The sequence below is a fragment of the Rhineura floridana genome, chromosome 5, assembly GCF_030035675.1.
Source record: "Rhineura floridana isolate rRhiFlo1 chromosome 5, rRhiFlo1.hap2, whole genome shotgun sequence".
Lineage (NCBI taxonomy): Eukaryota > Metazoa > Chordata > Lepidosauria > Squamata > Rhineuridae > Rhineura > Rhineura floridana.
Genome location: NC_084484.1, coordinates 65208403 through 65352581, shown reverse-complemented (window position 1 = coordinate 65352581; position 144179 = coordinate 65208403). Strand labels below are relative to the sequence as shown.

Sequence of the window (144179 nt, the reverse complement as noted above, 5' to 3'; positions counted from 1 at the left end):
GATTGTATTTGGATTATATTTAGGCAATATATATATGCCCAGAAACATAAAGAGTTACACTATATGAAACCATACATTTGTTAAACATACCTTACATAATATTGTTATTTCCTGGTGTTTATAAATAAATATTCTATTGGTTTACAAAAAGCCTGATCCTTGGCTGGGGCTTTCACAGACCAGAAGGGTGGGCAGGGTATTTACCAAGGCGGAGAAACAGTATCAAATGGTGGCAGCGGTGAAGAGATAGTGTATCATCAAGTATCCAGGGCAACCCAGGGCTGTATGCTTTATTGGCACAAAGATACAGGGAAGTTGTGGCCTGCAAGTGCACCCAGACACAAAGTAACAATAAGCCAGAAGAGAGACTAAGGCGAAGTCTCTAGCAGTATTGTTTACAGGGAGTGGCTGGTGGTGCTGCCTAGCAGTGGGATCTTGTGAGATCTGTGCTAGGGTGAGCTAAAGAAAAATAAAAACTACGTTTCTCCCTAGTGGGACCCACGGGTGGGAGCCTGACAGGTGGTGCCAGGGGTGGAACATTACAAAGGGCCTTCTGGTTTCATCCTTTCCAGCATACTTAACCTTCTGGTGGAGCAGGAGGTTTTGTAGGCATTCAATTGCTTTCCTTGCCTGTTACTTGTCTCTTCATTTTGGTTCATGATGCACATGCTGTATTCATAGAATCATAGAATTGGAAAGGGCCTATAAGGCCATCAACTCCAACCCCTTACTCAATGCAGGAATATAAATTAAAGCATACCCAACAAGTGGCTGTCCAGCTGCCTCTTGAATGACTTCAGTGTTGGGGAGCCCATCTCCCCCCTAGGTAATTGGTTCCATTGTCATACCACTCTAACTGTTAGGGAATTGTTCCTGATGTTCAGTTGAAATCTGGTTTCCTGTAACTTGACCCATTATTTCGTGTCCTTACTCTGGGACAATCGAGAAGAGATCCCGGCCCTCCGCTGTGTGGCAACCTTTCAAGTACTTGTAGAGTGCTATCACATGTCCCCATAGTCTTCTCAAGGCTAAACATGCCCAGTTCTTTCAGTCTCTCCTCATAGGGCTTTGTTTCCAGTCCCCTGATCATTCGGCCAGGTGATGACCCAAGGCTGGGAATTCACCAGATTTCTAGTGGGAAAGAAAACAAGATGGAGCTCTACCCATATTCCACTCTCAGCTCCCCCCTTTGCTTCAAGTGATCTGTATCCAGGAAGGGCTCACTGGAGCAGGGAGAAGGGCCATTTTTTGTTATGGATCTCTCATCCCTGTTCTCTTGCACCCCTAATAGAGGGGTGCAATGCAATGCCAGCATGTGGAGGTATTCACATCAACGTCTGGGAGCTTCATTGCATAACAAAGAAGAGAGGCAATGAAGCACATGACTCTTTCCTACTGGTCAACACTGTGCAACCAGAAACTGATGTGCTGTGGAAGGAAACAATAACAGAATTCTTGCATCATCTGAGGTTGTTGTTCACAGCAAACCACACCCAAGCCATGCTGTTGAGGACTGTGTTCACACAAATTGTATGCTGCACAGATAAACTGTGGATCTAGATCCTTTAAAAAAAATCTAAATGAGCTCTGCTTCTTTTGGGTTGCTGGTGTACAGCAGGCCATATATTGCTGCATAAGGGAGTGACTCTGCTGATCAAAAGTGTGTCTAAGTTGTGGCGACAACTAAAATAGATTCTCTCTGACTAATTCTGCCTTGTATTCTCAACTGAGGGATAAATTCCTACCTTCTCTTTAACCCACTCACCTTTAATAAAAAGAGGAGGTGGCTCAAAGTTGGCTTTGCTACTAGAAGAGCCTTAAGCAGGTGGTCCAGGGTCTTGGCCGATGCTTGATCAAAAGGAAGAAGGCTGTAGGTCAGTCTTTGGAGGCTGAAATAATTAACCTGAGGAATTACAGTAGGCTACGAAGAGCCACGTAGCTCAGTCGATCCAAATGAGACCTGCCTGCTGGACACTGTGCCATGGATGTGGGACAAGAAAGAAATGTGTGCTGTAGCTAATAACCACTCACCACGTCCTGTCATTTCTGGGGCAAATGCATCTGCCCACTGCAGGCCAGAGGATGCAACATGTCTCTGCAATTTAGGAAAAAGATCAGACACCACAGAGCAGTGCATTTCTCCAGCACTGATGATGCTGATCAAAACATACCTGACTGAGGGGATCTTCCATGTCTGAGATAAAATTAGACTGGCAGGATTTGTTCTTGATAAATCCATGTTGGCTTCTGGTAATGACTGCATTGTTTTCAAACTGCTTACAGACTGCCTGCTTTATAATCTGCTCCAGAATTTTCCCAGGGATTGCTGTCAGGCTGACTGGTCTGAGGTTCCCAGGTTCCTCCTTTTTGCCTTTTTTGAAGATAGAATAATATTAGCCCTCTTCCAGTGTGGTGTAGTGGTTAAGGTGTTGGACTACAACCTGGGAGACTAGGATTTGAATCCCGACACAGCCATGAAAGCTCACTGGGTGACCTTGGGCCAGTCACTGCCTCTCTGCCTCAGAGGAAGGCAATGGTAAACCACCTCTGAATACCGCTTACCATGAAAACCCTAGTCATAGGTCGCCCATAAGTCATAATCGACTTGAAGGCAGTCCATTTCCATTTTTTCCAGTCATCTGGCACTTCACCCATTCTCCACAATTTTGCAAAGATGATGACAGTGGTTCCGAGAGTTCTTCAGCCAGTTCCTTCAATACTCAAGGATGCAGTTTGTCGGGCCCTGCAGATTTGAACTCATTTAAAATGATTAGGTATTCCTGACTATTTGTCTATCAATTTCAAGCTGCAATCCTGCCCCTTCAATTTCATGTTTCCTAGGAGGGTCATAGACCCTCATTTGGGAGAAGACTAAGCCAAAGTAGGAATTCAGCCCTTCTGCTTTTTCTTTGTCATCTGTTATCTTTTTACCATCCTCATTTAGTATATGTACCACTGTTTCTTTTCTCTGTCTTTTATTGTAGATGTACCTGAAGAAAGCTTTTTCGTTGCTTTTGGCATCTCTTGCTAACCTCAGTTAATTCTCAGCTTTAGCCTTCCTGACACCATCCCTGCAATTCCATGATACCTGTCTGTACTCTTCCTTTGTGGCCTGGCCTGCCTTCCACTTCCTGTATGCATTCTTTTTTGTTTTCAGGTCATCTCTAAGCTTTTTGTGAAGCCACACTGGCTTCTTCTGTGCTGTTTTCCCCCTTTTTTCTTTGATGGAATTGTTTTTAGAATTTCCTTTTTCAGAAGCTCCCACCCATCTTTGACTCCTTTTCTCATTAGGGTTGCTTGCCACAGAACCTTATTTACCAATTCTGAGTTTATTAAAATCAGCTTTCCTAAAGTCCAGGGTGCGCATATGGCTACTCTCAGCTTTTGTTTCCTTTAAAATCAAGAAATCAAGTATAGCTTGGTCACTTTCCCCCAGAATTCCTATAACTGCCACTTCACCAAGTCATCTTGGTTGGTTAGAATCAAGTCAAGTATAGCTGATCCTCTAGTTGCTTCCTCCACTTTCTGTAGGAGAAAGCTATCTCCAACACAAGTTAGAAATTTCTTGGAGGGGCTGTGTTTGGCAGAATTTGTCTCCCAACAAATATTGGGGTAATTGAAGTCCCCCATTACTTCTACATCATACCTCCTCAAAACATTGGCAATTTGCTTTTCGAAAAGTTTCATCCTTGTCTTCTTGATTGGGTGGTTGGTAGTAGACTCCAACCACCACGTCTCTTTTATTCCTTGCCCTATTTATTTTAATCCAGATACTCTTGGTGGAGCTACCAAGCTCCTCATCCTGTATTTCTGTGCAGGGATATATATTTTTAACATATAGCACAACTCCACATCCCTTTCAATTCCCTCTGTTCTTTTTGAACAAGTTAGTTATTCTTCAGTTTATGTATTCCAGTCATGGGAGTCATCCCACCAACAAGTTTCAGTTATACGTATCAAGTTGTATTTACTTTCCTGCATTAAGTGTTCAGGTTCATCCTGTTTGTTTCCCATACTCTGGGCGTTAGTATACAGATGTCAAAGACCGTGTGATTTACAGCTTGGCTTCCTTCCTACATTTTTATGAAGACTGTTACTGGGCCCTATTACAGCCGTTCCCTCAGTTCCTCTTACTGTGCATAAGCCTTTGTTAGCCACTACCACCAAGTTTACATCTCCCTCCACCTTAGGATTCAGTTTAAACCTCTCCTGACAAAGTTCTCCATGCTGTGGCCAAACACATTCTTCCCAGCACTCCATCTTCCAGAAAGCATAGCCCGTGATCCCAGAATCCAAACCTCTCACGTTGGCACCACTTTCGTAGCCAGTCATTCACCTGAAGTATCTTTCTTTCCCTTTCTACTCTTCTAAGTACCAGAAGGATGGATGAGAAAACTATCTGGGCCCCAAAGTCCTTGAGTTTCCTTCCCAGAGCTTCAAAGTCTGATGTGATTTCTTTGTAGCTCCGCGTGGCAGTATTATTAGTTCCCACATGGATGAGAAGAAAGTGATACCTGTCAGTGGGCTTTATGAGTGATGGAAACCCTTCCATCACATCTCTAATCTGTCTTCCAGGGAGATAGCATACCTGGCGAGTCCATGGATCTTCTTGGCATACTTGGGTTTCAGTCCCACACTGTAGGGAGTCTCCCACTACTACTGCTCTTCTCTTCTTCTTGTCGTGGGGCATGGTTTCATTGACTCTGCTTGACTAAGCCTCAGCCTCTCACTGTCGTGTGAGGCCTTCATGAATTCTTCCCCTGCAGGCTGTCCTCTGGCCTCATCCTCGAGTGCTTGGAAGTATTTCTGTAGTTCCACCAGTGAAGGGGGTCTTCCAGCTCTTCTACTCCTAACTTTCAACCTTTTCCATGGAGTTTCCTCCACAACAGTCCCCTCTTCTGCTTCAACATGCTGCTGTTCTTCCACCTCCTGTACTCTTTGCTGCTGTTGTCCCAATGTTCTATCTAAGAACTCTTTGTCTTCTCTTATACTCTTCAATGTGGCCACTCGCTATTCCAGGCCCCTCACTTTTTCTTCCAAAAACACCACCAGCTTGCACTTTTTGCATGTGTATGCCAGGTTATTCTCAGACAAGAAAACAAACATTGCACACACCTTGCAGGTCACCACTACTGGAGTGTCCTTCCCATCCATAGTCTCCATGGCTTTTTGTTTCTTTCTTTCTACTTGTAGTGGAATGACCTGTGCTTTGTCCTTTTCTCCTTCAGGGTAAATAGAGAAAAAATAGGGACCTCCCCACCAAACTCCTCAGCCAAACTCCTGTTAGCCTTCCCTGTTTGCTCTCTCTCTGAGAGCTGGCTTACTTGCATCTCCTCTGGACCAGCTGGCACAGCTCCCTCTGCTCTGCTCAATTAGGAGTCAGGAAACAGAAATACTATGGAAGATCAATGTAGATGCTCTGTTGATACCTGAGGTAGTAAAGGGCAATCATTGCCCATGAGAGAACCGACGATGGGATGGAATCCACTGGCAGCATCTCCATCACCATCTAGGAAAGATCAATAGGCAAAATGCAAATGATGAGGATCAATACCACATCAGCTCACAGTGTGTTCCAAGAGGTAGTTGCAAACAAGATGAATAAACCTTTCTAGGCTCTCTTCCTAGACCCACCACTTGGTTGAATTTCTGTGACTTCTTTCCCATCCATCCACCTTCTCAAGCATTTCTTCTCCCTGCACCCCCACAAAACCTCCATTCCTGGGTTCCTTGTTTGCTCATCAGTGTTCAAATCCAGCTTTACTCACCCATACTTTATCTCCTGCTTTCATCCTGCATCTCACTCACCATTACTGCCTTTGCCAATGCCTTTTTGGAACAAGGGACCTCCATTGCGCTTCAGCCAGCCATGTGTAGCTTGCAGTGATGGCATGTAAAAATTGTATCTGCTTTTTTGGATTAAGCAAGAAGCTGGAAGATGCAAGAATCAGGCTGTTAGGTAGGGAAGGACATTTCTGTGCCACATCTGAAATGCTCCAAGTGGCCAAGTCATAACCTAATCTCATCTTATTAATGTATTATTAATAATAAAATATATTGATCACAAGTTCTAATCCTGGCTCTCTCAGACAGTCAAGTCCATTGCCCCCAGTTATGCATCTGTCACTCTGACAGCCACAATGAACTGCTTAATCTCAGCATACCCATGATGTGTCCGATGTTTGTTTAATCATGTGACACAAATGCACCCACAGTTCTTGCAAGCCATGTGGTGCCTCGGAGCTACCAGGCACTGCACCTGCATAGACACAAAATCTTGCTTGGGGATGAGGAGAATCTGAGAATGCAGGCAGGAAAGCCAGTGGGGCACAAAGCAGAGTAAGAAGCCTCCCTCCCCAAGCATCAGTGTGCACGTTGGGCAAGTGACTATGGAGAATCCAGATCATGAACTGTATTGAAGAGATGAGAAATTAGTTTAAAGTAGTAGACTGCAGGAGGCAACTGGGATGGTCAAAGAAAGTTTGGCAAAAGTAAAGTATGAGATTGATTTAATGTTGATTACATGATACAATAGTTGCTACCCCTCTGGTATGAGTATTCTTTCCTAACTTAATCCTTGGCCTCATTTGCTCTTCTTCGATTGATGGCTAAATTGGAAAATTAAGCACCCAACACAGAATGTACCTGCCTGTAATTTGACAAGCTGGGGGGGGGGCTTATCTAACTGCAAATTTCATCCAGTTTTGTCAGGTTTGTTTTCATCTTTAGCTTCATTATTTAGCAGATCTGATTCAGATCCAAAACACGAATATAATAGGACAGATCACAGATAGAATCGGAACAGATCAGGCTGCTTCCCAAAGTTACAGATCCACACTGAATATTGCAGTCACAGGAAACCCTTAAAATATGTACCTTTTCCCCTTTAGATTCTTCATGAAGCCTAGGATGGTTTTTTCATCCATTGCGATATGTTTTGCTGTTTGGAGTGTTGACAGGTTTTGACTTTGCATGTTGATGAAACAGTGAGAAAGGCATGACTGAAGATGGAAAGCAAAATTAGTATCTATCTTCTCCCTTCTCAGAAAGGGATGTCACTGCTTTCCCTTGAAGCCTTGGTAGATCCAGGAGCTGGAACTCCACACGTGCATTTTTCCTTTCCAATCTGCAAGATTTTTTTTTCTGCCCTCCCAACAATTGCCGACCTGGGCTCCTACTGGGAGGAAGGGGAGGATATAAATCAAATAATAAATAAATAAAATAAATAAACAATTCCCTTGAGCCTGTTCCTTGGCATCTCCTCCTCACCTGAAGCTTGGCTCTGCTCCTCTGCTGCCTCACAGTGTTGACTTTGAGGTACAGGAGGCACATGCCTGGGAGCTGAGGAACTTCCTCCTCCACTGGACAGTTTCTGCACTTCCGGCACAAGCCCCGGTCCTGGTAGGCTAGCCTCCAGAACCTCTTTAGCCTAGAAGAGAGTGGGAAGAGGATAAGAAATTGCGTTTGCAGCATCTTTCTGCTCTGTGTGCCTGCACTGACTTGGGTTACCTCAAACCTCCAGGACTGGCATGAATTTGCTGCCAGGCGCATCTTGTGGGGACTAATTCAACACCTCAGTTGACCATTATTTTCCACTGATGTGCTGTCTGTCCAGGAAAAGGGTCCCCTCACACATACGTTTCATTAGCAGAAATAGCAAGGCCACTTTCTAGTCCCATAGCCAAACGTTTATGACTGTTATTACCCAGCCTTGTTATTACCCAGTCTGCCACAGACTGGGCACTTCACTGTTGTGTTCCCCTTGTGTTTTGTTTGATATTTTGGAATATTTCTGCTTTTCAATTTCTTATTGCCTTCTCTATTTTTTTTCTTATTAAAGACAGTGCAAAATGATTACATATGTAGAACTGCCAAGAGTCGAATTAGAAGTATCCCCAAATCCACCCCATTTGGATTTGGGAGGGGGGGTAAGGAAGACACATTTTGAAAAATAGGAGAAGTCCACAAACAGGGAGATGTATCAGGTCAGGCCACCAGTGGCAGGGATTGTGGCAGCATCCTGTTCTTATAGTGGCCAGTCAGATGCCTTTGGGAACCCCGCAAGCAGGACCTAAACACAAGGGTACTCTTCTGCGGTTTGCAGCAACTGGTATTCAAACCTATGCAGCCTCTGACCATGGGGGAACCCACCAGTGGATATTTTGAGTAGAAACACACTCACTGTTCTGCTGGTTCCACCTCTCTCTTCTGAAAATGGGGGAACACAACACTAGTGAAACCCAGCCCCCTTTTTACTGTAAAACCTGGTAGGATCAGCTTGAGTGCATTTTTTAAAATTCAGCTTCAAAGAGAGTTCACAACTGATTAGCAAATCAACTCATTCCCCTTCAGGTGTGGCTAATGGAAATAGTTTAGGGTACAGGACTAGTGTGTTCATAGCCTTAATTCATTCTGCCCTAGCTCAGCTTTATTGAAGTTGAGTTTCAGAATAAAGATCATGGGATCAAAAGGTTTAAATTATCCTGAGAGCAACCCTTTTTCAGAACAAATGGGAGTAGCAATCAATTTTATGGTCCTAAAAGCAGTTCCTATTTCTTAGGCATGCCATTTTCTGCTACCTTTTCCATTCCTCTCTTTGCAAAGAGGAGAGGCAGTTTCTCAACAAGGTTGTTTCTTTGATGCAAGGCAGATTCAGAGATGCATATTTTTGTATTTCTTAAAACATTATAACTATATTGCAAGAAATTTGTTTTCTTAAAGAGACTATGACCCTCCCAGAATATGGTGTAGGATAATCTAACAAGTTAACCTTTCCAACAGAAGAGGGGGGTATAAGGTTTGGGAATTTTATCAGCTGCTAATCAAAGACTGAATCAAAGGTTGGCATTACAGGAGGGAAGAGAAGGAAGAGTTGCCACTGCCCACTCCCACTCTGGCTCATTGGGCCAAGAGGGAGAGAGAAAGGGGGCTTATCCACATGAGAGCATTGCTTATTTTATTTTTTATTTATTTAATTAAGCTTATATACCGCCCGACTAGCAACAGCTCTCTGGGCGGTGAACATTATAATAATAAAGACGCTATTTACACCTCTGTTTTCTGTTTGCACCGTCCACAGTAAGAGCTCAGTGTCAGCTGCAAACACTGTGTTTTTTAGGCACACTTGAGGGGAAGCATAAATCATGGAATTTCCTAAAGACCATGCCCTCTAATTTAACGTCTCCACTCCCTCTGGTTACTTGGCAATCGAGCATGCTCAGTTTGTTCTACCAGTAAGCTTCATTTAAAAAAACACACACCTGGAAGTGCGATTATTTGTATTTTCACTGGTACAATACAGCTATAATACAAATCTTTGTCTGAGCAGTGTTATGCTTTCGTGCACAAGTTAGGGGGAAAAGAAAAATAAAGCACCAATTGCAGCAATTTAAAAAAGGCTTGCAAAACAGGAGAGCTGCGGAAGTTTCTCTTCATCCTACAGGAAATGAAATGAAAGAAGGGAGGAGGGAGTGGGTTTGGAGAGGGGAACGATTGACACACTCACCTAAAAGCATCGGAGCACAGCGTCTGCAAGCCCTAGAGATACGGAGTAAAGACGTTTTCTCCTTCCTTTTTCATATTATCAGAGGACTGAGTTCGTACGGATTTACATGGGGAAAACTGTGTGATAGCTTCTGCTTGCCAGTAATGTCTTATGAACCACGAGAGTTAAAAGAGGCTGTGGGTAGCACCAGACACACACTAAACCACTGTGTAGATGGGCCCAGGGAATGAGGCAATGGCCAAAGCAGGAAGGAACTGGATCCACTAAGGACATCTTGTCCAGAGACTCTCCAAAACTGGGAGCTGGTCTGGTTCTGAAGACTCCCTTAAAGGAAAAGGCAAACGCATTTAAATTGGTCTTAAGAATAATCTTTTGGGGGTGGTGGTAAGGGGAAATGACCATGGCTGAGGATGGAAACCCCCCCCCCATTCTAAACTCTCATGGATAGTGAGAGAAGAATCCAGAAACCATGAAAAATGCTACTTGCATCTTTAAAGATAAGATGCTTGTCTCTCACTTTCCCCCTCCCTAATCTTAACACTTATCCTAATGCCAATCCCAGCTCTAACCCCAACCTCCTGTCTAACTCCCTGATGCCCTAACTTTCTAACTTGCTAATCCTCTCACACACACTCACTCATACTCTCACACACTGTCACTCAGTCATGCTTACTGAAACACACTTGCTCTGACACAGTTGTTCATTCACTCCTACTCACACTGGGTCACTTGTTCACTTCCCCCCTGTCTCTTTTCCTCTCTGAATCTCCTGCTGTCTCTCACTCCCTCTCTCTCTTTCTCCTGACTCCCCACAAAGAGCCATTCTCACCAAAAGCCTCTGGAGGGCCAGCCAGCAGGGAACGTGTCACATGTCTCCATTATTTAAGCAACGTTGCTCAACAAAAGGCATTTTTTCTATAAATATCAGCCTAGCTTTGAAATGAGCTTTAGTCCATGAAGGCTGTTATGTGTTACATATGTGTTTTAATGGGATCTACAATATTTGGCAGGGCCTTGATAGCTAAACCCAAATTTGTGGCAGTCACCCAAGTTTTCTCCCTTCCCCCCAATGAAGCCCTTCCACGCCATCTTGTGGGAAAGGCAGATGTGTTGCCTTGGGCTGTTTGGCTATTCACAAAGGAGCCATGCTAAGCACCCCGTGGGTGCCTTCCTTGCAGGGCAGGTGGCTGGGAAGGTTTGGGACTTTGGTCACTCATAATGGAGGCATACTCAGCTCCTCCCCTCCAAGTGAACGCAGAAGCACAATAGACAATTTTCATGCAAAGCTGGTGGATGTGGATCTTGGCCCCTTGAACATGCCGGGTTCCCTTGTCTAGAAGGAAAGGGAATCTAATGTCTGCCCCTTCCTTTCTCAATGTAATAAGGGCCTGCTGGATCAGTCTAGTCATCCATCTAGCTCAACACTATGTTCTTACAGTCACCAACCAGATGTTAGTGTGAAGTATGCAAGCAAGACCTGAGCACAACAGCACTGTCTCCTGCAGTGTCCAGCAACAGGTATTCAGAAGTATCTTGCCTCTGACAGTGGAGACAGAACATAGCCATAAGGCTTAGTAGCCACTGATAGCACTATCCTGCATAAATTTGTCTAGTCCTCTTGGAGAACTATCCATGTTGATAGACATCACCACCTCTTGTAGGAATGAATTCCATAGTTTAACTGTGTGCTATAATAAGAGCCCCCCTCCAGTCCCAGGGTATGTCCTGAAGGCACATGAGGCCACCACCTTACTGAAGCTAAGCAGGTCTGGGTCTGGTCATTGCCTGGATGGGAGACTACTTGAGAACCACATGTATGCTGCCTTGAGTTTCTTGATAAAAAAAAAGGTGGGATACAAATGTAAATAAATAAATAAATAAATAAATAACCCTTTGCTCCCTTCTGCGCCTGCCAATCTGGGTAGGCCGGTCGTTCCTGAAGCTATCAGGTAGGCTGCCTTCACACTCCTCTTATGCTTCTTCTAACCCCGGATGAGAGTGCTTTTTGGGGATTCAAGACGAATTCTTAAAGGGATTTTCACAGCTCCTGCATGGTCACCTGTACCTCCCTGGAGACCATATTAGCTTGCCCTCTCTCTCGCTCGCTCGCTCGCTCGCGCGCGCGCATAAGGAGTTGAAATATCCCTGAGAGTTTGGGCACAAATGCATCCAAGACCCCAACAGCCAAAGTTTATTAAGAATAAAAAAGGAAGGAAGAGGAGAAATGGAAAAGGCAGAATGTGGCTTCATGAAAACAACAAAAAGGAAAGCTTTTAATTCAATTCTATCTATCCTGTTATAGGTACTTACAAACAGACTTCTGGTCTCCTCACATGTAAAATAGAAGTGTTGATGATCAGATGAGATGAGTGACTGTGAGGTACAAATGACTGTATGGTATTAGTAATCTTTTAGAGACTTTCTGGCCCAGATGGGTCTGACTCTTGTTTGACAGATGGCCGTGTCCATGCAATCACAAGTCAGTCGTGTGTATCAGAGAAATGATTTGACACCTTTTGGAAGTTGGGTGATGACTATTGCAGTGTTAATTACCACCATATGCTTCCATCTCCCTTCCAGACAGAACCTATCCTGACCTTTGTATTTTCAAGGGCAGATGGGGACTTTCTGCCAAAGCAAAGTGAAGTACAAGAGATTCTAGGTCTTCGCTACAGGTGCCACAATCCTGCTTTCTCCCCAGTGTTAACTGATGCTCCATCAGTCACAATGGACAAAGCATTTTTGAAAATGTGCCGGGTGGCAATGTCTCAAATCACAGCCTTGCAGCCCACTTCAGTTGTAGACATGAGGCCCTGTGTCCTGCGGATTGTAAGCTCTCACACTCCCCAAAAGTACTGCTGTTCTTCTCCAGATTTAGAAACCATTTTGGCCAATGTATAATTTTTATTGATGTGTGTCCTGTCTACTGATCCATCACAGTGCAGTGCCAGAGCTAGTGTGTCCTTAAACAACTTAGAAATGCTCCTGGTCACTCTCTATGATCACTGGAGGAAATCATGGTCACCATTTGAACTTAGATATTGAAGATCAATCAACAGGAACATTATTCAGAGGGTTTGATGAGTTGAAAGAGAAGGCCTGGGTAAACTGGATCACAATATGTGCAGGAAAGTGTCCATTCAAGGTAAGCATTTTGGCATCTCCATATACATGAAGCATTAGACCTCCATTCTTGTCAGCCATTTTTTCTGATGCTTTACTGATAGCTTTGCCCATGTTATTGGCCTGAAGAGCTTCCACTACAGGGTAAAAAGAGATATGATGGGTCTTTACAGCTTTGGCATGGTATTCAGCTGCCAAATGATCATCTATGGTTTCTTTCTGATAAATTGTCCCTTTTTCCGTAGCTATGGTAGGCATTTGTAAAGTATTCAGGAAGATCTTTACTGTGTTCTGGTTGCTGTAGCATGAGATGCATCATGAAGTGATGTCCTTTTTAAGTGCATATCATAAAAACATGTGTTCTGCCTCTTTTTTCTTCCATCTTTCTGTGTTCGGTCCAAGACATCACCACTATTGTGAACCTCTACATTGTCCAAGTTGTCATGATGTCTCCAACTACCAGACTGACTGGAAATGGCACTGTTCTGGAACTTATTGTGTTACAGAACCACGCACCTGACTTTGACTTCACAATCAGCCATCCCTTGAAGCATTGCTGCCCATTCTTCCCCACTATTACTGAATGTGAATGTATCTATTGTGACATAAAACATATTGTAAAATATATTTAAGATCCTGTTTATATGTAATAGTATACAAGGGGTTAATGGAAGCTGGGTTCTTCATCAAATGGCTGTTCAAAAACTCCCTAGCTGTTGCATGCAATAAAAAAGTTGTGTGTTGCCTACAAGACTGTCTGGAATAAGGCCAGGTCACAAGGCTCAAATTTCAGTAGAACTATAAGAAATTTGCTGAAAGATTTACAAAAATGTTTAATATATCAACTAATTTTTTTTATTGAATTCAATCTTTTGAAATGGGAGTGTGCATTAAATCGGGGGCTGCATTATATTTGGTAAAATACAGTAATTATTGTACTAACTGGATTCTGTGTTGTTGTGTTGTATTGCTATTTTAATTTGTAAGTTGGTCAGGAACTAGTATTGTAGCAATACAGAAATTGTATAAACAAACAAGCAAGGCCTCAACAAGTTGTTCATCAGTGAAAACTGGGGTTTTCTCTTTTCATTTCTTGGAGTGCTACACTCACCATTTTTCTTCCCCTCCCCAAGAGACACAGAGAGAACTTCCACTGGGTTGGAGGCACAGAGGAGATCCCACAGAGGAGAGCTAGTCCAGAGAACTCCTACTAATTTTTAATCCCCTTTTGACTTTGCTTACAAAGCTCCTCTGTCTCCTATTCAGGCCTTTCAGATCGACAAAACCAATCACAGGCTTGGGCTGAGTGCAAGCTAGACCATCTAGAAACCCTCTGAAAAACCCTCATTGGTTGGCAACAACTTGATTTTGCATACAATACAAACTGATCTGGCAGAGTAAACTGTGGAGACCATCCTGCCAGTTGCAGAGTGCACACTGAACACAACTGCCAACCTGGTTCTGGTTCTGATTGTTTCCATCCACTGACTCACCTTGCACATCAGATTAGCATATAGTTCAGTAGATCTATTGAGATTTTAATAGACCTGGCAATATTGGAATAGGTTCAGGGCACAAAGATATCTCACACTGTCCTTCAGTTTGTCTGGGAGCCTTGTGTGCTGCTGTGACCTACCTAGTTCAGCCTGTTGGGCCTAGTAGCTGTCGGAGAGTCTCTCTGAGCTTGTGCTGCTGCTATAAACTGAGAGAAGAAGGATTTGAGAAGGAAAGATGAGAAGCCTGCAGGCCTTGAAGAAACAGTTAGGGCCTGTCCTCAGTTTTCTAAACTGAAAGAACTAAGTGAATCATCACTGCAAGAACTTACAGGAGAACTGGAACTACATGCTGGAGACAGTTGTGGGAATTCTTTGCTGGTTAGGACCAGCTTGAGCCAAGGTGTGTGCAGGGATGTTTTAGACAAGAACGGGGTGGTAGTGATTATCCTGCCTTCTTACTTTTTTTTTATCGTATGTATGTCCCTCACCCCTGAACCCTCAAGTGCCCAAACAATAATACCTTATGGTGTTAACAGTCAGTACTGAAAGTCTGTGCTGTAGGTCCTATTGACTTCAGCGTAAATGGACCAGTTTTAAGCCACCAGCTTAGTTGTGTTTGTCAGGCAATCTTGGTGAAAACAGGAGAAGTGCAGTATTTGAGAGGTACCAGTTTTGGCAGCACAAGTTTGATGAGGCAACAGGAATAGATAGATAATTTTCAGGATGGTCCAGTGGCTCTTGTACTGGTGTGTGACTGAGTAGGGATTTGTATTGGTGCAACAGACACTGGATTGTCCTGTTAGTTAGCAAACTAAGGCAGATTCATAATTGAATTGTTGTTATATTATACAGTAGATAAAAACAAATGACTCCTATGGAGAAACTACCACTGATACAAGATATAAGCAAGGAGCAAGCCATGCTTTTTTTTTTGTGCGGGTGTGGGTGTCCAGTGGGCAATTTGTGCAGTTGGAAAAACCTGCTTAAAAACCCCCTGCTTTGCCCAGGCCATTCCCCTGCCGACCCCACCCCACCCCATTTTTCTGGGAGAAGCTGGGAGTGGAAGGGAAGGCCCAGAGATCAAGCAAACAATGAATCCAACCATCCGGGGAGTGGCATGTGCTCTTCATTTTGGAGCCCAACCTTGACCTCTTAACATCTTCTGGAACAATTGGATGGTTGCTGCCTATGCAGTAGGGTAGAGTATAAGAAAACCAGCAAACTGTGCAACAGCTGTTGGAACTTCTATTGCAGGACCCACAGCATGGTGAAAATTAGGTGTGGAGGCTTTCAGTAGGTTGGCATGAACCATATAATGCTGTTTGGGGGCATTTCCCTAACCAAGAGCTGTTTTCTTGCAGTTTTCTTAATGGGTTAATGTTAGTTACAAAACCCACAAAGCTGTTAATATTAGTTCTCAGTTGTAATAAAGTTTTTTGTAGACAGTTTGCAATATTTTCATAACATTTTCACAACATTTTAACTTTAAAAGATAGTTTTTGTTGTTTGTAATTGAAAAAATCATAAGTTATTAAAGGAATATGCAAGGGAAGGTGCAAACGTTTACTGCACAGAAAATTTCTATCTCTGAATAAGTGCTTTCTGGCTCTGAGTGTTTGGGTATTGTCAAGCACACTTCATCTGATATCACAGACACAAATTTTATCTGGGGTCAAGTTATCACCCCACTATACATTAGAAATTGCAGCTGGCACATTTGTGTCTACATTTTTTCCAGTTATGGATATTCATTACTATATAGCTATTTGCATTCCATACCAGTGGGCAGAGCTGGATAAAACATAACCAGAAGGGCACAAGAGCAAATGTTACCAGCCCTTAATTATCATGCAACAGGGGAAACGGTGGCTTGTGCTTTGCTTAGTGTGTGTGTGGAGGGGTATAAATTTCAATTTTTTTAAAAAAAGTACAGTAATGCAGTGCTGAACATTTCTCCTGCATGTTTTGCAACCATTCTCTATCAACTTATGAGGAAGGAAACTGCATTCATAAAATTATGAAAGGGGAGAGAAAATGTTGGTGAAATTCTCATGGTTAGGATGCTGGGCGTTTGTTGTGCTTTCAAGGTAAGGCTTAAACAAAATAAGTGACTGCACCAACTCAGACATTCAGCCTCCTTGGCTTCCCATGGTTCAGTTAAAGATTAGGGAAATATGTCATGTCCTCCCTTGAGTCTTTTTTACATCAGAAAGTGAAGGCAGCTGGGGAGACTGCAGATAACTGGATAAATATTTAATGGAAAGAAAAATACACATACCACTCACAGGTATCAACCTCACAACCACTGAAAATCTAAAATGCCCTGAAAAAGAGACAGAAAAATTGAAGCTTTTTTTGCAGCAGAAGAAAACTTTTGAGAAATCAGAAGACAGGTTTTGGCTCAGCACTACTTTTTAATACTGAAGTCATGCACAAGAGTGATATTTAGTTCATTGATCTGTGATTTGATTTTGTGAGTGTGGATGGCAATATAAAAAAAATTAAGAATAGCTCATAGGCCCACGTAACGTTTAACAGAAACACCATATATCCCCCCCCAAAACCCTCACACCATAAAAGCAATGAAATTCTGATAAAAAGGTCCTGTGCCATTCCTCAGTATTAATTTTTAAAGCCTATTTGTACATACTGTGAATGTGAGTACAGTTTCTGAGGTAATCCCAGAGCTTGGAAAAGTTACTTTTTTTGAACTACAACTCCCATCAGCCCAATCCAATGGTCATGCTGGCTGGGGCTGATGGGAGTTATAGTTCAAAAAAGTAACTTTTCCAAGCTCTGCCCTGCATGTACTGTGTTAAGATCTGGGTTGCTGAAATTTGGTTGTGCCTTCAGCATGTGGCAATCAGTAGAAATATGCACACATATCATTTGGGCCACTGGAAACAAAATAGCTAGATTGTGCTCAGGTGACGAGCAAGCAGAAGGCAGAATGTGGTAATAGAAGCTCCCGACCAAAATGTGACATATCGACATGTCAGGCGTGCAGCAAGTGGGCGTGCCTTGACCAACAAAACCAAAACTGGAAATCTTTTGACATTTCATGTTGTTTGTTGTTATATGCCTTCAAGTCGATTACGACTTATAGTGACCCGATGAATCAGCGACTTCCAGTAGCATCTGTTATAAACCACCCTGTTCAGATCTTGTAAGTCTGTGGCTTCCTTTATGGAATCAATCCATCTCTTGTTTTGCCTTCCTCTTTTTCTACTCCTGTTTTTCCCAGCATTATTGTTTTTTCTAGTGAATCATGTTTTCTCATTATGTGTTCAAAGTATGTTATCCTCAGTTTCATCATTTAGCTTCTAGTGATAGTTCTGGTAAGTACTTCAGTATATATTCAGCATTCGTTTGAAATCATTACCAGTTTCTGTTAGTAGTATGGTATCGTCTGTAGTTGGACTAGAACTGGAGTTCAAATCCCTACTCAGCTGTGAAGCTCACACTGCGTGACTGCACCAGTCACTACTTTTTATCTTAACCTAGGGCTTATCCAAATGGAGCAGGATAATCCACGGTTTCCATATTCGGTTTGTCATCTGATAGTCCTCACTTTGCCTTTTAGTTCGCTCTTTCCCAATTAAAAAAAATGCTTTTTTGCACCCGCACCCGCAGCGGTAAGACCCCTACATTCTTTTCACTTTTTCCAAGCTCCGCCTCTAAAACTTCCCCCTATTAACCAATTGGTCAGCAAAAAAATTACGTATGCTCCTCTCCCCCTTTGCAACGAAGCACAATATGGCTGTAAGGGAGTTCTCGCCTGGGAAGGAAAGGCTGCTGGTCGGTTTCATGCCTGCCTTCCCACCAGAATGAAATTGACAAAGCTTTCTGGAGCAGGCTTGAAACCAAACAGAAGCACTTTTCTTGTTTGCATTTGCTATACTACACTTAAACGAATGTATGCTTTTCTGCCTTTATTGATATTTAAGGAGATATACACGCTGGCAATGCACTTATTTCTCCAAAAAAGCAAGAAATGTGTCACCCCTTCTCCCTTTCCTTCCCAGGAGAATGAAATTGACAAAGCTTTCTGGAGCAGGCTTGAAACCGACCAGAAGCCTTTTTCTTGTTTGCATTTGCCATATTACACTTAAAGGAATGTATGCTTTTCTGATTTGAAGCAAAACCCCCAGCAAGTAGATGAAATTGACAAGGCTTTCGGAGGCAGGCTGAAACTGACCATCCCCCCCCTTTCTTGCTTGCTGTGCATTGCAGATCTCACCCAGAGCGGCTGCCCAGTTTGCAGGCTGGCAAAAAATAAAATGCATCTACGCAGTAGTTGCAGACCCCCCCCCCAACACCCCACCATTGCGATGATTGGTTCAATTTTCCCGGGCTTATTCTCGCACATGCGCAAAAGTGCAGATACGTGATTGGCTGGAATGAGGAGAAGGGGCAAGGGGAAACGCCCAAGAACTGCCCATCAGCTGTAAAGTCCGCGGTATTGCGTCCTAACTCCTGAAGGCACAGTGGATGATTCCCGATTTTTAACCGCAAATCGCATTTTTGCCGGTATTGCAAGGAGCGGATTTAACCCGCAAAAATGCATAACAGCGCGAGACGTCATTTGGATGACCGAAAAATAATGAACACACATAGCGGGCGTGTCACACATTTTGCAGTCGTCACAGAGTTGTTATGAGGATAAAATGGAGGGGGAGAATCATGTATATGAGCTCTTTGGATCTTGGCAGGATATCCATGAACAGTGGTGGCTGGTTCCCCTCTAAAACTGGTGGGGATGCCATGAGGTCAAAGGGGCATGGCCAACAAGGTCATAGGGGTGTGGCCAAGGTCTGATTTTCTTCCCATCCTCCTGCATTGAAAGATTCTGTGGATGCTTAAACATTGCAGCTTTACAAACAGAACCTAAAGAAACTTAAAAGTGCCTTACTTTGGTTTATAAGGGGTCCACAAAATACAATAGAACTATTGATAAAATGAGCATTTATATATGTATTAACGCAATGGTTAGAGCATTGGACTAGGATCAGGAAGATCCTCGCTCAGCCATGAACACTAGAAACTTTTCAACAACTCTCATTCTGCCTGCACACACACACACATATACACAGACAACATAATGGCCACTCTTTCAAGCTACATATGGTTAGATTAGGGTTGCCAAGCTCAGGGCCTGAGAATGATTCTGTATCTTTAAAAGAAGAGAAAATTCAGCCAAGTGCAGGTTTTCTTGCAACACTATAATGGGAAAAACCACAAGGTGAAATTCTCCCTTCCCCCTGAACAATTTTTAAGGATACAGAAGACCTCTTGGTTGCCAAGAATTTTCTCTTCTCTTAAAGATACTTAAAGAGCCAGTGTGGTATAGTGGTTAAGGTGCTGGACTACAACCTGGGAGACCAGTGTTTGAATCCCCACACAGCCATGAAGCTCTCTGGGTGACCTTGGGCCAGTCACTGCCTCTCAGCCTCAGAGGAAGGCAATGGTAAACCCCCTCTGAATACCACTTACCATGAAAACCCTATTCACAGGGTCAACCATAAGTCGGAATCGACTTGAAGGCAGTCCCCAATACAATACCATAAAGATACAGAATCATTCTCAGGCCCTGAACCTGGCAACCCTAGGTTAGATGCAAAACGTCACACACGCACACATACACACACAACAGTGATCCATTTGGGTCCTGCTTTTCTCTTCTCCTCTCCCTCCCCCTTCAACTGTCAGCAAAAGGCCCATTGTTCCCCATGCAGCAACATATACCCACCCATCTACTCTGCACAATCATTGATTGGTTAGAGCTTACTCTATGGGAAATTAAATCAAAATGGAGATCCTGAAAGTGCTGAGGGAACCCATGCCCTCCCTAAGCCACTCCTGCTAGAATTGTAACCCTGGAGACAGGGGTGGGACCATAGCAGTGATTGTGATTGGCTGTGCTATCCAGAAATGATTGGCCAGAAAAGAAGAGATACAGAAACAAGTCCAGAAGGTCTTTAAATGTGAGGTACTGTGTTGAATATGAATGTAAGGAACAGAGGAAGGGCACTTGGCTATAGGTGTGGAGGTTTAGGGTGGTTAGGGTGGGCAGGGCCTCGCCTGCCTAAATGAGGGGCCTCCACTGTCAACGAAATAGAGACTGTAAGCCTGAAGGAACAAACTGACATTTGTAAGCTGCTTTGGAAGTCTTTTTTGGTCTGAAGAATGGGATAAAATGCTTTAAAATAAGTAATATAATTGCATGCTTTTCTAGTTATATTGTTGGTATAATACTCTAGTAAAGCAAAAAAGGAGTCCCAAATATGCTTGTAATAAATTTCAAATACCTGTATTGAATAGGCTAAACAATGGCTAAGAGCACAATCCAACTTGTATTCATGCGGGACTGAGGGGAGTTAGGTGTGGCGGGCCCTCGGCTGAGCCAGTAGGATCCCACTTCCATCAGGCTCTGCTGGCAGAAGCCCTTCACCTTGGCTCAGCCGTGGTGGAGCCAGGACCCTGCCGACTCAGCTGGCAGTCTGCCGGAAAAGCCCAGCCCAGTAGAAGAGGTGCCAGCGGAAGCCAGCATATGGCCCAAAAAAGAGGCATTATGATGGCGTGTTAGAGGAGGGGCCGAGGGAGGGGGGCTTATACAACATGCAGCTCCCATTTGGAGTGCTCTTGCAGGTCTCGATCCAGGCCAAAGTTACACCAAAAAAAAGGTCGGTCTAAATAAATAATTATAATGCAAGTCAATGGGGAGCACTTACTTGCCAGCAGGGGTGTTTGTGAGAGCCATCTTTTTATTTTTCATTCATGCATGCAGCTCCCAGCTGAGCCAATGTTCCACTGGCCCAGCAGCTCCCGAACAGCAAATGGATGCCGCTGACTCCTCCTCCGCTATCACCCCTTCTGCCGTCTTCCCCTGAATTGGATTGCTTTGTAATAAGCTAACACAGGATTATGACAGATAATCAGTATAAGTTAGTTGACTGAGATGGGGAACAGTGACACCAGGAGTTATCAGGAAAGTAGCAGCCTAGGCTGGATAGGCAGGTCAAAGATTACTATGTCCAAGGTTTAGTTATGAAACTGTTGACTTTTACAAATGTGTAATGTATGGATTAGAGACACAAACAGCATGGTCTATATAGATAACAATTTTACTGTATTGTAGAAGGAATTTTGTTTCTAAAAATCTGTGCTCTTCTGTGAAAGCCATTCCTAACAAAAGTTGTAAATCACTGTTGGAAAGCTGTAAGGGACAAAACTGTATTTTATGCAGCAATAAAATAAAATAAGTTCTAGTACAATATGACAGCAAATGCAGCCCAACCTACTGTAAGTATAAAAAAAGGAAAGTTCACAGGACTCTAAGAAAATCCTGGATCAGTTCAAAATTATAGTTTGGATCTTAAGGCCCACTCCATTGCTCAATAGATGAGTTCTTCTGATAATCCTGTGAGCAGGGCCAATGGGGGAGGGGACAAGAGGGCCATTTGGCCTGAGCCTCAAGCTCTCAGATTTAGACACTTGTTAATTTTTTGGCATTTTATTTTCTCTAATTGTTTTAATGCACATCGAACTAAGAAGTGGCACGCTCTTCAGTTTAAAGCTGCAAATTTAAACAAATAAGAGATGTGATTTGGTAAAAGACTTTTTTTGTTAACTGATATAGATTTTTGTCATGTTAAATTATGTCTCACTCTTTTTTTGTGTGCCTTATTTTGTTTTCATGTGTCATTTAAAAAAATGTTATTGTGGCTAGGGGCCTCAAAAACTAGAAGTGGCCCAGGCCACTATGAATCTCTGAGAGGGCCTGTCCCTGATCATTGGCCATGATGACTAGTGCTGATGGGAGCTGGAGTCCAACAACATCTGGAGGACACTGTGTTGGCTACCTTGCTCTATGACATATTTTCATTGCCCAAAGGCAGTGAGTAGGTTTCTCACAATTTCAACACCACAGGCTCAATAACCCTACCAATGTGCCCAGGAAGGGAGAGCAAATAAAGAAACAGTTGCTGCCTTCTCTTGCTCAGAGTCTAATTTTTGGATGACTAAAGGCAAAAATGAAAATATTGTCACAGTCCTAGTTCAGTGCTTTAGAGAAATTGTGGTAATTAAAGCTTTAGAACATCCCTGTAGATCCCTTTATCTTATTTATTTATTGCTACATTTAGATACCACATTACATATCCCAATAAAAATGGAGACATTGTGTCAGGGCTATGGAGTCGGGAGCAATTTTGGGTGGAGTCGGAGTTGGTAGAAATATACCGACTCCAATTCCGACTCCTTCATAAATGGCAAATGTATATTAACTAGTAATAACAAATTTACTGTAGTAAAATGGTAGCACAAGGCATTTCATCACCACCACGTGAATCCAGAGCTTGGAAAAGTTACTTTTTTGAATTACAATTCCCACAAGCCCAATCCCTGGGGCTGATGGGAGTTGTAGTTCAAAAAAGTAACTTTTCCAAGCTCTGGATTCACGTGGTGGTGATGAAATGCCTTGTGCTACCATTTCACTACAGTAAATTTGTTATTACTAGTTAATATACATTTGCCATTTATGAAGGAGTCAGAGTCGGACAGTAGAAAAATAGAGTCGGAGTCGAAGGTCTGGTGTACTGACTCCACAGCCCTGGGTTGTGTAGTAGAAGAACTGCACTTTCCTAGGTAAAAATAGAGCACAGCCATGGCTACACAGAATAGTACATCCCAGCCCAATTTGAAATAATTGTTTGGACTGAAAGCAGCAAATAGTTGACTGCATATACTGCACTAAATCGATCATCTGAAAAGGTCCTGGGAGAAAAAAAGAGTTGATTTGCCTGGCTTATTTTTCTGTGGTATAAGCAGAATCATTGCAGAATATATTTTCATATAATGCAAAGCGGATATAAAAATGACATTTCAAAGATTACAGAATTTCTGCAAGGAGTAACTATATCACACTGTTGCAGCAAAAACAACAGATCTGTTACAGACTAACAGATTTATACACTGGAAAAAAGATAACAGAACTATAAAGATCATAGATAACTGATCTCATGTATTTTGCTAGATAAAATCGGAGAACTTTTGTTTAGGCGGGTGATAAACAGGAAGAAAAGATATATGACATACATTTAAATTGTATCTTCTGTTCAACTTGTTAAAAGGCTAATGGAAGGAAGCACATATGCATATATTAATACAGAAGTTGAAGAGTTGTTGAAGCTTATAATTTTGTAACAAAAATCTTGCTTAATAACCCTCTAAATTCATGGCGATACACAAAACAGTCAGAGAGAATCGAGAGTTCAAAGTGTAAAAAGAAGGAAAAAAACCAGACCCCTTTTGGACTTTTTTCTCTCAGAGTTCTCATAATCTGTTTAAATTCATTAAAAATCAGCCATGTTCACACAGTACCTGTAATCCTAATACTGACCTTGCCCCATACTCTGACCTTCATCTTCTGCAGTTGAAAAGTTAAAAAAAATGCCTGGATGATTTTTAATTAAGAAATTTAGCATTGAACTCAATGATATGATCAGTAAGAACCAACTGTCAGTGTTCTAAAAGCCAGACTCCCAGCTGCTGGGCTTGCCTAATCGGGGCCACACCCACACCAGACTTTGAATTCATGTGAGACAGTCATGGCTTCCTCCAGAGAATCCTGGGAAGTGTAGTTTGTGAAGGGTGCTGAGAGGAGACTCCTATTCCCCTGACAGAGCTCCAGTGGCCAGAGTGGTTTAACAGTCAGCCATTCTGATTGAAGGTCTGTGAGAGGAAACAGGACATCTCCTAGCAATTCTCAGCACCCTTCAATAACTACACTTCCCAGGATTCTTTGGGAGAAGCCATGACTGCCTAAAGTGAAATAAAGGTCTGGTGTGGATGTGGCCAGTGACAGCTTTGGTTTAAATTTGGGTGCCTGCTGTAGAATAAAAAAGTGGGGGGAAACCCTGAAAAAGAATGATACTGTTCACAATGTTTTCCTTTTGGAAAGGAAAGGGGCTTCACCTCTGTCCAGTACCCACCCACCCAATTTCCTCTCCCTCACCCCCTTCCTGCCACTCTCCCCCCTCCCTCCCCCAGGTCAGTTTCACCTATCCTAAGCATGATTGCACAGGAGTAAATTCCACTGAACTCAGAAAGCATGCAAATGATCAAACTTGCCCTCCCTCTTGCCCCTTCCCTCTTCCTCCCTTCCCCCTCCCCTTCCAATCCCCTCCTTTCTTCCCTCCTCCTTCTTTTCCTCCCCCATAGTAAGTTTTACCTATCCTAGGACTACAACCTGGGAGACCAGGGTTCAAATCCCCACACAGCCATGAAGCTTACTGGGTGACCTTGGGCCAGTCACTGCCTCTCAGCCTCAGAAGAAGGCAATGGAAAACCACCTCTGAATACCGCTTACCATGAAAACCCTATTCATAGGGTCGCCATAAGTCGGGATCGACTTGAAGGCAGTCCATTTCATTTTCAAGCATGATTGCACAGGAGTAAATCCCATTGAACTCAATAAGCATGCAAATGATCAAACCTGCCCTCCCCTCCTTCTTCCTCCCATCACCTCCCTTTTGCCCCTTCCCTCCCTCTTCTAATCTCCCAACTCCCTTCCAATCTCCTCTCCCCCTTTCCAATCCCCTCCTTCCCCCTCCCACTCCTTCTGTTCCCCTCTTCCCTTCTTCCTTCCCTCTCTTCTCTCCTGGTCAGTTTTACCTATCCCAGCCATGATTACACAGGAGTAAATCTCGTTGAACTCCATAAGCATGCAAATGATCAGACCTGCCTTTCCCCTCCTTCCCTCTCCTTCTCTTCCTCCCCTCCCCTCTTCCTTCTTCCTCCTCCCCTGCCCACTCTAGGCTTCCCTCCCCATGGTCAGTTTTACCTATGCTAAGCATGATTGCATGGAAGTAAATCCCACTGAACTCAATAAACATGCAAATGATCAAACCTACCCCCCTCCCCCCCTCCTGCCTGCTCCCCTCCCCATCCCCTGTGGTCAGTTTCACCTATCCTAAGCATGATTGCAGGGGAGTAAATCCCACTGAACTTAATCAGCATGCAATGATCAATCCATTCTCAGTAAACTTGCACAGGATCCCATTTCTTACCTCCCAGACTAAAAAGCAGGGAAATTCACTAAAAGGCAAAATAACCAATAGATATTTCTGTCAAACTTTAAAAAGCAGGGAAATTGGGCAGCTATAGTGAATGCACCAGGAGAGCAGGGGACCTGACCTCCTCTCTGAGATATCCCCCATGCTGTTTAACATGTATATGAAGCCCTTGGAAGCAGTCATTAGGAGATTTGGGGCGAGGTGTTAGCAGTATGCTGATGATACCCAACTCTATTTCTCCATAACATCGAATCGGGAGAGGCCGTGCAAGCCCTGGACTGCTGCCTGGACTCGGTGGTGGGCTAGATGAGGGCCAATCAACTGAGACTGAACCCTAGCAAGATGGAGGCACTGTGGGTTGGTGGTTCCCAAGTTCAGATAACTGGTCAGTTGCCTGCTTTGGATGGGGTCATACTCCCTCTGAGAGAGCAGGTCCATAGTCTGGGGGTGCTCCTGGATCCATCTTTGTCGCTAGAGGCCCAGGTGACCTCCGTGGCTAGGAGTACCTTTTACCAGCTTTGGCTGATAAGACAACCGTGGCCACTTCTGGACCGGGATAGCCTGACTATTGTTGTCCACGCACTGGTAACCTCTAGGCTGGATTACTGTAATGCACTCTATGTGGGGCTGCCCTTGAGGTTGGTCCGGAAGCTGCAGCGGGTGCAAAATGCAGCGGCGAGACTGCTCACTGGGGCAGGATATCGCCAACATGTCACCCTGCTGCTAAAAGAATTGCACTGGCTTCCCATTTGCTACTGGGCCAAGGTCAAGGTTCTAGTTTTGGTGTACAAAGCCCTATACAGCTCGGGACCAGGATACCTGAAAGACTGTCTTACCCCTTATATACCCAGTCAATCACTGCACTCTGCAGGTGACAGCCTCCTGCAGATACCATCTTATCAGGAGGTTTGTTCTGCACAATATAGGAAATGGACCTTTAGTGTGGCGGCACCTACCCTGTGGAATTCCCTCCCCTTAAATATTAGGCAGGCACCATCTTTGCTATCTTTTTGACGCCTTTTGAAGACTCCTCTTTCAACAAGCCTTTTAAGTTGAGACCTATCCCAGTCTGCGTCTGTGTTAGAATTGCTTTTAATATGTTTTCTTTAATAATATTTTTAACTCTTTTTTTGTTTTTACAGATGTTTTTAAAGCTTTTAAAAATGTTTTTAACATTGTTTTGTTTTAATGTATTTTAAGGTCTTTTATGACGTTTTAAAGTATTTTTAGCATTTCTGTTTGCCGCCCTGGGCTCCTGCTTGGAGGAAGGGCAGGATATAAATCAAATAATAAATAAATAAATAAAATATTGTACTGCCCTACAAATTTGTCAAAATGAAAACACAATTTGGGTTGGTCTTTCACAGTCCAATCCACTTCCTGTGTGGCTTGGAAGAATTTGGTAACAGGTGCCTCTGAGCATATGGGGAGTGGTGGCAACACCTGCAGCCATCCCAAATAAGAGAAACAAGACATGCTATGCTGTTCATGTTTCAGCAGGGAGGAAGCAACTATATTAAAACAGTTGATATTGTTCAGGTAGTCACTTTAAACATGTTTGATTCACTTCGTAATTTTAGTGAAGTTTCCTATAGTAAATCATTTTCTTTTGCTTCTGTTTCTGTGAATATGTGAACTACAGCAACACTTTGCAACACTAAAAACAAGCTCCAAAAACAATTGTGGAATAATGGCACTGACTGTTCTGCAGAATAGTCTCCAATGGACATGAGGAGTGTCTCAGTTTGCACAAGATAAAACAGTGGGAGGTGAAATATATTCTAGCAAAATTCTAGGTGTGCTCTGTGTTTTTAATTGACCATGCCCACCTTTCCTTAAGTGAAACAGTTTAAGCATAGCAGGCTGAAAACATGCATCTTAGCCAGACCAAGTTTGTTTTTCCAACAGCTGGAGTCATTGCTTAAGGAGCAACATATTGTAATCCGTCTGATTTTACATCAAACTGCAGTTTCAGATCCAACTATTAATGTGCCCAAAATAGAAATAGAGCATAACCTCCACTTTGAAACAAAAAGGCTATCTTCACCATCATATGACATCAACCAATAAAGAGGCTTTGAAATTAATAAAAATAAATTTGACACTGATTTCTACCATGAGAGAAATATAATTTTCTGGGTTAGATTCCCTGTAGAAACAGAAGTAAAGAAGAGCACCAACAAACATAAAAATGTAATCCTCCATCTTTGGAGATGGCAGGTGTTACCACCGCTTCCCGTATGCTCAGAGGCACATGTTACCAGTTACCAATTTTTTCCAAGCTACACAGGAAGTGGATTGGACAGCGAAAAACCCATCCAAATTGTGTTTGCATTTTTACAAATGTGTAGGGCAGTACAATATGTCAGAGAGGAGGTCTGGTCTCCTGCTCCCCTGGTGCATTCACTAGAGCTGCCCAATTTCCCTGCTTTTTAAAGTTTGATAGAAATATCTGTTAACTATAGGTACATTCTTAAACCACAAGGCTTTTTGCCTATTAGTGAATATCTTTTCAGAAAGGAATTGCATGAATATCACATATTATGTTGGAAATGGTTCTGACTTCTGAGTCCAGGCATTTCTCGGGGATCATGTTTATCAATTGGTATGTGGGCATGCACACGAGAATGTAAGAAAATAAGAAGAGCCCTGCTGGATGAGAGCAAGGATCCATCTAGTCCCGCATCCCATTTCTAATAGTGGCCAGCCAAAGCTTTTGGGGACATGCTCAAGCAGAGTATGAAATCAACACGTCTATCCTGTTGTTTGGCCTTCAGCAATTAGTATTCATACTCTGGGTACCAGTACATGTGATTTTTAAAATCACCACGTGTAGACTGTTTTGCAAGAGCAGCTGAACCCAGGTACAGGGGTCTTCTACCTGGGTGCAGAGTAAAGTGTGAATACCCCACTGTATTTAAATGTGGAGGTTTTTTATTAGTTATGGCAAACAGTCATTGACAGATGTATCATAGTCTTTTAAAAATCCATCTAGGCTAGCGGCCATCATAATGATATGTTGTGTAAAAAAATATTGTGGATCAGGTGTCCCCCCCCCATTTTTATTTTGTTTAGGTGATCTTTGTGTCAGGGTTTTTGTTCTCTTACCACTATACTGTACTGCAATAAAATAAGTAAAAGTTATTTCCAATATGGGTCATGTGTGCTTTGATTTGGATGCCATAGAATGAAGGCGTAGAAAACACATCCCACACAAGACAAAAACTCCCTCTCCAACAACAGAATATGGAATACTCCTACTCCACTCAGATAAAACTAAGCTCATTGCCACCTAGTGCAGAGGTTCCCAAACTATGGTCCATTCAGGTGGTCTGTGGTGCATCTATATATTTGTGGTTGAACATGGGAGATCACACAAATATCACATTAAATATTTATATTGATTTTAATTGTATTTTTATTTCTCATGTTATTGTACTAGTTTGAATTTCACAGAATTCCGTGGAATTAAATTGTAATACAATAAAATATAAGTAATAAAGCAATAAAAACACATTCAAACATCATACAGCGCATTACAGCCCGAAAAAACAGTGGTCCGCCAAGACTCAGCAGTTTCCAACTGGTCTGTGGCCTCTGTGTGAGCGAACTGTATAATTGCATTATATACTGTACTATCCTCGTTGGGTTTTTGCTTCTTTTTTTTAAGTACTTTTTCTCTTTGGGATACTCTTGGCGGGAAGTCTTTGTGTCTGCGTGTGTACGTTTTTTTTAAAGAGACCTTGCTCGTTTTCAGGGCAGTTTCCCCAGCATGCAATTCAGAAACACTCCGTCTTCCAACCCCCGTAATAATAGGAGCAGCAGCTGCGCGAGAGAACGGAGGGAGAGAGCGCTTCCGTCCCCCGCGGTTCTCTTCCTTTCCCACCCAACTACGGAAGCGGACCTGAGCTGCGATGATGAACAAGATGAGGAGGAGGAACTAAGGCTGTTAGACTCCGCCTCTCGCTGCAATAAATTCACCTTCTGACTCACGCTTCGCTTATTCCTCAGAGCCTCTTCTCCACTGCAGCTGCTACTAGTACCGCAGCCATGGTGCTAAATCCTGTCATCAAGAAGCTGATCAACGAGAGAGTGGTGCTAGCCAGCGCTTCTCCGCGCCGGCAGGAGATTCTAACCAACGTGGTGAGTGTGCAGCAGTTCAGCCGAAAGGGCCGGATCATGATCTGGGGGAGTCTTTAGCGCTCTCCCGGCTACTGCGCTCAGTTTGGCAACCAACCCCCATTGCTTAAGCTTTGCCAATTTCTGCCTCTTGGCTGCTACACCACCTCTTGAGTTCCTGCCTGTCAGGCAGTTGAAAGTTCAAGAGCCCGGGGGTGGGGGAGGAAGACACCCGGTAATCCTATTGGCAGTCGCTTGTCTTCCTTCCTACTATTTCAGGTTGTCTAGACTCTTCAGTGAATCTTACCGATAACGCTCCACACAAAATGTTTCATTTAACCCTTGAGCTAGATGTGTTTATTTTCTGTCAACCCTACCTTGAGCCACAGCTTAGCTCTTGGAAAATGGAAATGGACTGCTTTCAAGTCAATCCAGACTTATGGCGACCCTATGAATAGGGTGTTCACGGTAAGCGGTATTCAGAAGGGGTTTACCATTGCCTCCCTCTGAGGCTAGTCCTCCCCAGCTGGCTAGGGCCTGCTCAGCTTGCCACAGCTGCACAAGCCAGTGCCTTCCTTGTCCGCAACTGCCAGCTGGGGGGCTACTGGGCTCCTTGGGACTATGCAGCTTGCCTACAGCTGCACAGGTGGCAGGACACGTAACCCCTGAGCCACTCACTGGGGGGGGTGATCTTTAGCTGGCCCTTGACACCAAGGAGACACAAGTGGGGATTTGAACTCAGAGACTCTGGACTCCCTGCCAGGCTACTCCTCCCAAAACACACACCTGTTTTTAACCTTGGAAATCAGCAATGAAGTGCTAAGGTTGTGTTAGGGGCTCAAAGATATTGAAGCTACCGCCCCAGCCACAAATAGCATGCCTGTCATTTGCAAGAGCCCCTATCTCAAAGAGGACAAAAACATCAGGCAGACCTGTGGGTCAATCAGAAAGAAGAAATTTAAAAACAAGTTCTAAAGGAGGGAGTAAGTTTCCACGTTTATCAAAACTAATGTTAAAAGTGTGGAAAGAAATGCATGGTGAGAGTGATGGAAAGTTCAAGTCTGCCCTCTGTAATGGCTTAAGATGGAATGCAGGTGGCCAAACTCACCTTGGGTTAGCTCTAAGTTCTCTAGTTGTGCTAAAGGCGGGCCCCAGAGAGGGGGGTTGAATTACCCCAAGCCCACTTATGGCGGGGGCTACATCACCACTGACAGACACTGCATTCCAGCTAATGAAAAAGAACATTGACACAGGGTGCACTAAGAAGGAAGGGTCACCTCATGAAGAGGAAGACCTCTTGGGAGTCTTACAAAGCACCTGACCAACCAGCTACAGGACTGAAAAGCCCAGCTACTCTAACTTTGAACCTATAAACACCAACAGGTATACAGGTCTGCCTCTTATACAAATTGAAACTCATGGTTCACTTGTTTGGCAGTGATCACAAAGAAAAATGTGGTAGATGGTGGAATCTGTGTAACACTATCTTTTCCATCTCACACTATTAGATACTGTAGATGGGTTTTCCATCACGCCCCGTGATATTTTTTCTCTTCTAACCCCCCATTTTCTTTTGCTAAACTTCTAACCTCAGTGAGTGCTCCAATGCTTTCAGAAGCTTTTTCGCTTTTTAAAATGTTGATTGTAATTTAAACATCCCGTCATTGCTTTTGGATGTCTTGAAGTGGATTTAGACCCCCTAAGCCCATTAAACTCTTCCTCCTTTTCTATAACACAATTCTTTAATTTGGAAAGTTTTGATTTGGAAACCTCAAGCCCATATCTGTGTTGCTTTCAAAATGCTCCAGCAACACCTGTAATTGTTGTTGTGCAAACAAAAAACCCTTCTGTTCCCATTTGTGTAAGTACAAAGTATAGCCTATTCCATTCTTTCTGTGGAACATTGCTTATCACTGAAACCAACCTTGTAACAGAGCAATGGAACTTGGAAAAAAAGATTATTGAAATCAATGGGTATACTGCCAAATATGATCAGGAGTGAATTGCTTGGCTACTCATGTTTGGTTTTGTTTAAAATAGAGAAAATCTTGTACCAGTTTTTAATTTAAAAGTGAACTGCATGATAATTTTTACAAATATAACTTTATTATGTATAACAAAGGCCTTAACAATATATACAAAGAATTATTAAATGAACTTTTCTCATACAACACTCTCATTAAAATAAAACTTTTTTGTATAAAATCAAAACTGTTAAAACAGCCCATTATTACCATAATGCCCTTCTTTCCTTTCTTCACAAAGTGCAGTACAAAATATATTTAAGGATTCACTGGTTCAGCTGGTCAATTCTATACCTGCTCAGAGACGAGGAGCGCAATGTAACACCGGGCGTGGCATCAGAGTTACTCTATTTTCCAGATTCCAACTTACATAAATTCTGCAATTAGTTACATCAAGGGAGCTGCTAGAAGGCATTGTACATAGGTCTGTGTTTAATATCAGCCTCTTGTATTGAATTTGCAATATAAACCTGAACTATTGCTGACACAATCTTAGATAGACATCGACTGCATTTAAGGTCAATGAAAACCAGTTGCTTGATAGGAATCTAGGAATCCAGAATTTAGAAATGTAGAGTTGGCGTTGCCAGGTCTGCACAAACTTGTAAGTTTGTCTCAGAGATATATATGGTATTATACATTTTATGAGCTATGAAACAAAACACTGTGTAACTTTTAAACCTGTTCTGACATTGTGGGATATATGTCTGTATGCCTTTGTGTATCTGATGTTCCATAATAAGAGAACCTTTCAGCACTTTCAACATCTGATAGACCCTTAGACTAGCCTTCCCCAAACTGGTGCCCTCCAGATGTTTTGGACTACCAACTTCTGTTAGTGTCAGCCAGCATGGCCAATGACTGGGAATTATGAGAGTTGCAGTCCAAAGCATCTGGGCAGCGCCAGGCTGGAGACCCCTGCCGTAGACTGTGGGCAACATGCCACTTTCACAATGACAAGTTGTATATTCAACAGATAATCATATTTAGCATTTATATAGCACGTGTCAAAGTTCAAATAGACTTGGCATATATAATTCTACTAATTCCTGGCTATAATAGGCAGGGGAGGAGGGTGACTAGAAAGATTGGGCCACATTCCATTTCGTCTTGCACTGCATCTTCAATGTTAGATTCTCTGGCTTGCCGTCTGGGAACCCTACAGAGGATTTTGTTCCGTAGGTCCTCCTCCAGGACTTCAGCAGAGAGCATCCACATAAATTTCAGTTTTTTGTAGGATTTACTCTTGAAGTAACTTAGTTTTTGTTATCTCTAACAGGGCCTCCGATTTGAAGTTGTTCCCTCCTGGTTCAAAGAGACACTTGAGAAGTCATCCTTTGCAGCTCCTTATGAATATGCTGTAGAAACTGCAAAACAAAAGGCACTTGAAGTGGCGAACAGAATGCATCTTGTAAGCCATTTACTTCCATTATCTGATACTATGCTTTTAAATAAAGCAGGGATGGGGTACCTGTGGCCATCCAGATAATGTTGGATTACGACCATCATCCCTGATAATTGACCTTGTCGGTTGAGGCTGATGGGAATGGAGTCTAACAACCCAGGTTTAACTCTATGTTTGTACTCAGCATAGAGTCAATAATTGTTCTTTGGTTAGTTTTCCTGCTTGAGTCACATGTTTATCACATTCACACTTCCCCCCCCCATGTTTTCATATATGAAGCTGCCCTGGGATAGAAACCATTAAATTTTGACTATGTAAATAAGCTCTTGATGGTTGTGTTACTCCAAGAATTGTAAGCCACATAATTTTTTATTCACTAAAAACATCAGCTGAGGCACAATACATCTGCCTGCTTAACAACCAAAACAAGTGAAAGTTTGATTCAATATTCACTGTATTATAAGGCAATCCATGGGTATTCATGGTTTCTCCCTCCAGCCTGAAGCTCTTTCTGGCAAGGCCAGCCCCTCATTCAGATACTCCAGGGATAAATTCACATAGATCTTGATACTGCAGACTATCAAAGGTTCTCTAAGTGTAGTTTTTATACTACTTCACTTCATAAACTGTTAAAGTGTTAAGGTTCATGGAGACATCTGGGACTTTAAGGCAAAAGGGATGGTTGTCATGGAGAAATTGTTGATGTAAGGCTTATACTGACACCAGAAATCCACACAGTAACTCCAATTTTCTCAGCCCCAACGTGTGAAATAGATAATATCCTAGAATGTTTGAATGCCATGAGCTAGATAAATGGCTTTGTTTAGAATGGAACTTTTCCCTGATTCCTTAAGCCATGTGAAGCCAACATGGTACCCTCCAGATGTTGTTGGACAGCAACTCTCATCTCTGACCATTAACCATGGTAATTATGGCTGATGGGATCCCTGTCTTATGCCACCTTCAAGCATTCTTAATGCATGTGAAGTTGCCCAGTTTGTGTGTGTGTGGGGGGGTGGAACTGCAGGGAGGAGTACACTAGCTCTGCCTCCTGGTTGCCACTCTGACCACCCTCCAATCTCTTAGAGGATAACTGTCTGAAGTGGGGAGCTTCCACAAGTGCAGGACACTTCCTGCTTCAGATAGTTGCCATCCACAAGTTAGAGGGTAACAGGAATGGTTATGGGGCAGAGCTAGCGCGCTTGTCTTCACAGCCCCCCTGCCCCAGTCTTTTTCTGGTTGAGTTAGTGTATATGTTTTACTTAATGGCTGACAGGGAAACTGAACACAGTTTAAATTAATTATTCTGTTGAGCTGATGCCCCACTTACTATTTAGTTTACCTGTTGGGGAGCATTCACCTTCATGAGGGGCATGATCAGGCTGTTGCAGGATCATTGTTAAAGGGGGGAAACTGAGCCAAATACATTTTTTATTTTTTCAGAAACATCTTAGAACGCCTGATGTTGTTATAGGAGCAGATACTATAGTGGTAAGTTATGATACATACTAGCAACTAAAAACTAGGACCTACCTTGTTGTTGTTATGTGCCTTCAAGTCAATTATGACTTATGGCGACCTTATGGATCAGCGACCTCCAAGAGCATCTGTCATGAACCATCCTGTTCAGATCTTGTAAGTTCAGGTCTGTGCCTTTCTTTACGGAATCAATCCATTTCTTGTTTGGCCTTCCTGTTTTTTACTCCCTTCTGTTTTTCCCTATTTTTTCTAGTGAATCATGTCTTCTCATGATGTGTCCAAAGTATGATAATCTGTTTCATCATTTTAGTTTCCAGTGATAATTCTGGTTTAATTTGTTCTAACACCCAACTATATGTCTTTTTCGCAATCCTACTTTATTAGCAGCTATTGTCCTATCCGTACTACGATTGCACCATAAAAATTGGATCTTCCAAGCCCCCTAGTCCAAACTTTCTTCCAATGTGCTTTTTTACTCTAGGGTTTTAACAGTTCTTTCTTAAGCTTCACCATGGATACTATTTCACTTATTAATGTTTAGTGCATGGAATTAAACTCTTATCACCTGCAGGGCTTGCTTTGTGTGCTTTGTACACTGCCAAAGAGCAAAATAGCTAATAATTACTACATAAAAATTGACCAAAGTTGAAGAGGTGTATAAATGGGGAAGGGTGGTACAGTGAATGCTTTGCATGCAAAAGGTCCAGAGCAGGATGGGAAAGACTCCTGTTTGGAAATACTGGTGAGAAGCTGCCAGTCAGTATTAGTATTAAAATCATACTATTCCACAGTGATTCCACTTTCATTGGTCATGGCTTTCCCCAAAGAATCCTGGGAAGTGTAGCTTGTAAAGGATGCTGAGAGTTGTTCGGAGACCCCTATTCCTTTCACAGAGCTACAATTCCAAGAGTTCTCTGGGAAGAGGGGTTCACTGTTAAACCACTTTGCCAATTGTAGCTCTGTGAGGAGAATAGGAGTCTCCTAACAACTCTCAGCATCTCCTGTTTCCCAAGATAATCAGGAATGCAGTTACAAGGGGGTATTTTCAAGGGAAAATTGGAAGGGGCGGATCTTAAAGCTTCCTTATGCCTACCAGTTTTCTCCTGTATAGGCTACCCTGAGGCTATTACTTTCTCTCTCATTCGCTCACTCACACAGGCTTACTTCTGGCTTTGAAGAAATAAGCTAGGTAGGGTGTGTGCGTGTGTAATGACCTCTGGAGGCACGTTTGTTAGAGGAGATCCAGTGAATGGGGGTTGCCCTGTTCTGGTTCTGTGGAGGAGCCCAGAACCCACAGGTATGTTAGTTATGACAGCATCAAGGACAGCTTCTCTAACATGCACCAACAATAGTTGGAAGTAAACTAAGGCCTTTTGAGTCTTCGCCTTCAGTTCACCTCTCTTGGGCTCCTTCCCCTCTTGGAGATGTAGTTTCTCTTAAAGGGCCAATCCACTGGTGTGAAGATGGGGCTCCTCTTGTGCTCCATGGCCTCCTGTCTGGTATGTTCCCTATACTGTTTAATTGCTGAAGTAGCGTGGAAGGCATTCAGGGCCAAGAAAAGGCATCCATGAGGGTCCTGGCTCTGGTTCTTGAGGATCTGGTGCTGTGGGATCTTTTTCAGCAGGTTCCTACCTGTCAGCCTTTGTTTTGGTGGCCATGTGATTGGCAGCATCAGGCTTAGAACCAGGAACCCAATCCAGCTCCTAAACCAGTGATACTTGATCCTTCGACTCAGTGCCTTGGTCACTGCTGAACTCAAGTCATGGTGAGAAAAAGGGTTAAGCACTCATTTCTCTGGGTTTCCACATGAGTCTTGTAAATAAATTGCAGGGTTGGAAATCCCAAAATTTCCCTTGTAACATATTGTTACAATGGCTTGGGGGGGGGGAGGCGTTGTCAGTTGCGGTGCTCTGGCTGTGAAACTCCAGCTGTATGGATGGACATTTCCTTAGACTCCTCCTTGTTGCCCTTTTGCCATCAAGCAAATACCATTTTGTTCGGACAAGTCTTCTGCTTGAAAGTTTGTGTCTCTTCTTGCTCAAATACATTTTAATTGGCTGCTGTTCTATGCTTGCGATTTCTGTTGTTCTGGTTTCCCCCTGCTCTTTTATGTTTATATAGCTATGCCATGTTTTTTACTATTTTTATTGTTGTAAAATACCATGTGCTATGTGTAGAATGGCAGGTATACATTTTATTTATTTACTATTTGATTTATATCCTGCCCTTCTTCCCAGTAGGAGCCCAGGGCTGCAAACAAAAACACTAAAAACACTTTAAAACATCATAAAACAAAACATCTTTAAAAACATTTTTTTTAAAGAATGTTTAAAAACATATTAAAAAGCAGTTCCAACACAGACTGGGATAAAGTCTCAACTTAAAAGGCTTGTTGAAAGAGGAAGGTCTTCAGTAGGCGCCGAAAAGATAACAGATGGCGCCTGTCTAATATTTAAGGGGAGGGAATTCCAAAGGGTAGGTGTCACAACACTAAAGGTCCACTTCCTATGTTGTGAAGAACGGACCTCCTGATAAGATGGTATCTGCAGGAGGACCTCACCTGCAGAGCGCAGTGATCGACTGGGTATATAAGGGATAAGACGGTCTTTCAGGTATCCTGGTCCCAAACTGTATAGGGCTTTGTACACCAAAACTAGAACCTTGAACTTGGCCCGGTAGCAAATGGGCAGCCAGTGCAATTTTTTCAGCAGCGTGGTGACATGCTGGCAATATCCTGCTCAAGGGAGCAGTCTCGCAGCCGTATTTTGTACCAGCTGCAGCTTCTGGACCAACCTCAAGGGTAGCCCCACATAGAGCGCATTACAGTAATCCAGCCTGGAGGTTACCAAGCTGTAAAAAAGTGCCTCCAATACCCATTTTACTAATTCGGCAATGGTATCAAAAGCTGCTGAGAGATCAAGTAAGAGTAACAGGGTCACACTCCCCCTGTCCTCCTCCCAATAAAGGTTATCCATCAGGGCGACCAAGGCCGATTCAGTCCCATAACCAGGCCTGAACTCAGACTGTAATGGGTCAAGATAATCTGTTTAATCGAAGAGCACTACCAATTGCTGCACCACAACCCTCTCAATCGCCTTCCCTAAAAAGGGGGTATTTGCGACCAGTAGGTAGTTGTCGAAAACCAATGGGTCCCGGGTGGGCTTTTTCAGGAGCGGTCAGATCACTGCCTCTTTCAGGGCAGGTGGAACCACTCCCTTCCATAACAATGTGTTGACCACACCCTGAATCCACTCAGTTAACCCCCCTCAGCAAGCTTTAATAAGCCGAGAAGGGCAAGGGTCGAGAGGACACGTTGCTAGCTGCATCATCACAAGCACCTTGTCTACCTCATCAGGCCGCATCAACTGAAACCGTTCCCAAGAAGTTACAGCAGACATTGCACTGGACACCTCACTGGAGACTACAGTAGATGTGGATGGGGCATCAACATTGTTACAGAGGCAAGCAACATTACCCTCAAAGTGCCTTGCAAACAATTCACAGTGGACCTGCAAAGGGTCTAAAACTCAGTTTCCTGGAGTTGATGTCAACAGACTCCTGACAATATGGAAAAGCTCCACTGGATGTCTACTTGAGGATTCGATCGTGGCAGTGAAGTGGACCTTCTTCGCTGCCATCACCTCCACACAGGCACGGTTATGATGTTTTACTTGTGCCCGATCAGCCTCACAGCATGTCTTTTGCCACATGCGCTCTAGCCTTCGTCCAGCCTGTTTCATTGCTCACTGGTGTACCAAGGTGCAAACCAGGCTCCACAATGCCGGAGAGGGTGCTTGGGGGCAACCCTGTCAAGAGCCTGACGTGCCTCGCTGTTCCACAATGTGACAAGGGTTTCAACAGGGTCACCTGCTCTATCTACTGGGAACTCCCCCAGGGCATTCAGGAATCCTGTGGATTCCATTAGGCTCCGGGGGTGAACCATCTTAATCTGTCCACCAACCCCTGCAGGGGAGGATCGGAGCCATAAGTCTAAACTTCACCAGGAAGTGGTCTGACCATGACAATGGGGTGACATCCATCCCCCCATCTCCTGACCACCCCTTATTCCATTTGGACCAAAAACCAAGTTGAGGGTGTGCCCAGCCCTATGCATCAGGCCAGTGACAACTTGAGACAGCCCCATGGTCATCATGGAGGCCATGAAGTCCCGAGCTGAAACACTAGAGGCAGTCTCAGCACGGACATTGAAATCACCCAGGACTATCATTCTGGGCTCCTCCAATACCACAGCTGAAATGGCCTCTGCTAGCTCAGTAAGAGAAGCTGCCGGGGAGCAGGGTGGACGGTACACCAGCAGCAGCCCTAGTTTACTGTTTTCTTGGCCCGACACCAGGTGCAGGCCCTCACAGCCAGCTCCAAGACAGAGTGGTTTCCTGGTGACAGAGATGGAAGTTCTGTAGACCACAGCAACTTCTCTGCCCCCTATCTCTGCAGCCTGTGCTGGTGTTGCACTGAGTAACCATGTGGGCAAAGTTGGGTTAGATCAACTCCTCCCAGCTCACCCACCCAGGTCTTGGGAATGCACACCAAATCGGCACCTTCATCCACGATCAAATCATGGATGAGTATGGTCTTATTGTGTACCAATCTGGCATTAAACAACAACAACAAATTGAAATAATAAATAGTAAAATAGTAGTTATTCCTATGAAGTGTTGTCATCAAGTATGTGTCCCATGCTTAATTAAATTTGCTTGATTAAAAATTTGTATGTCAGTGTTGTAAAGTTATATGAAAAACTTTGAAACAGAAAGCTGCTAGCAACACCACAGAGCTGAATGAAAAGGTCTCAGTTTCAAAAGTAAATATTAAGTATCCCAATAGGTGACAACCCCGAGGTCACACACTTTCATTTCACAAAAGGAAGCAATTGTAAATATTTACACACATATGTACACAATGGGTTGATCATGAACACAGTTCTTTGTAGTGAAGTGTTTGGGTGCTTAATGTAGTTCACACACAGAATTTATGCTATAGTGCTTCAAAAATATTGAAGGAATTTTTGCATAGATATATTATGGTAAATGATGTACATTACTATTTGGTGTATACCTTCTGCTTTTTAAGATTCTACTTGATGACGAATATAAGATTCAAACAAGCAACATTTTATCAATGTGTACAGTGCACATACATATACATACATATAACTTATTTATTTAAAACATTTATATGGCATGTAATCATTTTCATTTCTAAATGGTGTTCATAAAAACAAGCCATACATTAAAAAATCATCATAAAATCAAGCACTACCTTAAAATGCCTGCTGGATCAAGAAAGTTTTAGTCATATATGTCTTTATATCTGATATTTCCTTTGTGCCAGCTATGCAAAGTGATAGCAAGAGACCCTGTGGGTATTGGTTTCAGTTCAAATATTATGTGTTATGTAGACCTGTCAAAAAAAAGTTGTGCTGTTCAGCAAGGGGTAAGGACCAAGGGAAGCTAATTCCAGACCCCCGTTGCTGCTGCTGCTACTGAACAGCTGATCAGTGTTGTCACTGACTTCTGGTGTGGCTGCACAAATGGTGTTCCAACAACTGAATCTGAGAAGTAACCAATTTCTATGGCACATCCATTTATGCAGGGAAATTCCTCATGTAGCAAGGATATACAGGTGGAGGTCTTTCCATGCATATGTCTACTACCTCAAGCTGAACAATTGTTTTTATTTAATCAAACTTTAACTAAAAGTCTCACAGAATGACTATGCAGTTCTGACATTGCAAGAACATATGGCTACCCCATGTTTATGAGAGGCTGGGGAAATGAGATTGATTCAGGGAGTGAGTGATAACAACCTTGTAAGGAAAATTTTCTTGATGTGGCCAAGTACTTCTTTTTTTCATACATCTAAGCATTTACATACTCAGCTGCCCACTTACTTATTCAGCTGACCTTTGCTGCCATCCTGTAGAGATTCTGGAGTCTAGCTTCTGTAAACACTTCAGTGGTCTATACATACCTGCACCTTGTCAAGGAAGACAAATATGTATGGTTATGTGCACCAAATTAGCTACTTTTTAAGTGCAACTTTAAAACTCCATCATTGTGCATTAAATTGTTTAATTCTATGACCAGGAAGTATATTCCAGTGATAATCTTTTTTTACATGCACATTTTGATGACAGAACTTTACCTATTAATTAGAATCCGTATGCTTACACTTCTTGCAAGTCTTATTCCTCTAGGTATAAATATCACTGTAATGAAATACACATTTCTATTTCAGACAATAGAAGAACAGATTTTGGAGAAACCTGTGGACAAGCAAGATGCATATAAGATGCTTTCAAGGTTTATACTTTAAATATCTACATCACTGCTTATTTCTACAGGTCTGACCATCTATTGTGTACTACTGTTATTGGCTTTATATGCGGGTATGAAAAGCAAATGAGAAATTCCTTTGTTGGGATATGCTTTTCAATAGTCCATCATAAGAAATGATAAGCATTTAGTTTCATTTGTTGGGGAAATATGTCTATTACTTGAATTTCTCAGTGTAGTTATTCTCAAAGTTGACAAAACATGCTATGTATTGGATTAGCTCTATTTCACTATCTCTAGTAGATCCTAATTCTTTGGATTGTTTTCTAAATCTGGTTCCTAAATACAGCCTTAAACACACATACACCTGTACATGAATCACTTGCAAATGTTTTCTATGAGGCAGACCATGGCATATCTTTGTTAAAGCATCAAATAGTTGAAATGTCTAAAATGAGGGGTCATATCTGTCAAATACAAAGACCAGTAACTACAAAGTATAGAATATCAGTTGGTTTTTCCAACCAAAACTTCAAATTTTAGCTCTACTTTACCTTTGGATGAGAGAAAATTCTCCTTTTTGTGCCTGGTTCTTCTTGCCTTTTTCAGGTTTTCAGTAGTACTCTAATCTAGAGGTAGTAATCAACACCAGTGTCATAGATCAGCCAATGTGAAGTATTTCTAAGTCCCATTGAAATCAAGTGGAAGAATTTCACATGTGCTTACAAGTCAGTTAAGTACTTGTAACTTTGGCTGGTTCTTCCCTAAATGCCAGTAGGAAACAACTGAATCTGCTGTTCAGCAGCATTTTGATCAGTATAAAAACTGTGCTACATGGAGTTTAATTGTTAATCTTTTATGCTGATATTTATTTAAAGTATCTTTTACCCTGCCTTCAGGCAAAAAAAGTGTCCCATTGCTGCTTACATAATCAGTAATAAGGCAATACTTAGTCTTAGGCTTACAAACTGAAAGACATGACACAAAAGGAAAAGGGATTGAGAAGGAGGAGGGAAAAAGCAAACTCTAGCACAGGTTCTTAGTTACAAAATTTGTAAGAGGGTTTTTTTCTGGCAAGGAGAGGGAAGCTCCCTGCAGCTGTCCTTTGACCAATGGATGGGTTCAGGTTCACTTTTCCCTTGCCATGTTCTTACTGGGATGGGGGCAGCAGGGAAGGAGCCTCCCTGGAGTTTTGGTCCCATGGCCAAGGCCAGAGCGTGCTGCCCTTCAGACCTGCAGTCACTGGGCAACTAACACACCTATTTATTTCTATACCTTTATTTCTTTTTGTGAAATGTATTGAATTGGTTTAATTGTTTTCTCTGACTTCGTCTAGCTGATTGTGCTACAGAAATGTGTTGGATTTGAAAGGCATTACACCATGTATGAAGTTGCTCTGATCTTTTGGCAAAGCTATGTCGCTTTAGCTCTTCATCACTCTGAAAGGAACATACTATAGTATTCAAAATGTAATATATAAGGCTATATAATTGAGTAGCTTGCTGACATTGCTATATTATTCATAAATGGGCAAAGCATGCCTTTCAAACAAATTCAAGTGTTAGACTTATAAGAAATTAGTGTTTACTGCAAAATGCCTGCAATCTAAATATATATGTTCTTTCTAACAGGTTGAGTGGCAAGGAGCACAGTGTTTTCACAGGTGTTGCAATTGTTCATTGCAGCAGTAAAGGTAATTAGTAAGAATGAATATAAATAATATATAAATATAAATAAGAATGAATCCTGCATTGAGCAGGAGGTTGGACTCGATGACTTTAGAGGCCCCTTCCAAATCTATGCTTCTATGATCATGGCAAATCAAAGACTTATTAGACCCTGTAGCGTATTTACTCCTCAGTGCAATCTTCCCTAACCTAGTACCCTCAAAATGTTGTTGGACTACAGCTCCCATCAGTCCCAGTAAGTATGGCCACTGGTAAGAGATAATGGGGTTTGTAGTCCAACAACATCTGGAGGACACCAGGTTGGTAAAGGCTCTTTCCCCATGAGTCAGAAGACTTCAGAAATTTGGCTTGCCTCTTTGTTTACACTGAGGCATATGTTGTTTTTGAAGGACACCACTTTGAGATTAATGGAATTGCTTAGAAGGCTTGAAATAATTCTTATTAGAGTTGATGAGAATATCAGACACCCAAACCCAGAAGATATGTGATATTACTTCAGTGGCACTTGTAGAGGCTTTTAGCATCCACTATGAAACAAGGGACAATGCCACATCAAATTCAGTGTCAGTACAGTGCCAGTGGCAAAATGGCAGAGGTAATTTGAAGCATAAGATTGATGTTATGTCTGTAGGTTAGAATTTGTAGAATGAGTGAAAGGAAGTAGACAAAGCAAGGTAACCAAATGTAGCTATTTTCAAAATCTGGAACACAACAAGAGTCTGGAGTATAAGAAAGGAAGTAGCACAAAGGAGGTAGTTTTGGGGCTACAGGTGATGTTGGAGGTGTAATAGAAAGTTTGTGGGCGTGCCTGAAAGGGCTTGTTAGGAAAATTTGGATATATTTTTATGGACAAGGGGGAAATGGAAATATCAAGATACATGGTTGAAAATCTATCCTGATATCTGAGTTCCTTGGTGCAAGACTCAGTCTGCAATTTTTATTTCAAATCAGACACCAAATGTAACTCAACAAAAAGCATTATCAGCAAGGTTCAGATTTAAAAATCAGCTGAATCTAGAGTTGGGGGCTGTCTACTTCCCATTTAAAAATATAGTAAAACTCCTGGAGTTAAGATGAATCTACTGTCCTTGCCATTTTTTTGTCTTGCTAGCTATGACTTGATTTTACAACTTCCACATTGATTCGACTTGCTTAAATGTTGGCATTCAAACCATGGCCCAGTTTCATATATTTATCTTTCCAGAAATTCCAGGTAATTATCTCCTTTTCCCCACATGCCTGAATGTTTGTTAATGGTGGGTATATGATTGATCATGCAAAAGAGAATAAAGAAACCTCTGGGATTATTTTGGCAAGGTTTTGGCAACTTTATATAATAGCCTCATGTGAACTCGGTGACAGTCATTCCTGGCATCGGTAATGGATAGATGAGATTGAAGGCAACTAGAGCTATTCCAGTGGCTGAAAACAGTCCAGAGTCACCAAGCTGAATGAGACTTTCTCTTTTTAATACAAAATGAAGGGTGGCTCCAAAGAACCATACGACTCATTTCACATGTGCAAGAAGGGATTTTCAAATTGTTTCTTAAATAGCAGCCCTCCACATTCCCAAAGACTACCCATTTTTGAAATTAAGGCATTCTTCAAAAACAGTTTGTAATATGGTGGTGTGTATGTGTTTGTGCTTCAAGGAAATAGAGTAAATAAATCTACCTGAGTATGCCCAGTTTCAACAAAATACCTCAAGGTACACCAGCCAAAGTTACCTTACTTCAGTGTATGCATTTTATCCTATTCAAATGAATGTGAGCCTTTGGAAAGTGTTCTTGTTTTGTTTAATTAAACTGTGCATAGTGGTACTGAGGGGCATATTTGTTAACACCAAATGTCCAAATGTTAACTAATACGTTCCCACACTCTGAAATAAAGTTGACAACATGTTTCTCTTCTACGGTCATTTGTACTGCTCTATGCTGCAGCTATTTAGCTCATTGTATTTTGCTGCTGCCTTCAGAATGTTAACAAAGATCTGCATTGCACATAAATACAGAACGTTATTGACTTGAAGGGCAAAAGAAAAATTAAACCTGTTCTAAGTAGATTGGACCTAAATCCCTGCCAGTATTTGGAGAGATATTTATAAGCCAGCATCTCTCTTTATTTAAGTTACTGGAGATACTTTTATGTGTAGAAGCTCTATGTATTCATTACAGCATAATTTAGGTCTGGATTTGGGAGACTTTATGGAATGTAGGTCCACTGATCACAGTCTGACTTATTCACAGTGAATATTCTTTAAAATTGATGGGCTATAGTGTGTTGCTTTCTGTATCTGCTCTTTATCTAATTACTTGCAGCAGCTGAGTTTCTCAATGTTTCCAGGCTTATCCACGCAGGAGCATTACTTCATCCTAAAGACACTGTTTTAACCTCCATTTTTTATTCACGCTGTCCAGAGTAAGGGCTCAATGCCTGCTGCAAACACAGTGTTTTCTATTCATATACTGAGGGGAAGGATCAATCAGTTTCCTAATGACCACACCCTTTAACTTAACAATTCCACTCCCTCTGGTTGCTTGGCAACCAAGCATGCTTAGTTTGTTCTTCTAGCTGCAGTAGGTTCCATTTTTAAAAAACAACAACCCAGAAGTGTGAATATTTGTATTTTCACTGGTATGAATCAGCTGAAATACAAATCTTTGTTTGAGCAGTGTTATGGTTTTGAAGAGAAAAAGAAAAATAACAGCACCGTTTGCAGCAACATAAAAAATGCCAGCAGAATGGAGAAGAGCAGCTGGAAGTTGCTTGTCAGCCTACAGGAAATGAAAGAAGAGAGGAGGAGATAGTGGGTGTGGAGACGGGAACGAGTAACACGCCCACCTAAAAGCATCGGAGCAAAGCTTCCTCAAGCACTAGAGATACGGAGTGAAGACTTTTTTTCCCTTCCCTTTTTGTATTATCAGTGGATTGGGTTAGTACGAATTTACAGGGGGGGAACTGTGTGATAGCTTCTGTTTGGCAGTGACATCATGTGACCCATGCAAATTTAAAGGAGATGTGAGCAGCACTAAACACACAGTAAACCACAATGTAGATGAGCCCTCTGTAGAACAACAATACACTTATAAGAATGCATATGGAAATTTTCACCGGGATTGTTTTGCAACTCTTGATTGGCTTTGATATAGCACCATAAAGTGAACCCTTTTCTTGTATGTGGACAAGGAACAGAAAGTTGAACAGAAAGGGCCTAGCCTCAGTAAGGCAGAGTTTGTCACTTCAAAATACTGGAGAAGCAGACCCCAGCAGCTTGCAGGATTGCACCTTCCACTGGTACTGGATTCATTCCTTCTCAGTTTGACTGTGCATTGGTTCCCTTGGTGGTTACAGGCATGCTCAGCCAAAGCTCCTTCTCTCAACGTCCCTCTCCCTGATAGCCCTGGATTGGTGGTGGTGGTGGGAAGGACCTGGGTTTTTCTCCACCCAATTCAGCCAAAACCCAAATCAACCTGATTTGGTTCAGGATTCAGCCAAGCCTCGTGCACAGCCCTAGTTCATGCATGTTGCAGACTGAGGCATAGATGAGGTAGTAAAATAAACAGTATCACTGTAGACTGCAAATGAGGAAACCATATTTTTGAGTGCTGCTTTACCTAAAACGCTTCTTGCAGGGAGGAAAAACCTGACACATCAAACAGACTGAGCTAACACGTTTATCCTGTTTGGACCTTTATTAGGGTCTTAGTTGCACGCAGTTCTTCACACAGGGTAGCAATCACAAATGGCACCTCACACTTGCACTCTGAAATGTTAACAATCCACTGTTACCTTAAGTTTCTGCTATCTCATTTGTGTAGACCAAGCTTTAGTCATTTCAGAACTAGCTGTGCAGTTGCCACTAAAAGCAGCTCTTCCTCTCTCTGATGGCTAGTAAAGGGCCTAATAAAGAGCTATGGTCTGAGACCAGATGAGGCAGTAGCTTTTCTGAAGCTGATTGGTACTGGCTGGGAGACTGCCTGGGACCATCACTTTTTAAAAAGTTGGGCTGGCCTTGTGTGGCTCTCAAGCAGGGTGGGGATAGCGAGATTGAGGGACGGGGAGACAGTCCACCTTCGAAGCAGGGTGGCAGGTCTCTCTGCAAGATTCGTAGCCTCATTCACAGGCGGTGATTTGGGTGTCCTCTGATTTTTCAGCTGTTTGCCACTGAGCAGGGTGAGAGGCTTACCTGTAGAGAGAGGGTGGTGGGTAGGGGTTGGGGAGAAATTTGATTCAGTTCTAATTTAAAGCCAAATTTATCAAATTTGCACTTTCTGAAATAATATGAGAACTGAAACGCAGGCATCCTTCAAAATTTGCACTTATCTGACTTCTGCAATGCAGTTGTCCAACCAACCAGTGTTTACAAAAATGCATATATTACAGGAAAATGTGTATGAAAATGAATATATTAGTGAAAATAACATACAAAACTGCATTATAATAATAGAACTTGCTTGCAAAAATATGTACAATAATCAAAACTGCATACAAAAATATATATGTTAGGAGAAATTTGCACTAAAATGCTGAAGGATTTTCATGAGAATATTATTTTTTTAAAAAATTCACAAATTGCTGGAGAAACGTGGAGAACTGCATTTAAGATTGGGAAAATGAGAGAACCAAAATTGACATTCTTCCATCACTAGTGGTGGGTGTTCCTTCCCTGCATCCTTTGTTGCAGCCATGCACTGGACTGAAATACAGTGTCATTCTGGGATGGGAAAGGTGCAGGTGGTGGTTGAAACTTGTAATGTGTTTTCCCAAAGACTACTGCAGTGGCAGCTACATTTGAGAAGAGTAATCCCAAGGGCCGCCTCATCTCGTCCTGTCTTCCCGTGTTGGTGCTTTCCCATCTAATGTCACTATGTTTCTGGGCCTGAGTCAATCTTGTGGAAAGAAGTGATGGTCATGCTATTGAAGAAAGAGCTCTGTGAGCCTTCAGTTCTATTAAAGCAGCCTTTCCCAACCAGTGTGCCTCCAGATGTTGTTGGACCACAACTCCCATCAGCCTCAGCCATTGGCAATGCTGGCTGAGGCTGATGGGAGTTGTGGTCCAACAACATCTGGAGGCACACTGTTTGGGAAAGGCTGTATTAAAGAAAGGCAGGATAAGTGTAAGAAATAGGAAAGCAAAAGTTTTTACATCATCCTATTGCAAGTTTCCCCATCCTCTCCACTTTGCTGGTTATCTCTTGTGACAGGCTTGGGAGAAACCTGCAATGTGACAAAGACCTGATTAGTGTGGCTTTTCATGACAGCTACACATCCTCTTTAACATCTAGTTCTGGTTTCAGTCCATTATGGTCTAAAGATTTTTTGTTAATCATACATGTCTTTTTTTAATCAAAAGTTAATTTTTTCTAGATAATCAGCTACAGACTGAAGTCACAGATTTCTATGAAGAAACCAAAGTTAAATTTTCTGCACTTTCTGAGGAACTCTTATGGGAATATATTCACAGTGGTGAGCCCATGTAAGTACAGTCGATGGGAGTATGTGACTGGACTTGAATGCAGACCTAGCGACTCCAGAAGGCCTGCTGAATGTCAAAAATCAGCTCTGTGTGTGTATACATGGCAGTGTAGTGTGTGAATCAGATATGAATATGAAGTACTAGTTTTGGAATGCAATGTTACGTAGTTTATTTTCTTGTGAGAGTGAGATGGCGCCATTTCAGAATTCTGGGGTGGGGGTGGTAGGAAAAGATTCATAGCAAAATTCAAGGGCCACTATATATTAAAGAAAAAATGGCAGTATATATGAAAAGCATTGCTTATATTTTTTATTCTTTGTTACAGATATAGCATTGTTACCAACATAGTCAGTCTCTCTCTCTCTGTGTGTGTCCATAGTGAGAGAGATTTGTGCCTTTGGTGTGTCACCTTAGTGTGCAGGCACACTTTAATAGCTTATGACAGTCACTCAGTGGTATAGAATCAGTGAGTTGCCAGAAATATAAGTACTCCTGTAGAATAATCACATGTGGTCAGAAAAGCAAAGTGGGGAAGAACTTCTAAATGATACCCCTGTGGATTATTTAATATGATTTAGACATGTTAAGGGATTGCCTACCTTTGGGGGCTTGTGAGTACATATGAAATTATGACAGAGAGCCATGGGCACTGCCACCTCTGGTTGCTTCTGTCCCCTGGGATTTGGGTGAAAGTCTGATACAGAAGAATTGAAAAGGATCCCCTTGAACTTACAGGATTTTACACAGGTTCCTCCAAATACAAAAACCAAATTAGGCAATGATCCAAAGAGCTACCCTGAGGCATACAAGCATATTAGCACTGTCTCCTTCTGAGTATAGCTCCTTCTGTTGTGTCAAAGGCCACTAAGTTGGAAGATTGCTGGGCACCACAGGGAACTGATTTTGGAAGAGGGGACTCGGAATTTCTGATATACGTAAGAAACTCACTATGCAGGAGTACTTATATCTAGAAGCTTTTGCTGTCTGAACAAAAATGAAATGCCAATGGCTGCCACTTAAAGTTTAGGTATTGCCATTTTTGCTGATGGAATATATATTTATTTTTGGTGATCAAATTAACGGGCAAATTCCCATGTTTTTAAATTCTTGTCGAGAACATGTAGCTGATCAGAATGATGTGATTTTCACGGTAAATGCTAGGGAGTTTTAGGAAGAACTTTGGCCTTGTATCAAAAACAGATATTCAGACTAAAGATGTTCAGCCTATGACCTTTCTGTACAAATCAATAACCAAATGCTGCCACAGTACAGTTGTTGGGGGGGGGATTGATGGTGGATTTAGTTGTTTCTCTTCCTAGTAGGATTTTGTAGCTTGCTCATAATTAAGCTTGTGTGCCTTAGAAGGGTCAAAAGTTCATGGGATCTCAAAAGGAAGTGGAAGTCAGTCAGAATTAAAAGATCTAGAGAAGAAGCATGCCCTCTGAGCTTAGAAATTATCTTCAACAGGGTTTGGCACATGAGTGCCCCAAATTTGTATCTGTCCAACTAGAAGTAAGAGAGTAAGTCTTTCACAATAGCAATTTAGAAGAACTTCCATCTTTTCCAAAAATGAATTTATTTTATGATTGTGATTTGGGGTACTATTTCTTCTCTTTTGTGAGAAAGTCTTAAGTGCTTTCCAGATTAATTCCATTCTATCCAGAGTCATGAGTGGCCAGTGAAAAGGATTCATCTACTGTTCTAGGTCATATCACCCCATCCCATGCAGCTGATAACTTATAATTATAAAAACGTGTCTGCTTATGTATATGGAAATGAATTAGAGGTTGTTTATACTGCATGCTTCCTTCTAGGAGAAAGAGGGACAAACCATCTCTACTTCTAGAACACTGATTGCGACTTTTGTTTGTTAAGCAGTTAACAGCAGTAAACATATTCACCTTGCTGAAGCACAGTGCAGTGGCAATTTAAATGCTAACAGTATAAGATGCTACAGGGCTCCTTTTTTTGCTGACAATGCTAGCCACTAAATAGGGAATTAGAAGCTTTATAGATCAAGTCCAGCTTTTTCAGTTATCCTTAAAAGGTAAAGGTGTCCCCGCACTTCTAGTGCGAGTCGTTTCCGACTCTTAGGGTGACGTCTTGCGACGTTTACTAGGCAGACCGTATATATGGGGTGGGATTGCCAGTTCCTTCCCCGGCAATTATCCTTAGAAGGCTATAAATAGCCTTGAAAGCCTTATATATGCCAATGAACGTTTGCTTAATTAAAATGTCTGCTTTCTACATCTGGGCTTCGAAAGGCTCCACATACTATTAAGGGTAAGCAAGGAGTAATTAGACCCTCATGAATGTTCTGAGTACACTTCCTGTCACAGAGTTGTTGAAGCTAAGGAGGTGCAGACCTATTAGCATCCTCATTGGGAGACCAAAGACCCCCATGCAAGAGCTGAGTATAACGTAAAGACGTTGACTCTGTTCATTTCCTGTGCATGTGTGTAGGATTACAGACTAGGCCAAGAATGTAAGAAGTGCAACACAAATTTTATAAAAGGGCTTTAGACATGTTTTTCATGAACTGCTTTTGAAGCAAAGGGAATTTTCAAACAGTTTGTGTTTTGACAGTAGGGCCACTGTGCAAAGAAAATATAAGACCAAACTTCCACTGGGTTAGTATAAGCTGCTTAAGTGCTTCTCTGTAGTTTTTTGTATCTTGGCCAAATTGTTTAGCTTTGAAATACATTATACTGCATATTGGCTAGCTGAAACTGACATACTCCATCCTTTTTTTCCTCCAAGTGCTACTTTAATTTAATTTGTATAACTTTCTTTTTAGGGATAAAGCTGGTGGATATGGGATCCAGGCACTTGGGGGAATGTTAGTGGAATATGTTCATGGAGACTTCCTCAATGTGGTGGGATTTCCTTTGAATCACTTCTGCAAAAAGTTAGCAGAATTATATTATCCACCCCCAAAGCACACCATCCATCATATAAAGCATGACTCTATCCCTTCAGTAGAAACTTTTGAGATGCTAAGTGATGGGGAATGTGACTCTTCAGATAACGGGCAGTTTGAAGATGCAAAAAAGCAAAACAGTGGGGGAGTTTCCCACAGCCTGGGAATGTGCATAAACAGCAGTCATACTTACAACATACCTGTGGAAAGTCAGAATGGAGTAATAGAAAACACAACACGATTCCCATCTGAACTTACACATCTTCTGGATGGTTTCAGAGCATCAAAGGTAACATGTTCTTTGTTATTTTGTTCAAGGTTTGTAAAAACATTTGTTACTGTATAGGTTGCCATCTGTGGGGGTGGTGAATGTTCTGACATCTTAAGGACAACAATCTGAGCTCCAGAGTTTTTACCTCACTTCTAAGGGGAAGGAGTAGCAGTTCTTTGTATACAGTTTTGTGTATTTGAATAAAATTAAAATGTAAGAAAACTGTTTACAACTGCAAATTTTTATAGCCTGATTTCTTACTGGCCTAAATACTTTGTCAAGGGTTTATAGATATATTTTTGTGAAGATTTGAAACCAGTCTAAGACATGTATAAATACCACTATAAAACGCTCCCTCTCTTTTGCATATGGGAGATGGCTGTTGATATGACATAGACTCAGTGCCATAACTCATCGTTGCTGTACTCAGCGTAGGCTCCTTCCCTCTTCTCCATTCACCTCCCTTTCTTGGACCAGCTGTGAGGCAAGTTGAAACTGGTCATGAATTTTTAAGAAAAAGTTAGCATTACCACTTCTTTGTGCTCGGACATTGTGCAAACAATCAGACTCTATCTAGTTCTCATCTCCAGTCTTCTTTCTTTATTGGAGGTATACAGTGGTTAGGTGAGCTTACGTATGTTGTGCTGAAGGCTCAAGAGTCAATTGGAAGCTTTAGTGGTACCCCTCAGGCTAGCTTGCAGCCCTCACAGAACTTCTGAGCAAGCTAGTATATGGCTTTCCATCTACCATCTTGAAAACATCCTTTTTCCCATACTGAAAATTAATCATTGCGCTATTTAACTTTATTTTAATATTTTTCAATATAATGCTTTTTGAACCTATTTTATGCTCCTGTCTAAAATATGTATACAGCAGATATCTTTGTTGCACTCAATACTAGGGAATGGATCCATTGGCTGGTGCCACTTCAAAAGCATTCCATCAGCCTAACAGGTGGTATCGATTCAAATTCATTCGTTGTCTGCTATCTGCTGCTTTTACTGGTCCAATTCTTTTTATGTCCAAATATATTGATATTAATATCGATGATTTGAAAAGAAAATATTGATATTTTGGAAGGAGATACTGATAAATGGAATTATATAGGGATACTTGAAAGGAAATATCAATATTTGGAAAGGAAAGTGGCTTCATCTGCTCCTCTTCTTCTCCCCTGCCGTGACTGAGGTTGGTCAGTTTTCACATTAGCAAGCAGAGACTGGCTGTTTTCCTTTAGAAAAAGAAAGGAGGAAAGCATCTTTCAGTGCCCCTCCCTCTTTGGCAAGCCTAGTATCCTTAACATAGGAGAGATTCTCTAGGGCTAGAGTTGCCTATTAATCTCTATTATAGGCTTGGCTTGCTTCCTCCCACTTGTTTGGATAATTAGAGGGGGGTGGCTGTGTGTGTGAGAGAGAGAGGCCTCTACTGCAGTGTTGTGCTGTGAGTAAAATCTATAAAAGAATATATTAGAGAGAGAAAATACAGTGTCAGGGGAAAGGTGCTGAACTTGGAGCAAACAAGATCACTCTACAAAGATGGAGAATATGCGGACCATTGAAAATCTGGTGCTGAATCCAAATTCAGCTGAATGTTTGCCCATCCCTACTACTGTGTGTACTAAAGGTCAAGATCTGGATCTGACAGTTGCCAGTTTCTCCTTTTAAAAACAGGCATACCAAATTAGTTTACCAAGCTGTCTTGATGCCCTTGGAGGAGTAATGTATAAGAAGATATGCGTAGGGGGACATTCATAGTAATTCTTCATGTCTAGCTTTTCCAAAATTACATTTTTCATCGTTCCTTGTGATAAAAGTGAGACTATTTTGACTTAACACTGCTCTTTACACTGCATATTTCAAGATAGAGTAGATGTCCTACAGAACAGAAGAAGCTTCAGCATAGCTCAGACACTGAGGATGTAGAACATTTTGCTGTAACTCTGACCTAAATATGACATGCAAATCTTGATATTTTTTAAGGCATCAATTGAAAAATAAAATCTGTTTCTTTATAATTGAGAGAGTTGGTGACTATAGCTCACTGGTGGAACATATGCTATGTGTGCAGAATGTCTCATACTCAATCCCTCACTTATCCAACTAAAAAAATCTGGTAGTAGGTGATGTGAAGGAATTCTGCCTGAGGCCCTGGAGAGTCCCTGCCAATCAGAGTGGACAGTACTACACAGGTGGAAAAATAATCTGACCTGGTATAATGCAGCTTCCTGTGTTTCTAGATTTGGCACAGTGTCAACTAAAAAGCTATCTCTTCAAAAAATCAAATTGGCTGCTACCTACTTACAGCTATTTCAGAGTAAAAATGCCTTTCAAGTCTACTTGTTTCTCTTTAAAAATATATCTAAATATATATCTAAATTCTTATGTTCAGTTGTGAATGCTTGGCAACTACACAAATTTTTGGATATCTTCAGTATTCAGCGTGGTACAGTTTTAGAAAACTTGAGTATCTGTTCAGTGTTAAGCATCAAGTGATCATTAAGTCGTGTGATCAGGTGCCTCTTCTGCCAAAGCTAGCAACCATCATTTCCTCTGTAATATCATTTCCGTGGGTTGTCTTTTGTTGGATGACCAGAATAAACTGACAGAAACAACAGTGCAGAGCTGGAAGGAAAGCAATAGAGAAACAATTCCACATATGCTGGCTTTCATGTCATTACTGCGTGCTGGCCATAATCCCTTGGTTGTTGTGATCAACTACACATTTCAGTGGGTGAATTTCCATGTTCAGCCCAAAGGGGGCCCAAACCAACTGAAGTAGATAATGACAGGAACTTGGTGGCTTATGGATCATCTTGATTTGTTCTGTTTTGCTTTTAGTTTAGTAATGAATACATATTTCATGTCTGCAGGCTTTGTTTGTGGCATGTAAGCTGAAAGTATTTGATCTTCTCAAAGATAAGGGCACAATGACAGCAGTAGAAGCTGCTAATCAACTTAATACCTCAGTTTGTGGCACCGAAAGATTACTTGATGCCTGTACTTCTCTTGGCCTATTGGAAAAGAACTATAAAGGTGAACCTTTTTCTCTAAAGCAATTGGGGAAGGAGAGTTGGGGGAAATCATAAAAAATAACTTAGTAGGGCCTTACAAAAAAACTAAGCGTAAGGCAAAACTAGTTCCGATGTCATCTGCTTCTCCCTTTTTTCTTTTTAAATAGCAGCTAGGGGAAGGCTGATGTGGATTGGGATCATGGGAGGAGGAGCCATTTAATCATTTCTCTCTCTGCTGATTCCACTGAAAATATCCCCCAAAAGGTGCTATTGTCTTCAAATGTACTGTTTACTGCAATGGCATTTTCAGGGGCAAATCAGTTTGGGGTTGGGTGATTTTTATCTTCTTAAAAGCATGAACTAAGAAGAGGGATTTGTACATTCTACCCCGGCTCACAACATATTTTTGGCCAACACTTTAGTCATGCGAGTGTGTCGTAGGGAAGAAATGCCTACCTGTTCATGTGACACTTCCCACACTTGCTCCGTGCTTCACTGTGCTGAGCTTTTTGTCATGTGAAAACATGGCAGTGTGTTTTCTCATTGCATTACATCTTTCAGTGGCAAGGAAATGTGCAAACTGATTATAAGAAGCAAAGATAATATTGTCCAGTTAAATTCTGTGCTGACCTGTGACTTGATTTGTGGGAAAATAACTGAGCTGTGAGTCTTTCAGATTGTACTATTTAGATGAATGAATTGAAAATGAGACATTTAAAGAAATATAATATTGAACTTGCAAAATTCTGTCTTTAAAGGCTACAGCAATGCAGATTTGACAAATTTATATCTAGTATCAGATGGTGAATACTCCCTTCATGATTATGTTCTCTATTGTAATGACCACATGTGGCCTCTGTATACACATTTGGAGTTGGCAGTCAAAGAGGGGACTTCACAGAAACATAGAACATTTGGGAAGAAAGCAGAAGATTTTTTTCAGGTAGGTAGTTCCTATGCATTCTTTATGTAGACATACGTGGAGGAAATCTTAAAGAAAAATCTTTAGTTGAAACAATATGTATATTGAAAATAGTCACCATTAGGCAAGTTTTACCTTCATTTTTAGATTGTGAGTTGTTATGGTATGCTCAGGAATTGGTTTTTAAAGATCCTTCTGCATGCCCTTAATGCAACTGATGTCTCTCCACAGATGGAAGGCTCTTTCATCCAGCAGATCCTTCTGTCAGCAGAATGAGGAGGGAGACCATTTTTGTCATGTCCCCCCTCCCCATGCAGCTTTCCTTATCACCTTCCATGCTGTTCTGAATGGTCTCCTGAGCTGTTGTGGAGGTGACGGAGAATGATGCACAGAGAACTATAGAGGGAGCGGGAATCACCGAAGATCAGTTTGATTCCTGTTTCATTAGCAGAAGGCTGTGCTGAATCAAAGAGCTTTCTATAAGCAGAGGGACACAGATTGGTTACAGTCTACAGACCAATGACACAAAATCATCAGAGTTAATCGGAGTATTGTATGTACTTCAGGTAATTTGCTATTGAGTCCAAGTGATTTTTATATGTAGTTTCATTGGGAAAAAATACGACTCTGAATATAACCCAAAGTCAGTGTTGCATGAACAGATGCTAAAATTTCTACAATCTCTGAACTATTCTCCTCCATCATTGATTTGAAACTCTCAGGCAATGAATACACAGACATAGCCTAGTTCTCACTGAGGTGGGACCCTGTGTTGGGCTGTACCATTTCTATCCATAGGTAGAATGCCCAGCTCCCCATATTAGAAAACAAACAAAAATGTGCTCATAGGAAACTGGCTTGTCAAGGAGAACCTCTCCTCCCTGACATCTTGTATGTGGAGGGACATTTTTGTGCAGAGGCTTATTCCATCATAGGAATTCTAGAGACACTCTGGGCTTTTATTTTAGTTGCTCCAAATTAATTTTATTTTCTCTGTCATTGTAATTTACCAGAATTAGCAAATAGCTATCTAAGGGGTTCCTAATTTTGTATATAATAAGTTCAGTGAGCCATGTTTTCTGACATGATCCAGTAGAGTTTGACTTTTCCTTTGTTTTCTCTGTTGAAATTGTCCTCAAAATAATCTGAAATGCCTGAATTATGACTCTTAAATTTTGAAGGAAACTTGCTTAATTCTGAGTAGTCATATTAACTTTAATAAAAATAAATATGCTTTTTTGGGAGTGGCCTTGGCTGTTCCTTTTTTTAGGATGAAAATAGAAACAAGCCATGCTATAATGTTCAATTTTTTTTAACATCTCTATATATTCTGTTTATATCCTAATTATTTGGAATGAACCTTAAATCTTTGGTCTGTTCTGTTTTTAAGGATTTCTGTTGCCAAACTACAGAGGCAAAGCAGCATTTTATGAGTGCCATGCACAGCATTTCCAAACTGACAGCAAGAGATGTAGCTGTGGCTTTTGACCTTTCACAGTTCAGAGCTGTATGCGATTTAGGAGGTAGGCATGCTAACAACAGCATCTGTGTGCATTTATGGAAAACTTCATTATAATTGCTGCTGTCATTAAACATGTGACTCTCTAAAAATCTGCTTCCTCTTGAGTACTCTTCCTTACAACATTTCTTCTATTACAAGCTTTTAACTTTAGAGAGACTCTGTGGAATAGATTGAAACTCTCTCATTGTTTCCTTGTGAGTATAGTTAAGCCTCTCCAGATTCTGGTTCACTTAGTGAGGATGTTCAATACTTCGTGTCATAACAGTTTTGAACAGCTCTGTGTTGGGGGTACTCATTTCATTTTCAGAAAAGGAGTGGTCAGTGCCTTTCTGGTAGTCTCACTGTCCAACAACTACCATAGCAAAGCTTAGTTACTGAGGATGTTATGATCTACACAACCAGCTGAGTGCATGATTTTCTAACTTCTGAAAGAAGATATTACACAGGAAAGTTGCACAGGCTGCACAAGCCTCTTTCAAATTTTATAATTAGGTAGATTTTAAGAGCTGCTCCTAGGTAAGCACTGGATGCTAACATCACCAGACATAAGGTTTCACTAAATAAGGACATACGGGAATGCCTAATGTGACAATATTTTGCACTCTTTAGGTTGCACGGGAGCTTTAGCCTATGAACTGGTCCACATCTATCCAGAAATGAGAGTCACTGTGTTTGACCTTCCAGATATTGTCACAAATGTCTCCAACTTTCAGCCTTCAAGACAAAACCCAGCTCAAATATCCTTCACATCAGGTAATCACCCCTATTAGGTACAGTATATACAGAGAAAGTTGGTATATGTGGATATAAATGAAGCATATCACAAGGCAAAGCTTTTCATGTTGAGGAGTGATCTTTGCTTTCCTAAATGCTTGATTTCTTGTGAAAGTTCTGGTGAGTAATGACACATGTGATGAATATCTTAAAGGGTTGCTTAACACAGTGATTTCCCTATAGAGATGAGTAGGAAAAAATATGTGCACCATCACTTCTGAAATGCTGAATAACTATTTTGATGCAAGTTGACAGTTATATTTTGGATCTGTGAACATTATGATTAAACATGGCCTAGAACAGTTGTTCTTAACCTTTTTGTTGTCACAAACCCATCTGAGGATCTGAAGTAATCTATGGACCTCTACAAATAAATAAATACAATTAATTTTATTGCATTGGAAATGGATTTTTTTGTGTGTGCCCACTTCAGACCCTCCGAAGCCCATCCATGGACTCAATAACCCCTGGCCTAGAAGTTCTTTAATGCACATTTCTTTCTTTCCCAAGCAGTGTCTCTGCTCTGGACACCTGGGAAGCATTAAACACTGACTTGGTATTGGGATATCGATGTGTATATGAAGCGACTGAGATGAACATTTTAATACTTTCTAGAATTAACAAAAATGCATTTTTTATACAGGTGACTTTTTCAAAGATAATCTCCCAGAAGCAGACCTTTATATTCTTTCACGAGTGCTACATGACTGTTCTGATGAAAAGGTTTCTATACTATTAAGCAAAATTTTTGCTATTTGCAAGCCAGGTAAGAGTTTTGGCTTCTCTTTTCCATTTTTCTTGGTATTAGTACAACATGAAATAGTATGCTTTTCACAGCACTGAAAGATTTTGATGACATTAGCAGGAACTGAATGGTTCTTCAGTGCCAACATTTAACTTTGCACTTGTTTGTTAATATATAGCCGCTGTTCTTTTTCTATTTTTGTTTTCACTTTATAGGGAAGGGGTCATTTTCCCAAAGTCTCTGGGCAGAATTAAGTGTTAGAAAGTGTAAGGTTACTACCAAATGTAGCAGCCTCTTGTCTAATTACAATGTCAGCATTTTCTCCAGTAATGTTGAATTCCACCCAGAGTGTCTGGGGGAAATTGCCCTTTTCATTGTAAGACTGCAATAATTTGTGTATCAAAGAACAATGGTAAACACTTAGGAATTGAATATTGTCTCTGAAGAATCACTCATTTCCTGCTAACTGCAGTTTTGATTAGAGCTTCACAGAGTGGTTTAAAGTACGTCACTGACATATCTTAGGTTGCAATCCTATGAACAATTATCTGGAGCTTACGTCAAGTTCATTATGCCTAACAGGTTGTTAAGTAGAGTAGAACAAATTTTAAAAGTATAATTGTTCTTGTTTATATTATTATTATTATTAGGGGGAGATAGAACTAGTGTACCCTTTGAATTGGGCGTATGAGCTGTGAGTTGTCAAGTCTTCAATTCTAATTTCACATTGGCCATGAACTTGCTCAAGCCATTAATTCTTGCCATGGCCCCACACCTGAACTATAATGCAGAAATCAATACGGGACTGTTGTAAAGACTGAGATAGTATGTGAAATGCTTAGAGCATTTAGGAAATTAGCTTTATAAACATCTAATATTGAAACAAACTTTATTAATATTTTAAAAAACAAAAATATTTTTACATTGCCTTTCAAGACAAACACTCTCAAGGAAGTTTACACAATAAAAACCTAATATAAAATCCATTTCAATACCGACAATGGATTAAAAAACACACACAATAACAACATGTTCAGGATTGCAAGCTCAATACTAAAAAAAAAAAGACAAAAGGGAAAAGTGGTTATAATGCAGGGAGGTCACCTGTTTGTTGCTTTGTCTCTCACTGTAAAAAAAAAAAAAATCTAGAAATTGAGATGTTCCCCTTTCAAGCACAGAAGTGCACAACACAGCCAGTAATTAAAATTAAAAGAAGAAAGAGGTTCTCACTGCTCTGCCACTTTGTGTGGTGAATGTTGGTGCTTTCTAACCTTATTTTTATTTCTAATGTTAAAAGCACAGGAGCAATGCAGTACAAAGCAGTCAACCTCTTGAACCCAGAAAAATACAGTAAACAACTAAGTCGTCATGTAAAAGAAAGAAGTTAGTGCCTGCGTCATCACTGGAGTGATGCATTCCTTCAAAGTGCCTATTGCACTTCAGATAGCAATGAATATTTTGAGGAATGGGATTGCATTTTCTCTACTTTGAGATGTTAAAACTTTGCAGCTGGAAAAATGTGATTTCTCCACAATGAATGTAAAGCAAGATTCCTTGCAACCATTATGTGATGATGGTACATTATCTGTACAGTACCACATTAGTCTGGAAAGGTGCTAACTTGCTTGTTTTGATTAAATGTTATCTTGGGATCAAATTAGATGATATGTGAAAATACACTAATTACACTGATGCATCTGTTTTTTGAAACTTAAATGCTGCAGTCTTGATCCTCTCCCTCCACAGCTGTTACTTAAGTTGTGTATTTAATTTTTTAAACAAAGAGCTGTGGAAGATCAGGATTTTCCCACACTGGGGAAAATTAAAAATTGATCTGAGGGATGAAGCTGCTATTGGTGTGGGGGAAATGGTTGAATCATTTGTGTTGTGTGTGCGTGTGTACACACATAGCGCAATCCCAATCCTGATGAAGTTCTCTCCTAGAGCAGCTGTTTTAAAGTTTTAAAAAGCATATACATGAACTGTACACATTTCTAGTTTGATAAGATAAAGACCCCTTTTTAGAAGTAACAACTTTAAGGAAAGGAAAATATCTCCTAACTCCAAGACAGAGAGAGCCCTTTCTGTAGGGCAAAATAAAGTAAAATGCTAACTAACCTGAAGTTAGGAATGTGTTAGTAAACAATATTGGTTGCGTTTATTTTTTTTTTTAAATGCAGGAAGTGCTTTGTTAGTAGGAGAAATTGTGCTTGATGAGAAACGAACAAGCCCTGCTAGAGCTGTCTTACAGTCTCTCAGTATGACGGAAGGCAAGCAGAGAAGCGGTCTGGAGTACGAACAGTTATTGGAGAAACATGGATTCATCAGTGTGCAGATGAAGATAACAGGAAACCTGTTAGATGTAATTTTGTGTTTTAAGAAAACATCTATCCATTAAATTAGGTGGCACATAATTGGAGCAAGTGATTTGATTTATTGCCACCAGATATTTCTGTTTGGTGGTTGCACTAATGATCTTTTCCAGTGTGAACTGTACATAAAAACTTACCCTACTCTTGTTGATTAAAACAATACTAAGAAAATCACCTGTGACTTTTTTTTCCTGTCTGGAAAATGCATTGCTTGCCTCTTTATATAACTGATGGCAATTTCTGGTTCTAAATCTATGCTTATTTTTCCTTACATGTTTCCTTTGAAAACACCTTTGAAATTCAGGGAACATAAAAGAAGGGAGAACAAAATGTGCTTAAAGCCAAGGTTTGAAAGCTATTTTACTCCCAAGCAGCTTTACTGACTTCAGTGGGACTACTAAGTGGTTTCTCATGCATCTGTACAGCAGTTTTTGAGAGGAATGGATGTGCATCCGTTAATCTCCATGCCAGTTCTCTGTCTATACTCAGTAGTACCAGTTGCTATGTAGTAGGAACAGCTGGAGAAACATTGTGAGATCACAGAAAAGGGAAGCTTCTTGCATATAAATCACACACACATCTCTTCTCCAATCAACAGAAACTGATGTTCCTTCTGGCAAAAAGCGAGTACGGTACAGTAGATACTGTAACTGGTACCTTTTGCCTTGACTGCAAAAACAGCAGCAAAGATACATTGATTTGCATATCGTAGATTATAATGATTTCTGTTAAGTGTACTTTGCAAAGTTCCTTTGTTTGTGTTGTTTTTGTTTGCTCCCTGATCAGGTTTATTCTTGTTGATATTCTGCTTTATGTTTTGCTATGTACCTTTAATGAAACAAATGAACTGAACTTATGTAGATATATATAGCACTAAACTTGTTCACTTTACAGACAAATGCCAAGATGGAAGTGTAGGAAGTGGCTGTCTTGGCTTTTAAGCTTAGTTTCCAAATAAATGGGATGCTATTCTAAACGCACTTACTGGAGAATAAGCCCCTCTGAGCACATATGTAAGATTACACTGTTTGGACTGAGAGATTCCCAAACGTCCTGATGAATTTCATTTATTTAAATGAATTAAATACATCTTAGCATACACTCTCAAAGTCTCAAATCTTACTCTCAAAAGTCCCATTTCATGGCCCCCTTTTGTTTTGTCTTGTCCACAGGTAAGTAGCCTTATAGACCCTCCGTGGCGCAGAGTGGTAAGCGGTGGTAACACATCTGAAGCTCCGCTCACGGCCAGAGTTCGATTCCAATGGAAGGAGGAAGTCGAATCTCCGGTAAAAGGGGTCAGGGTCCACTCAGCCTTCCATCCATCCGTGGTCAGTAAAATGAGTACCTGGCATATGCTGGGGGGTAAAGAAAGACCAGGGAAGGAACTGGCAATCCCACCCCATATATACGGTCTGCCTAGTAAACGTCGCAAGACGTCACCCTAAGAGTTGGAAACAACTCGCACTATCAGTGCGGGGACACCTTTACCTTTTTAAAGTAGCCTTATATCAGCAGAACACAGAGCAGGCAGGAAAGTGCAGGCAGTATGGCAGGTTTGCTGTCATACTCGGGGCTGATTCACATGGGAGCTTAACTTCATATTGCAGACAAAGCTTTTCCCATTGTGATAGATTTTCAACTTTCACACACTCTTCCAATCCACTGTTTTCCATTCACATTTAATATCACTGTTTCCTTATGGTCCTGCCCCCAAATTTACATGTTTGCTCCCTCCAGAGTATTGCTAATGGAGAAGGGGAGGGGTTTGCTGAAGCCGGGAGAGCGTGGGGGTGCAATTTACATGAAAAACTTTGATTTCCTCCTGATATTTATAGCAACCCCCCTTTTTTATTAAGTACTTATGAAATGCAGATCTTAGTGGACTTGCGTATGTGTGTGTGCGCACACACATGCTTTCTGTCACATTGGTAATTGGGCGTATGGAACTCAGAATGGAGAGGGGGGTGCAATCCCCACAACTGTTGGGGCTTAAAGGCTGGAGCTGGGGCCTCAGCATGAAATTGACATGACACTGACTAGACCCCCCCTTCCTATTCCTAGTAAAACTCTTCCTTTGTCTTTTTTAAAATTAGGTAGTGGTAGTCAGAGACAAGTTCTGTGTGTGTGTGTGAGAGAGAGAGTGTGTGTGTGTGTGTGTGAGAGAGAGAGAGAGACTAAAACAATGCTGCAAGGAAAAGTAGACGATGACCCCGCTGTACGGGAAAGTCGCAGGAGTAGTTCAGCTTTGCTTTTGCAAAGCCCGAGAGAGTTTGGGTGGAAAAGGTTTGAAAGAACAGGAGTGAAGGAAGGCAGTTTCCTGGGTGAGTAAGGGGTGAAAAAAAGAGCTGCAACAGCTCGGGAGCATTCAGTTGGAAATTGCTTCTTTTTTTTTTTTATTAATTTTTATTCAAATTTTCAAAAACAAAAAAACAACACAAAACAAAAACAATTATACAAAAAAAATAAAATGTTGACTTCCGATTTGTCGCAGATCAACCATAGGTCTACAATATATAACAATCCTATCTCTAAAATTATATTACAAAATCACTTTCCTCCAGTAGTTATCTTAATTAATCATCAAATCTCATAAACATTACTTTATTCTTTCTACAAAAAGTCCAAAAGAGATTTCAATTCCTTGAGATATATCTTTCAATTTTTCTCCAAATAAACATGTCGCTTAATCCATCTTGATTCAAATCTATTAGGTCCAGTAATTTCAATAGCCATTCCTCCATTATCTATATTAATTCCATCTTCCATCTTCAATAATCCTGTTAAATCCAGTAATTTCAGTAGCCATTCTTCCATTATCAGTATCCCATAATAATCTTGTTGTCATAGCCATAATCCAAATAAACGTATCGATTAATCCATCTCGTCGAATCTATTAGGTCCAATAATTTCCATAACCATTCTTCCATTATCAATATTAATTCCATCTTCCATCTTCAATAGTCCTGTTAAATCCAGTGGTTTCAGTATCCACTCATCCATTATCAGTATCTCATGATGATCTTGCTGTCATAGCCATAGTCATATAACAAGAGTCTGATGGGAATTTCCCCCTTCACAAATATGTCCTTGCCATCAATTCTAAATATGTTGCTGAAATATTGTTGTAAAGTCACTTCTCTGCTCTTCTTTTTTACAAAATGCACTGGCTCATCTCTTAAGAGTTTTTCCATTGTCACATATTTGTAATTAATTCCATAGATTTTTTCTATGTCAAGCTCCATCACATCATTCCAGTCCAGAAAATTATCCAAGACGTTGATAACTTTATCACTAATATCTTCATTAGTTTCTTCAGAGACAACGTTGAATTCCAAACAGTAAACTTTATTTCTAACATCCGTAAACTCCAGATCTTTTTCCAATTCCTCATTTGTTCCAGTCTCCATGGCTTGTATCTTCCCTTTAATTTTTCTTTTCTCATCTCTAATCCCATCAAAATCCTCTTTCACAGAATCCCCTATTTTTTTAAACTCCTGCATCATTTTGCTAAGTTCAATTTTCATCTCCTGTCTGCCCTGTCTCAGGGTTTGTTTCATTATCTCAATCTCACTCATTTTCTGAAACATAATTTCTTCCATGGTCTCAGTCACTTTCCTGGTTGTCATTCTTAAAACCACAAAAACAAAAAATTATTTCAGCCACAATTGGGTTAATGTTTCAGGCTTGCAGACATCAATACAGCCTGTCTTATCTCTTATATATTCAGGAAAACAAAACAAGTTTAGTTCCCAGCTTCAAGCAGTTAGTGGCGTCGTGAGTAAGCAGATTCGTCAAAATGAAATAGACCAAAAAAAAAAATAGTTCCAGACATGATACTCCAAAGTTCATAAATCAAATTTGTTTATTTTTTTCCCCTCCTCGAAATAAAAATCCCTCTTCCGTTAATATCTTTAGAATGCACTTCCAGGCCCGCTTTTTGCAATAAAAACAAAGATAAGCTTTTTTCGATTTCTTTCCTCCTTAGTTTCGTGAGTGAAAGAGAAATTTTTTAACTCACCCAGTTCTTATAGCTGATTCATTGACAAATCTCTTTTTGGTGCAACAATTTAAACCAAGTAAAAAAAAATGGAAAGAAGGATGCTTGTCTGTTAGTTCGTTTTTCTTTGAAGAAAAGATAAACGTGTCGCTTAATCAGCAAGAGCTTTGATGGAAGTCCGTCCGGCATTCGCTGGCTGAACTTTCTCTCATAAATTAATGAAATCCAGTCCTCCCAAAAAAACAGGCTTTGTGGTTAATCTCACGTTTCTCCCTGACCAGGAGAAAATCTTAACCAGTCAAAAAAAAAAAACATTCTGACTGATTAAAGCTGAAAAAACTTAATCTAAGACAAGAGCTTGTCTGAGGCAGCACAGGCGAATCACCCTTCCCGGAAGTCAGAGGGAAATTGCTTCTTGAGCCACTGGAAGTAAAATGGAAATCATGAAGACTTTAGTGGGCGGAGAAAGGGGAGTATCTGAAAGTGATGATCCACCCCCCAGCAAAAAACATCAGAGGAAAGAGCCTACATGGGAGGAGCGCAGCGAAGTGAAGACAGTTTTTCCTTCACTTATCGCATTTTCAGCGGGTTGGTTTGATTTGGATTTAAAGGGGAAAGCAGCAACACACCATCCCTTTGTCTGCAACGTCATGTAAACCAAATTAAACAGATGCAGGTGCCACCCATCTCACATTAAATCTCTATGTGAACCAGCCCTCAATCTCCTTTTAGTTTCTCCCCCCCCCTTTTTGTGAGTCTCCCATTTCCTAGACGATGATGTTGTAGGCCATTCCTTCCATGTTCTCTGTCTTAGGAAGCAGTATATAGAAATGACCGTTTTATGGGTATAAATTATGCTTACTAGATTTGCAAAAACAACTTCTCACTGGTTTTCTTTTGTTCTGTGGTTTGTGAAATATGTTTCTATACTCAGTTTATTTTGCTAAAATTGGTTGGACTGCTTTTTTGCATGCACATTTTTCCTTTGATCTCTGCTTTACCCTCTGCACCCATGCTGTACAATCTTTGGCAAAGAGAGGAGGAGGCAGAACTACTCAAAGTTGACTATCAATTTCCAAAGACTCTAGCAGCAGTTGAGGGTTATACAGATTTATTTGGCAGGGCTCATTTTCTTGAGTTAATATTGAAACCATAAATACAAAGTATTAACATAGTTCCCTCTTCATGCAACACTCGGGACAAAGGTTTCCCTGATTTTACATTGTAACCATTTAATTTCCATCCCAATCATGGGAAATTTCTCCTGGAAGTTTTGTAATATTTCATTATTCTCTGTGTGTAGCAGCATTCAACTCATGTCAATTTTCATGGGGAAAATGTTGATTTTGCTTTAATTACAATGGTACAGATGTATATTACCTTGGCTGAAGAAGATCCAGTGCTTGGAAAATTGTCCTACTTCAACCATACATCTTAAAATGAAGTACAGGGCTACATGGATGTATTCCATTTGGGGCAATCCAAATGGCCCATTCTGATAACACCCAAGGGGCTACCATTAGACCTTTCTCTACTTCTGCCAGAGCTATGTAACTGCAGATGTTGAGTATCATTCTCCAGTGCCCCTGGAGTGACTGTTTCCTTAGATTAAATTGGCCCCTACCTCTCAGCAGTTCTTGTAAAGCAGGGATTAACCTGCACCACTACAAGTACTGTTGGGCCACAGCTCCCCTAGGCCCAGTCAGCTTGCCTAATGGTCAAGGCTGATGAGAGTTACAGTCCAGCAACAGCTAGAGGACCATAGGCCAAGGATACGAAACTTTTTCTTTCCGTGGGCCGGATCCCAACCTTCCCCATGCCTGTAGGTCATTTTGACAAGTGGGTGGGGATAGCCACCTATCAATCTCCTGCTGTCAGGTGACAGCTTCAAAGGAAATCAGCTCATTAGTGCTAAAAGCTTCCTTGGCTGCACCAGGGAGTTCCCAATGAGGAACTCCTTAGTGCAGCTGATCGCAGCTGGTCTTGGCAGTGAGCATCATCAGCTGATTGGCAATGAAAGTTGGCTCCTTTTGGTGGTGCGATTCTCCCTTGGCTGTACTGTTGTAGCTGATCCCACTGGATATCACTGTCAGCAAGCCATGCTTGCCAAGGAATAACTGGGTGATCACTTTCAGCTCCGCTTATTCCTTTCTAACCATAGAAACTGCCCCACACATGATGATAGGTGTGGGGCAGGTGGTCGTGGTTTGGGGTGAAATGCCTTATGGCCCAAACTGCCCTAACTGGGCCTGAAGGCTGGTGGTTCCCCATTCCGCTGTGGGTTGAAGCTTGTCATCCACCCGTAGTGTAGTGGCAAATTCAGAAGTGCAGGGTCCCTTCACGCTAGTCACACTGCACCCTCTTTTCCACTTTCCCTTATGGCCCTTGTTCTCCGAGTCCACAGTCCATTACAACTGACATCTCTAGGAGCCAATCAGCATGAAAGGGGAGGCAGTGTGTTAGCTACTGAGAAGAGTCTTTTCAGTGGCTGAGTCACCTTTCACTCTGATTGGCTCCAAGGACTCTTCTCAGTGGTTAACATGCTCCCTTTTCATGTTGATTAGCTCATACATAGGAACCTGGCTGGGACCCTGCTCCCAAAACAGTAACAGGTCTGTGACCCTGGATGACTACGCCCCTGTCTTCCATTATTTGTTTCCTCCTTGATCATAGTCCTGCTCAAATCTACCTCCTTAGATCCTAATACAACTTTTACATCCCAACAATCTCCTAATATTTGCATTGTTGTATGCAGCTGCAGAAAATAGAAATTAAAGGTGAAATAGCATCAACAGTGGTTGTTGACACTGAATGTAAATCTCTATTCCTACTCATATGGGCTGTAATGATTTAACAGCAACATGCATTTAGAAACAAACATTTCTGCTAAAACAACCCTAACAGGTTTTTTTTACATTTGTATGCTGTAAGGCCTAGCCACCAACAGGCTTCTGCAGCAACTTACTACACATTCATTCAAATGCTAAAATGAACATAAACATATTACTAGGGTTGCCAGGTTCAGAGCCTGAGACTGTGTCTTTAGGAGAAGAGAAAGTCAGCCAAGTGCAGGTGTTCTTGCAACAATGTAATGGGAAAAACCACACGGTGGAACCTTTCCTTCTCCCTGCACAGCTTTTAAAGATACAGAAGACCTCTTGGTTGCCAGGCCCGGCCTCCAAGAGGTCTTCTGTATCTTTAAAAGTTGTGCAGGGGGAAGGGAGAAGTCCACCTTGTGGTTTTCCCATTACAGTGTTGCAAGAACACCTGCACTTGGCTGACTTTCTCTTCTCCTAAAGACACAGGATCAGTCTCAAAGCCTGAGCCTGGCAACACTACATATTACATACCAACACCTAATAGTAGCCTGCAGTTTTAATATTAAAAACAAAGCAGAGACTATTTGGGTTGAAAGAAAGAAAAGCTTTCCTAAGAAGAAAAGTCTTTGCTAATCTGCAGAAACTAGGAGCCAGACAGATCATGATCCATAAGACAAAGTTCCAAACAGATAGTGTTACCTCAAAGAGGGCTTGAGATCCAAGTATCTTCATCCATACCTGAGGATCTGAAAGTCTAAGAGCATGGGAAAAAGGTGTTCCTTTGTGTACATGGGCCCAGATCATTTACTACTTTTTAAAGGCAAAACAACAGCAACAAAAAGCACTTTTGAATTTAGCCCAAATATTGCTAGAATCATCCCCCAAGCCCACCTGAGTGATCCTGGTGTTTTCAAATTATCACAATTTATTACTCTTTTGTATCTCATCATTTTATAGCAATTGAATTTAAGGTTATTCACAATTTACAAAATGTATGATTTTCTAGAAAAATCACAGACATTTCCTTTTTATCTTAAGAAAACAAACTGCTCTGCCTGTGCCAGCCCTGACCTCTTCTTTACATAAGATGTAAAAGTACAACTGTATAAATACAAAGTCTAAAAATACAAAGCAAGCCTTCCTGCGTAGCATTGGTAGTCGGTGACAGAGCATCTCCTTTGCATTCAGAAGGTCCCAGATTCAGTTCCCAACATTTCAAGGAACAGCTGGGAGAGAAGCTAGCCTGGAACTCTGGAGAGCCACTGCCAGTCAGTGTAGACAATACTAAGCTAGATAGGCCAATGGTCTGACTCAGCATTAGGCAGCTTCCTATGTTCCTGTTTTGTTGCAACGTGTATTTGTGGTTAGATTTTCAAGTGATATGCAGCATTGTTTATGAAATAGATGTACTAATGGGAAACTTGATTTTAAATCAGCCTCTCTTTTTTGGCGGTTTAAATTGCTAATTTAAGATTGTAATACTAAACACACCTCTGACTAAATATCTTTCGGGCCGAGCTGCAAAATTGCCTTGATTTAAATCAATGTGCTGGGTAGGTGCTTATTTCTGTATTAAATCCTAGCACAAAACTGATTTATTTGCAGCTCAATCCTATACAAACTTACCCTGTTTTAGCTACCACAAAAAGCAGTTCTACAAATGACATGTATAGCAAACCACCCAGAGTGATGTCTGAAGTCAAAACTGTAGTCCTCTGATGTTGAAGAGTTGCATAAAAAATAAAATGAATCTTTGTTTAATGCAAAGAATTACTTTTGATGCATAAATAGAAAGCATGTTAATAATACGTGTGAACTTGGGACAAGAGAGATCATTTGCACTAATGTTGACTGGCTTACAAGGGGTGTCTGCTCAAAGATAGAGAAGCACGAGTTTTGGTTGCCAGTGGGAGTACAAAACATTGCTATTATTGTACTGTCAGGCAGACTGCAGACATGTGGGAATGATCAGTCTTATAGCAAATAGAAATGTGGAATTTGAAACACTACATGCTGCTGTTTTTCCTTCTTTCTCTAGGAAAAAAATAAAATCTGGAATACAACAAATCCAGAATCTGGCATAATGCATATGACATGAAAAGATCTCAGTGTAATTATTTTTCAGTATTAAAGTTGTTTAGAGAGGAACAATTAAACGAGATTTGGTTATTGAATGCACAAGTATTAGCATATACTTCCCATGTTTCAGTATTTCATTGCAGCTGGACTAGTCTAAGATATTTTAGCGCCTAAGGCAGAACTTCTGAATAGTTCATCTTCCATGGTGTACAAATAAAAATGTAATTAGATAAATAAGTGATATCACACCCTTTAATGTTGCACCAAATCTTCTCCCTCTAGTTTCCATCTCATTCTGCAAGTGGCACTAACTGCACTGCAGTGTTGGCAGGCTCTCAGAGCATGTGCATGCAGGAAAAAAACACTGAATGTCTATGCATCTGTGCAACAGACATGTTACAATCTATATGTGGGTCTTGTATTCTCATATAGAAGTACTTTCCATGTAAAGAAATTGTGGAAATAGCCTTGAGACTCCACACAGTGAGTTATATCAACACAGGACTGCATTATATTTAGATTGCATGAAGAGAGTGGATAGAAATAGTTGTTCCTCTCTGATAATACAAGAACTTGGGGTTGTGTAGTGGTTGGTAGGAGATTCAGGATAGACGAAAGAACTATATTTCTTCAGACAGCACTTACTTCGTAGAACTCCCTGCAAGATGCAGTGATGGCCACTAGCTGGGATATAATTAACATTTATTAGCCAGTCCCCGATGCTTGCTCTCAGGGTGACGTACAGCATACAGCAAAAATTAATAAATACAATGAACACCACAAAATGGCAATTAAAATTGCAACAGTTCAAGTATTAAAGAAATAAAACATCAACTTAAAATGCATTGGCAAATGAAAACATTTTCACCTGATACCAGCAAAAGAACAAAGACAGCACCAGGTGTTCCTCTCTGTGAAGGGTATTTCCACAAGCAAGGTCCTGTAGCTGATAAAGCCTATCACACACAATCCACTGAATTTCAGCTATAGGACTCACACAGAGGGCCTCTGAGGCTAATCTCAGTAGCCCTGCCAGTTTGTGCTGGAGCAGGCAATCCTTTAGGAACCCTGGTCCCAAGCTGTTCAGGGATTTTAGGTGAACCAGAACTTTGAATTGGCTTGAAAAAAGGTCAGTAGCTATTGATGTTGTTCCAAAATTGGCATAATATACTTGACATGGCCAGTCCCAGACAACCATTGCAACTGTATTTTTGTACTTTTAAGAGCAGCCTTCAGGAGCATTCCTGCATTCCGAGCATTGCAATTAGGTACATGAGATGTTACCAGAGCATGGATGACTGTGGCCAGGCTATCTTTGTTCAGGAGGGGTTGCAGCTGGCACACCAGTCTCAGTTGGTAGAAGTTTCTTCAAACCGCAGAAGCCATCTGAGCCTCTGAAGGCCAGATCTAATAGCACTTCAAAATCGTAAACAATTCTTCAAGAAGCATAGCCACATACAGGACAGATTGAACATCACCATGGACAGCACAGATTAAAGTTTTATCTGAACTGAGCTTCAGTTTCTTAAATGGATCTAAAATGGCGTTAGACACATTCATAGAGGCGGTGGAGGCTGATCCATTGGGGTTATGAGGCACAGGCCTCCTAATGAGAATGCCAAGCAATTTTTAAACACCCCCCCATTTTTTCTTAAAGCCACACTCTTCCTTGTTCTACATACATCTTGTATTTCTGTTTGAACTCAGAGAAGCTCTGACAACATTTATGCCAATCTACTGTTATTTAGCCATAATCAGCTCTCTGTACCACTCAGCCAATCCTAATCCAAAAGTATAGCTACGGCAAAGAGGTCCCTCCTCTTGGTCTGCCTGTTTGTCAGCCCTCATAGGAAGCTTCTACTCCATGTGTTGTTAAGAGGCCTCTCTAACACAGCTACTATAGCAAATTAGGGAGGAGTCTAGACTGCTTCAAGAGCAGCCCACTTGGTAGCCTTAGCCTATGCCAGAATCACACATTGGTTCTGAGCATGCTTATATATATAGACATCAGTGTTGGTAAACTACTATAAAGCAGGTTTGGCTTCTTCATGGGCTGAACTGGGCCCTATTTATTGTAGGGGGTTTGGAAGGGAGAAGAGATTATTCTTGGTGACAAACTGCCCCAAAAACATTTGGCTGGCATCATAATGTGTGTGAATGTGTGTGTGGGAGATCTGGCTTCTTCATGAGCCAAACTGGCCCTTTTTATTGTCTGGGTGAGAAGAAGAGATTCTTGGTGGCAAACTGCCTCTAAAACTGTTTGGTTGGCATCATAAGTGGGGGTCGGGGTAGGAAGAACTCTTTATGGGCTGGATCTGAACTGGACATTTTTTATTGCCAGGGTCAGGCCCTCCCTTAGCATATGTGAGGGGCCCCCCACATTTGCTCCAGGTCACCGTCTTGGTCTTGGCCGAGTCGCCGTAGGTGCGCAGGCACCAGTCCTGGAACTGCTGGCCCAGCTCACTGTCCCTGGGGCAGCTACCGCTCGCTGACCCAGCAGGACCAGCGGTGGCGGCAGTGGCTTCGGCATGGCGGGCGGGCAGGCAAGCGAGCCCCTGTCCTGGGCAGAGAGCGAGCGAGCGCTGCGCCCTGCCTGGTGTGGCAAAGGCGAGCAGGCAGGGAGGGAGGAGCCGGCTGGTGAGCAGGTCGCCAAGTGTGGGGCCCCCCCAAAGCGCGGGGCCCAGGGCAACTGTCCTGGTGCCTAGGGGCACCTCTGGCCAGGGTTGGAGGGAGAGATTTTTTGGTGGCAAACTGCCCCAGGTGGCTGGACTAGACTTTTTATAATAATTTATTTAAAGTATCTGAAAATTTCATATGGGCTTATGCAAGATAATTAACCCAATAAAGATAAGAGCAAGAATGTGTTATCATTATTTTAATTAAAGCAAAAAGCTTAGGAATACTTTGAAGAAGATCAGATGTTTATTTTCTTTCTGAACCCAGGACTGTGTCTTTCATGATGGGAGCTGGGGGAGAAGAGAGCAGGAGAGTAGCTGATAAAACTGATATCCTGGCATTAGTAAACCAATTACCAGGGCTTGTGTGGGATTGTTGTACTTTCAACCCCAATTACATTTTAAGTGAGGAGGTGGAACCTGTGTAAATGTGATTGATCGAAAAAGAGAAGGAATTTTGAGTTAAGCAAATCCCTGCTTTTATCAAAACCAAGACACTTAAAATATACTTTATGTGAATGTCTGAGTCCCCACACCAGTGGAATACTGGAGGAATTTGTGGAACGTCCTGCTACAGTATTCAGAAATGATCATATGGTGTGAAAACTCCTTTTTCTAACATTTTGGCGTCTTGTTTTTCCCCACCTGCCATGTTTTTCTCTGAGTGATAGGAACGTAACAGTTTACAGGACTGATTTTATTATTATTTTTTAAAAAAGAGACAAAACTCTGGAGATCTTTAGGCAATAACTAATAATAAAATGATATTGCTATGACAGCAGCCAGAATCCCCTCTGAACTAAAGTAAGACACTTTACAGTTTAGTTAGGTGCTATATGCAAAACTGGAATGCTTAAATACCCACAATATGTTTTCAAGGGATGAGGATGGCAAGAAACACAAAACTTGGCCACTCCCCCCGACCTCATTGGCCACACTCCCATAGCAGCCCTACCAGGTCTAGTGGGCACCTGCTGCCACTGCATAGAGAAGTCTATCTGCTTGTGAGCTTTTTGGAGACATCTGGTTGGGCAACGTAGGAACAAGAACTAGAGGAATCTTTGGTCTGAGCCAGAAGAACTCTTCTTATGTTCTTAGATTAGATACTATAATCAAACTTTTGTTAGATCCATGGGTTCAGGGGCCAGCTGAAAAGTTTACAACTTCATGGGAGTTTCTCCCTTGAGTATTATTTTGCTGCATCATCACAACATTTCTGGCTGCAGATCTGTTTTGTTGATAAGCTATCAACAATTAAAGGTACAGGAGGCTGATTCCATCTTGAAACTGACACTTATTACATATGCCCTGATTCTTTTATGAACCACTGATAGTGTTATAGTTTATAGCAATTTGTTACTGTTGTTTTCATGACTATATTTATGTATGTGGCCTTTTAGTGGGATGATGATGTAGGATCTAAGATTAGGACTCACCATAGTGCCTACAGACACCAGTATGCTTGTCAGTAATTCCTATGGTGCCCGCAGAAAGTCTCAGTAAATACCTCTTCAAAAATACAGAATACATGAGAACTGTTTGCTCTTCCCCCTCAGTTCCTGTTTGCACTAGCTCAACCTCTCCTCCACTGAACATGCCCCCTTAAACATGTCCCCATTTCATTGGATTCCAAGACTGGACACCCATCCTCTCATCTCTTCTGAAATAGCTGATGTAGGTGCCTTTTCCCCCACTGAAGGGGGAGTTGATTGTGGGCATGCCCACACCATTTTATGGCCCTGTATTTGTACTCATTAAGATGTGGCAGACATTTTGCCACATCCCCACAGCTGATACTTTGTGATATGCCCCCACAGCAGCCATATTGTAACTAGTGCCCACAGCACTTTCTTAAATTTTAAAATGTGCCCCTTGCCCAAAAAAAGTTAGCAACCCCTAACAGGAGCTACTAATTGCAATAGTTTCTTCCTTCACCATCACAATATATCATGTATGTTGCTGCCATAGCACAGCTTTGTTATGTTTTTGTATTGTTTTATTAGCATATATTTTTTCTTTCACCAAGTCAGTCAGTATGTATTCCAGTAGTGAAGCTGTACTTATCTAGAGTCATCAGTTCTTGGGCTGTAGTTTGTGCCCTTGTGCTTGAAAACCGATACAATACGTATGCCCATCAACTTCCAGAGACTGGCTCCACAGTGATTGCATGCTTCCTCAATATAACAGCACTATAAGTGTGAAATGTGTAAATGCCACTTTCAGCTTACTTATTTTGCTTCAAAATGAAATCACAGGGGCAACAAGGATTTATTTTCATGCTTCCATGCTTGTAGGGCTTCATAAAAATGAAGTTTTCAATTATTTTACATGGAGACACAGTCAACTTTATGTAACTCTTAATTTACTATGCACCTACGTAAACAAAAGAGAAAAAGAACAATGAAAGACAGTATTTATTTTGTTATTAATGAAAACAGATTTGTGTCTCACGAGGGGTATACAAGAGACCATGGCTTGATACTGTGGTGTGCCATATGACCCTTATAATTTAATTGGATGATCAGAAACACAAACTTTCAATATAATTTATCTCCATGTCACTCGGAAGATTCAGAAACATATCTAAATACTTTCATTTATACAAAAAACATTTTCTTAGTTTAGGAGATGTTACAGTGATCTTTTGAGTTCAGTAAATCTCATTAATGGAGGTCTGCTCTTTAAAGGATCAGGATTAGAAGCTTTTCAAGGGAGGATGAGGATAAACTAGTAAACTGACTAGCTGCTGCTGAAATATAACTAGTATCTGTTAGATATCACCCCTGGAGCAGCCCCATTAAAGCAATGGACAAATCCATTTATTTCATTGGCTCTATCATGCTGGATATCGTCCATTAAAATTTTAAGGGATTTTGTTTCAAAAATGTTTGCAGTCAAAGTTATTGTACTTTAATTGTTGAACATTAATTTGAAAGTCATACAGAATATAACATTTTCCCTTTCCCCACTACTTTGTGTAATATCTTGCCTGATGAAAAGTTCTGGAGAACTCAAAAGCTTGCCACAATTTTGTGACATTTTGGTTTATTGGTTTATTATTAAGATAATAAGGTATCGGTCACAATATTATGACAATTTGGTTGTCACAATGTTGTGACAACCAAAATGTCACAAAATTGTTGCAAGCCTTTGAGTATTGAAGTTATATTGCCCAACTGTGTTTTTTTCCCTTACATATCATCACGCCTACCTTTTGCTTTTTACCTATTACTATGTTTTCTGATTACACTTTCACCCTACTCTTCCCCTAAGGAACTTAGGATAGTATACATGGTTGCTTCTCCTCTCTTCACAACATTCCTTGGAGGTAGGTTAGGCTGTGTGACTGGTGCAAGGTAACTAGTAAGCTTTATGGCTAAGTGGAGATTTGAAGATCCCTCTTCCCAGTTCTAGTCCATCATTCTGTATACTACACCACACTGGCTCTCTATCAGCTCTAACAAATTTCCTGTCTGTTATGGCAGAAGTCATATCATTTTATGAAATCTTTGTCCAAACTCCAGATCCAGTCATGTTCTGTATGTACAAGAACTCCCAAGGACTGCATGAAAACTGCATTCTTCTCTTGCCCAACACAGTCTCCATTAGCAAAAGGCTACTCTTCTACAAACTACAGAAATGATCAGGTGGTGGTAATATTTAAAAATCTAATTCTTGCAAACATTTACTATGGCAACTTAATTCTATTGTTTTCTTTAATTGTTGAAACCGCTGTTATTGAAACTGCTGGACCTATCATGCAGATATCTCCCCACTCTGTAGCAGACATATTAGTCTGAAAAAATACCTGTAACAATAGCTAACATTTTAATGATCAAATTTACTAAGAGTGAAGAAAGAGACCTTGTTTTATGCTGCACTTAAGCAACAGCTCTTGATAACTGTCTCCTTAAAAAACAATGTTTTTAGGTGTATGTAGGTATATAATACAACAAATCATTCCTTGAACTGACCTTATTATCACAATTGCCCTTATGCTGCACTTGCAACTTATATATCCAGTACATAGGATACTACTTAATTTTTTTAAAAAAAAATCCTATACCTTTTAAGGCTGGTCAGAGATATCTGAAATTATTGAAAATTTAAATCATTCTATTACCTATTTAAATTCCAAACATTACTTATTACCATATCTTTGGATATCAATTTCTGAAATTTAAAAAACACCAGGTGCCCTTGCTTCCTGGTACATTTACTATTAATACAAAAGAAAAAGTCTCTCTCTCTCACACACACACATACTTTGTTCAGTAGTTTGGCTGCCATCCTACACTATTTCCCCAGTATTAAGCCCCATGGGACTTACTTCTAAATAAATAAGTTAAGTATTTCACATAAATTACTGAGGGGAAGCTAACAAGTGAAAATGATAAGGCTCAAGTGAAGTCCACTTGGTTTAAAAAAATCTATATTCTTAAATAAAAATAGGAAAGGAGAAGCCAATAACCTGATACTTTGAACCATCCAGTGGGGTGTGTGTGTGTCACAGTTCAATAAAGCAGTAACTGTCAATGTGTAGATATGTTGCTATGCAAAAAACAATGAAGATTCTTATAGCATCTTGGTCCACACAAATGTACAACATAATAATAAATCTGTTTGTCTTTAAGCTGTGCCTCCAGACTCATTTGTTGTTTGGGCTCTTACAGGCTGCAAGAGCCTCCTCTGGAATATGTTTAAAAGGAAACATTACATACAAAGGTATGTAGACTTGCAACTATTATTTATGAAATTGCAGCATTTCATAAGTGATAACACTGTAATCTTTCTACCCTTCCCTGATATACAGTAAGCCTCTTTAGCATTAATAGAAATATTAGAATATAGGTCTGCAACCAAAAACAGACTCAGGAGGCTATCTGACATCAAGGCTAGTGACATAATCCACAAATCAATTAAACTATAACAATTTTAATTAGGATGATATACACTGAGTCATGCACGTATTTATTAGTCAATAAGGTCTAACAGTAGCTATTTTTGACCTCTTTCAAGTAATGTATTTAGTGCCGATTTTACTTAACTCCAGTTTAGGCTACAAATTAAAGTTATCTTCAATCTATATTGAGTTTAATTTTCAGTTTACCAGAAGCCCCGATAGAATTATTGACAATAACTAATGGACAGTTGTTGAGATCACCAAGCTGAATAGGGAACCTTATTCGGTCCTATGTACATTGATTTTGAATTAAGTCTCAGTGAGTTCAATGAGGTTTTTACTCTTACATTTGAGATTGTAACCATGGGGCACCTATAATCTACCAGCGAGTAAACCCGATTGAACATACATTGAAACTGACTTGTCAATTAGAAGGCAAAAGTGGCCGGTAGCCGTTGTTACCACCTCGCCCCTTCCCCTGTAATAAAGCGCTCTGAAGTAAAGTTGCCCTCCGACGCTCACTTTACTTGGGAGTAAGTCCCACTGAATTCGGCGAGGCTTACATCCGAGCAGGTATGCATATAATCGGGCTTTACATTCCGACGAGTACAATGGGATTCATGCCGTCCGATATCAGTGTTTTTAGGATCGCAACCTTAATACCCACCAATCCATCGTTCATGCAAAGGTGGTTTACGTATGCGTTTGCGAGGGCATCTTTATACAAAAATCATGGGCGGATAGCAAAAAGGATGAAGGAGCAGTGGTTCTCAAACCTTTTTGGTTCGCGGCGCACTGTAAAACATATTAAAAAATTCTGGCGCACTTCGTGTACAAAATTAAAAATATATTAATATATTTAATAAAAATAACTTAAACTATAGAGAACTATTGCTTACCCTATACAAATGGGTTTCTTCTCATTTTTAAAATATACTTTCATAATATTTGAGGCACACCTAGCCACCTCTTAGGGTGCCTGGGCGCACCGTTTGAGAATCACTGATCACTGATATAGAGTATGCATACGCCTCTTCCTCCCCGGCGACTCTCACGTAGCAAATCCCTCCTCTTTGCGACGTCCCTGCCAATGGTGCGCCGCGGGCGGAGCCTCCTGAGCCGGCCATTTAGCGCATGAACTGAGGCAGCCCTTCCTTTTCGGTGGCGTAAGCTACAGCGGCGCCCGTGGTCTCTCGGATCCCGGCCCCTCCCCCCCCTTTTTACCGTCAAACACCACCATGGCAGACCAGGCCCTCTCTTTCGCCAAGGACTTTCTAGCGGGCGGCGTAGCAGCGGCTATCAGCAAGACAGCGGTGGCGCCCATTGAGCGGGTCAAGCTGTTACTTCAGGTCGGGTCCCGCGAAACGCGTTTATTCTAAAAATTAAAAAGGGGAGGAAGGGGCAGGTATGGGGGAAGGGGCTTGGGGTGTGTGACCCTGTCTCCTTTGTGCTCTGTTTATGTGCGTGTGGAATTAGTTATGTGTCTGAAAGCCTTTCACGCGTTGCGTCTCAGGGACGAATGCTGCAGTGAGTACAATAGAGTGCCAGCGTGCTCGCGCTCCTTCTCTCTGGGCAACGTGTGCGTGTGGGCCATCCTGTCAGGCCGGTTCCGTTGTAGAAATTTCGCTGGTGGCAGTTTGAATGCGCGTGGTGCGCTCAAGGGAAAACGTTCTGCTCTCATACCCGGGTGCACGCGTGTACGTCTTTCCGCTATGTCTCTTTTTAGTAGTTAGGGGGGCGGAAACACACACACATGCAGAGGTCGAAGGAAGGAGGGCGGCTGTAACCGCCATCTTCCTTCTGGCGACGTGTCGTTGATTGGTGAGACGGCAGACGTAGGGCCGAGTCGTCAGTGTTGATTGGATGCGGCTGACTTCCCCCCCCATCTCTTTCCGGTCTTGTATCGTGCGACTTTGGCGGACGGGTGACCCCTGCGGAGCACGCGAGGTGACTGGTGTCGCAAGTGGTGCCTTGGAACTTGGCCCCTTTCCTTAGGCCGCAGGTGGGTGTATGCCTAACTGAACACAGCAGCATTCATCTTCCCAAGTGGGGAGGCAGAGCATGCCTTGCTCAGCATTGGGTTAACAGCGCGATCTTTTCCGGACTAGTTTACAGCATTTTTAAAAATTATTATTAAGTAGGAAAGGAATAAATTGCTCCTTGAAACTTGTATGTTTGGAATATGCAGTCTCAGTAGGGGAAGGGTTGCAGTTCACTGGTAGGGCATCTACCTTGTGTGAAAAAGGACTGGGGTTCAACCCTTGGTATTTCCAGGAAAGGTCCAGTATGAAATACCAGAGAGCCATTCCAGGTCAGTGTAGACAGTACTGAACTAAATGACCCAATGGATGACACAGTATGCGGCCTGTTTCTGTGACTCAGTCTATCCTAAAAGCATGGAAAAAACATACAGGTATACAAAAGGACAACACAGAAGAGATTCTACTGTTCACTACTTCCAGACTAGATCTGATAGTCATGGTTACCAGTAAGTCCTATGCGGGTCTACTAAGAAGTCAGCCCTGTTGAGTTCATTGGGACTTAATTCCAGGTAAATGTACAGCAGGGGTGGCAAACCTGGCCAGGCCTTCCCATTTGGCCTGCAAGGCCATTTCAGGTGAGGCAAGCCCATCTGTCCTATGCATGATGTAATATATTATTTCCAGGTGAGGGGCAGGTAAAGGTGGGGCTTTGCAACAATGCCGATTGGAAGTGCCTACAAAGCTGCACTTTGCAGCAAATCCTAAATGTTGCAACAATGAAGAGACGGTTGTCACACTCTTTGGAACCACCGGGCAAGGTACTTTGACTAGTGTCAGTCACCTGACAGTTATGATTTCAGATGATTGACAAATGGGTTATCCCACCCACCTGTCAAGTTGGCCCATGGGGACGGGGTGAAAGATCTGGTCCACCAAGCCAAAAGGGTTCCCCACCCCTGGTGTACAGTTTCATAGCCTAAGTTGTCAATGTCCTTTTGCTTCCACAGAAAAATATTCTTTAGGCCAACTACTTGAGACATAATCTCTTGTCATAAACATATTTATTTCCTAGCTCCCATTTCTGATTTCAGGTTTCTGAAATGATTACTTCAGACTGAACCTGAAAGAATAAAGTTTAGTCATTAAACTTGATTTTTGAATAATGCTTGTTTGGAACCATACAATTGCTATAGAATAATTATGAAAACTTTTTCTTACAGGTGCAACATGCAAGTAAACAGATTGCTGCTGATAAACAGTACAAAGGAATCATTGATTGTGTAGTCCGCATTCCTAAAGAGCAAGGAGTGCTATCCTTCTGGCGTGGGAATTTGGCCAATGTCATCAGATATTTCCCAACTCAGGCACTCAACTTTGCCTTCAAGGATAAGTATAAGCAAGTATTCTTAGGAGGAGTAGACAAGCATACCCAATTCTGGAGGTATTTTGCTGGTAACCTGGCCTCTGGTGGTGCAGCTGGAGCTACCTCCCTCTGCTTTGTCTATCCTTTGGATTTTGCAAGAACCCGTCTGGCAGCTGATGTTGGAAAAGCTGGTGCTGACAGAGAATTCAGAGGTCTGGGGGACTGCCTAGTCAAAATCTTCAGATCTGATGGCCTGCGTGGCTTGTATCAAGGGTTCAATGTCTCTGTCCAGGGTATAATCATCTATAGAGCAGCCTACTTTGGAATTTATGACACAGCGAAAGGTAAATGTGATGTCCAGACTGATTTTGAAAAATAACCTGTTGGCTGCTTTTGAAGACTTGAATAATACCATGTAATTGTTGAGAAGGGACTAGTAGTACAATTAAAACTGATTGTTTTCCTATCCATGTAGGGAGATAAACTTGCAAAGTACAAGAAAGGTTGGTTTACAAAGCCATACAGATTATCTAGGAAAGAAAACTACATGTGAAGCAGTGTGACAAAATGAATTAGCTTTAAATGAATATTAGGCTGTGTGTGGTTATTTAATTGGTTTGGATTATGAACAAACATTTTATTGGTTGTGAAACAACTTGTAATCTCGAATCTGATTGGCAGAAGTAATAGTCCTGTGGTCAGTGATGAAAACCTCTCTTAGAATAGGGGAAGTGGAGTCCTTGGAAGTGATAGTTGAAGAGGATTATGAAATAGATTAGGAGGAAAGATTGAAGACCAAGGGTTGAGAAAGGGTATTTATACAAAAAGGAAAGTTGTAATAGTTAAACTGGTTACAGTTAAGATTAAAGGAACAGTTAATGTAACAAAGCATGTTACAGTTACTTGAGACAATTGAATAGCTTGCAGCAGAGATATTAAACTGAACTGCTAGAATCCCAAATATCATGTTATTAAAATGGATTTTAGTGATGATTTTGCATTTGGCTGTTTTGGATTTTTGTTAATTTTTTTTAAATGGTTGAAACCTGACTAGAGTATCTTTTCACTATCTCACATCTAACCATCTACACAAGAGATGTCAGGAAGTACTTTTTATTTATTTATTATTAGTATTTATTTGTCACTTTTTTCAACAATAGAACTCAAAGCGACTTACAAAAAGGAAGTAAAAACACTATAATTGAAGGAGCTTGAAACAAAAGCAAACAATTACAAAACAATTTCAAGCAAAACAATACAACCATAATAGAAAGATAACAAGTAGCAAATATTACAGCACAAAAACTATTTCCACACTATAAATATAACATAACATATAGGAGGCCGCATTACACATCTAATCAATATTGCAAAAGTAGAAGAAAATAAATCAGTTTCAACTACTAGAGCACTCCAACCATGATGTTATATGCAGTCTCATTCTTTCTAACACCAGAAAGTCCTTTTAGTCTCCACCAGTCTCCATCAGCCGCCGCCCTATCTCTTCCCAGCGGCCCAGTCTCAAGCAGCGGCGTCATTTTTAAAAAATAAATACAAGACTTTACTAAAAGACTTGGTGGAATGGAGGCTGTCTGCTCAGAGGTACAGTTAAAAAAGATTCCTATTTTAGCACAAGCAGGAACTTAATTCTCCAGATCTGGCAGTATGTACTAGCTGCAGTGTTAGCCACATGCATGATACACCTTGTCCAGTAAGTAGATGTTAGGAAAATGTACCATCAGTTACAATCTAGTTGCTGAATCATGTGACATATATGAATGCAATTGCTTGAATTATGGTCTACTATATTAACCAGTAATCCAAAAACAAATCATTGAGCTTTGTTTCATGATACACAATAAAATGTCGTAAAAGAGTCTTCAAACTTCATTTAAAGGGAAGTAACTCATTTCTTCAATTTGCAAGAAGATGCATAACTTTTCTTGTTTCGCTATAGGTATGCTCCCAGATCCTAGAAACACTCATATTATTATAAGTTGGATGATTGCACAAACAGTGACGTCAGTAGCTGGTGTGGTCTCCTATCCCTTTGATACAGTGCGACGTCGAATGATGATGCAGTCCGGACGTAAAGCAGGTAAGCACCACTTAGAATAAGTGCTTATAGTTTAAGCACCAGCCTGATCTCTGGTGGAAAGGAAGGCCTCTGTGTCCAGCACAGAAATGCACACAGCTGCTGCAAGGAGGACAGAGCTCTCCATCCCTTCTCTGCTGATACTCATGACAGCATTTAGCAAACTGAAGTTTTACAGGCTGGTAAAATTTTGGGCTCATTTTACAAGGCTGCCATAAACTCCTGTGCTAAATATGGCCTGCATTATTTTAGTCTGAAGCCTTATCATCTATGACCTGTTGGAAAGTGGAGTATTAAGACTTAAACTTTTTTAGTCTAATCAACTTGATTGAATTGTGGCCTTAGCAGAGTTGGGATAAAAGTTTGCAACTTTTAGCCTGAATGTGGCAATTTCCATAGGCATTTGAGTCAGCCAGAGACTGAAGTGGTTCAGAAAAGGGCAACCAAAATTATGAATGGGATGGAACAACTCCTCTATGAGGAAAGGTTACAACATTTGGGGCTTTTTAGTTTAGAGAAAAGGTAAGGAAGAGGAGACATGACAGAGGTATGTAGAAAGTGGATAGATAAATGTTTTTGTCCCTTATAACACTAGAACTTGGGAGCATTCAGTGAAGCTGAATGAATGTTGGAAGATTCAGGACAGACAAAAGAAAGTACTTCTTCACACAGTTCATAGCTAAACTATGGATTTGCTCCCACAACATGCCATCATGATCACCAACTAGGATGGGTTAAAAGAGGGTTAGACAAATCCATGGAGGAGGATAAGGCTATCAGTGGCTACTAGCCATGATGGTATGTTCTGTCTATACTGTCGAAGGCAGTATGCCTTTGAATATCAGTTGCTAGGAACCACAGGTGTGGACAGTGCTGTTGTGCTCAGATTCTGCCTGTGGGCTTCCCATAGGCATTGGTTCGCCACTGTGAGAATAGGATGTTGGACTAGATGGACTTTTGGCCTGATCCAGCAGGCTTTATTTACATGGTTTGTAATTGTCCTGCTTGGAGAAGAGAAAATTATTTCTTTACTGTATTTGTAAGCCTCCTGATAATAAAAATGCTTAGGGTGGCATGGCAGGGTAAAACCAAAACCAGTTAAAAACATATGGTAGTGTCATGAACAAAACAATAAAATATGATACAGCAGCATAAAATAAAACTCACAGAGAATGAAACGTAAGAGCTAAAACAGATTGTGAAAGGCTGTATCATATTTAAAAGGCAAACATAAAAAAGGCTTTATAAAAAATGCCAGGCAGGTGCCACTCCAGAAAAAAACCTTTCACTAGTAGCCACTAGTGAACCATGTTATCAATCCTGAGGACACTTGGAATTTGGAGAAAAGCCTCCAAAGATGAATGAGGCGATCCTTCCATCTACAATGTATTGAAGTAATCAAATGGGAGTCTACCAGGGTGTGAATAACTGAAGCAAGGTTATCTCTGTCCAGATACGGTTGTAGCTGACATCCCAACCTAAGCTTGTGGAAGGTGGTTTGAGCCACAGAGGCCATCTATCTCTAGTGATGGGTCAACGAGCATCTACAGAGTTTGGTCCTCTAGTGAGGAGTGCAACCCTCTGTAGAACTGGTTGGGTATCACCCATCTGGGCATATGAGCCACCTATAACAGTACTTCTGTTTTACATGGATTGACCATCTGCTTATTAGTCCTCATCCAGTCCATATTAGTATCAAAACACTGATTTGGCACTGCTGCTTTGCCTGTGTATCATCTGCATATTGATGACACCACACTCTAAATCTCCAGAATTTACTCAGTCATTTCAAATAGGTATTAAAACATTATGGCAGAATAAGATAAAACTCTGAAGCGTAGGTGCTATGGAGTCAAGCAGATATCTCTCAGTGTCACCTTTGGAAACAGCCATGCAAATATGACTGAAACCACTGGAGAGTAGTTCCTCTCACCTCCTGGATATCATACTTGATTATACCAAAAGAAGCTGACGCATCCAGGAAAATTAACAGGATTGCACTCCCCCAGCTGTCTCAGCAGAGGTCATCTCGCAGGGCAACCAAGGCAATTTCTGTACCAAAACAAGGTTAAAATAGGATTGAAATGAATCTAGAAAATCAGTTTCATCCAAGAGTGCTTTGAGTTGGCCAGGAGTTATTCTCTCAAGGACCTTGCCCTGGAAGATGATGCTGGCCATCAGCCAGTAGCTGTTCAGATCTTCCAGGTCCAAAGTAGGATTTTTTCAGAAGAAATTGTACCATAGATGTCTTTGGGAGGGGGCTCTGTTAACAAGGAATTTAGCACCTAGCCAGACATTTCTTCCCTGTTAAATATAATAAGCCAAGAGGGGCCAGGAGCCAAGTATACAGCTAGTTGGCTAGATTTGGCCAAACACCTTGTCCACATCCTCAGGTCTTGAAAACTGAAACTCATTCAACAACATAGGACCAGATGGATTGATTTGTATTAATTATGGTACCCAGATCGTGGCAGCTGTGAGCAAGGTGTGGCTTTCTCTGAAATGCTACCGGTTCCACGCGCAGGACCAGCCAGACAGGCCCAGCTTTGCAGTCTCAATGTGTGGATGAGACGATGGTGTCGGGTGGAAGGGTTTAGATTTGTTAGGCACTGGGGAACATTTTGGGACAAGCCGGGCCTGTACAAAAGGGACGGGCTCCACTTGAACCAGAATGGAACCAGACTGCTGGCACTTAAAATTAAAAAGGTAGCAGAGCAGCTTTTAAACTGACTGAGGGGGGAAACCCGACAGGAGCTGAGAAAGGTCCGGTTCGGAATAAACCTCCCCCCTGGGATAAAAACCAAAGAAATGATGAAATTTTAAAAGGGGTAGGCCTAGAAGTAGGCATTGTGAGAGCAGGGGCACAGGATATAAATTCAGAAGAGCAAAATTACCACAGGCCAAACCACAAGTGCCAAAGACACTTGAAGAGAGACACTGCTTACAAGTGCCTGTACGCTAATGCTAGGAGCCTCCGAACCAAGATGGGAGAACTGGAGTGCTTGGTCTTAGAGGAGAGCATTGATATAGTGAGCATAACGGAGACCTGGTGGAATGGAGAAAACCAGTGAGATACGGTTATCCCTGGATATAAACTATATCGGAAGGACAGGGAAGGACATATTGGTGGCGGAGTCGCTCTATACGTGAAAGAAGGCATTGAATCCAGCAAGCTCGAAACCCCAAAAGAGGCAGACTCCTCCACAGAATCGTTGTGGGTGGTGCTACCATGCCCCAGGAGGGACTTAATACTGGGAACGATCTATCGTCCCCCTGATCAAAATGCTCAGGGAGACCTTGAGATGAGATATGAAATTGAGGAAGCATCCAAACTAGGAAATGTGGTAGTAATGGGTGACTTCAACTACCCGGACATAGACTGGCCGCATATGTGTTCCAGTCATGACAAAGAAGCAAAGTTTCTAGATATTCTAAATGACTATTCCCTAGACCAGTTGGTCATGGAACCGACCAGAGGGACGGCAACCCTGGACTTAATCCTCAGTGGGGACCGGGACCTGGTGCGAGATGTAAGTGTTGTCGAACCGATTGGGAGCAGTGACCACAGTGCTATTAAATTAAACATACATGTAACTGGCCAATTGCCAAGAAAATCCAACACGGTCACATTTGACTTCAAAAGAGGAAACTTCACAAAAATGAGGGGATTGGTAAAAAGAAAGCTGAAAAACAAAGTCCAGAGGGTCACATCACTCGAAAATGCTTGGAAGTTGTTTAAAAACACTATATTAGAAGCTCAACTGGAGTGTATACCGCAGATCAGAAAAGGTACCGCCAGGGCCAAGAAGATGCCAGCATGGTTAACGAGCAAAGTCAAGGAAGCTCTTAGAGGCAAAAAGTCTTCCTTCAAAAAATGGAAGTCTTGTCCGAATGAAGAAAATAAAAAAGAACACAAACTCTGGCAAAAGAAATGCAAGAAGACAATAAGGGATGCTAAAAAAGAATTTGAGGAGCACATTGCTAAGAACATAAAAACCAACAACAAAAAATTCTATAAATACATTCAAAGCAGGAGACCATCTAGGGAGGCGATTGGACCCTTGGATGATAAGGGAGTCAAAGGTGTACTAAAGAACGATAAGGAGATTGCAGAGAAGCTAAATAAATTCTTTGCATCTGTCTTCACAGTGGAAGATATAGGGCAGATCCCTGAACCTGAACTAACATTTGCAGGAAGGGATTCTGAGGAACTGAGACAAATAGTGGTAACGAGAGAGGAAGTTCTAGGCTTAATGGACAATATAAAAACTGACAAATCACTGGGCCCGGATGGCATCCACCTGAGAGTTCTCAAAGAACTCAAAGGTGAAATTGCTGATCTGCTAACTAAAATATGTAACTTGTCCCTCGGGTCCTCCTCCGTGCCTGAGGACTGGAAAGTGGCAAATGTAATGCCAATCTTCAAAAAGGGATCCAGAGGGGATCCCGGAAATTACAGGCCAGTTAGCTTAACTTCTGTCCCTGGAAAACTGGTAGAAAGTATGATTAAAGCTAGATTAACTAAGCACATAGAAGAACAAGCCTTGCTGAAGCAGAGCCAGCATGGCTTCTGCAAGGGAAAGTCCTGTCTCAGTAACCTATTAGAATTCTTTGAGAGTGTCAACAAGCATATAGATAGAGGTGATCCAGTGGACATAGTGTACTTAGACTTTCAAAAAGCGTTTGACAAGGTACCTCACCAAAGACTTCTGAGGAAGCTTAGCAGTCATGGAATAAGAGGAGAGGTCCTCTTGTGGATAAGGAATTGGTTAAGAAGCAGAAAGCAGAGAGTAGGAATCAACGGACAGTTCTCCCAATGGAGGGCTGTAGAAAGTGGAGTCCCTTAAGGATCGGTATTGGGACCTGTACTTTTCAACTTGTTCATTAATGACCTAGAATTAGGAGTGAGCAGTGAAGTGGCCAAGTTTGCTGACGACACTAAATTGTTCAGGGTTGTTAAAACAAAAAGGGATTGTGAAGAGCTCCAAAGAGATCTCTCCAAACTGAGTGAATGGGCGGAAAAATGGCAAATGCAATTCAATATAAACAAGTGTAAAATTATGCATATTGGAGCAAAAAATCTGAATTTCACATATACGCTCATGGGGTCTGAACTGGCGGTGACCGACCAGGAGAGAGACCTCGGGGTTGTAGTGGACAGCACGATGAAAATGTCGACCCAGTGTGCGGCAGCTGTGAAAAAGGCAAATTCCATGCTAGCAATAATTAGGAAAGGTATTGAAAATAAAACAGCCGATATCATAATGCCATTGTATAAATCTATGGTGTGGCCGCATTTGGAATACCGTGTACAGTTCTGGTCGCCTCATCTCAAAAAGGATATTATAGAGTTGGAAAAGGTTCAGAAGAGGGCAACCAGAATGATCAAGGGGATGGAGCGACTCCCTTACGAGGAAAGGTTGCAGCATTTGGGGCTTTTTAGTTTAGAGAAAAGGCGGGTCAGAGGAGACGTGATAGAAGTGTATAAAATTATGCATGGCATTGAGAAAGTGGATAGAGAAAAGTTCTTCTCCCTCTCTCATAATACTAGAACTCGTGGACATTCAAAGAAGCTGAATGTTGGAAGATTCAGGACAGACAAAAGGAAGTACTTCTTTACTCAGCGCATAGTTAAACTATGGAATTTGCTCCCACAAGATGCAGTAGTGGCCGCCAGCTTGGACAGCTTTAAAAGAAGATTAGACCAATTCATGGAGGACAGGGCTATCAATGGGTACTAGCCGTGATGGCTGTGCTGTGCCACCCTAGTCAGAGGCAGCATGCTTCTGAAAACCAGTTGCCGGAAGCCTCAGGAGGGGAGAGTGTTCTTGCACTCGGGTCCTGCTTGCAGGCTTCCCCCAGGCACCTGGTTGGCCACTGTGAGAACAGGATGCTGGACTAGATGGGCCACTGGCCTGATCCAGCAGGCTCTTATGTTCTTATAATTTTGTCCTTGGAGTAGTGTCTCAAACATGTCTGTGCACTTCTAAGCTTATGCTTTAGGCACCATATAGACATGGTAGTTGATTCTAAATAAGTAATTAATTTTTAACTCCTGATGAGGATAACAGCCTGATAGTCTATTGAGTATGTAATTTAGTCTGTTGTCTCTGTAATTTAGTCCTTTTGCTGTCATGGGATTGTAAGGTCTGCTTAGTAATACAGCTGGAATCTTCCACCTCCATTGAAAGTGGTGCATGGGTGCAGTACCTAGTTTCACAGTAATATTTGAAGAACAACTTTATGTGAAACACTTGTACAGTGTATTAGCTCAGTACTGCTTTTACATTTCTGCAGACAGAAATTAATGTGAAGACCTTGTTATCCTTGAAACTAAATACTTCAAATGAATCATTTTTTCCCTACAGCCGATATCATGTACTCTGGAACAATTGACTGTTGGAGGAAGATTGCAAGAGTTGAAGGTGGAAAGGCTTTCTTCAAGGGCGCATGGTCTAATGTTCTTCGAGGCATGGGTAGTGCTTTTGTGCTTGTGTTGTATGATGAGTTCAAGAAAGTCATCTAAAAAAATCTTACTAGAATTGTAAGTTAAATTGGCAGATCATGTAGAATAACTTGCCATTATGGACCATTGACCTTCAAAAAATTCCTGTGCAGAGTCTTATTTATCGGGACCAGATCATGTTTAAGTAGGGCTAGAGACTGCCTTCAGTGAACTGATAACACTTTGAGATACCATGATTCAGGCATTGAAACATACAGCCCAGCTCACTGGGTTTGTCTTTTTTTGGTGTTAATTGTAGTGGTAGCAGTTCTGGGTCCAAGGCAGCTGATCTTCAGGAGCCTGAAGATTAGCCTGAAGTTTTAAGTCCTATCTTGCAGGACCATAAAATAATGTTTTGAGAAGTATTCATTTAACAAATCATGTTTTTCCACTTGTACTTAAGCACTATGTACTGTTTGCACAGCTGAACATCTAGCATTTGTGTTCTCAGATTTGGGGCATTCTGCGAAACAATAAAGATAATTAACTGATGTGTTGAATGTACTTTTACACCTTGACATTCAGGGCCAGCCTTGCTGTGCAGTAGGTTGAAGCTACCAGCTTCAGACAGCACCATTGCAGGAAAGGGAAGGGATGAACTGATACAGCAGGGTTTTTTTTTAAGTGTTGGCCAAAGCCAGGGTGTGTGGTAACACTTGAACTCCACTTGGGCTGGCACTGTTGACATTACATTTGATCACTGGATGTTAATGTTTAGAGATGATCACTTTTAAATGAGGTCTACTTGCTGTGCTTCCAGAGGTTTGACTACATTTTTATGAATGGGAAAATAGCTTGATTTAGGATCTGAGGATCCTGAACATGGAAAAAATAGAACCTGCAAAATAGTAATAAAATGGCTTGGCAATACACATGTACGTAATTCATTGTGAAATGTAATGATAATTGGGTACCTAAAGAAGCAGTGGGAAGGAGATAATAAAAACACATTGGAAAGAAGATAGGTGGTTTTTAAATGTTTGGATTTGTGCAGCTGGTGGTTGTACTGATAATGGTGGCTGTCAAATTAACAATGTGAATGAAGCAACACCTTCAGAGAAATGTAGTACATTCATAAGTAGGTAAGATGAAGGACGACTGGAAAATTGAATTTATCACAGTACAAAGAGAGCAGTTTAACATCCCAAATCTAAGATTTGTTCCTTTGTTACAAATGTATTAAAGATGGGTCATGTACCATGAGGTAAATTGTTACTAACTTTGGTGCGACTATTCTAGTAATGTTTAGGATGAGGACCCAAGTATTCAAAATGATGCAACTCCTTATCTGAAAATTGCATAATAGCTTTCAGCTTATTTTAGATTTCACACTGAGGTTCAGGAAACTTGGAAGGCCTCTGAATTTTTCCTAAGGGAAAGGGAAAAAACATTCAGGATTACTTTCTTTTGTAATGCATTCTAATGTTTTTAACTCAACCAATGAATGTTGGAATAAAATCGACAACATTCAGTTACAGTTTTAATCTGTAGTAGAGGCCTTCAGTCTATTCTGCAATCCAAAAAGCAGTAAGGTGAACAATATTGCGTTGGTGTGCAGATATCAAACTTGTATGAGTTTCTCTGAAATTAAGATATTTTAAATGAAGGACTCTTATCAGCACAGCTATAAAGGATGGATTTTTTCTCATTAAGATCAAATCAGCATATTTCTTAACACTTTCCACTAAGTGAAAAGAGAGTATGCTGATTGTTGTAACCAATTGTAAGTTGCCTACCTATTTGGTAGGATGATGGTGCAACATGCATACTGTGCATCGTGATACTTTGCTATCTGCTTTTTACAGTGAGGCTAATAATTGTGTGATATTTTAATAAAGTGAATCATACAAACACTTTTGAATTAGGTACTAAAGACAGTATTGACATTAAGTTTACAGTCATTACTTTAAATCCTTTTCTCAATAGAACAACAATGCTACATAATGCAAGTCATCCCCCAATTAGTAAGCATGATCAGGGCTACAGTCTTGGTTTGCTATACAAAGCTATATTTATATAGTAGCAATATGGACAGGCTCATATAGGAATGACAACCATGCCTTCTCTCTCTTAAATGTTTGGTGTTGACATGGGTGGTTGGAAATCAACTAATGTATTCATGTAAACTCAGATTACACAGACTTCACTAACCATTTCAGATAAGTAATGGTGTGTCCACAAAACCCAATACATTTAAAATAAAGCAACAAGGGGAAGCTTATTCATTGCATTTATATCCCACCTTTTCTCCAAGGTTCTTCTCATATTGCCACAACAACCCTGCAAGGTAGATAAGGCTGAGAGGCAGTGACTGGCCCAAGGTCACCCAGTGAGCTTCATGGCTGAGTCGAAATTTGAACCCTGGTTTCCCAGGTCCTAGTCCAATCGCTTCACCACACTGCTCTCTCCACACAGATAAGTTACTGTAACAAAAGGTTTGGATAGCTATGCGACTACTGTGTCTGAAAAATATTTATAGTAGTAAACAGCTGCATTGGAAATGAAGATATGTGCCCTTACCTTGTCGAAGCTTGTGTTAGCCAAGATTAACTTGTACTTGATCACCAGTAGCAGCAATTCTAAATTGTATTGATCACTGTTGCTAGGTAGAAATAAATTATCTGTCCAAGAGGGGGCACTGCTTCATAACTGGGACAAGAGCTACTTGATCAGCATATTTCCATGAGAAGAGAAATGTTCCTCTGAACCACAAAAACTTCAGCAATGGCATTTTTGTTTTAGTTTTTAAAATAAAAATGCATGACAAATAGCTGAATCCACTTTGCACCATAATTTTTATATAATTATGTACACAATACATGAGTAAAAAAAATCTTTTATTCCTTTGCTGAAAGAAATTGAGTACTAAAAACACTAACACAACATTTTTAAAATCTCTCAGGGCAGTGTTTAAAACATCAATACATTAAAATCCAACAATCACAATACATTAAAAATACTGAAATATCACAATAAAAGTCATCCCCAAAAGCTTGGCAATATAAGTCAGCAAAATGCATAACAGACAGCCAGGTGATCAGTTACATCTAACAGAGTAGTTGCTAAAAAGAGGGTTAGTGACCAATAAAATTACTGGTGAAGAAGGCAATTGTAGAAAATGATGAGGTCTTGATTTCTGTGATGCAGTGGATGAAACCATGGCAAAAGAGGCATTACAAACATGGTAGCCCCTGCCCTTCACAGAGTAGTGTTTCCCAGAGAGTTTATTAAGTCCCCCCACTCCTGAATTTAGTTTACTTTTGAAACTCTTAATCTGTAACCAGATATTTTTTAGGGGGCAGGTCTGGTCATGTATGGTAATGGTCCAGTTGCATGCATCTTGCTCTCATCATCCCCACTTCCTTGTTCATCAAAAGGGCACATCTGACAGGCACAGCAATCTAACTTGATGGAAGCTGGCGGAAGCAGAGCTGGTGGAAGGGGCTGGCACATCTAGGTGCCGCTGAGAGGGCTCCTGGAGGAGAGGACGCTGGCTGTGCCAGCAGGGCATGGTGGAAGGAAATAAAATAAATGTTTCCTTCTACCACCTCTTTTCCCGGCATGCCGGCTACCGCAATGGAAGGCTGTAGGAGGGAGCCAAATGGGACCTGGATATCACGCAAGTCCTTTTATCCAGTAAGTCCTGGATATCATGTAAGGGCCCTTCTGCAGGCCTTTTGCTGGCTTCTGCTGGCTCCTCTTATGCTGGGCTGGGCTTCCCCAGCAGACCTCCAGCTGAGCTGGGATGAGGGGCTTATGCCGGTGTAGCCAGGCTGAGCTGGGACCCAGATGACTCAGCTAAAGGTCTGCCATATCCAACTCACCTCAGCCTGGCATAAATAGCAGTTGGATTGTGCCCTTAATCTAGGTGATAGCCGCAGGTTGATCCCACATGCTCTATACATGCAGGAAATATACAGAGAGAAGCTTTTTCATCCAGCTGTTGCTTACCGAGGAAACCTAGCCCCTGCTTGTCTTCTATCAGCAGTAGACCACTGTGTTGGGTACCAGTATTTGCACTTGTGTATGTGCATATACAGAGTCAGTATGGTGTAGTGGTTAGAGTGTTGGACTATGACCTAGGAGACCAGGGTTCGAATCCCCACACAGCCATGAAGCTCACTGGGTGACCTTGGGCTAGTCACTGCCTCTCAGGCTCAGAGGAAGGCGATGGTAAACCACCTCTGAATACCACTTACCATGAAAAACCCTGTTCATAGTGTCGCCATAAGTCAGGATCAACTTGAAGGCAGTCCATTTCTATTTTCTATGTGCATATAGTTGGAAAGGAAGGGAGGTGTCAAAAGAATGACATTTCTCTAATTTATTTGGGCTTGTAACTGGCTGCATGAGGGGGATGTCTCATTGCTTTTGCAGCTAACACCAATGTCTTCAACCACTGTTATTTTTTCATCTCCTGCTGGTATCGGGTCCACCCATACATTCTACAAAAAGGGAAAAGAAAAATCCTCTTAAGGTTAATTCCTAAGGCTCGCGTCACCACTTCAGTTCCATTTCTGCATTATAGCTCCTAGCAAAATTCTGCTACCATGGCCAGTACTGAAGAACAGCATAGTGTGTTGGCTGCTGAGTTTCTCTCCTTAGTTCCTCCAGCATTTAGATAATGAAAGATGGAAGTTCCAACAGTCTCTGTAACTTAGCTTGCTCCCTATAATATATTTTCAGTGCAGACCTATTTCCAAGTCACTGAAAGTTCCATTTTAGAAAAAAAATTACTTGAAGTGGCTACTCTTGCTGCTAAAATGTCAGTAAAGTTTCTAGGCAAAAAGTGGAAACTATATTAGGGCTGGTGTTTCGGCAGGGGGAAAATATTGGAAGGGGGCAGGGCGGGGGTATAACTATGTGTGATGTATTGGGTAGAGCAGGAGTAGTGGATATGGTGCCTCCCAGATGATATTAGGAACACAGGAAGGTGCCTTATACTGAGTCAGACCCTTGGTCCATCTAGCTCAGTACTGACTACCCTGCAGCTCTCCAGGACTTCAGACAGGTGTCCCTGCGAGCCCTACCTGGAGATTCTGGGAATTGAATCTGTGACCTTCTGCATGCCCGGCAAATGATTGCCACTGAGGTGTGGCCCTTTTCCATCATTCCTGATCATTGGCCATGTAGGATGTCAGTTGTAGGGCAGATGGCTCACTTTGGCTCACAAGCTGGAAGTTTCCCACCCCTTCCCTAAACATGCAGGAGGTGGTCCCCTTAAGACTAAGTTGATGATGCGCTGGCTGGGCAGGTGGATGTGACCAACACACATGTCACTGGTGGAATATGGCTACTCCTACATGTTCCTGCTTGTCCCTTCATACATTTAGTGTCAGCATGTGCAGAGGATCTGAATCAGGCTCATTTCTCAGCTTAGCCTATTTCACAGGGGAAGGGGGTTGTGAAGACCACACATTCCATGCTGAGCTCCCTGGAGAAAGTGGGATAAGATGTAATAAAACAATGTAATGTTTTTGAAGCAATCCTAAGCACATTTACTAGGGAGCAAGCTTTGATTTCAATGGGACTTAAATCTGGGTAAACATGTTTAAGATTACATTAAGTAAAATTTGCATATTGATATATAATTTAACAAACAACAACACTCTAAATGTTATTTGCATAATTAATTGTAATGTAAGTTTGGTCAAAGAGCAACATGCTGTAGGTCTTAACGTTCTACCTGTTTCCTTAGAAACCAATGTGGCACTATGGACGTTTTCAGTCAAATTGCAAAAAGAGGAAAACATTAGCTCCCTTTGAGTTATGACCATTCCCTCAAGAGGTTGAGGAAGGACTGTTCAACACCTTCAAAATATTTCTGGCCATAATACAGGATTTATTTATTTATTTATTATTTGATTTATATCTCACCCTTCCTCCCAGTAGGAGCCCAGGGTGGCAAACAAAAGCACTAAAAACACTTCAAAACACTGTAAAAACTGACTTTGAAGTACATTAATATAAAACATATTTAAAAACGTTTTTTAAAAGCTTTAAAAACATCTATAAAAAAAAGAAAGAAAAGGTTTAAAAACTTTTAAAACCAATTCCAACACAGACGCAGACTGGGATAAGGTCTCAAATTAAAAGGCTTGTTAAAAGAGGAAAGTCTTCTGTAGGTGCTGAAAAGATAACAGAGATGGCGCCTAATATTTAAGGGGAGGGAATTCCAAAGGGTAGGTGCCACTACACTAAAGGTCTGTTTCCTGTGTTGTGCAGAATGGACCTCCTAATTAGATGGTATCTGCAGGAGGCCCTCACCTGCAGAGCGCAACGATCGACTGGGTATTTAAGGGATAAGATGGTCTTTCAGGTATCCTGGTCCCAAGCTGTATAAGACTTTGTACACCTAAACTAGAATATTGAACTTAGCCTGGTAGCTAATAGGCAGCCAGTGCAATTCTTTCAGCAGCAGGGTGACATGTTGGCAATATCCTGCCCCAGTGAGCAGTCTTGCAGCTGCTTTTTGTACCATCTGTAGCTTCCAGACCAACCTCAAGGACAATCCCACATACAGCACATTACAGTAATCCAGCCTGGAGGTTACCACTGCATGGACAACAGTGCTCAGGCTATCCTGGTCCAGAAACAGCCGCAGCTGTCTTACCAGACAAAGCTGGTAAAAGACACTCCTACCACTGAGGTCACCTGGGCAGAGCTTGGAAAAGTTACTGTTTTGAACTACAACTTCCATCAGCCCAATCCAGTGGCCATGCTGGCTGGGGCTGATGGGAGCTGTAGTTTAAAAAAGTAACTCTTCCAAGCTCTGCACCTGGGCCTGTAACAACAAAGATGAATCGAGGAGCACCCCCAGACTACAGATCTGCTTTTTCAGAGAGAGTACAACCCCATCCAAAACAGGCAACTGACCAATTATCTGAACTCGGGAACTACCAACCCACAGCATCTCCATCTGGCTAGTAAACTCAATTTATTGGCCCTTCTCCAGCCCACCAGAGTCCTGACACCGGTCAAGGGCTTGCACAGCCTCTCCCAATTCAGATGTTACAGAGAAATAGAACAGGGTATCGTCAGCGTACTGCTGAAACCTCACCCCAAATCTCCTGATGACCACTCCCAAGGGCTTCATATAGATGTTAAACAGCATGGGGGACAAGATGGTACCCTGCGGCATCCTCTAGCACAACTGCCAGGAGGCCGAAAAACAATCACCCAATGCTATTCTCTGAAAACTACCTTGGAGATAGGATCAGAACCACTGTGAAACAGTGCCTCCAATACCCATCTCACCAAATCAGCCCAGAAAGACATCATAGTCAATGGTATCAAACGCTGCTGAGAGGTCAAGTAAGTAACAGGGTAGCATTCCCCCTGTCCTTCTCCCGGTAAAGGTCATCCATCAGGGTGACCAAGGCTGATTCAGCCCCATAGCCAGGCCTGAACCCAGCCTGGAATAGGTCAAGAAAATCTGTTTCATCCAAGAGTACTTGCAATTGCTGTGCCACAACCCTCTTAATCACCTTCCCTAAGAAGGGGGTATTTGCGACCAGTCGGTAGTTGTCGCAAACAAATGGGTCCAGGGTTGGGTTTTTCAGGAGTGATTGGATCACCACCTCTTTCAGGGTGGCTGGAACCACTCCCTCCCATAACAATGCACTGACCACACCCTCGATCCACCCAGTCAACCCTACTTGGCAAGCTTTAATAAGCCAAGAAAGGCAAAGGTCGAAAGGACATGTTGCTGGCCACATTGTCACAAGCACCTTGTCCACCTCATCAGGCCACATCAACTGAAACCATTCCCTATACGTTACAGCAGACGTTGCACTGGACACCTCACTGGGGACTACAGTAAATGTGAATGGGGCATCAAGATTGCTATGGAGGGGAGCAACTTTACCCTCAAAGATCCTTGCAAACAATTCACAGTGGGTCTCCGAAGGGTCTAAAACTCCATTTCCTGGAGTTGATGTCAACAGACCCCTGACAATATGGAAAAGCTCCACTGGATGTCTACTTGAGGATTCGATGGTGGCAGAGAAGTAGGCCTTCTTCACCAGCCTCACTCCTGCAGAGTAGATACAGTTATGTTTTACATGTGCCCGATCAGCCTCACAGCACGTCTTTTGCCACTAGAGTTCTAGCCGTTGTCCAGCCTGTTTCATTGCCCTTAGCTCACTGGTGTGCCAAGGTGCAAACTGGGCTCCACAATGCTGAGAGGGCACTCAGGGGCAGCCATGGGAAGAGCCCAATGTGCCTCACTGTTCCACACCGTGATAAGGGATTCAACAGGGTCACCTGCTCTATCTACTGGGAACCACCTCAGGGCATTCAGGATTCCTGTGGATTCCATTAATCTCCACGGGCGGACCATCTTAATCTGTCCACCACCCCTGCAGGGGAGGATCAGAACCCTAAGTCTAAACTTCACCAGGAAGTGGTCTGACCATGACAATGGGATGACATCCATCCCCCCCAATCTCCAGACCACCCCTTCTTCCATCTGGAGCAAAAACCAAGTCAAGGGTGTGCCCTGCCCTATGAGTTGGGCCGGTGACAACTTGAGACAGCTCCATGGTAGTCATGAAGCCATGAAGTCCCAAGACAGAAAAATAGAGGCAGCCTCAGCATAGACACTGAAATTACCCAGGACTACTGTTCTGGGCTCCTCCAATACCACAGCCAAGACGGCCTTCGCCAGCTTGGTCAGAGAATTTGTCAGGGAGCAGGGTGGATGGTACACTAGCAGCAACCCTAGTTTCCTGTCTCCTTGGCCTGACACCAGGTGCAGGCCCTCACAGCCAGCTCCAAGACAGAGTGGTTTCCTGGTGACAGAGACGGAAGTTCTATAGACCACAGCAACTCCTTCCCCCGTCCCTGCAGCCTGTGCTGTTGTTGCACCGAGTATCCAGGTGGGCCAAGCTGGGTCAGATCAAATCCTCCCAGCTCACCCACCTAGGTCATGGTAATGCACACCAAATTGGCACCTTCATCCATGATCAAATCATAGATGATTGTGGTCTTATTGTACACCAATGTGGTATTATGCAACAACACACACAGGCCAGTGGGCACAGCAGATGAGCAACAAGGAACCCGTCCATGAGAGGAGTGGAAGTGAGGAAGAAGGCGTAGATAGCCTTGCCCTATTTATGATATCATAAATAGATTGAGCAAGTTGTAAGCAACTTTAAGACAGAATGATCCTCTACCAGACAGAAACTGGGCCACATTAGTGCTCATATTGAAGAATGGACTATGTTAGCACCTACAAAGCACAAAATCTGGTACTGGGTGCAGAATTCAGTATCCCAAGTATTTCAGAGTCATAAGGACAAGAGACTTGCATGTTTTAAAGTTGTCATGGCTATCACAGAAGGCTTGAAAAAGTGTAGACAGTGTCTGGAGACTTTAAAAAAGTGCACAGGACTTGCATAGTTCAGACAAACTTGTGAAAATATTTATTGGATTAGATAAAACTCTACCCTGAATTTATACTAACACATGCAAACGTCTAAGAATGAAAAGAACTGCAGGACCAATTGCTGCTTGGCAGTAAACACACATATAAGATTACTTTGTGAATTAAAGAGCCATCTGCTTTTAAATTATCTTAAACATTTGAGAGAACGTTACATTCAATACATTTTAGAACTCATTACATTCAATACATTTTAGAACTCATTACATTCAATACATTTTAGAACTCACCTCCATATTCTCATTTTGCCAAAGAATATCTTTTGGTTGTGGAACTTTAACAACTAACAATTCCCATATATGGAACCTGCAGGAAGAAAAAGACAGGACACTGTCCAATGTCCCAAATCCTTATCTCCCCAATCAATACATTGTCCAATGTCTCAAATCCTTATCTCCCCAATCAACCTCTCCCCTGCAGATATATATAATGTCTTAAATCTCTGGCAGATCCTTCCATTCAACGTATTGATTAGAATATTTAACTTTAAGTTAGATCCCCACCGCCACCAACGTTTGGGTGTAAAATCCTAACAAAGAAAGCAGATTTATCCAATGTCAGAACAAAGGAAATTAGCTGAAAATGCTAGCAGTTTTCTATATTTGTGTAAAAATGACAGGATATTATACTTTACCTTTTATAGATAAAAATCAGGAACAATATTATTAGGATGGTTCCAAATGCTACAAGGAGTAAAGGTAATGCAGGGAATGGATTGGGATCAGTACCTGAAAAGACAGGCAGGCATTAGTACTAAGTGTATTATAAACACAGGGCCAGCATCAGCTTGTGGCATGGTTGCGCCGGAGGATGCTGGCATAATTTTAATTTATTTCACTGGTCAACACTAATTTTATTGCCAATGATGTTAGGGTAACTTTGTGTCGCTGATTCCGAATATGGCATCGGTTTTGCTAGATTGGCTCTAATTTTTGAGATAATGGATGCCCCCCATTGAAAAACATAACAAATTCAAACAATTTAATGGTCAGGCATAGCCTACCCACAAATGACATGGAAACTGTCTCAAATCATACAAAAGTAAACACATGAAATACCTAATGGCGTTGTATTCAGTACAATAACATTAAAACAAAGTAAGCTGATTCAGATAATCACAATTAATGCATAAAAAAATGCTGTGTGTACAATTTTCTTTTATGTGGGGCATCAGGACAATCACGTTGGAGGCTCCAGCAGTAGTCTGCCATCATGTGTCTGACCAATCTGCCTTGATACCTTTCCTCCATCACCTTTATACCCTGATGGAACCTCTCCCCTTGTTCCTCACTAAAATCACCAAGATTATCTGGAAATCTGTCTAAGTGGCTATGGAGATAGTGTACCTTTATGCTCATATTAGTACCCAAATGTTTAAAGTTAGCGAGCATGTTTTGCACCAATTCTTCATAATTGTCTGCTTTGTGGTTACCCAAGAAGTTCTTGACAACTGCTTTTAGTTTTTCCATAGTCAGTCCAAGGAACGATCTACAAATGTATTTGCAGCAATCACCATCTTCATCCAAGGCCTTAACAAATTGCTTCATCAGTCCAAGCTTGATATGGAGTGGTGGGAGAATGATTTTTTCTCTGTCAACCAATGGCTTGTTAATGATGTTCACTGCACCTACAGTCATGTGTTCCCTTGAAGGCCATGTCACTTTTTTCCAATGATCTCGCTTTGCCCTACTATCCCACAAGGAGATGAAACAAGGGTACTTTGTGTATCCACTTTGCTGCCCAAGCAAGAAGTTCACCATCTTTAGATCAACACAAATAGACCACTGGTGCTCATGATAGCAGAGCTTCTGCAAGACCATTTTGATATTTTCATATTCTTCTTTAAGTTTTGTTGAGTGAGCAATTGGAAGAGATGCATAGCGGTTACCATTGAGCAATAAAACACATTTCAAGCTTCTGGTGGAGTTGTCTATAAAAAGCCGCCAATCTTCTGGTCGATATTCCGGTAGTCCCATTTGGAGAAGAAGTCCAGGAATGTTATTGCAGTATACAAGTTCTTCATCTTGGCTGAAGTATGGAAGAAGTCCCTCCTTTCTTGTCCGATAAGCTGTTATGTTAGCTTCCGGCTGTAGACAGTTCTTTTCCATTAGCCTGGATGCTAAAAGTTCAGATGCTTTGCTTTGACAGACTGAGGTCTCGTATCAGATCATTGAGTTCTTTTGGGGAGAACTGCTCAGGTGTTGAAAAGCTTCTTCATATCCACTTCCAGGGCTACCACCTGTGCTACACTCCACGTCCAGCATTTCTTCGACATCTGACAATGGAAGGTCAGGCAGTGAGGTAAACACTGGTATGGGAACGTCTTCGCTGTGTGGCACAGTTCGCCTTGCTGAGTCCCAATCAGGATACTCCCACTTATGTTTCTTGTAGTGATTGAAGCCTTTCACATTCACAACGCAAAAATAACAATCATCGTGATGGTTTTGCGGCTCTCTCCACACCATAGGCACACCAAAGTTTAAACGTTTCCTTTCTCCATTTTTCCACTGTCGTAGGCACTCTACAGAGGTTTTGCAAACCTTATGGGGAGCCCAAGCTTCACTCCAAAATAAGCAAGATATGCTTGTTTTACAAAGTCAGTGATGTTTTTTCTTTGTTTTTGCAGAGTGTATTCACCACAAATGTACAGTAGGGCCCCGCTTCCCGGCGCTCCGCTTCCCGGCGCTCCGCTAATGCGGCGGCTTTCGTTTTCAATTCTGAAGCCGCTTTTGCCGCTTTTGCGGCATTTTGCGGCATTTTCGCGCAACGCGCCCCATTAAAGTCAATGGGGTTCCGCTTTACAGCGTTTTCCACTTTATGGTGGGGGTCCAGAACGTAACCCGCTGTATAAGTGGGGCCCTACTGTAGCAGAATGCATTAGGATTGTTTAAGCAGCCTCTTTGTGACGAACTCATATTTCTCTTAAAAAAAAAAAAAAGTATCAATATGATATTATATGCAATGGATAAACTTGCAAAACAATGTTCAAGAGCAAAAAGACAGACCAAACCCTGCTGCACATGTCAGCAGCTACAGGTCGTATTGGGGTACAATCGTCATTTGAGGGGTATCCATTATCTCAAAAACTAGAGCCAATTCGGCAAAACTACTGTCATTTTTGGATTTAGCACCCCCAAAATACCCTAAAGTCATTCAAACATCCTTGGCAACTAAAAAAAATGTTTTTTTGTTGGGCTGTGTTTACAGCATTTAAGGGCTCTGTGCTGAGAGGAAAAGTGACAGGCCATCACTGGCTTTCCTTAAATGCCTCTGAAGCTTTCCTCAAATACAATGTCCTCTGTGGCCACATCCACACCAGATATTTATTCCACTTTAAACAGTCTTGGCTTCCCCCTCAAAATTGTGGGAAGTGTCATTTGTGAAGGGTGCTGAGTGTTATTAGGAGACTCCTATTCCCCTGACCTGAGTGGTTTAATAGTCAGCCCCTCTTCCCAGAGAATTCTGGGAAATGGAAGTCTGTAAGGATATAACAGTCTCCTAATAACTCTCAGCACCTTTCACAAACTACACTTCCCAGGATTCTTTGGGGGAAGCCATGACTGTTCAAAGTGGAATAAATGTCTGGCGTGGATGTGCCCTATAACACCACAATGGGACAGGGGCATTGTAAGGAAAGAAGATGGAGGGAGCTGTAGCTGCCTAGCCTGATACTTCTCCTCTCAGGACTGGATTGTGAAAAGGAAAACAAAAAGTGATGCTAAGCATAAAAAAAGTATGCTAAGTCAATGCTGGCACCTCTGCCAAGCAGCATGCTGGTGCCACCCCACAAGTTTACTGGGGATTGGGGGTGTGCTTTTAAGGGTCTGGTCCTCAGAGAAGCATTAGACCAGGTGACAACAGAAGTCTCTATCCACATGCGCCAAACTTGCTGGGGATGGGGATGCCAGAGTTGTGCTTTTGGGGGAGTACCAAGGTGGCACAGGGGAGGGAGACCCTCAAATCTAGCACCAGGCTTATATAAGTATAGGATTAAGCATGTATGTACTGCTGTGTGCAGCAGTTGAATTGTCTGTCTGTATCATCAGAATGATCTTGACCACATCCCGTACCAAGAATTCCTAAATCAACTGCAATCTATCAGAACATAAATTCTGTAAAGCTAGAGAGAACCCAGTTTCTAAGAATGTCTTCTATCAGTATATCCTGGTTCAAGAATGCTGTCTTCAACCGTTCAGTTCTATCCAGTATCTTACTCATGATAGAAGTTGTGAAAGGCAATAATACTTCAACCCTTTTATTTCTGTAATGCTGATTTGCAAACCTTTTCAATCCATGCTGATTGAAAAAATACCTTTTTTTGGAAGTGGGCTTGTTGCACAAATACCTTTTAACAGAGCAACATGAAGTTGCTGGTGTGTGACTGAGTCCCACCTGCAAAATAGCCACAGTCTGGGAGTGCCTCCTCTCCCTGTGCACTGTACAGGGAAAGGAGGAGCATAAAGTTACTGGAGAGACCCTGCAGTCCCATCTGTCCCTCCCTCTCGCATAGCCGGATGGAATGGCTGCTGATGACTGTTGAGAAAGGAATCCTCCAGGGCTCTCCTCCTGTCCCTGCTTGGAATCCCCCCCCAACTGCAGATATCCCTGAAATCTTTCCATTCCAGCTGGTCAATACAACTGTGAATTGATCTGGATCAGAATTAGCTCCTTTTTGGAGGGAATGAATTTGAACTGGAACTCGTTCTTTTTTGGAGGGGGTGAATTGGAGTGGAACTAATTCCTTTTTAAAATGAACTTTCCAACCACTGGGCTCAACTGACATCAACTTTCCATTAGTCCTGGAAACTTTCTGGAAGTCCTCGAAGCATAAGTTTTTTGTTTTTTTTTAAGTTCTTTTAATTTACAATTTTATATGCTTCCACGTGTGAAGAGAGTCCTCTGAGTATGTAAAAAATATTTTTGGATGACCTTGTTTGTCAAACTGATAGGGGCACTCAACCACCTGAGTTAATTATTAGAGAAACTGATATAGGGCCAAAGGAAAAAAAGAACTAGAAATAAATTCGTAATCTTACCAAACTCAATTGGCTGACTCCAGTCACTCCAGCCGACTGCAATGGTGCAATACTGTCCTGCTGCACGGAGCCTCAAGATGTATTTTTGACCCTTAGGGTAACATTCATGGGTTTCCCCCTTCGGTTTCTAAAAGCAAGATATGTTATCTGCTTTATTTCTTTGTAGGTTCAGTTACATGCAACTTCATTCAACAACTTAGATGCAAGTTTTATTGTATTTGTTGTATGGGTTTAATTATCCCTACATCCTCCCCATATTATACAATCTAGCTTCTCAGTTTCAAATCTTTAGTACAATCTGGAAATGGAATCCAGAATTTCTCACTGTTAGTGTAATTTTTGTGGATTTCTCCAGATATCTGAAAGCAGAAGATCTATCTGTGTTATTTCTGTATAGGTGAAAGTACATGCCAATTTGCATTCAACAACTTAGATGCAAGTTTTATTGTATTCGTTGTATGGGTTTCATTACCCCTAGCTTCTCCCCATATTAAAAAATCAACTTCCTCAATTTCAAATCTCCAGACTGTTTTTCTTTTTGGGGGGGTTTATTCTGCAACATGTCAAACATGCAGTAATAGTGCCTTAGTGGTAGATTTATATTGGATCATCCACACATTATTCTACTTCATTAGTTGTTCTGCAATGCTTCCTCAGTGTTACTGCATTATTGCCATCCGGAGGGGCGCTCTTGCACCATAGGGCAACAAAAGTGGGACAAAAAAATTAAACTGGAACATTTGTGGTATAAGAAGTTACAGCATTTCAATGGAAGTTACAGGACATGCACTGATTGGAAATAAAGCAATACGTCTGTCCTGAAACTTTTGCAGTGCAAACAGTATTGAAAATGTGATCACGTATAACCACCCTCATACCATCATGAGCACAAATAATCATGAATGCACAATACAGAAGATGTCTTGTGGAGCCCTTTATCACACTATCTAAGCATGGCCGGGAATGGAATCCAGGGTTAGGGCTACGCAGATGGAACTTCCCCCACTGAATTGAAAGAGTCAAATTAAGTGAACTGCAGCTGGATTCACAGTTTGAAGAAGCCAAAATCCTCCATCTCCTCAGACAACTGGGAGTACCAGGAGCAGGTTTGTGCCTTTTTTTGTGGCAGACCCCTTCATTTTCTAACATACAAGTGAATGGCTGCCATTCTATCGAGGGGGGCGGCTACGATTGTGGTGTAAGAAAAGCCTGCCCCACATCTCTAGCAGAAAACAGCCTAACCTCCACTAGCAGAAATCCCTTGGGGTGGTGATGCTATGATAAGTTTCTGTGCATGGAACACAGCCAGACATAGTATAGCCCCAGGGACCCCTACAATGTATGGACTATCCACACCACCTGTCTGCAGTCAATGAGTGTACTTTAGGTTGCTGCATTAAGTTACTCACTTGCAAATATATTCATAGGAACACAGGAAGCTGCCTTATACTGAGTCAGACCATTGGTCCATCTAGCTCAGTATTATCTATACTGACTGGCAGCATCTGCAGGGTTTCAGACAGAGGTCTTTCCCAGACCTACCTAGAGATGCTGGGGACTGAACCTGGAACCTTCTGCATGCAAAACAGATATTCTAACCATTGAGCTACAGCTCTTCCACCAGTGATTTCCAACTAAAAATCTATACAACAGGATTCTAACTGCAATATGTTTCTGTTAAGGGTAGGCGAGAGGAGCACTGTGGTTCATTTTATATGTCTCTGAATTATACAGCCATGAGATTGGCTGTATACTATAGCCAGCGTGGATTTTTTGCATTCCGGAATGTTAAATTGAAAATACCCCCGCATGCCATTCTGATGCTTCACATAAGCTCATTTCAAAACAAAAACTTACAAAACTTATAGTCCTGAACTCAGAAACGCTTGCTTAACAACACTCTCAATTTTCATGGTGGTACATAAAACAGTCAGAGAGAATAGAGAGTTCAAAGTCTAAAAAGAGCAGAAAAAAAACCAGAGCCCTTTTGGACTTTTTTCTGTAAGACTTCTCATAATCTGTTGAAATTCATTAAAAATCAGCCATGTTCACAGAGTACCTGTGATCCTGTTAATGACCTTGCCCCATACTCTGACCTTCATCTTCTGCAGTTTAAAAGTAAAAAAAAATGCCTGGCTGATTTTTAATTGATTCAACAAATTTTGCATTGAACCCAATTATAACGTCAGGCATGCTCAGTAAGAGCCAACTGTCAGTGTTCTCAGAGCCAGACTCACAGCTGCTGGGCTTGCCTAATCAGGGGGCCACACCCACACCAGAATGATTTCATTGAGATAGTCATGGCTTCCCTCAAAGAATCCTGGGAAGTGTAGTTTGTGAAGGGTGCTAAGAGGAGACTCTGATTCCACTGACAGAGCTCCAGTGGCCAGAGTGGTTTAACAGTTAGCCACTCTGATTGAAGCTCTGTGAGGGGAACAGGACATCTCCTAGCAATTCTCAGAACCCTTTACTAACTACACTTCCCAGGATTCTTTGAGAGAAGCCATGACTGTCCAAAGTGAAATAAAGGCCTGGTGTGGATGTGGCCAGGGTTTGGTTTAAATTTGGGTGGGAGGCTACATGTGCCTGCTGTAGAATAAAAAGGTGGGGGAAACGCTGAAAAGCAATGATACTGTTCACAAAGTTTTCCTTTTGGAAAGGAAAGGGGCTTCCCTTCTGCCCAGTGCCCACCCACCCAATCTCCTCCCGCTCCCCTCCCCCAAGTCAGTGTTGGACTATGACCTGGAAGATCAGGGTTCAAATCCGCACACAGCCATGAAGCTCACTGGGTGACCTTGGGCCAGTCACTGCCTCTCATCCTCAGAGGAAGGCAATGGTAAAACCACATCTGAATACAATTTACCATGAAAACCCTATTCAAAGGGTCACCATAAATCCAGTCGACTTGAAGGCAGTCCATTTCCATTTTCAAACATGATTGCACAGAAATAAATCCCATTGAACTCAAAAACTATACAAATGATCAAACCCACCCTCCCTTCTCCTCCCTCCTATCCCCTCCCTCTTGCTCTTCCCATCCCCTTCCTTTGCCCCCCCTCCTCATCTCCATCCCCTTCCCCTCCCCCCTCCCCCTCCCCCTCCCCTTCCTCCTCCCCATGGTCAGTTTTACGTATCTTAAGCACGATTGCATGGAAGTAAATACCATTGAACTCTATAAGCATGCAAATGATCAAACCTGCCCCTCCCTCTCCTTCCCCTCCCCTCCGTTTCTCCTTCCCTCTCCTCTCTCCTCCCCCTGCTCCTCCCCCATGGTAAACCTAGCCTAACCATGATTGCATAGGAGTAAATCCCATTGAACTCAATAAGCATGCAAATGATCAGACCTGCTTTCCCCCTCCTTCCCCTCTTCTCTCCCTGCCTCCTCCCCTCCCCTCTTCCTTCTTCCTCCTCCCCTGCCCACTCCAGCCCTCCCTTCCTCCCCCTTGGTCAGTTTAACCTATCCTAAACACGATTGCATGGGAGTAAATCGCACTGATCTCAATAAACATGCAAATGATCAAACCTGTCCTCCCCTCCCCCTCCTGCCTGCTCCTATCCCAGTTGTCCCCTCTGCCTTTCCTCTCCTCCCCCTCCTCCTCCTCCCGTCCTCATCCCCTGTGGTCAGTTTCACCTATCCTAAGCATCATTGCAGGGGAGTAAATCCCACTGAACTCAATAAGCATGCAAATGATCAATCCATTCTCAGCAAATTTGGACAGGATCCCATTTCTTACCTCCCGGATTAAAAAGCAGGGAAATTCACTAATAGGCAAAAAAAACCTTGCAGTTTAAGAACGTACCTATAGCCAACATATATTTCTATCAAACTTTAAAAAGCAGGGAAATTGGGCAGCTCTAGTGAATGCACCAGGAGAGCAGGAGACCTGATCTCTCTGAGATATTGTACTGCCGTACAAATTTGTCAAAATGCAAACACCATTTGGGTTGGTCTTTCACAGTCCAATCCACTTGCTGTGTAGCTTGGAAGGATTTGGTAACATGTGCCTCTGAGCATATGGTGAGTGGTGGCAACACCTGTAATCAGCCCAAATAACAGAAAGAAGATATGTGCCATGCTGAACTTGTTTTAGTAGGGAGGACGCAACATTATTAAGACAGTTGATATAGTTCAGATGGTCACTTTGAATATGTCTGATTTACTTTGCAATTTTAGTGAAGCTTCCCATAGGAAATCATTTTCTTTTGTTTCTATTTCTGTGAATATGTGAAGTATAGCAACACTTTGCAAAATTTACACTAAAAAAACTCCAAACATAATTGTGAAATAATGGCACTTCTGCAGAATAGTCTCCAGTGGACCTCAGGAGTATCTCAATTTGCACATGATAAAACAGCGGGAGGTGAAATATATTCTAGCAAAATTCTATATGTGCTTTGTTTTTTTAATTGACCGTGCCCACCCTGCCTTAAATAAAGTGGTTTAAACATAGCAGGCTGAAAACATGCATCCTCTTTTTTCCAACAGCTAGAGTAATTGAAGTAGCAACATATTGTAATCGGTCTGATTTTACATCAAACTGCAGTTTCAGATTCAACTGTTAATGCACCCAAAATAAAAACAGAACATTACCTCCAATTGGAAACACAAAAGGCTGTATTTACCATCATATGACATTGACCAATAAAAAGGCTTTGAAATTAATAAAAATAAATTTGACACAGATTTCTAGGATGAATAAGGATGAATACAGATCCGTGGACTTGGCAGGTATGCTGTCTACCAGGACGGAGGATTAGAGATGTGATGGAAAGGTTGCCATCACTCAACAAGCCCACCGACAGGTATCCCTTTCTCCTCATCCATGTGGGAACAAATGACACTGCCAAACAGAACTATGAAGAAATCGCACCAGACTTTGAAGCTCTGGGAAGGAAACTCAAGGACCTTGGGGCCCAGATAGTTTTTTCATCCATCCTTCCAGTACTTAGAAGAGGAGTAGAAAGGGAAAGAAAAATACTCCATGTGAATGAATGGCTACGAAGGTGGTGCAGATGTGAGAGATTTGGATTCTGGGACCATGGGTTATGGTTCCTGGAAGATGGACTGCTGGCAAGTGATGGGTTGCATCTCACAAGGACTGGGAAGAATGTGTTTGGCCACAGCATGGAGAAGTTCATCAGGAGGGCTTTAAACTGAATCCTAAAGGGGAGGGAGACATAAACTTGGTGGTAATGACTGATGAAGGCTTATGCACAGTAGCGGGACCAAAGAGATCGGCTCTAATAGGGCCCAGTAACAGCCCTCAGAAAAATGTAGTAAGGAAGCCAAGCCATTAATCACATGGTCTTCGATGTCTGTATACTAATGCGCAGAGCATGGGAAACAAGCAGGACGAACTTGAACTCTTAATACAGGAGGGCAATTATGAATTGATAGGTATAACTGAAACTTGGTGGGATGACTCCCACGACTGGAATACAGCAATTGAAGGATATAACTTGTTCAAATTGAACAAAAGGAATAAAAAGTGAGGTGGAGTTTCGCTATATGTTAAAAATATATATCCCTGCACAGAAATACAGGAAGATGAGCTTGGTAGCTCCACCAAGAGTATCTGGATTAAAATTAATGGGGCAAGTAACAAAAGGAATGTGGTGCTTGGAGTCTACTACTGACCACCCAATCAAGGAGAAGATGAGAATGTAACTTTTGAAAAGCAAATTGCCAATGTTTCGAGGAGGCATGATGTAGTCGTAATGGGGGACTTCAATTATCCTGATATCTGTTGGGAGACAAATTCTGCCAAACACGGCCCCTCCAAGAAATTTCTGACTTGTGTTGCAGATAACTTCCTCCTATAGCTATCCTGGACTTGATTCTAACCAATAGAGATGATTTGGTGGATGAAGTGGCAGTTACGGGAACTCTGGGGAAAAGTGACTACACCATACTTGAATTCTTGATTTTAACAGAAGCAAAAGCTGAGAGTAGCCATATGCACACCCTGGACTTCAAGAAAGCTGATTTTAATAAACTCAGAACAATTGTAAGTACGGTACCATGGCAAGCCATGCTAATGAGAAAAGGAGAAAAAGGTGGGTGGGAGTTTCTAAAAAAGGAAATTCTAAAAGTGCAATGGCAAGCAATTCCAACAAGGAAAAAAGGGGGGAAACAGCAGAAGAAGCCAATGTGGCTTCACAAAAAGCTTAGAGATGACCTGAAAACAAAAAAGGACACATACAGGAAGTGGAAAGAAGGCCAAGCCACAAAGGAAGAGCACAGGTAGGTATCACAGAATTGCCAGGATGGTGTCAGGAAGGCTAAAGGTGAGAATGAGCTGAGGCTAGCGAGGAATGCTAAAAGCAACAAAAAAGCTTTCTTCAGGTATGTCCATAGTAAAAGACAGAGAAAAGAAATGGTGGCACAGCTACTCAATGAGGATGGCAAAATGATAACAGATGACAAAGAAAGGGCAGAAATGCTCAATTCCTACTTTGGCTCAGTCTTCTCCCCAAAAAGTGCCTATGACCCTCCCGGGAAACATGAAGTAGAAGGGCCATGATTGGACCTTGAGATTGATAGACAAATGGTCAAGGAATACCTAATCACTTTGAATGAGTTCATATCGGCAGGGCCCAATAAACTGCATCCTAGAGTATTGAAGGAACTCGCTGAAGAACTCTGAGGACCAGTGAAGTGCCGGATGACTGGAGGAGAGCTAATGTCGTTCCTATCTTCAAAAAGGGCAAGAAGGAGGAACCGGGGAACTACAGACCAGTCAGCCTAACATCAATCCCTGGAAAAACTCTGGAGCAGATTATAAAGCAGTCAATCTGTAAGCACCTTGAAAGCAATGCAGTGATTACTATGAGCCAACATGGATTTATGAAGAACAAATCCTGCCAAACTAATCTCATCTCATTTTTTGATTGGGTAACCTCCCTTGTAGACTGTGGACATAATAAATCTCGACTTCAGCAAAGCTTTTGACAAAGTGCCCCATGATATTCTGATTAGCAAGCTAGCTAAATGTGGGCTGGATGGAACAACTATCAGAAGGATCCACAGTTGGCTCCAGAATCATACTCAAAGAGTGCTTATCAATGGTTCCTTCTCAAACTGGGTGGAAGTAATGAGTGGGGTACCACAGGGCTCGGTCCTGGGCTCAGTGCTCTTTAACATTTTTAATAATGACTTGGATGAGGAGGTACAGAGCATGCTTATCAAATATGCAGATGATATAAAATTGGGGGGTATAGCTAATACCATGGAAGACAGAAACAAAATTCAAAGGGACCTTGATAGGCTGGAGCATTGGGCTGAAAACAACAGAATGCAATTCAGCAGGGATAAATGCAAAGTTCTACACTTAGGAAAGAGAAACCAAATGCACAGTTATAAGATGGGGGATACTTGGCTCAGCAGTACAACATGTGAGAAGGATCTTGGAATTGTTGTTGATCACAAGCTGAATATGAGCCAACAGTGCAAGGTGGCTGCAAAAAAGGCAAATGCTATATTAGGCTGCATTAACAAGAAGTATAGTTTCCAAATCGTGTGAAGTACTAGTTCCCCTCTATTCAGCACTGTTAGGCCTCATCTTGAATACTGTATCCAGTTCTGGTCTCCACACTTCAAGAAGGATGCAGACAGGTTCAGAGGAGGGCAACAAGGATGATCAGGGAACTGGAAACAAAGCCCTATGAGGAGAGACTGAAAGAACTGGGCATGTTAGCCTGGAGAAGAAAAGACTGAGGTGAGATATGATAGCACTCTTCAAGTACATGAAAGGTTGTCACATAGAGGAGGGCCAGGATCTCTTCTTGATCATCCCAGAGTGCAGGACACGGAATAATGGGCTCAAGTTGCAGGAAGCCAGATTTCGACTGGACATCAGGAAAAACTTCCTAACTGTTAGAGCCATACGGCAATTGAACCAATTACCTAGAGAGGTAGTGGGCTCTCACACTGGAGGCATTCAAGAGGCTGCTGGACAGCGATCTGTTAGGAATGTTTTGATTTGGATTCCTGCATTGAGCTGGGGGTTGGACTCGATGGCCTTGTAGGCCCCTTCCAACTCTACTATTCTATGATTCTGTGAATGAGGGAAATAAAATGTTCTAGTTTAGATTCTCTGTAGAAACATTAGTAACACAGGGGAGAAGTAAAGTAAGAAGAACACCAACAAACATACAAAAATATAATTCTCCATCTTTGGAGATGACAGGTGTTGCCACCACTCACCATATGCTCAGATGCTGATGTTACCAAATTCTTCCAAGCTACACAGCAAGTGGAACCACTTGGAATGTTCCTAATAATCTGCTAATTGAAATAAACTGAATGAAATGGTGGGGACTGGAGACAGCGGCTGTACAGGTGAGGCATCTACATTCCTGAGGATGATACTGCCCAAAGGAGATCTATGACATTGAGCAGAAGTTTCGGCTTGGCGCTTGTTTTTGATGTCGACCGGTTGGGGCTACTTTGGACGGAGAGATATATAGCTGAGACGATGCTGCTTGATTCATCTTTCCATCACCAAGGGCTTCTTAGCGGCGGACTGGCTCTTGGTTGTTTTGTTGGCTGATTGTGAGCGTGTATGTGGTGAGTGTTCATGTGATGTTTGGTGTATGTTGTAAGTGTGTGTGGACATTTTATTATGTGCCTGGGTGAGAGGAATTATACTCAGGAGGAATGTGCAGGGGCCCCAATAGGCGTAGTGACAGGTAAAGGGAGATATCACGCTGTGTGGAAGACAGGCCAGGTGAGGGGAACACGGCCCAGACAGTTGACGGCTGTCCCGTGTTCCGGTCCTCCACACACCCACAGGTATGCGGGATGTCCTATCAGCCAGCTCTCTGATCTCCGGATGCTGCTTTTTAATGCCAGATCGGTACATAATAAGACCGCTCTCATCCATGATTTAATTGTGGATGAGGCAGCCGATCTGGCATGCATAACTGAGACCTGGGTGGGAGAGCAGGGAGGTGTTGGTCTCTCTCAGCTGTGCCCACCTGGATACTCAGTGCAGCATCACGGTAGATCTGAGGGCCGAGGAGGGGGGGTTGCTGTGGTCTATAGGAGCTCTATCCCCCTCTTCAAGCACCATGTCCATGTAACTACGGGCCTTGAGTGTTTGCACCTCGAGTTGGGCCAGAGGGACAGATTGGGGATTCTATTAGTGTACCGCACACCCCGCTGCCTAACAAACTCCCTGACTGAGCTGACGGAGGTGGTCTCGGAGGTCTTGTTGAGGTCCCCTAGACTATTGGTTCTGGGTGATGTCAACATCCATGCCGAGGCCATCTTATCTGGAGTGGGTCAGGACTTCATGGCCTCCATGACGACCATGGGGCTGTCCCAATATACCACCGGACCAACTCATGTGGCAGGTCACACTCTGGACCTGATTTTTGTTACGGGACATGATGATAGTGATCTGTGTTTAGGGAGTCTTACATCAACTCCTTTGTCATGGACAGATCACTGCTTGTTGAGGTTTAGACTCACAACAACTTTCCCCCTCTGCAAGGGTGGGGGACCTATTAAGATGGTCAGCCCCCGGAGGCTGCTGGATCCTGATGGTTTTCAAAAAGCCCTGGGGAGTTTTCCGGCTGATAAGGCTGGCGCTCACGTCGACACCCTGGTCGATCTGTGGAATGCAGAGATGACCCGGGCAGCTGACGTGATCGCACCCGTGCGCCCTCTCCTCTGTAGAGCTCATACAGCTCCATGGTATACTCTGGAGCTGAGGGCGATGAAACAATGTAGGAGACGGCTTGAGTGCAGATGGAGACGGACTCCTGACGAATGCAACTTTGCACTGGTGAGTGCTTATAATAAGATGTACTTTGGGGCGGTGCGGGCAGCAAAGAAACAACATATCACTGCCTCTATTCAAGCCTCTATCTCCCGTCTGGCGGAGCTGTTTCATACTGTCAGAGGGCTTTTAAATTCTGGCCCTAAGGACATGATGGAATCTTCTAAAGCTCGATGTGACGAATTTGCAAAGCACTTCCAGAATAAAATATCTTGCATTCGTCAGGACTTAGACTCCAAAGTTATAGCAGTGGAATCAACTGAGGTCTCCGGAGCACAGTCTGGTCATATTTTGTTGGATGAGTTTCAATTGGTACAGCTTGAGGACGTTGACAAGGTGCTTGGACAGGTACGTGCAACCACTTCTGTGTTAGATCCTTGCCCCTCTTGGCTAATAAAAGCTAGCAGGGATGGCACTGCCGGCTGGGCCAGGGAAGTGATCAATGCCTCACTAGGTGAGGGAGTGGTCCCGCACTGCCTTAAGGCGGCGGTGGTGAAGAAATCTTTGAAGAAATCTTCCCTGGACCCAGATAATTTGAATAACTATAGGCCGGTAGCAAATGTGCCATTCCTGGGCAAGGTTCTGGAGAGGGTGGTTGCATCCCAGCTCCAGGCACTCTTGGATGAGACCGATTATCTGGATCCATTTCAATCGGGTTTCAGGCCCGGTTTTGGTACGGAGACAGCCTTGGTCGCCCTGTATGATGACCTGTGTTGAGAGAAAGACAGAGGGAGTGTAACTCTGTTGATTCTCCTTGATCTCTCAGCAGCTTTTGATACCATCGACCATGGTATCCTTCTGGAGAGGCTTGCGGATTTGGGAGTTGGAGGTACTGCTTGGCAGTGGTTCCGCTCCTATCTGGCAGGTCGTCTCCAGAAAGTAGGGCTTGGGGAGCACTACTCGATACCCTGGGCGCTCCAATATGGAGTCCCGCAGGGATCAGTTCTGTCCCCCATGCTCTTTAACATCTATATGAAGCCACTGGGTACGGTCATCAGGAGTTTTGGAGTGCGTTCTCATCAGTATGCTGATGATACGCAGCTCTACTTCTCCTTTTCATCTTCTTCAGGTGAGGCTGTCAAGGTCCTAAGCCGATGCTTGGCCGCAATAATGGACTGGATGAGAGCGAACAAATTGAAGCTCAATCCAGACAAGACTGAGATGCTGTTAGTAAATGGATCCCCTGACCAGTTGGATGTTCGACCTGTTCTGGATGAGGTTACACTCCCCTTGAAGGAGCAGGTGCGTAGCTTGGGAGTCCTTTTGGACCAGTCCTTGTCACTTGAGGCGCAGGTGGCCTCGGTGGCACGGAGTGCTTTTTACCAACTTAGGCTGGTGGCCCAGCTGCGCCCGTATCTGGACAGGAAACATCTTGCTACAGTTGTCCATGCGCTCGTAACCTCGAGATTGGACTACTGCAACGCACTATATGTGGGGCTGCCCTTGAAGACGGTTCGGAAACTGCAGCTTGTGCAGAATGCAGCGGCCAGATTAATAACCGGGACCAAGCGGTCGAAACATGTGACACCAATTCTGGCCGGCTTGCACTGGCTGCCTATATGTTTCCGGGCCCAATTCAAGGTGCTGGTTTTGACCTATAAAGCCTTACACGGCACGGGCCCACAATACCTGGTGGAACGTCTCTCCCGATATGAACCTACCCGGGCACTGCGCTCAACATCGAAGGCCCTCCTCCGGGTGCCTACTCAGAAAGACGCCCGGAAGGTGACTACAAGAAAGAGGGCCTTCTCGGTAGCGGCCCCCGAACTATGGAACACCCTTCCTGACGAGGTATGCCTGGCGCCTACTTTACTATCCTTTCAGCGCCAGGTGAAAACCTTCCTCTTTGCCCAGGCATTTTAATATTTTTAATATTTTTAACATTTTAGTATTTCAGTATTTGTATTTAATGTTGTATTTGTTAGTTATATGTTTTATTTGTTTGTTTAACTGTTGATTTGAGAATTATATGGTTTTTAATATTGAAATGTAAAGACATATTTTTATTTGTTGTACACCGCCCTGAGAGCTTTGCTATGGGCGGTATAAAAATTGAATTAAATAAATAAATAAATAAATAAAAACCCAAATGGTGTTTGCATTTTGACAAATTTGTAGGGCAGTATATCTCAGAGAGGAGGTTAGGTCTCCTGCTGTCCTGGTGCATTCACTATAGCTGCCCAATTTCCCTGCTTTTTAAAGTTTGATAGAAATACCTGTTGGCTATATGCATGGTCTTAAACTGCAAGATTTTGTGCCTATTAGTGAATATACATAGCCCTCTACATAGGAGTAGTAAGGAGGACACCTTCCAAACCACAGTGATGAATCTAGCCTCTCAGCTCTAAAATGAAGACCAAGAAGGGCCCAGATCCCTGCTCTTCTTGAAAGAGGGGGGGTCAAGCTAGGAGGATTTGACAAACTGAGAAGGTTTTACAGCAGTGATTGGTACAACTGTAATTGCAACTATGATTGGTACAACAAAGAACACAGACAAACAAAAACTCTTGTCAACCAACTAGTGTTCCAAGCAAGTTCTGCCTCTGCCTCATTACCATTTCCATCCAAATCAGCTTTACACTTCTCGAAACGATGAGTAGAAAGCAAAATATTTTTTAAAGCCTCAAATACTGTTTTTATTCATAACCTCCTAACTCCTGCACCTATTTGAAAGTTGAAAGTTAGGGGCCACTATGCCTGTAAATTTGTTTCTAAATCTGCCAAAATTTAAAAAAGGATATAGAGGTGTACGTTGGTTTTTTAAAAAAATACTTTCAATTTAAAGGCATATACCACCCATCCACAATACATCTGTTAAAATTTGGCAGGCTGCATCCTTAATGTTTCAAAAAATGTTTTTTGTTAATAAAGAGTCTGTATAAAACTGAAGTCTTTATTGAAAAATAAACATACTTTCTCCTGCGCCGCTTCTCTCCTGCTCCAACTCCTTGCTCGTAAGTGTTGAGTCACTTTCTGGTTGAGGGTGTGTTACTGCAATCTGTGTCTTTCCTCTGTGTCACTGACTTTCTCTTCTTGTCTGATTGCCTGATTTTCTCATTTACGTATTGATATCCCTAATAATCCTGCAAATTTCATCCAGTTCTGCCAAAACAACTTGAATCCAGAATACCTCAAGAACTATCTGATTCCTTATATCCCGAGTACCTGATCACTGAGGTCTTTGAGGGTATCACTCTCAATTGTCCTCTGTAACTCAGGTGTACAACTCACATCCATCAGGAACTGTGTGTTTAGTATTGTGGATTCAATTTTGTGGAAAATCCTATTGAACGTCTGGCACAGTGAATACTATTTTTATTTCAGCAGGCATTTTAAGTAATTTTTCTGATTTTATGGTTAGTTTAACTGATTTTATCTTTATTGTATTTTAAACCTTGCTGTACCACTTAGAGACTAAGATTAGGTGATATATAACTTGCTGAAACAATCAAACAAATAATAAAAATGAAAAGGTCATAGGCATTTGCTGGTTTTCCCATTCTAGCCAACGGCGAAGTTGTCTGAGGCTTTGGGAATCAAACCAAAGTGAAGCTCAGCTTCAGATCAGATAAAAGCATTTTGTTGTTGTTGTTATGTGCCTTCAAGTCGATTACGACTTATGGCTACCCTTTGAATCAGTGACCTCCAAGAGCATCTGTCATGAACCACCCTGTTCAGACCTTGTAAGTTCAGGTCTGTGGCTTCCTTTATGGAATCAATCCATCTCATGTTTGGTCTTCCTCTTTTTCTACTCCCTTCTGTTTTTCCCAGCATTATTGTCTTTTCTAGTGAATCACGTCTTCTCATGATGTGTCCAAAGTATGATAACCCCAGTTTCATCATTTTAGCTTCCAGTGACAGTTCTGGTTTTGTTTGTTCTGACACCCAATTATTTGTCTTTTTCACGGTTCATGGTATGCACAAAGCTCTCCTCCAACACCATATTTCAAATGAGTTGATTTTTCTCTTAGCCGCTTTTTTCACTGTCCAACTTTCACATCCATACACAGAGGTTGGGAATCCCATGGTCTGAATGATCCTGACTTTAGAATTCAGTGATACATCTTTGCATTTGAGGACCTTTTCTAGTTCTCTCATAGCTGCCCTCCCCAGTCCTAGCCTTCTTCTTATTTCTTGACTATTGTCTCCACAATGACTGTGCCAAGGTATTGATAATCCTTGACAAGTTCAATGTCCTCATTGTCAACGTTAAAGTTACATAAATCTTCTGTTCTCATTACTTTAGTCTTCTTGACATTCAGCTGTAGTCCTGCTTTTGTGCTTTGCTCTTTAATTTTCATCAGCATTAATTTCAAATCATTACTGTTTTCTGCTAAGTAGTATGATATCTTAAATTATTGATATTTCTCCCTCCAATCTGAAGCATTATGTCAATTTAAACCTCCAAAATGATGACACTTGGTATCTGAAGCAATGAAACAGTTTCTGAACCAAATAATCATCTTATTTTTTGTGCAGCTTTATTATTCAGCCATCTTCTGGAGCTTCTGGAAGGTTTTCAGTATAATTTCTACTTTTTTGACTAAATATGGACACCTAGATAGAGCATCCAGACTGCATTTGGTGGCAATATTTCAGAATGCTGTGAACAAAGCACAGTGCACTGCCTTCTTATATTTTTATCCCATCTTTCTTCCATTATGGAACCCAAGGCAGCATAAAAGACAGCAATACTTACATTTGAATATGTGCTTCTGATTTCATCCTTATAAAGAAAAAAAGTAACATTTTTTAGTTGGTCCTGGTGTCAAATTTTCTTTGTGCCTTTTAAAAGTATGCTTGATTTCACAAATTCTGCTGTATACTTTAATTTGCAAGAAAGGCAAAAGTTGCCAGCAGCAGTTGATAAGATGGGGGGGCTGACTTTCTTGTTAACTTACCCCCCAATCGTATCTTTTTTCATTGTGTAACATTACAAATATTATAAAAATGTCCTTTAACAAATATATTAAAAGGAAGAAGAATGACTAATAGAAGTTCTGGTTTTTCTATATGTTAATAGATGTAAAATTTTAGAAGATGGTTCTCAGCTTCCTATAAGTGCTGACCATGAAGCCTCATGCAACCATTTTGCATTCCTATCGAGCGGGGATGGGGACACTGTGGCCCTCCAGATGTAGCTGGATTCCAACTGCCATCATCAGTGACTATTGACCATGCTGACTGGGGCAGATGGGAGCTGGAGCACAGCAACATCTGGATGGCCACATCTTCCCCACCTCTGTTATGGAGCAAAGACTTGGTAAATCAAGTGTTGCACATAGAAATTTACTGAAGAAGTGTTATCACCATAGTCCAGTCATTATCTTAAACATGTAGCACAGTGCCTATGTATGTGAGCCAATTGGTCCATACATGCATACCTAAACTGAATCCCACTGTATGGCATTAGGAAGGGTAGATATTAGACATAATGTTGTTGCTGGACGCTGCTGCCTGCACATGGGTACACTGATTCATCTGCATTTATAGGGTAGCAGTATATGCCTGTCAATGTAACCCAGACACTGGAATCTTGGCATCATCATGCAGGATGGATGATATGTCTATCCACATAAGGTCTTCTTTCTCTACTGGATCAGAGACATTGGCTTTTGATTGAGAACAAAACAGTCCAGTGATATTAGCTTTATTCAAAGAGAATATTATGAGCTTTCTAATAAGGAGACTGTCACCAGTGCCATTTAGCCTTTGCGACAAAGTACAATATGTTGTTGAGCTGGAGGTGGCCCCACAAGAAAATTAGTGCTCTAAAATTATTTTTAGGGTTTTCTTTACTAATGAAATAACTGTATGTGACTCCATCTCTACAATGAAATCTATCTATCTATCTATCTATCTATCTATCTATCTATCTATCTATCTATCTATCTATCTATCTATCTATCTATCTATCTATCTATCTATCTAGATCCTGGTAGATAAGGAATAGCACTAAAACTGAATTCCATACACATTTGAAATCTGCCAAAATTTCAAAATGTGAAATGTTTATCTTGCTATGGATTTTTACATCACATATCCAAGTAGGACTAGCAAAGGTTATCACAAGCTATTCAACAACAACAAACACCCATAATGACTACTCACCTTTATTTCGTACTTAAAGCAGTAATCATGAGGAGCTTTAATGGCACTTGGAGGGGCTTTCCATTCTACTTTACACAATGGCTGTTCATCGCAATTCACAGTGATATCTTGAGGTGGGGCAAGCTTTTCTGTAATGAAATTACCAGAATTTTATGTGAGAAGGAGAGAGCTATGAAATTTCACAGGCATTTGAGCGGTGCACTTTCTTCCTCCCTTCCCAAGCACAGACAATTCACATACATTCTAGGTGGGTGCAGACAGGCTTATAGCCAGAAATGTTGTGGTGAGGGGTCCTGAGGTTGCATAGGGTGTAGTGTATCAGTCAATGCAGAACAGCCGTAACTTAACCACAGGCAGCCAAATATATTTTAGAGGGTTTTTTTTTTAAAGTAATTTTACAAACATTTAAAAATAAAGGTCTAAATAAAGGTGAGTGGCTTGTGACCCTCCTGATGTTGTTGGAATCAAAATCCCATCAGCTCCAGCCAGCATGGCTGGTTGTCAGGGATGATGGTAGACAGGCTATGCACATAATAGCGATGGGGGAGAAATTCCAGTTTGCATTTAAAACCAACCCTATCCAATCTGCACTTTCTGAAATAATATCAGAACTAAAACTCAGCCATCCTTCAAAATTCACACTTATCCAAATTTTGCAATGCAGTTCTCCAACCGATGTTTACAAACATTAGGGGAAAGTGTGCATAAAATGATATACGAGTGAAAATAACATACAAAAATAACATACAAAATGTATTATATAATGAGAAATTGCTAGCAAAAGTGTGTATATTAGGCAAATTGCCTTCAAAATGTGTTTATTATTAGAAATTCACACTAAAATGCTGAAGAATTTTCATGAGGATTTAAAAAAAATTGCGAATTGCAGAACTGAATGTAAGATTGGAAAATCGAGAAACTAAGAGAACCAAAATTGACAGATCCTTCCATTCTTTGTGCATCATAAATTTAAAGGATATTTAAAGCACATGACTTCCCCAAAGAAAACAATGAGTTTGTTAAGGTGCTTGGAATTATAGATCTGTGAGGGGTAAACTACAGCTCCCAGAATTCTTTGAGGGAAGCCGTGTGCTTTGAACGTATGGTGTGTACACAGGCTTAAAGCCTAATAAAGTCCCTTGTCCCCGATTTATAAAGTATCTAAAGATCTCTATGATTGTTGGCAGAAAAAGTAAAACTAAACAAAATGAGTCCCACCCCCTTTCTCTCTTACCATACTTATATAGCCGGACTTCATGATCAGAAATCTGAATTGGTGATTCCTTGCTTGATCCAGTCACTCTGAGGGTAACCTTATCTTTATTAACAGTCACCTTAGGAAAATGGCACCCAACATGTCTTCCAAGGTTATTACTTATGTAATGTGGACACTCAATCTCTTCTCCATTGTGTTCTATACTGTAAGCCAAAATATTTTCTTAATCAACTAGGAACATCATATTTTAACCATTCCCTTCCCCACCTCTGTTTAATAACTGAAAATGAATTACTTGTCATATTTTAAGTATAGAAAACACTGGGTATCTTTTGGAGCACTCCTACCAGCATTCCAAGTGCAATTCATAGAGGAAATATGAACTGTGTAAACAACACAGGAGAAATTTTCAGCTGATGTCCCTTCCAGGCCTGGAAACAGGAAAAAAGTTAAGAAGAATTTTGTTTAGTAACATTTATATAGTGAACTGAAGTGCTCAGAGCATTTTTGTTCATCCTTGGATGCTCTCAATCCCCTCAATATGAGGCTAGAGTGCTGGTGCCATGTTACATGCCCTGTCATCAGAGTTATGGGTTCCCTGGCAGGGAATTATGTACTGCTGTAGGTATGATATGATTGTCTAGGATGACTCAAACAGAATCCTATATTGGTGTAACCTGGTGCAAAGACATTTAGACTGCGCACACACCATATTTTAAAGCACATCCACTCCTCAAGAATCCTGGAAATTGTAGTTTACCCCTCACAAAGATACAATTCCAACACCCTTAACAAATTACAGTTCCCAAGATTCTTTGGGGAAAAATGTGTCCTGAATGTGCTTTAAATGTATGGTGTGTCTGGTAACAGGCCTATCCTCATCACAGGCGTAACTCATGAATAGGGCTGTGCTGCTAATTATTAACTTGGAAATCAACTTGAAAATGAATACTTACCCTGCTCATGTGCAAAAGTAACATAGAAAATGGAGCAGAACATAGTGAGCCAACTCATGTGAGCAATTCCTAGAATGGTTACCATGATGGGGTTTTTTTCTTTATAAACAGAAATCCTAAAATGAAAGAAAGAAGTTATTTTGTTTCATTGTTTTGGTATCCAGTGAAGTTCTACTAGCGCAGGGAATCCTGTTGGTGCAATGGACCTTCCTTTCCTTCTCCCTGCACACCCCTGAACCTTCCTGAAATCATTTCTGGAGGAACTCCTGGAACATTTTTTTTGGGGGGGTAGGCAGAAGAGAGGAAGGGAAAACTCCTTTGCACCAACAAAAGTCCTTATGCTAGAGGAACAATTTAACTGGATATCACTCTCTGTCTTTTCTATTTTTTATAAAGGGGTTTCTTTTTAATGTCCCTCAATACATACAAGGCATGGCAATATGATATGTAATACTGAAGTGTTTTTTATTTTATTTTTTAAAAAACAAATGCTGTTGTTTCCATTCTCATTCATCTCTTTTAATTTCTACGTATGACACACCCACTCATTGTTTTAGGAGATGTTTGAAACTCTCCTGGCTAACCTGTGATCCTCCCACAACTCCCAACATTCAGTCAGCTGAGCTAATGGTTAGGAATGATTGGAATTGTAGTCCAAAAACATCTGACATATTAGCCAGCCCTGATACATTGAAACTGGAATAATGAGTTGAATTGAAATAAATATCATGAAGTGAATTGAAATAAATATAAAGCTTTTAAAAAATCAGTAAGATAACTACAGAAAATTCTGAACAAATACCATGCACAAATACAAAACTATATAAATTTGTAAATATAACTGAATAGTACAACTGCGTTATATATGTTCTGATGAGCTGATATACCCCCCCTATTTTTTTTTTACCATTCTCTATCAATTAATGAGAAAAGAAACTGAATTCAAAAATTATGGGGGGCATTTTAGTGAAATGTTCATGGGTGGGGTGCATTAGGGTTGCCAGGTTCATTCCCTGAGACTGATCCTGTATCTTTAGGAGAAGAGAAAGTCAGCCAAGTGCAGGTGTTTTTGCAACAATGTAATGGGAAAAACCACAAGGTGGAATTCTCCCTTCTCCCTGCACAGCTTTTAAAGATACAGAAGATCTCTTGGTTGCCAGGCCCGGCCTCCAAGAGGTCTTCTGTATCTTTAAAAGTTGTGCAGGGGGAAGGGAGAATTCCACCTTGTGTTTTTTCAGAACACCTGCACTTGGCTGACTTTCTCTTCTCCTAAAGATACAGGATCAGTCTCAGGCCATGAATCTGGCAACCCTAGGGTGCATGGCTTTTGTTGTGTAAGGTGACCCAAGGGGTGTTTGTAGGTGTCCTTTCTTTTATTCTACAAATCATCCCTCTGGTGGTCTGCACTCTGTAGCCTTCCCAGGTTGCTCATGCTGTAACGAAAATCCAGGCAAGGATGTCATGGGGTTTTGAGGAAATGGGAGCTGGAAAGGGCACATGTCAGACCAACAAGATATGTTGTATAATGGATGAGGACACTCATTCACATGTACTTCTCAAGCCGCCTTGTAAGTAAAGTGCAAACTCTGCTAAAACAAAATATAAAATAAATTCTCATTTGCCCTTTAAAAAAAAGGAAGAAAAAACAACAACCCAGCCTTTTTCATATGGAGTGAATATTGTCTAGAAATCCGATGCCATGGCACTATGGAATATCCATACTAAGGAAACTTATATATATATATATATATTTATGACTAGGAAGCATTGCCTACTCTCAGTATATGACAAATGCTCCAATGGTTTCTAATGGACACTAGTCTGTTGCCTGTTCTGCTGGTGAAGGGAAGCTCATAAATATACACAATTGGTCACATTCTTTACACTCTTTGAACCTGCTTCTGGTAGTTTAAAAGACTTTCAGATCTTGTTAGAGCTGACTGATAAGCAGAATAACTGAAGTATCTACTCATGTGAGGAATGTAGCATTGGAGGAAAAAAAACTATTCATGAAAGATCACAGTGGTTTTTTCCCCCCACAAGCAGGGTACAAGCAAAACCTGAAATCTATGTGAGGATTTCAGAGGGCCAACAATAGCAGGTAAAAAGAGGCTTGAGCTTAGATGGTGAGGAGCCAAGAGTTGCAAAGGGTTTCTCAAGGCCTATGAGGGTGGGGCTGGTCTTTGCTGCCATGCTGGTGAAGGGATTTGAGCATCAACATATGGAAGGTTAGCAGACTGCGATTGGAGGGAGGGAATATTGTAACCATTACTCCTGCTGACTCCCCCTTCCCTATCAAAAATTGGTGATGTGAAAGGTTGTTAGTATGGCCCCTTGTCATCTGCTTGGGTGGGAAGTAGTTCTTACCTCCTTCTCCAATGGGCTCAGGGAGATGTGTAGCTTCTCTCAGCTGTGGCAGTGCAGTTGCAAAATGGGGGCCTTTTTGTCCTCAGAAAGCAAGGTTTTATATATGTTATTCTCATAAGTGTGTTGCAGCAGTCTTGCATGAACTTCCTTCTTTCACTTCCAGTTCCAGTGAATAAGAAAGAATAAAGAAGTGCAGGATAGTTCACCACAAGCAGACCCACTAAATGAATACATCATTTACAGATGTCCTTAAAAAACATGGTTGCTGATCATGAATGCACGCACAACAAATAATCCCACTGAATGAGTGCTTCCACAGCAGATCTTCCAAATATGCTACAAATGCTATCAAGCTCTGCAACATTTCACAGAACAAACTTCTTTATGCTATTGTTCTGCAGGCTGTCTTAAAAGAGGCATCCTCCTCTTGATCCCCGCTTCCAGATGCCTCTTTTTTTAACAGACACCCCCTTTCTCCCCATTCCTTGCCCTTTCTGTTTCAACAGCTCACACTCTATGGCACACAGGAGCAAATATTACATACCTCCGAACAATACATTTCTTATGTATCCCATATTATCATTATATATTGATTTTATTTAGAAATTGCTTTCCATGAGGCATCCTGAAGTAATTTACAGTATAATGACATATACAAAAGTTACAGTAAGAGCTGTGTTAGTCCCCTTAAACCATCCAGAACCACACATTACTATATCCCCATGTAAATAAGAGCTTCTATCACTCCTGTGAACTTTGTTCCCCCACCCTAATGCATTTCTGGATCAACCTCTTGGAGGGCATGCCTTTGTTAGCACTCTCCAAGAACATAACACTTTGCTTCCTTAATTCTAGCTGTGAGTCAAAATGAGCCAGGCTTACCCCTTCCCTTGTAGGCATCTCAGACTATTGCTTCATAGGAAGTCCACCAAAAGTCACCTCTTTGGCATTATGCCCCTGCTTCCTACTCTCAGCTACATCTGGCTCTGGTATTCCCACTCAACAAGGCTTACATATAAATGGAGCTAATACACCACAGAAGAGAAAGAAAGTGTTTTACTATCTGAAAAAATTAAAATTGGATATAATTTGTTTACAAGAAACCCATATTAAGAAGAAAGACTCTAAATATTTGATCTGTAAAAATTTAGGGGAGGAACTTATCTCAGCTGGACTGAAAAAAGTAAATGGAGTTGTTCTTTATATCAACCCTCAATTGTCTCCTAAATTGGTATTATCGGATGATAGTGGTAGATTTGTGGGGGTTGAAATTACCTTACAGGGTATAAAGTCGTTGATAGTGGGTATTTATGCCCCAAATGAAAGTAAAAAGAAGTTTTATAGGGGGCTTATGGAAAAATTGTTAGACCTCTCATATGATCACTGGTGTGTGATGGGTGATTGGAATGGGGTAATCTCACCACAAATTGATAGGCCACCCAGCTTTTTCATGTGAGTTAAAAGATACAACAGTACGAGCTGTGGTCAGATTATAATAGAGATATTCCACATGGTCTATGTCCTCAAGAAAGAAGAAACCTGGCCAAACACTTCCAAGAATTCCCAAAAGGTGAGTTTTACAATCTTTTTGAGTAATATATCCCCAAGGTTTAGGGTAATTTAATAGCACCAGCTTTCGGCGATTAAGAATTAACCACCATGTAGGGGCAGTAGTTCGCGTCTGTTCAGATACAGTATCACTGGAAACAGAAGGCCGAAGTATTTGCCGCTCAGGAATGTGATGTTGTAGTAGGGTGGTCGTTGATGAAAAGAAAGGGGACATAAAGGATGATGAGCAGGCCGGGGCAACTTTGTCATTCTCTCTAGAGGCAGTAACTGTAATATCCTCTCTAGAGAGGGACTGTGAAACAGGATATGTTCTCTCAATCTTCTTTGGAGGAAAGGAGGCTTCTAGCGCTTTAAACAGTTTAGTAAAATTCATTTTCCTATATCGCTGGAATTTCAGATGTTTAACGTTCTTACTCAATTTAATATTATTAGCTTTTTTCCTCCGTGTACAAATCCTCGACAATCTAGATTTTATACTTTTTAGCTTTTCTGGATAGCTAGCTACCACTGGTTTTTTGCATGTTTGGGTGCCCTGTGATACAGGGCAAGATAAAGAGGAGTTTTTCTTACTAATTTCCACCAGTGTAGTTAGGCATTTATTAGTTAATGCCAGAAAGTTCTTAATATGGTCAATATCCTTGGCTAACATATAAAGCCACCATTCAGTAGGGAAGTTATCTGCCAAATCAGTCAGAAACTTCTTATCTTGAGGCGGCAAAGGATCAGATGGGTCCGGAATAGGTTGAAGAGTAGAATCTAGGGGACCTGATGGCTCCTGAATCCTCTTTGTATGTATTATAGGAAAGCTTGTTGACAAATTTAACAATTCGTCTTCCGATAAGGAATGTAATCCAGTCTGAGTTAATTTGCCCACTGTTGCTAATTCACTTGCCAAATCAGGGGAGGAGCGTGTAAGAGCATCTAGTTGTAAGGGTCCATGAAGATCTAACGTCCAATCCAAGGGCGTATTTGCTTGGAAACACTCTGCTGCATCTTGCTTTGAAGCAATATTTGAAAGGCTGCTGGTGACATTTGGCTCAAAACTCAGATCAGCTACCGTTTCAGCTAATCCTGTCCGCTCTTTAGGGGAGAAAAAATTAGTAATCTTTACTTGTTTTGGTTTAGACTTTTTAGTCCGAATTACCGGCTCCAAGGGGGTCAGTCCTCGATTTTTGTAATCCAGTCTAGTGAATACCATGATATAACGCTTCTCCTTTAAACTGGGGTAGAGACAGAAAGATAGTTTGGAGAAGGGAATTAAAAGGATTCCTTTCTTCTATCTTCAACTTCCTTCCTTTCAAAGAATAAAGAATTCTTCTGCTTCTGCCCCTGGCCCTTAGATAGCAGCTAATTAAAAAATGAGCAACAGTTCAGTCTAGCATAATTTACTGCTTTACTGCTTTGTCTCCTCTACAAGCTACTCTCCCAGCATGAGTCAGCGTCTTCAGCGTCAACGGCGACTGTAACAAATTATCTGTAGTTGGAGTTGTCCCAGGGAGTTAATGAGAGGAGCAAAAAAGAAGCAGAAAGCTGTACAATATACAATGTTGCTAATAATACCTTATTAGCTGATGAATAGTTGGCAAGTTGGAGAAAGAATAAACACCTCCGGGAGCTGACAAATTGCTGACTATCAGTCAGACGCCATTTTCCCCATTTTAGGTTCTACTGCTAAAATCCAGATGCAGCCTCCAACTAGATAGCCTTGGTCGCCCTGTATGATGACCTCTGTCGGGAGACGGACAGGGGGAGTGTGACCCTGCTGATTCTCCTTGATCTCTCAGCGGCTTTTGATACCATCGACCATGGTATCCTTCTGGGACAGCTCACTGATTTGGGAGTGGGCGGTACTGTGTGGCAATGGTTCCGCTCCTACCTGGCGGGTCGTCTCCAGAGGGTAGTGCTTGGGGAGCATTGCTCGGCACCTTGGGATCTCCAGTTTGGAGTCCCGCAGGGGTCAGTTCTGTCCCCCATGCTTTTTAATACCTATATGAAGCCGCTGGGTGTGGTCATCAGGAGTTTTGGAGTGCGTTGCCATCAGTACGCTGATGACACGCAGCTCTATTTCTCCTTTTCATCTTCTTCAGGTGAGGCTGTCGACATGCTGAACCAATGTCTAGCTGCGACAATGGACTGGATGAGAGCTAACAAACTGAGGCTTAATCCAGACAAGACTGAGATGCTGCTGGTGGGTGGCTCTCCTGCTGGGATGGGGGATGTTCGACCTGTTCTGGATGGGGTTGCACTCCCCCTGAAAGAACAGGTTCGTAGCTTGGGAGTTCTTTTAGATCCATCCCTGTCACTCGAGGCTCAGATAGCCTCGGTGGCACGGGGTGCTTTTTACCAACTTCGGCTGGTGACCCAGCTACGCCCCTATCTAGACAGAGAGAACCTCGCTTCAGTAGTTCATGCGCTGGTAACCTCAAAATTAGATTACTGCAATGCGCTGTACATGGGGCTGCCTATGAAGATGGTTTGGAAATTGCAGCTTGTGCAGAATGCAGCGGCCAGACTGCTAACGGGGACCAGACGGTTCGACCATATAACACCGATTCTGCCCCTCCTGCACTGGCTGCCTATTTGTTTCCGGGCCCGGTTCAAAGTGCTGGTTTTGACCTACAAAGCCCTATACGGCACAGGACCACAATACCTGTTGGAATGCCTGCCCCGCTACGAACCTGCCCGTACACTATGCTCATCATCAAAGACCCTTCTCCGAGTTCCTACTCATAGGGAAGCTCGGAGGGTGGCAACGCGGAAAAGGGCTTTTTCTGTGGTGGCCCCCGAACTGTGGAACGATCTCCCAGAGGAGATACGCCTGGCGCCAACGTTGCTATCTTTTCGGCGCCAGTTTAAAACTTTTCTCTTCACCCAGGCTTTTTAATAGGTTTAGTATGCGCTGACATTGTTTAATTTTTAACATTTTAAAATTTTAATGTTTTTTATATTGTCACATGTTATTGTATTTTTGATGTTTCTTGTCTTGTGAACTGCCCAGAGAGCTTCAGCTATGGGGCGGTCTATAAGTTTAATGAAATAAGAAATAAAAAAAAATAAATTTACTGTGGCATAATAAACCTGTATATTGTAGATAACCAGTATGTCTTTCCCTGTGGGGCGAACAAAAACTAGTGGGGGAAAGGGAATGATTTCAACTGGGAAAATGGTGCAGGGAAAGAGTCATTCCCTTCTTCAAGTGTCATAGTCCCAAGGTGAATAAGCCCAGTTTCCCAAAACTGCTATTAACATTCTCTCTCCACCCCCAAATCATGGAAGATCATGTTCATGGATCTCCTGCTTTATCTCTACTTTGGTCCTCAGTCCTATAAGGTACCACAAGACTGAGTTGTTTTATCATAATATTCAGTGATTTTTGTGATAAACCAGTGCCACTGAAACTCACTTCCTCTTCTCATAGGTCTACTTTTTCTATAACCATTGTATCCAACTAAATCATACTCAACAGTAGACCCATTGACTAATGAGCCCATTGATTTTAGTGTATGTACACCCTCTAGGATGCACACCTTAACATGGTGAGGGGGTTTGAGAGTGTTGAAGAAGCTAAGAGCAATGCCGTCAGGAGTCTAGACCCAGAGGCTAGACTCCAGCAGGGGCACCCATGGCGGAATGGTCAAAGTTGAGACACCAGACTAAGATGCATCCACACTCAGAGGAAGGCAATGGTAAACCACCTCTGAATACCTCTTACCACGAAAATCCTATGAACAGAGTATCCAAAATGCAACAAGAGATAGTGCTGGAAGTTGAGACCCCCAGGTCAGAAGTCACTCACCGAGCTACTGGGGAAGAACAAAGGACAAGTATGAATAGCGCTGAGACTAATGACACAACTGTGTCAAAGCCGAAAGGAAGCCCAGAGGCTGATGCGCACAGATGCGAAAGGAGAGTCTGGAGTTGTACAACACACACAAGAGGAACATGGAATGTAAGAAGCACGAACCAGGGAAAGTTAGAAATTGTCAAGCAACAAATGGAACGTCTCAACATTACAATACTTGGCATGCGTGAATTAAAATGGATGGGAATGGAACATTTTCAATTGGTCAACTACAAAATATTTTACTCAGGAAATGACAAATTAAGGAGAAATGGGGTTGCTTTAATAGTGAGAAGTGATGTAGCAAAAACAATTAGGAGCTATAACACAAGTTCTGAATGAGTTATATCAATGAGATTTAACGGGAAACCTATTAACATAACCATCATCCAAGTATATGCTCCAACAGAAAACACAGAAGAAGAGGAATTGGAGAGATTTTACGCAGAAGTACAAGAAGAAATTGATCACACACTAAAACAAGATGTTCTGATAATCATGGGGGACTGGAATGCAAAAGTAGGGAACAGAGAAGAACTAGGAATTGTGGGGAAATGGGGCTTAGGACATAGAAATGAAGCAGGAGACTTATTGAATTCTGTGAAGCCAATAATTTGTTTCTTGCAAATACATTTTTTGAGCAACCGAAAAGACGACTGTACATGTGGACATCACCAAATGGTCAATATAGGAATCAAATTGATTATATAATTGGTAGCAGAAGATGGAGAAGTTCCATACTTTCTGCAAAAACAAGACCAGGAGCAGACTGTGGTACGGATCATGAACTGGTCATATTGAAAATCAGAGTAAAGCTAAAGAAGAACAACGAAGCAATCGTAATGCCAAAATACAATTTAACTAACATCCCAGAAGAATATAAAGATCAAATAAGAAACAAATTTGAGGCGTTAAACATAGTTGACAGAGAACCAGAAGAACTATGGATTGAAGTCAGAGACATTATCAGGGAAGAAGGCAAAAAGACAATACCTCTAGTTAAAAAGAGAGAAATACCTCAATAGGTAACTGAAGAAACTCTTAAAATGGTTAAAGAGAGAAGGAAAGCCAAAAGCAAAAGGAGATAGAAACACGGTCAGAACCCTAAATGCAACAATACAGTGACTAGTACATAGGGACAAAGAGAACTATTACAATGATTATTGTATAGAAATAGAAGAGGACAACATATGGGTAGAACAAGACCCTATTCCAAAAGATTAGAGAAATTAAAGGGAAATTTAAACCAAGGGTAGGGATGTTGAATAATCAACAGGGGAACACACTGACTGACCGAGATAAAATAAAAGATGGAAGCAATACACTGAAGAACTCTATAAAAGAGACGCAAGGATGACAAGTTCATTCACGGAGGAACCGTATGATAAAGAACCAGACATTTTAGAATGTGAGGTAAAAGCTGCTCTTAAAATACTTGGAAGAAACAAATCACCAGGATCAGATGGCATACCAATACAGTTGCTGCAGGCTACTGAGACTGAATCTGTCCAAATCTGGACAAAAATTTGTCAACAAATATGGAAAACTAAACAATGGCCCACAGACTGGAAGCATTCCACATACATCCCGATTCCAAAAAAATGGGACCCAGGGAGTGCAGTAATTATCGAATTATTGCCTTAATATCCCATGCAAGTAAAGTAATGCTCAAGATTCTACAAGAAAGGCTCTTACCATACATGAAGCGAGAAATACCAGATGTCCAAGCTGGATTTAGAAAGGGAAGAGGCACCAGAGATCATATCGCAAACATACGTTGGATAATGGAATGGACCAAGGAATTTCAGAAGGAAATCACCCTGTGTTTTATAGATTACAGCAAAGCCTTTGATTGTGTAGATTAGCCTTTCCCAACCTTTGGGTCCCCAGATGTTGCTGAACTACAACTCCCATTAGCCCCAGCCAGCATGGCCAATGGTCAGGAATGATGGGAATTGTAGTCCAGCAACATCTGGGGACCAAAAGGTTGGAAAAGGCTGGTGCAGATCACAAAAAACTATGGAACGCTTTAAAAGAAATGGGGGTGCCACAGCATCTGATTGTCCTGATGCGCAACCTATACTCTGGACAAGAGGCTACTGTAAGGACAGAATATGGAGAAACCAATTGGTTCCCCTACTTGTTTAATCTATACGCTGAACGTATCATACAGAAAGCGGGATTGGACCAAGATACCATACTATTAGCAGAAACCAGTAATGATTTGAAGTGAACGCTGATGAAAGTTAAAGAGGAAAGCACAAAAGCAGGACTACAGCTGAATGTCAAGAAGACTAAAGTAATGAGAACAGAAGATTTATGAAACTTTAGAGTTGACAATGAGGACATAGTTCTTGTTAAGGACTGTCAATACCTTGGCACAGTCATTCACTAAAATGGAGACAATAGTCAAGAAATCAGAAGAAGGCTAGGACTGGGAAGGCAGTTATGAGAGAACTAGAAAAGGTCCTCAAATGCAAAGATGTGTCACTGAACACTAAACTCAGGATCATTCAGACCATGGTATTCCTGATCTCTATATATGGATGTGAAAGTTAGACAGTGAAAAAAGCGGATAAGAGAAAAATCAACTCATTTGAAATGTGGTGTTGGAGGAGAGCTTTGTGAATACCATGGACTGCGAAAAAGACAAATAATTTGGTGTTAGAACAAATTAAACCAGAACTGTCACTAGAAGCTGCAATGATGAAACTGAGGTTATCATACTTTGGACACATCATGAGAAGACACTAAAAAAGACAATAATGCTGGGAAAAACAGAAGGGAGTAGAAAAAGAGGAAGACCACACAAGAGATGGATTGATTCCATAAAGGAAACCACAGACCTGAACTTACAAGATCTGAACAGGGTGGTTCACCACAGATGCTATTGGGGGACACTGATTCATAGGGTCGCCATAAGTCGTAATCGACTTGAAGGCACATAACAACAATTCTTAGCATGACTTATCTGGATGCAACCCACACAGGAATAAATGAAACATCAGGTGGTGCTGTAACCACACAGTGTTACACAATTTATGTACAGATCCCAACTGAACTCTTCCTCTTTCTGAGAAGCAGGAGAGATTATAGGAAACAGATGTGACTCAAGCAGGGCTGAGTAATATTTCTAACTATCTAAACAATTTTAAAAATTCTACTCATCTTGTGCTTGAGATGGGTTAAAACCATTATTATGTAATTAAATGTGTACAAATTAGCAATAAAATCATGACAATTATAGCAGCAAATAACTAAATCCATTAGGACCCACCATAAGAACATAAGAAAAGCCTGCTGGATCAGACCTGTAGCCCTCTAGTCCAGCATCCTGTTGTAACAGCAGCCAATGAAACGCCTATGGGAAGCCCACCAGCAGGACCTGAGCTCAAGAGCACTCTCTCCTACCTATGATTCTCAGTCACTGGTATTCAAAGGTATACTGTCTCTGACTGTGGAGGCAGAGGAGAGCCATTATAGGTACTGGCCATTGATAGCATTATCCTCCATGAATCTGTGTAATCTTTTTTTAAAGCCATCCAGGTTGGTGGCCATCACTGCCTCCTGTGGGAGCAAATTCCATAGTCTGACTATGTGCTGTACGAAGAAGTAGTTTCTTTTGCCTGTCCTGCATCTTCCAACATTCAGCTTCATTGGATGCCCATGAATTCTAATGATATGAGAGAGGGAGAAAAACTTTTCTCTATCCACCTTCTCCATGCCATGTATAATTTTATACACTTGTGTCATGTAATTTCTTACTTGCCTGGTGGTGAGAGTTGAAGTCCAGCATCTAGAGGGCAACAGATGCCCCATACCTATTTAAAGGCTATGCTCCTTGATACCATAATTCTAATACCTGGTTCAGAAGTAATATAGAGCAGGCAACTTATCAGAAGATCTCAGCAAATATATAGAGGTTCTCACATGGACAAAGCCACTTTCTGAGGTATCCTGCTCCCAGTATGTGAAAGGCACCTTGATGTTGGCTTGGAAGCTAATTGGTAGGCAGCACAGAGGCCACAAAACTGCCAGAACATATTGCCAGTAGGGATATATATTGACCACAAGATTTCGCTTAGACCCTATTACAATGCTTTAGAAAATACCACATCTCAGTTTGAGGTGCTTTTTTTGGCTGCCTGATTTGGCTTGGGATCCATCCAAGTCCACTTTGTTCTTTGTTCCCCCCATTCGCCATTTGGAAATTAAAAACTGACTATTACCTTTTTTTGCATTTGACAGAAGCAGATGAAATTTTATTTATTTATTTATTATTTGATTTATTTCCTTCCCTTCCTCCTAACAGGAGCCCAGGGAGGCATAATTTTCAGACATAGTAGCCCCTCTAGAGTGAATAAATCCTGCAAATACAAATGGGTCAATACAAATGGGTTCAGAGGCGTTTATTATTTATTTATTTATTATTTGATTTATATCCCACTTTTCCTCCCAGCAGGAGCCCAGGGCGGCACACAAAAGCACTAAAAACACTTTAAAACATCATAAAAACAGACCTTAAAATATATTAAAACAAAACAACTTTAAAAACATTTTTTAAAAAAAAGCTTTAAGAACGTCTTAAATAAAAAGGTTTAAATATACATATTGTCTAGGGGGAAAAGGTTTTTAAAAAACCCATTAAAAAGCAATTCCAACATAGAAGCAGACTGGGATAGGTCTCAACTTAAAAGACTTGTTGAAAGAGGAAAGCCTTCAATAGGCGCCAAAAAGATAACAGAGATGGCCCCTGCCTGATATTTAAGGGGAGGGAATTCCACAGGGTAGGTGCTGCCACACTAAAGGGCCGTTTCCTGTGTTGTGCAGAATGGACCTCCTGATAAGATGGTATCTGCAGGAGGCCCTCACCTGCAGAGCTGGGCAGTTTCACAGTTTGATTTTTTTTAAAAAAGAAAAGTCTACAACTGTCTTTAAAAAGTGGACATAACTGGATTAAATTTGCAAACAAGATAACCTCTTCTGAGGGCACAGACTTGACACATTTCAAGATGATTTCACAAGGATAGCTGAATGGTTTTCCCACAGTGGCAGTCATTACAGTTTTGGGGTGTGTAAAAAAGGAATTACTTGATCTCCTCCAAGTGTTTTGCTGGAAATTGGTCTGTAAATTGCCGAAAACAGAGAGATGCCCCTGGGCCAGAAACATGCCAAACTGCAGACACAAAGGTCCAGGGACATTTGTGCTAGGAAGGTTTAAATTTGGGGGAAAGAACTAAATGGGATTTGCTTTCACAGTACAATATTTCCCTCTGATTACAAGCTTGACCTGTTAGTCACAACAGATCTCTTCTCTCCCCATCTTCCTCCCATGCTGGTGTTTGCTCTCCCTTCCCCCATCATCCCACCATGGTGTTATTCCTTATATAGTATGGTTAGAGACATTTACTTTCACTTCTAGCAGATGGTTATCTCTAGCATTTTTTTGTTTTTGACCTATTGATTGCTGAGTTGCCATGAAGCACCTCACTGGGCCCTGCTTTAATTTGTGCCACCTTGTACAGACTCTGCCTTGTCTCAGAGAAACCCCAAATCCCTCTGAGGCTTCCTACGTAGTTTTAAGTTTGGGGATTTATATAAATCTGATGCACACTCCTAGTTTCCACTTCAACACATCTGTGTGACAGTAGACTATACCACCTGAAGACTTCACGTGATTATCAAGGACATCCCCATATAAAATACATCACTGTGGTAGATCTTCCATGTTCACAAAGGTGCAGATAATGTTAATTTCTAGAAACAGGCACAGCTGACATCTCAGATAGACTAGATAAATGGTCCTTCTGGCCACTTCTGTTATCTTTCTCCCATTATCTCCATGGTGGGTGGGAAAGAGGTTTGTATTAGGTTGAGAGGAAGTGAGCAGCAGGCCATTATCTTCCCCTCAGCCAACAGAAGTTCCTCTCCAGGGAGGTCCAAACCAGGGCTTGCATGCTGCTCTCTCTCTCTCTCTCTTTTTTGGCCAGGGATATTCCCTAGCAGCTGAACAGATGCACACACATGGTCCCATGGCCTGCTATCATTTGGGGTAGGGTTGCCAGGTGTCTGGTTTTTGCCCGGAGACTCCAATTTTTAGGGGTCCTCTCCGGATCTCCAGGTGACTCACCTTAATCTCCAGACTCCTCCTCCTCCTCCTCCTCTTCTTCTTCTTCTTCGTCTTCGTCTTCGTCTTTGTCTTCGTCTTCATCTTCGTCTTCTTTGTTTATTTCTTAGCTTCATTTTTTTTAACTTAAGTTTTTAGGTGGTCTGGTTCAAAAAATATAAACCAAAATGTCAGCCCCCCCAACTTCTGTTACTACTGGCTGCTCTAATCCCTGACCTTTCATGTTTTTTAGCCCATAAGTGAAGATTGGAGCTACAGGGTAACAGGAGGCCCCTCAGCGGCCCCTTCACTCCCCTTCCGCAATCTGCGGCAATCTGCGGCCGCCCCACGCCCCCTACTTACTTGTCTCCTGCCTTTTAGTATTGCCCTTAATGAAGATGGCGGCCACAGTTTCCCTAAAGTACTGAAGCCCCTGCCGCCATCTTAGTTGATGGCAGAGATGCACATGTGTAGCATGCACGCGTGCCATCAACAAAGCTGGGAGTGGAGGCTTCATCCCCTTAGGGAAACCGCGGCCGCCATCTTGGTTAATGGCAATAGTAAAAGACAGGAGACAGGTAGGTGGGGGGGGCGCACATGTGTGAATGCGAACACATGCTGGGGCCCAGGGCAAGCTGATGCCCAAGGGCCCCGGCATGCCTGGAGCCAGCCCTGCTTGGCCTGGTAGCAAATCAGCAACCAGTGCAGATATCAGAGCAGAGGTATTATGTGCTGATAGGGTTTCACTCATTTCAGCAATCGTGCTGCAACATTCTACATCAACTGCAGCCCCCAAGGCAGGTTGTGCTGCATGGGGATTTCTGTGACCTTGGCTGACTGGCTGCTAGGATTTTTATAGTTTCGGTTAGGAACCCTGACTTGTTGTGGGATGCTGTTTTATGTCTTACTCATAGGAATCTTGTTGTGGTTCGTATGGTATTGCATTTAGGAAATCATCAAGTGTTTTCTTTTTCTTTTTATATTTGCATTTTATTTAGCTCTGACCTTACTCCCTTACATCCACAGAAGCAACAAAAGTCGTTCCATGTGCTCAGTTCAACCCCCTTAAACTACTGATGATTCACCTCATTATTTGCATGATAGTTTGTTTCTTGCCCAATAGTGGTAAAAGAGAATTCACATACTGGGAAGTATGGCAAGAAGGAGGAACCTGGGAACTAGACCAGTCAGCCTAACATCAATCCCTGGAAAAACTCTGGAGCAGATGATAAAGCAGTCAATCTGTTAGCACCTTGAAAGCAATGCAGTGATTACTAGGAGCCAACATGGATTTATGAAGAACAAATCCTGTCAAACTAATCTTATCTCATTTTTGACTGGGCAACCTCCCTTGTAGACCGTGAGAATGCTGTGGACATAATATATCTCGACTTCAGCAAAGCTTTTGACAAAGTGCCCCGTGATATTCTGATTAGCAAGCTAGCTAAATGTGGGTTGGATGGAACAACTATCAGGTGGATCCACAGTTGGCTCCAGAATCATATTCAAAGAGTGCTTAACAATGGTTCCTTCTCAAACTGGGCGGAAGTAATGAGTGGGGTACCACAGGGCTCGGTCCTGGGCCCAGTGCTCTTCAACATTTTTATTAATGACTTGGATGAGGAGGTACAGAGCATGCTTATCAAATTTGCAGATGATACAAAATTGGGGGGCATAGCTAATACCGTGGAAGACAGAAACAAAATTTAAAGGGACCTTGATAGGCTGGAGCATTGGGCTGAAAACAACAGAATGCAATTCAACAGGGATAAATGCAAAGTTCTACACTTAGGAAAAAGAAACCAAATGCACAGTTATAAGATGGGGGATAGTTGGCTCAGCAATACGATATGTGAGAAGGATCTTGGAATTGTCGTTGATCCCAAGCTGAATATGAGCCAACAGTGCGATGTGGCTGAAAAAAAGGCAAATGCTATATTAGGCTGCATTAACAGAAGTATAGTTTCCAAATCGCCTGAAGTACTAGTTCCCCTCTATTCAGCACTGGTTAGGCCTCATCTTGAATACTGCATCCAGGTCTGGTCTCCGCACTTCAAGAAGGATGCAGACAAACTGGAACAGGTTCAGAGGAGGGCAACAAGGATGATCAGGGGACTGGAAACAAAGCCCTCTGAGGAGAGACTGAAAGAACTGGGCATGTTTAGCCTGTAGAAGAGAAGACTGAGGGAATATGAGATAGCACTCTTCAAGTACATGAAAGGTTGTCACATAGGGGAGGGCCGGGATCTCTTCTTGATCGTCCCAGAGTGCAGGACACGGAATAATGGGCTCAAGTTGCAGGGAGCCAGATTTCAACTGAACATCAGAAAAAACTTCCTAACTGTTAGAGCCATACGTCAATGGAATCAATTACCTAGAGAGGTAGTGGGCTCTCCAACACTGGAGGCATTCAAAGCTGGACAGCGATCTGTTGGGAATGCTTTGATCTGGTTTCCTGTATTGAGCAGGGGGTTGGACTTGATGGCCTTATAGGCCTCTTCCAGCTCTACTATTCTAATTGCTGTTGTTCCCAATATACTGCCTGTGAAAGTAGACCAAACAATGTGTGTTTTCTCTCTGTCAGTTATTACTCAAAGTGAGTTTATAGCAGTCCATAGAGTAGGCAGGAAAGAGTAGAGAATCTTCTTAACTCTTACTCATTTCTCAAACCTCTCTCTGCAGTGAAGGGTCAAGTCTGTAAAGAAGTTTAGAGCAGCCATGTTAAAAGGCAGGCAGGGCATTCCAGGCAGGGGGTTGTTAACCCTGCTTTGATATGGATATCATTGCAGAGGATTCTTTGTCAAGCCTTACCAACAGCACAATTCTAACCATATCTATACAGAAGTAAGTCCTGTTGAGTTCTATGGGGCTTAGTCCCTTAGTAAGTGTGTTTAGAATTGCAGCCTTCGGGGACATCCATCTTTACTCCTGAATGCTCCTATCTAACATCTCCACAACACTAGGCTTTCTTCCTATAATGGCCTTCTGGTGATTGGCCTGGCCTGAGGGCACTTAAACCCTTCTTGCCAGAAGCAAGTAGGCTAGATTAAATATTCCTTACCCAGAATCTCTAAGCAGGTTAGAAGGAATGGCCCTGTCACTTCAGCAGTATCTGGAAACACCCTCATTTAGCTAAGATTTCTATCTTAATTTCCAGTCGGAGAATTTTTTTTGTTTGAGTGGTATGCTCCAAGCAACTCTGATTGATGCTTAGTATATCATGCTTAATGAGATCATTAGGGCTTGCCCCTATGACATCACAAAGGCACACACCTATGACATCACCAGGGCAGGTCCCATGATATCACTAGGATCCACTCCTGAAATCTCAGGGTTTGGGATACTTCTGATCTGGCAAACCTAATTTGGGGGGATTCTGGGGGTTAATTGGGCAGGCAATTTTGACACCCCTGTTCTTTTTCTTGAGGAGGAGGGAAATGCAGGACTTGCCACCACCAATTCAGACCCTCTCCTTTTCTGCTTGAACCCCCTCCCCCCAGTTCACACTTTCTTCTTTACGAGCCTACAGATGACAGTGTTGTCAAACAGATATTTGACATGGAGTGTCACTGGTTTAATCATCTGCATTTATCTGCATTAGTCACAAATGCAGTACCTCCAACCAAAACACTATGTTAGCAGAATACAGGAGGAACAGTTGGGCTTAAGAATATAAGAAGAGCCCTGCTGGATCAGATCAAGGTCCTATCTTGTCCAGCATTCTGTTCCCACTGTGACTAACTAGATGCCTAAGGGAAACAGAAGGAAGATGTGATTCCCATCAATTGGCAGTAAGAAGCATACAGCCTCATACAGGAGGTAATATAGCCATCATGACTAGTAGTCATTGGTAGCCTTACCCTCAATCTGGTGATAGCAAATCACACAGTTTAACTATGCACTGTGTGAAGAAGCACAAAGTTCAACTATGGAATTTGTTGTCACCACATTGATCAAATTTATACTGCAAACAAAAAAAAATAGCACCAGACTATAAACAAATTTCAGGAAGCTTATGTAGGAAATGACCATTTAAATCTAACTGCTAAAGAATTAACAGCAACAACACTAACGGAGCCTGGGCTAGGATTTGGTAGCTACACTGTGAAAATTAAGATTTGGGGTCTTAATGGTTTAGTAAGTTGCAAGGATTTATGAGGCAGTTAAAATAATGTCTCTGGGCCAAATGGGAATGGAGTACAATGAAGCAATTTTGAAAACGTAGTCATGAAATCAATGGCAGAAACCAAGTGTGCCTTGCTAAAGTAATATATTTCCTAACTGAATGCAGAGCAGTACATCAGGAAACCAGATGGCTGTAATTCTGTAAGAAGCCTGAAAGAGAAGTGGTTTTTTTTAAAAGGAAATAATCTAAGTCTATGCTTACAAAACTGGAAGACAGCTCTTGAACACTGGTTAGTTCATTTTCCTAAAGTGAAGCAAGCAACCTTTATTCTCTTACAATAAAAGATCTTTTAAAGTAATATACATATGATAAATGTGAATATTGAGTTATTTATTACACATAGCAGTGGCATATTTATTTAGGGACTTAAAGTGCAATCGTAACCATCCTTACTCAGCTCAGACATAAGTCCTATTGAGTTCAGAGGGGCTTTTCCCCAAATAAGTGAGGTTAGGATTGCAGCCTTAGTAGCTCCCTCTAAAGCTTTAAGAGTCCTTTGGGTAAAGCCCGCAGGTGGGGGGAAAGCTGCTAGACTGGCTGCTTGCTCACAAGTGGTTCAACTGGTAGTAAGCCCAGGTGGTCTGCAGCTGGATAAGCGTGTGGCTGATGACAGGGTGAAAGCTTCCAGACTCCTCCTAAAGGCTTATAAGCCTCAGAGGGAGATGGTGATGTTCTTCCCCAGCACCACCTGTGAAGCTCTCACTTGTGGCTACCAGCAGACAGGAACGTCAGGTTTATTTTTACCTTTCACCGCACTAGCACAGATCTCAGAAGATCCCCCTGCTAGGCCTTACTACCCAACACTCTGTATCCCTTATAACCTTTAGACTGTGCCTTAGTCTCTGCCAGGCTATCTCGATACCTTGTGTCTATGGGTATAGGTAATTCCCAAACCCCCCTGCAGCCTCTTGCACTGAAGCTTACAGCCCTGGGTTTCTCTGTAGTACTAGATACAATTTCCTCTGCTCCACCGCTGCCACCATTTGATACAACTGTTTAGCCTTGGTTACTTGCTATCCCCCCTGGTTTGTGTTTCCCAGCTGAAGGAATCAGGCTTTTGTTTAACCAAGAAATATTTATTTAGTATTAGAAATAACAAGATTACTTAAGAAATGTTTCACAAGCGTATGGTTTCATCTATATTCTGTTATGTACTTGACTTCTTACTAATTGCCTCAGAACTCCAACTCACTCTCAACAACAACAACAACAACCTCCAAACACCACCTCACAGCCACCACCTCAATTCACCACCAAACCTCCACCCAGATTCAACTGTCATTCTTCCATTTATACTCCCAGCCATCCAAATGCTCAGCCAATCATTCAGCATTCTACTGCTCATGTACTCCCCCTCCTCTTTCACTCCACTTACCATATATCTTCTATAACCAGCATTTACCATATTTACAATATAAGCAGGAACATCACATTGACATGGAAGGGGTTAGGAGAAAGATAGAGGTTGCCTATTACTTATTTCCATGTTAGTGAGCTTGGATCATACCCCTTGCACAGTAGCTTGGAAGGCAGATGAGAGTACAGGAAGCTGCCTTATACTGAGTCAGACCTATACTGAGTCAGACCTATACTGAGCCCATCTAGTCCATGGACTTATTCTGAATCCATCAAGCTCAGTATTGTCTACACTGGCTGGCAATGACTCTCCAAGATTTCAGGCAAGGGTTTCTCTCAGCCCTACCCAAACCTTCTGCTTACAAAGCAGATGCTCTTTACCACTGAGCTATGGCCCTTCACCAAGGGCCTATTTTCAGACAGTTTATGACATGAACAGGATAGAATGTGTTTGGCACAGTTAGTCGTAGGTTTAGCATAAGTGAGGATATGAGGAAGTTTTGCTGATGCAATCAGAGATTTAAAAGAATAGTAAGTGGTGGGATGGTGGAGTAGGGGAAACAGACTTTGGTGTTGCAATGCACAAATCTGCCAGAGTGGGAATGGATGACTGGTTGGCATGTTTAATTAACACCTCCCTAAGGGAAAGTTGAGAGTCAGTGTGGCATAGTGGTTAGAGTGTTGGATATGACTTGGGAGACCAGGGTTCGAATCCTCACACAGCCATGAAGCTCACTGGGTGACCTTGGGCCAGTCACTGCCTTTCAGCCTCAGAGGAAGGCAATGGTAATCCACCTCTGAATACTGCTTACCATGAAAGCCCTATTCATAGGGTCACCATAAGTCAGACTTGAAGGCAGTTCGAGGTAAGGTTCTATGCCAACATTGTTGAAGGAGGCTGTGATAAGACCTTTGTTAAAGAAGCCTTCGTTAGACCCTGCGGATCTTAACAACTTCTGCACAGTCTCTAATCTCCCCCTTTTGGGCAAGGTGATTGAGAAGGTAGTGGCCGCTCAGCTCCAAGTTTTCCTGGATGAATCAGACTCTTTAGACCCTTTTCAATCAGGCTTCAGGCCTGGTCATGGGACAGAGACTGCCTTGGTCATCCTGCTTGACAACCTACACTGGGCATCAGACAGGGGGAGTGCATCCCTGTTGGTGCTGCTGGACCTCTTGGCGGCCTTCAATATCATTGAACATGGAATCCTTCTGGGCTGTCTAGCTGGGATGGGATTGGAAGTCACTGTTTTACGGTGGCTCTGGTCTTACCTGATGGACAAGACCCATAAAGTGGTGCTGGGAGACTACTGTTCACCCCCCAGGCTGTTGGCCTATGGGGTACCGCATGGTTCCTTTCTGTCTCCCATGCTCTTTAACATTGATATGAAACCCCTGGGAGAGGTCATCTGGAGATTTGGAGTACAATGTCATCAATATGGTGATGATACTCAACTCTATATCTCCCTACCACCTGATTATAGGGGTCCACAGTTTGGGGGTCCTCCTGGATCCTGCCCTGCTGCTTGAATATCAGGTGGCTGCAGTAGCCAGGAGTGCTTTTGGCTGACTCAAACTGGTCTACCACCTGTGCCTGTTCCTGGAATGGCCACAGTGACACATGCATTGGTGACTGTGACGACCTTCCCTGGTTCTCCCTGTCAGGTTCCCACCTGCTTGTGGCTACTGCCTTTCACTAGGCACCACCAGGGACACCACCAGTCAGGACCGTCCTTTATATGGTTTCTCACTCCGCTCTAGCACAGATCTCACTAGATCCCACTGCTAGGCAGCACCACCAGTCACGTCCTATAACCAATACTCCCAGAGACTTTGCCTGAGTCTGTCTCTAGCTGGTTACTTTTGTGACTGAGTGCTTATGCTGTTCCCAACCCCCTTGTATCTTTATGTAAAAAGCATACAACTCTGGGTTGCTCTGGATACTTGACTTGTTACAATATCTCCCTTCACCGCTGCCACCATTAGATACTGTTTCTGTTCAGCCTTGGTAATCACCTTGCCCTCCCTTCTGGTCTGTATATTCCCCAGCCAAGGATCAGGCCTTTGGTAAACCAAATAAGTAACAGGAAATAACAAGATTACTTTAGAAATGTTTCACAAGCGTATGGTTTCATATATGGTTACTCTTTATGTTTCTGTTCATATATATCCTCTTTAAATATCAGCCAAATCCAATCCAAACTTCCCTCAGAACTCTGCCAACCAACTCAACAACCTCTCTCCAACCGACTCTCTCACCTCTCTCCCCATCACTCACAAACCTCCATTTATACCTTCAGCCAGCCAGCCACTCAGCCAATCATCATCCAGCATACTTCAGCTTCTCACCCATGTACTCCCCCTTTCTTTCTCAGTCATTTACCATACATCACCCAATAGACCCGCACTTACCAAATTTACAGATGCTAACTTACAGGAACATCACAGTGACATTGAGGCTTGATTAATGTAACACATTCCTTGTGGGGCTGCCTTTGAAAATGGTTCAGAAATTACAGTTGGTTCAAAATGCAGCTGCCACAATGTTAACTGGAGCACAGCGCAGGGAGCAAATCACCCCTGTGCTTTATCGACTCCACTGGCTCCCAATTTGTTTCCAGGCCCAATTCAAAGTGCTGGTTCTGACCTTTAAAGCCCTAAATGGCCTTGGACCAATGTACCTGAGGGACTGCTTACGCCCATATGTACCTGCTCGGGATTTAAGATCATCTGCCTCTAGTCTCCTCTGCGTGCCTGGAATGAAAGATGACAGGCACGCGGGAGAGAGCCTTTTCAGCTGTGGCCCCCAAGCTCTGGAATACCCTACCCCAAGAAGCCTACTCTGCTGCCTCCTTGATGGTTTTCCAGAGACTTCTGAAAACCATCTTGTTCCAGACAGCCTTTGGGAGGGACTGAAGGTAAAGCCTGAACTGATTTTAGCCTTCTATTTTAATTTTAAGTCTTTAGTCCCTTCAGTACCACTCCCCTATATAGCACAGTGGGGAGGAGAGCCTGACTGGAAGTCCAGAGTCTGTGAATTCAAATCCCCACTCGTGTCTCCTGGGTGTCAAGGGCCAGCTAAAGATCATCTCCATAGTCAGTGGCTCAGGGGTTACATGCCCTGCCACCTATGCAGCCGTGGGCAAACTGCATAGTCCCAAGGAGCCCAACTGCCCCCCAGCTGGAAGTTGCGGACAAGGAAGGGGCTGGCTTGTGCAGCTGTGGCAAGCTGAGCAGGCCCTAGTGAGCTGGGGAGCACTAGCCTCAGAGGGAGGGAATGGTAAATCCCCTCTGAATACCGCTTACCATGAACGCCCTATTCATAGGATCGCCATAAGTCAGGATCGACTTGAAGGCAGTCCATTTCATTTCATTTCATTTCATTCATTCATGTGTGTGTGTGTGTGTGTAAGACAGTTTTGAAAGCAACAAACAGAACTTCACTCAAGCTTGCTCTGAATCCCTATAAGGATTCCATTAATCAACTAAAAATATATATGAACGTAATTGTGATTAACCAAACAGAGGTTTTTATTGTATTAGGAAAACGTTTCAGCTTCCGCCT

At 41.9% G+C, this 144179-nt stretch overlaps 3 protein-coding genes and 1 long non-coding RNA gene across 6 annotated transcripts; 2 read left to right on the top strand and 2 right to left on the bottom strand.

Moving 5' to 3' along the window:
* Positions 1-5485: 5485 nt before the first annotated feature.
* On the bottom strand, positions 5486-6965 carry LOC133386160 (uncharacterized). The gene is made up of 3 exons (XR_009763068.1): positions 6877-6965; positions 5809-5931; positions 5486-5509 (listed from the first exon to the last, which is right to left on the bottom strand). It is a non-coding gene; the product is annotated as an uncharacterized LOC133386160 (long non-coding RNA).
* A 22081-nt stretch (positions 6966-29046) lies between these two features.
* On the top strand, positions 29047-60396 carry ASMTL (acetylserotonin O-methyltransferase like). The gene is made up of 13 exons (XM_061627014.1): positions 29047-29342; positions 32622-32753; positions 34191-34238; positions 40485-40549; positions 42154-42215; positions 47578-47686; positions 50484-50895; positions 53747-53909; positions 54646-54830; positions 56200-56332; positions 56941-57084; positions 57749-57871; positions 60031-60396. The coding sequence occupies exons 1-13, from the start codon at positions 29250-29252 to the stop codon at positions 60246-60248; spliced, it is 1887 nt and encodes a 628-aa protein (XP_061482998.1). The 5' UTR covers positions 29047-29249; the 3' UTR covers positions 60249-60396.
* Positions 60397-77838: 17442 nt separating this feature from the next.
* On the top strand, positions 77839-89131 carry SLC25A6 (solute carrier family 25 member 6). Its single transcript, XM_061627013.1, has 4 exons — positions 77839-78044; positions 79898-80384; positions 81998-82138; positions 88504-89131. The coding sequence occupies exons 1-4, from the start codon at positions 77934-77936 to the stop codon at positions 88659-88661; spliced, it is 897 nt and encodes a 298-aa protein (XP_061482997.1). The 5' UTR covers positions 77839-77933; the 3' UTR covers positions 88662-89131.
* A 1121-nt stretch (positions 89132-90252) lies between these two features.
* LOC133384974 (granulocyte-macrophage colony-stimulating factor receptor subunit alpha-like) lies at positions 90253-123644 on the bottom strand. Of its 3 annotated transcripts, XM_061627010.1 has the most exons (10): positions 123560-123644; positions 121193-121308; positions 120532-120667; positions 120255-120439; positions 119021-119148; positions 117609-117635; positions 103125-103251; positions 98723-98816; positions 98319-98394; positions 90253-93085 (listed from the first exon to the last, which is right to left on the bottom strand). In XM_061627010.1, exons 2-10 carry the CDS (start codon positions 121275-121277, stop codon positions 92960-92962), a joined length of 984 nt encoding a protein of 327 aa, XP_061482994.1. In that variant the 5' UTR covers positions 121278-121308; positions 123560-123644; the 3' UTR covers positions 90253-92959. The 3 variants fall into 3 exon arrangements, with proteins under 3 accessions (XP_061482994.1, XP_061482995.1, XP_061482996.1); XM_061627011.1 differs by lacking the exon at positions 117609-117635; XM_061627012.1 differs by lacking the exon at positions 120255-120439 and having other exon boundaries at positions 120584-120667.
* Between the last annotated feature and the right edge of the window lie 20535 nt (positions 123645-144179).

Excerpts from the sequence above, each read along its gene's own strand:
- SLC25A6 (XM_061627013.1), top strand. The coding sequence starts at position 77,934 with ATGGCAGACCAGGCCCTCTCTTTCGCCAAGGACTTTCTAGCGGGCGGC. Across the intron at positions 78,045-79,897 it reads GGGTCAAGCTGTTACTTCAG|GTGCAACATGCAAGTAAACA; the intron begins GTCGGGTCCCGC and ends TTTTTCTTACAG. Across the intron at positions 82,139-88,503 it reads GCAGTCCGGACGTAAAGCAG|CCGATATCATGTACTCTGGA; the intron begins GTAAGCACCACT and ends TTTTCCCTACAG.
- ASMTL (XM_061627014.1), top strand. The coding sequence starts at position 29,250 with ATGGTGCTAAATCCTGTCATCAAGAAGCTGATCAACGAGAGAGTGGTG. Across the intron at positions 42,216-47,577 it reads TGTTCATTGCAGCAGTAAAG|ATAATCAGCTACAGACTGAA; the intron begins GTAATTAGTAAG and ends AATTTTTTCTAG. Across the intron at positions 50,896-53,746 it reads ATGGTTTCAGAGCATCAAAG|GCTTTGTTTGTGGCATGTAA; the intron begins GTAACATGTTCT and ends TCATGTCTGCAG.
- LOC133384974 (XM_061627010.1), bottom strand. The coding sequence starts at position 121,277 with ATGGTAACCATTCTAGGAATTGCTCACATGAGTTGGCTCACTATGTTC. Across the intron at positions 119,149-120,254 it reads AGTCCGGCTATATAAGTATG|AAAAGCTTGCCCCACCTCAA; the intron begins GTAAGAGAGAAA and ends ATTTCATTACAG. Across the intron at positions 93,086-98,318 it reads GGCAAAATGAGAATATGGAG|AATGTATGGGTGGACCCGAT; the intron begins GTGAGTTCTAAA and ends CCCTTTTTGTAG.